A 133,811-nucleotide genomic window follows, 5' to 3' on the forward strand; every position below is an offset into this window, starting at 1 on the left:
TTGTAAGGCCATTCGTAATAAATATTTACCGTTCTTAAGTCTCAAAAGTAATTTGCCACCTTTACAAAGAAAGCATACATACGAAAGGAATAATAACATGCGACTTCCATATGGCAAACGACTACAGGGAATGAAGCGCAGTGCACGTGTTGTCAACATTCTGACCCACCCATTCAACCAAGCAACTGCGCACGTTCGACTCGAAGACCAACTAACAGCGGTCTACACTTCATACGTAGGGCACATGAAACAGCATATCGTAATCCTAGCAGCAACGTGTGAGCACGTACTGTACGGTTAGCACGAAAGCAAACATTATGTATTCACGGGATGATTATGTGAATATGGTACTACTTTATGGAGAAGCAAGGCAAAATGCACGGGAAGCCAGACGCTTGTATCAAGAACGATTTCCTGGACGAAGGCTGCCAACTGCAGATACATTTCGACGTGTTGAAAGACAGTTGCGTGCAACGGGGTCATTTCAAACATTACCCCCCGTTCGGGATGCTCCAGTGACGTCTGGAAATAACGACGAAGCTGTTCAAAATGCAATTGCATACAACCCGCACACAAGCTCACGGGCCATAGGAAATGAACTGAACATCAGTCATGTATCTGTACTGCGAATATTGCACCGCCATAAATTCCACCCTTTCCATCAACAGCTGCACCAGGAACTTCACGGAGATGACTTTCCAAAACGGATAGAATTTTCGCAATGGATATTACAAAGAGTTGAAGGTGATGAGAAATTCTTAATGGACATTCTCTTTAGTGATGAATCCAGATTTCACAACAACGGAACTGTTAATCGTCACAACTTCCATTACTGGAGCGTTGAAAATCCTCACTGGAACAGGGGAGCTCGATTTCAGGTACAATGGGGCGTCAACGTGTGGTGCGGGATACTAGGTGACAAGGTAATTGGACCATATTTCTTCAAAGGAAACCTCACGGGACGACGCTATCTAGAGTTTCTTCGTGAGTACCTCCCACTCTTATTGGAGGATGTGCCCCTTATGACACGGTTACGGATGTGGTTCCAGCAGGATGGAGCTCCCCCACACTGGTCGTTGGCAGTACGGAACCACTTGCATAGGACATATCCTGGACGATGGATTGGACGAGGGGGTCCGGTGACATGGCCGGCTAGATCACCTGACCTTACTCCACTCGACTTTTTCCTCTGGGGTTATTTAAAGGAAAGAGTCTATGAGCAGGAGCCTGAGAGCCCGAATCATTTACGGCGGCTCATCACGGAAGCCTGCAGGCAGATTCCACCACATATGTTGCAGCAAGCAAGAATGTTTCTCCTCCACCGTGCTCAGATGTGCATTAACGAAGCAGGTGGTCATTTTGAACATTTGCTTCATTAATCGAATGGCCATGCATAAGGCCATCGCACCGCTGTCGGTACAATCTCACTTTATTGCAAATAGCTCTTTTAAGAGCTCCTTAAAAAACAAACATAGCTGAGTACCTGCAATATGAGAACTTATCATGATTTAGATTTGTCGTCTACAACACGACTCTCACGAACATCAACAACGCAATAAAAATATTCGCCGTACACAGGACTCGAACCGCCTACTACCAAACACCGGTACTGTCTTCTAACTTTTAGCAAGCTCGGCTATCACGTGTTGCTGTTTAGAGCTGTTGTGTTGCTGCTGCTTCTAGTCATTCACCAATAATATTCTCTGTACAGGACGTTTCTGCGACACATAATTTTCACGATTCTTTACCATCAATCGGTATGTTATCATTAATGCTGATTTGCTTGACACGAATAAACGAATTATGGAAAGCGTTGTAAGAGCAGACATTGTAGTGAGTAGTCAAGGTTAATATTTTTAGGTTCGACTATAATCTGCGGGTTGCATAAAACTGCGTGAATAGGGGCAGCTGTACCACCCGGTATAATGCTTTTAGTAATTCGGCAGCTTTCACTATATAAGGCGCAGCATCCGTTACGAAGAGCAGTACATTGTCAAGATGAACGCCTTCGGTCCATATGGCACGCATAGATCTGTCAAACAGTTTACTAATGGTAGAATAATTGACTTTTCTAAATGTTCACAGTTTATTAAAAATGTTTCACCTGGACCATCTTCTCCCAAAGTCCCCCAAATGACATTCGCAATATATCTTCCCATAGAGTCTGTAGTTTCATCAATTGATACCCATATTTTCTTATTTGCAAACCGTTGTCTGATTTCTTGCATAGTTTCGTAGCTTTGGCTGATGTAGTCCTTTCTTAAAGTGGAAGGATTGGGAAGAGATTTGCCGTTGTATTTACTAAGAATTCACGAAATTTTGGATGATTCAGCTTATTTAAGGAGAATGTCGGCACAATGAAAGGCTATATAAAGTTCTTCACAAAATGGTGAATAAGATTGGCGAGATTCTTCTAGGAGCATTTGCTGTAGTGTTTTTCCAATTTCTGATTCGTTGTACTCCACGTTTGTGTTTTTCTGTTGCCACATGCTGCTGAACTTACATCGCACAGTTTACAATACAGTATTTTACCATCACTCGCGAACACTTTCACACCATATTGAGACACGAACATTTGTAATTTTACTCGAATACTTTGCTTCACTTTCGGTATTTTTTCTGAACTATACTACACAGAACACCCACTGCCGAGTTCAACAAGATTCAATAACCTCTGAGACACACGAATGACAGGAAGTAGCTACTTGCTCACGGTTGCGCAAGGATGAAGTCCATATTGTGAATCCCACAGAAATAGGGGAGGAAGGTAGGTTCTTACCATTTTCCAGGAAACAAAATGCGATGTGTAATTCTGAGAAATACAAAAACTCAACTGAAGACTGAAGAAAGAAACTGAATGAGAAAAGGTCTGTACTACCTGAAAGAGTGAAAATATGACAAATATGACCATTTACTATCTAAAATTTGTTGTATCACATAGAAGTGACCATTTATGCATAAATATGACTTAACAAAGTACTATCATTCGATTAATTTTTCCATAACAAGCATTTATATTTATTTAAGAAACATATCAGTCTTACCAAAAATATATGCACAATCATGAAAATTCTAGCCCTAATAATAATAGTTTTACGTCGCGCTAACTACTTTTTGACAATTTTCGGAGACGCTGAAGCGCCGGAATTTCGTCCCTCGTGAGTTCTTTTACATGCCAGTAAATCCACCGATATGAGGCACACGTACTTGAGCATCTTCAAATACCACCGTACTGAGCCAGGATCGAGCCTGCCAAGTTGGGTTCAGAAGGTTAGCGCCTCAACATTCTGAACCACTCAGCACTATTTAAGGATAGTTAGATATTAAGTTGATGTCCTGGCAGAAGAGGTGAATCATACAAAGAAAATACCAAATATTTATAAAGAGATACAAAAGTTGAAACCTAGAAAATCAATTGGAATTGATAAGATTTATGGGGAAATACTAAAAGCTATGGTTTAGGATACAGAATCATATCTGAAGCTCTTATTTGATCACTGTTTGCATGAAAGAGCTATATCAAATGGATGAATGGTGAGTTGTTATAGTAGCACCAGTGTACAAAGGAAAAGGAGAAAAACATAAAACGGATAATTACAGGCCGGTCAGCTTGACATGCCTTGCATGTAAGCTCTAGGACACGTTTGTGATTACTGACTGGTTTGATAGAAGGTAGTTTGGGTTTAAGAAATGTTATTCCTGTGGGATTCCAGCAAAATATAACAGGTATTTTAAATTCAGGTGGTCAAATACTGTATGGCTACTAACCTATCCGAGGCCTTTGATAGGTTAGATCACGGTAGATTATTGATGAAAATGAGGACTATTTGACTAGCGGAAAGAGTGTCGGAATTGGTGGCTAAATTTCTATCAAATAAAACTCAGAGGTTTAGAGTAGGAGAAGCATTATTTGATCAAGTGAAGAGAGGGTTCCCGCAAGGCACTAGTATAGGACCTCTGCGTTTTCATATGCAGGATGTATCAGAACTATACTGACAAAAAAAAAAATCACGTATGCTCTTCGTATTACTTTAAAAACGACGGTGCAATCAGACTGGCGAAGAAAATTTTTCTTTTCTTGAACATGAAGTTACTTTTTTATTTCCGGGCGCGCGATTTGAATTGATGAACTCGCCGTATTTGCTATGCTAGTTCACAAGCCGCTGCCGTGATTTAGGGAAGAGAAGGGGTGGGGAGGTGGGGTGTATGATGGAGACAGAGATAATGCTCCGCGCGTATGCACAAGTTTCCTCGTTCGACTCGCACAGTCCTTGTCTCTTACAGGCAATATCCACAGGTCGTTTATTGAACAGCCTTAACTGCACACACAGTACAAGAACATACTGTAATTAAGACACACTTGTCAGTCAAGGAATGCACCAGATCGTTTCTCCTCTCGTCTGTTGGTCACACTAACGTTCTTTATTATTTAACATGCTTGAAGATGCGACGCTGGCACCCCACGATTGTGTATTCCTTTACTCACACAATTGTAAATGGAATGAAATACATAACGAAGGAAACAATAGACCCGATGGTTTGATTACAGTAGATGTTCAATATGCCCTCCTACTACTCCGAGGCACAGTTCACAACGGTGTTGTTAAACCGGGCGCGTTGGCCGTGCGGTTAGGAGCGCGCAGGTGTGAGCTTGCATTCGGGAGATAGTGGGTTCGAATCCCACTGTTGGCAGCCCTGGAGATGGTTTTCCGTGGTTTTCCATTTTCACACCGGCAAATGCTGGAGCTGTACTTTTATTAAGGCCACTCCTAGCTATTTCGTACCCCATCGTCGCCATAAGATCTATTTTTGTCAGTGTGACGTAAAGCCATTAGCACAACGGTATTGTAGTGACATTTGGTCTCTTTTCAGGATGTGTGGTATGTCACGAACGACCTGGAAACTGCCTGTATTCTTAGTACAAGTTCATCTCCTAAGGCAGGACCTCTTAGGGTGCATGCACTGTGCACGGTGCAAAAGACGACTTCGATTGGTTGACCAGAGTGCAGACCTCCACTCCTCGATTTGGAGCAATAGCGCTGTCTCTCTCTTTCCCCACGCCTGTCTCGCTCGCTCCCTCCGTCTCGTTCTTCCTCCCTTGCTCCGTAGCGCTCCAAATCTGAGCGGAGTTGAGCCGAGTTGAGCCGAGTAGCCCAGAGACGAAGCGTTGGTCCGAGCCGAGTCGAGCCGAGGGGGACCGATGCACTGCGCACAGGAACTCTGCGCCGCTTGTTTGCACGCGTGAGATTTTGGACGTTTGAGAGGCCCCGTTCTAAGGAGTTCGCATATAGTACTTATTTTCGGCAACAGAACAAACTGTACACTGCCTACCAGGGCTGCGGTGCGACAATGCGAAACGAACGAGAAACTTGCCCATTCATCACATGCATTACCTCTGTCTGCCACTTCCCCTCCCTTCCCTTCCCTCCTCTGAAGCACAACAACAGGCTGCGACTGCTCTCCAGCATAGCAAAACACGGCAAGTTCAATCTGAATCGCTCACCCGGAAGTAACAAAATAAGCTCATTTTCTCGGAAAGAAAAATTTCCTACATCAATCCGATTGCATGTTCGTTCTTAACATAAAATGAAGAACATCCCTGAAGTTTGTAGTTTTGATACACTCTTTATTTATGCATAAGTATTCTTAGTAAAGGACTGGAATCACAGATAAGAATTTGTTCGCTTGATGTTGTACTGTATAGAGTAATAAATAATTTACAGCGACTGCTAAAAGACTTTCACAAAGTTGTGAGATGGACGGCAGGCAACGGTATGATGGATAACCAGATGCAGAGTAAGGTTTCAAGTTCCAATAAGAGAACCAGCTCCTCTCAATTAGAATTACTGTGTTAATGGGATGATAGTAGCAGTACACTACCCAGGTATTAATATAAGAAATCTTCATTGGGGTAATCATACTAACAAGGTTGTAAATGTAGGTTACAGATCTATTCATATGATTATGGAGGTATTTAGGGGCTGTCATAAGGATTTAAAGGAGAGGGCATATACGTTTGTGATAATACCCAATTAGAGTCTTGTTCTACTGTATGGGACGTCCACTAGGATTACTTGATTCCAGAACTAGAATAGATCCAAAGGAAGGCGGCATAATTTCCGACGAACAAGTAGTGTTACGAAAATGTTGCACACTTTGGGCTGGGAAGACTTGGAAGTAAGGAGACGAACAGCTGTCCATTCAGAGACGGCTTGGAATGACGTTAGTAGACGAATACGCTTGAGTGGAGTTTTTACAAGTAGAATGACTAAAATATGATAAGATTGGAGTTGAAAGGGACATCTGGGGGAAAATACTCCTTTATAGGAAGACGAGTTAGGAATTGGAATAATTTACAAGGGGAGATGTTTGATAAATCTCCAACTTCTTTGATGTTCCTTAAGCAACGATTGGGCAAACAATCGATAAGGAATCATCCACATGAGTGACAGCACTATGCAGATCAGTTGTGATTGATTGATTGATTGATTGATTGATTGATTGATTGATTGATTGATTGATTGATTGATTGATTGATTGATTGATTGATTGATTGATTGATTGATTGATTGACGTAGATACTATACAAGCAGCAACGTTAGAAATCGTTAAGTATATTACGAACACATGGAAAAATTTTCTTCGCTCCTTCCTCCCTTTTATATATGCTCACTTCCTTCCTTCCTTCCTTCGTTATTTTCATAATACCTACCTTTATTTCATCCTTATTTTCATCCTTTCTACCTTATTTTATTCCGACCTTCCTTCTCTCTTTTCTTCGTTCCTTACTTTCTTCTTTTCTTCATTTCTTCCTTATTTTCATCGTTCCTTCCTTCTTACCCTTCATCATTGCTTAGTTTCATCATTCATTCCTTCCTTCTCATCATCCCTTTCTTCCTTCCTTATTTTTGTTCTCCTTGCCTTCTTCTTTTCGTGAGAAATGTTGAAAACAATGTAATGAACTGCTATGATGACAGTGTCATTAGTTAATACTTAACCACCCAGTGATGTCTGTTATTTGTGATCATGGGCGAGCAGAATTATTGACATTTTTCTTCTAAATTTGAGATTACTCAGTCAATTGTAACCTTTTCTTAGTGGAGGAATGGAATGACGTATCTTCTTTTTTAGCCACATAGTCTGAATATATGGTTTATGTGAACCACCTGGAACTAGCTGCATCAAATTAATGTTATTGATTCTGCAGATGCATTCTCGTTGCTTGTTGTAGATTTAGATTATTGTGTTCTTTTCCTTTGTTGTTTGTGCACATGTGGCACATGTGATAATTTAAATTAATTTTATCATCATTCAAGAGCGTTTCAAATATTAGCTTTTGGAAACAGTTAATATATATAGGAACTAGATTTAACGGTTACAACTCTGAAAAAAACCACTTTTTTCGAATAATTTGCCCCGCAGGATTGTTAAAAAACCTCTCCCTTAATTTAATCTCTATGTGAGATACATTAACTATTTTAATCAGCTGATTTTTGCCCTTAAAAAGTTCAAATTATTTTCATATTGTCCGCTGTTAGTTTGTGTCACATGCAATGGTTTTCATTTCTGAAAATTAATAGCCTGTACCTGCATCCTGCCAACGAGGTAATCCCTTCAGGGTTTATTCAGTTAATAAACTCATTTGGTTGAAAAGCACGACATGTTTTCATTTAATGTCTTTATCCTCGTGTATTCCTGCTCATCTCTGCCAACAAATGGAAGAACTGACCCCGCCATGAAGGAAATGTTCTGATCAACCGACTGAAGATACTTAAAAGGGTGCAATAATACATACATACATACATACATACATACATACATACATACATACATACATACATACATACATACATACATACATACATACGCAACGAAAAAACATTCCCGTTTTTTCTTTTGACTCCAACAGAAAGAAATCGCAACAGCTTGTATCCCTTCAACTGACTCAATAATAGGACCACTGCCAACTTAGCTCGTACAACGGAATTAAGTAGCCGCTGCCAAATTGTCAGTTCACAATGAACTGAAAATAAATAAACAAACAATTCGAATAATGAATTGAAAATAATATGTAAACAAACAAACATCCACAAATATCTACAAGAATGTCGCAGAATGAAACATTTTACTTGTCTTCCAACCCTTGTAATAATTGTCATTGGAATTTTCACAATTTTGTAAGGAATAGAAACTGGTTCTTCTACGATACCAATGTATTGCATACATTTCCAAGGGCATGCATTCTGAACAGGTCTTGTGAATTCTCCGTATTCGTCCTTCACCTTCACCACACAAATTACCGGTACCTTATCTCCCCCACCAAAGACCACTATCGCTATTTTAAGTGATTATTCCAGGCGTCGCTTATTATCACTGTCAAGAAGAACTACGTCTCCAACTCACAGCCTCTGTCACTGATTTCCCCCTTTTTTTATTCTACTGCATGAATCGACCTGAGTATTCTGTTCTGAACCTTTTCTCAGTTCATTTCTTTATCATACGCTGATATGAGTGTCTATTCTATCTATAAAACCCCCTACAGTTATATTGTACTGTAAGAACACTGAAGGGGTCAACTCAACAAAACAATCAATATATCTGTGAACTTGCATTCGGGAACTAGTGGGTTCGAACTTCACTTTCGGTAGGCCTGAATATGGTTTCCCGTGGTCTCCCATTTTCACACCAGGCCAATGCCGGGGATCTACCTTAATTAAGCCCACGGCCGCCTACTTCCGAATCCTAGTCCTTTTCCATACCATAGTGGCCATAATACCTATCTGCGTCAGCGTGACATAAAGCCAGTTGCAAAAAAAAAAAAAAAAAAAAAAAAAAAAATCATCTGTATCTTCAGATAGGTAAGTAATGGATCTTGCATTAAGACAGATTCACAATAAAGTATGACAGTCAACATCTCTTCGTAATTCCGAGAAGTTCGACCAAGAACTTGCCGTAGGAACTGGAACGGTTCAAATCCCGTTACAAATATTTCTCTGCATTTATTACTATCACTATTATTATTATTATTATTATTATTATTATTGACCATTATTATTTTTGTATTCAATTCCATCATCTATCATTAGACTGGGTGGCTCCAGCGACCCCAGAAGTAACTGGGATAAGCTAAAGAACGTTTGTCCGACTCGTTTGGCTGAATGGTCAGCGAACTGGCTTCTGTTCAGTGGGTCCCGGGTTCTATTCCCGACAGGCTCGGGAATTTTAATCGCTTCTTATTAATACTTCTGGCTCGGGGAATGGGTGTTTGTGTCCGTCCCAACTCTCTCCTCTTCATATACACACAACACAATACTCTACCAACCAGCACAGAAACACGCAATAGTGAATACATCCTCCATATAGGGTTGGCGTCAGGAAGGGCAACCGGCCATAAAACAGAGCCAAGTCCACATGTGCGACGCAGTTCGCACCCGCGACCCCACAGGTGTGGGAAATGCGGAAGGAAAAGAAGAAGAATGAGCAAGTTAAATAAGTGGACGTGTTAATCTGAAGAGAATGAAAACGCTCATGTAATCTCAAGATTTGGAAGAAAATCATTAGAAAAACAAGATTTATGAGGTCTATATTTATTAGAGGACGCATAATTACAAAAGCCAATTAAATAAATGTGTTGATCAAATTAAGGCTGCTTTTTATTTTAGTGGTTTAATTCCATTGAGATTTCTCAATTTGTATAGTTTAAATAAAACAATACACTTTCATTGTATAAATAATATATAATTTATAATAAGAATTATAAAGGAATTCATACATTGAAATTTCTCTACTCAGACAGTTTGTGGAGTACTCCAGTCTTCTTTTAGCAAGTCTTTGTTATCTTCAAGTTACTGTCAGCTTTCTAGCCAAGGAAGTTTCTCGTCATAACTTACACGAATATAAATCCCTGTCTCCATTAAGTGCTTGTAAGCCCCCAGTTCATTTGCTTGCGAGTGGGTCAGTAATGTCAAACCCATTAGACGACACCAGAGATAAGAACATGAAGCAACCTTGCTAAACGATTAACTAGCGATACCACCGTATTATTTCCTTGTATACGCAATTTCACCATCATAGCCTAACCCACTCTGGTATTCATTACAAGAAGACCAAATTTAAGTTGATGGATATCGCTAGTGAGTAGATATATTATGTAGTTTGCCCCTAACCAGGGCTCCATTCCAGGCGTACCCATTCCAAAATCCGAGAGCCATACATTTATCTGTTGTATTTTCTCTATCCATGACCATTAATTAGTCTTGAAATAGTGTTGCATATTATTTTTTAACTCAGTAGCTGTACTTTGATACACTGCAATCCATAATCACCTCTCATAGCCAAGACGTACGAGTGATGCTCCTGTTTCACTGCCTCTGTACTTCCAAACAAATTATGTACTACTAGCAAATGTACCCGTGCTTCGCTACGGTATTCTACATTGTATTTGAATATCGAAGTAAATACTGTACATGCAGTAAATACGATTAAAATTGCTTGTCCGAGAAACAGCATGGGGAGGTCATACGTTGTTTCCAATGCAAAGTGTTTGTTACGGATTTGTGATGATAACAGCAGGCTCACTTGCCTACTGCTATTCACAATCGAGTTGGGAAGTTTACATTATAATTGCAGGCCCCATTGCCTACTGCGCGGTCACAAACGATTTGGGGAGTTTTCGTTACAATGGCAGGCCTCCTTTCCTACTTTCAGACAGATTACAGTCGATGAGTTTTTATTATAATGGCAGGCAACTTCTCTACTACCAGTCGAAATTGTATTGTGCAGTTATCATAAAAATGACAGGCAACTTTTCCTACTGCCAGCCAGCTTACTGCCAGTCACACCAAGTTGGTGAGTTTCCATCAAAATAGCAGGCCACTATGTCTAATGCCAGTCACATTTTAGATGGGTATATTTGTTTATAATGGCGGGCACCCTTGCCTACTGCCAAACACAATCGGGTAGGGGAGTTTTAAACAAACCTGCATGCTCCCTTGCCTTCTGCAAGTCATATCCAGAAGTGAATTATTCATAACAATGGTAGGCCTTCATTACTAATGCCAGTTACACAGGAGTTGGAGAAGAATCCCATTCCTACTGCCAGTCAAAGTCGGTGTGGGGAATACTGATTACAATAGCAGACACACCGTTTTCGATCGCTACAAATCGACATCAGTGAATATATATAGATCGACATACGAAAGTATATGCATGTTTACAATATTGCAGACCTTCATTTACAGATTAACTGCTGCTAAACGGTACTTTATATCGACAAAGGATTGTACCATAATACGCCGGATATAGTGGCCTAAATGGCTGGTCCTATGATATTTCATCTATTCATGGGTCAGATTGAGTTAGAAACGTTGAATAGGGTAAAATTTGTGTAAGATTATCTCACATTGCATTACTTTTCGGATAACTATGTGACAGCTCCACACATAGCATTTGCCTCACATATGGCTACTGGGTGAGACAATTTTCTTGTAGAGTTTGATAATTCTGTCTTTCCTATAAGTGATTGAAAGTATGAATTATGCATGTGAAAAGTTCAAGTTGACTTAACTTCGAGAAATAGAGAAAAATCAAACGTAAAGGGGATACAGATACGACAAAAATTCGTAAGTCCAAAGTTGTAGATCACATCAAATGAACGGAAATTGTGCCATCCGTCATGTGATAAGATTTCCCAAAGGTGTGCACCATAATTGAAACTGCCTCCATATTTCGATATTCTTCGGGAATAAAAAGTGAAAAATTTAAAGATCTAGGAAGTTTTCCGTCCGTTAGAGTTTAAAAAGTATAATTTTGCCAAATTTCAATTTTCTTGTTCGTCTGGCAGATTATCCCGCAATCTGGATTTTAGGCGAGGAATGTAAAAATTAGGACTTTCAGGAAACTAAACCATAAAATATGCAGATAGTCATTATTACCCCTTAAATGGGTAGCTGTACGAAAATCTGGCCAAAATAGTCAACGAACAGGCACACAGTCGTTACGATTTTATTTTTATAGATAAATAAGGAATTTGCTCCTCGTACAACACCTTTTGGGCTATGTCCGCTGGACTTAACCTGCAAAACCGACCGTTAATATCTCCCTTATTAATCCTCCTGTCATAAAATGCACATGAAAAATGTTTTAGAAATGGATTTCCATCACGTTGGGTCGATTTGTAGTCAGGTTGGTCTTGTACTGTTTGTGTTGTGGAAGAGTAAAATCACCATTTCGGTTCGTATTTGCAACATGATTGGAAGAGTAAAATCACCATTTCGATTTCCTATAAACCGCCAGTCCATTCCGGGAACATGAAATGTTACTGACCTTTAAAACCTACCTTTGGACAGGTGGATGCTAAATATAATGTTTGGTTCGAATATCTTCAATAGATTTCAAGTTGTAAGAAATACGCGTTAAATACACCCGTTCTTAAGTTAAGACCGGTGGGACTTGTACCGAAAAACGGTCCGTTAATGATATCTCCCTTATTAATCCTCATATCGAAATGATGCACATGAGAGAAAAGGTTAGAAATTAATTTTCTTTAAGGCAGGTAGATTTCCATTAAGTTTGGTTGTGTATATTTTGTGGGAGAGCAAAATCACGGTTTCGGTTTCGTATAAATCCCCAGTCAGTTCAGGGATTTAGAAACAATGTTTGCCCTATAACCTACCCAAGGACAGGTGGATTCTAAATATGAAGTTTGGTGGAAATATATCCAGTAGTTTCCGAGTTTTAGACAAACAGACAAACAAACAGACACCAAAGCTAAAAATATGCAGATGGTCATTATTACATCTGAAACGGATAACTGTACGGAAATTTCCCCAAAATAGTCAATGTACCGACACACTCTAGAAGTGCAGACCATTATTTCGAGAGTTACTGCTTTGAAACTGTACGACATATCTACAAACGGACTTCACCATCAGACGCCTCTTTCAGTGTTCTACATGGTTGGTCCCATGACATATTCTCGTATCTCCTATATTTATGGGTTAGATTGAGTTAAAATCATTGAATGGGGTGAAATTTTGTACAGTTTTAACATACTACATTATATTTTTCATCATCATCATCTGTTTACCCTCCAGGTTCGGTTTTTCCCTCGGACTTAGCGAGGGATCCCACCTCTACCGCCTCAAGGGCAGTGTCCTGGAGCTTCAGACTCTTGGTCGGGGGATACAACTGGGGAGTATGACCAGTACCTCGCCCAGGCGGCCTCACCTGCTATGCTGAACAGGGGCCTTGTGGAGGGATGGGAAGAGTGGAAGGGATAGCCAAGGAAGAGGGAAGGAAGCGGCCGTGGCCTTAAGTTAGGTACCATCTCGGCATTCGCCTGGAGGAGAAGTGGGAAACCACGGAAAACCACTTCCAGGATGGCTGAGGTGGGAATCGAACCCACCTCTACTCAGTTGACCTCCCGAGGCTGAGTGGACCCCGTTCCAGCCCTCGTACCACTTTTCAAATTTCGTGGCAGAGCCGGGAATCGAACCCGGACCTCCGGGGGTGGCAGCTAATCACGCTAACCACTACACCACAGAGGCGGACACATTATATTTTTGATACTCAATATGACAGCTAGAATCATACAATTTGGCTATAACATGGCCAATGGTCATGTCAATGTGCGTGCCGAATGTCATGATTCTATTCTATAAGGGCCATTTTCTCCAAATCGAGTTAAACCTGGTATAAATTAAACCCGTTTAACTTTAGTACCTAGTTTAAACTTGGGTCCATTTTCTCCACCAATTTCTGACACTCGTTTAGTTTAAACAGGTGAGCTGTCGTTGGCGCTAACGTTGGCTGCACTGAAGGAATAGCTGAAGGCATGGTCGATTGGAATTGGCCAATCAGAGCCAAGTAATTCAATGACCGACATTTTTGTAATAATATCAGCTGTTTGTGGCGAATTAATGCTATCGTACGTAGTGAATAAAGAAGAAATTCGGCGGGATATTAGCTTTACTGATAAATAAATTGTTTACATTTCTGCGAAGTGTTGTGTCATATAATTTTACCCATTGCTGTCTACAATTTCTTGGAACGCACTTTTATTTCTTATTTTTCTCTGTCATGCTTTACCATAAACAAATACCGGTACCGTGGGCCTAATACGTGTCTTTTGATGTCTGTATTGTCTTACGGAACACACGGGAACGTTGAAATATTAAAATCCTGGTCTTTCAGCAATAGGCCTACGGTATTCCTTTCCTCAGAAAATCAACATTTATGCGAATTTCAAGTAAACAAATTCCAAGCATACTCCGGATCTATCTCCTATTAAAATCCATCGCCATCGGCCGGGATCAATTTCACAAACCTTGAGGATGTATTATTTGGAGATGTATTACGTGATTCCATATTCGTTTATAACATAACCAAGTTCGCGATATGTCGTACTGTATGCATAATACTCTTCTCCCTATAGCATTAATATTTCTATTGCTGGTATGCTGGCAATAGTTACGATGAAACATTCTTAACTATAATTTATTCTATTACAAGTTTACTAGCAAGCATGAAACACTTTATTGTTTTTCTGGTCCTATAAATATATAATCTAGCGATTGGAAATTGTATACCACCGCCTCTCCTACCTTGCCGGTCAACATTCTGATGGTAAAAATATTTTCGGCAAACTGGATTCGAACTGTCTAGTCACGGATTCGGACCATGCTCACCTAACGCTTTAGCGACGACTGCCACCAGACACCGTATGAAGAGTGAGCGTATTACACTACTTATGTAGGAATATTTTTATGCTTCACATTACAGTATTCATATCACCAACAGCATTTTACAGTATATGATATTATGAGGAGACTGCAATTTAAGGCCTGTGGTCCCCGTTGTTAATAAGAAAAATGCCTGCTTCATCATATCTTAAAGCAACCAGAATCATTGCTTCTAGCGAAATAACATTATTTAGCGCAGTTGACGTTTTAAATGAATCCTTTTTCGATACTAGACAATCCTTGCTGTTCGCTTATGAATTATAAATAAATTAAAAAAACTCCGTTACATCCGATTTTCCAAGATTGTAAAATTTTGTTGGAATGCGGCTTTTTAACCTCACTTCATCATCATCATCTGTTTACCCTCCAGGGTCGGCTTTTCCCTCGGACGCAGCGAGGGATCCTACCTCTACCGCCTCAAGGGCAGTGTCCTGGAGCTTCAGACTCTTGGTCGGGGGATACAACTGGGGAGTATGACCAGTACCTCGCCCAGGCGGCCTCACCTGCTATGCTGAACAGGGGCCTTGTAGGGGGATGGGAAGATTGGAAGGGATAGGCAAGGATGAGGGAAGGAAGCGGCCGTGGCCTTAAGTTAGGTACCATCCCGGCATTCGCCTGGAGGTGAAGTGGGAAACCACGGAAAACCACTTCGAGGATGGCTGAGGTGGGAATCGAACCCACCTCTACTCAGTTGACCTCCCGAGGCTGAGTGGACCCCGTTCCAGCCCTCGTACCACTTTTCAAATTTCGTGGCAGAGCCGGGAATCGAACCCGGACCTCCGGGGGTGGCAGCTAATCACGCTAACCACTACACCACAGAGGCGGCAACCTCACTTGCACATCAATATTATTTCCTATTTTACCAAAGACTTCAATAAATTCTCCCATTTTTCTAATGCTAATACTAGGTTATAATTTTAGTACGTTTTCTATTAAAGTGCTGCAGTACTGGTAGCCAAAACTAACCCTTCTACTAGGAAAATCACAGATACGTTAATAAAATGTCAAGAAGGTTGAATATAAACAGCAGTTTAAACCTACAATACAGCAGATACAGCAGGTTTAACTTTGAATCAAGTTTAAACTTTATACAAAGTTTAAACCAATATGGGGAAAATGAATTTTGGTTTAAACTCAGACTTAAACCAGATTAAAATAAATTTAGTTTAAACTCATTTGGGGAAAACGGCCCTAAGGGTGTCAAATGATAACATATACGTGTAAAAGTACTAAATTAACTTGAAATCGAGAATACAGCTCTATATAACGTATAAGGGATAAAAATACGACAAAAAGTCATCGGACCAAAGTTGTAGATCTCTCCATAATGAAACGCATTGTGCTTTCTGATTTGTGATACGACTTACCGATTAGCCACCAATAATCCCGAAACGAAGGTCTGCACCGTCGTTAACACTGCATCCATATTTCGATATTTTCCGGGGCCTAAATTTATACATTTGCATAGCTTAGAACAGGGATAGCGAACCTTCTCCTCCAAGTGTGCCATTATATGTACGGTTTATTATTCTCAACTTTTGGGTGTGCCAGTTGTTATTTTTCTTTCAGGAATGGCTACAACCTACAACACCCCCTCACCCCGCGACTCCCTTACGAAATTCCCAATTATGTTTCATAATATGTTATTTATTTAATTAATTTACTGGTTTATTTATTTATTTATTTATTTATTTATTTATTTATTTATTTATTTATTTATTTATTTATTAGATATACATCCTCTAAATACATCTGATTGCATGTTCCGTGGTCGTATTTTCCAAATACTGCAAAAAATACATTTTTAAATATGCCCGTTTTGAGAATACCTATTATTATTATTTGTAAATAAATAAATAAATAAATAAATAAATAAATAAATAAATAAATAAATAAATAAATAAATAAATAAATAAATAAATAAATAAAAAGCTCCCATTGCAACACACTTGGTCATTAAATATTATTACAGGGCGAGTTAGCTGCGCAGTTAGGGGCGCGCAGCTGTGAGCTTGCATCCAGGAGATAGTGGGTTCGAGCCCCACTGTCGGCATCCCCGAAGGTGGTTTCCCGTAGTTTCCTATTTTTACACCAGGCACTCACTTAAGGCCACGGTGGTTTCCTTCCCACCCGTAAGCCTTTCCAATCCCGTCGTCGCCTGTTCGGTGCGACGTAAAACAAATTGTAAAAAGATAAATATTATTGGATATAAACATCAAAAATACTAATGTTGCCAGTGGACTTTACTTTCTCCATTAGCTTCATTATCTTTCCATGATGACATAGTTCGTATGCTCAACAATTTAACTCATTTCTACGTCATCACATTTCCACAAGGAAATAAGAATAAACAGCTATCCTTGGTTGTAAGGTCACTTCCATGCTTTCATCAAAATATACTGCATATATCTGGGAGTTATCCACATTAGTTTTCAATTGCTCCGAAACTTCTTCGCTCCTTCTTACTATTCTATCCTTGACAGCAGTTCAGCTGGCTGGCGTTCCTTTCATTATGTTAATTATTTGTTGTTTGTTAGGGAAGTTTTCAAATAATGTGTCGAACATCAATAAGGAAGTTTATTTCAAGAACTCACCGTCAGAAAGCAGTTTCCCATGCATGCTGTGCTATGCAGTGAGACAGATGGAAACAGCCGCACTGATATTATTCCTTGGCCGGAAAGATGATACAAAAGAACTAGTTTGTTTTGTGTAATGTTCGATATTTTGTGACACGAACTTTCTTCTTTCTTCATTTGGAATGGAACAAGCTTTTGTATGATTAGTCTCATTATGGCGCTTTACATTAAATGTGATGGATACAATTGTTTTCGAACACAGGCAGCACATCTTTCTCTTGTACACTGTTCTTGAAAAATCGGGTCACTACCTTTGTAAAGTTTCTGTTCATTTCGGCACCGGAAATATGTTCGCGAGGTTCGTATACAAAACCACCATAAAACGACACTTATCTCGCTTGACTTTCGGACCTATCAGTGTAGGAGTGTTGCAATATTGCATGGCCGGATTTATTTTTTACATTTTCGATATGTATTTCTTACACGTGAAACACTATAAGATATGCATTGTCTCTGGTACAAGACGTATATTTAAACATTATTATTTTCATGTGGCGTGTCACCGAAATCGTGGCATAGGTTCACCATCCCTGGCTTAGAATATTTCCTCAAAGAAAAGAGTGTCCAGCTTTCGGGATTAGTACTCGCATACATACGGAGTAATTAAGGAATAAAATAATACAGTTAAGAAAGATGAAATTAATAGAAAATGGATTATAACTGAGGACAGCCGGATGACGGGAAATATGTAAATACCAAGTAAATGTATTGGAAATTGAAATGCCCTGTAATAAATTTTATGGATATAAGAAAGCGGTAAGAGAGGAGAAATTTAGGCGCAGGGATTCTTAGGTAAACAGATAAGATGACGACTAATGGTGTTATTACTTATGCTATTCGAGGACGGTTATAACATCCAACGATATTCCGCCAATATCCCGCAGAATGGCCGATTGACGCCTCTCTTGCTTTCTACCCAAGGAACAACCACGAATTTAAAGGAATGATGAGGAAAATGCCAATACGTTACTTCCCTGCTGGCAAGCAGTCAGAAACGTTGCCGTGGTAACCTGTAGGTTCGTTTTCGTTCTGTCGGTCACTTAAAGCAGAGCATGATATCCGCAGAAAATAGTAAATTTCTCCGTCATTTGAAGAGTAAGGTAAATTATGAACATGACAAAAGTTGTTTATAATGAAGAGACGTTTCACATACGGTCCACCGAGTTTACAGAAAATCAATAGTATAAGAGAAAATGGAGGAAAACCGTTCTGGTTTTCCTATAAACCTATTCAAAGATAATGTTGTGCATATCGAAACCTTTCTTGGAATGAGTATACTCTAGATATGAAGTTTGGTTGAGATATATTCAGCTGTTTCGCCGTGATGATTGAACAAACAGACAGACAAACACGAAAAATTAAAAACCACCGATTCGGTCTTGAGTTGACCTAAAACGGATAAATATCTGAAAAATTTGCAAAACAAACGAAATTACGGACAGCGGACCCCCTACAACTTTATTTATATAGACTATTGTTTCCCTCTTTATTGGCACATATTCAATTTCTTCTCTAGCCCTACCTAACATGCTAGTTGTCTATGACCTGCTATGTAGAAGAACGCTCACAATCTTTAATTACTGTGATATTTCAACATGCCAGGTTTACAGCAAGTTCTCGTGTTCATTAAAAAGTGCATTCATTAAGTAGACGCCTTCACTCGTGTCTCCAGTGTACTTTTTCAACTAATTTATCTGTATTATTTCGGGTTACTTGTTCTCAAACTAGGACACATAATACTTTTATGCCTCTTACTACACAACAGACAATGATTTATCCTACAATTTTTCCTTCTGTGACCAACTTTACAACACGAGAAAAAATACATGTCTTCAGTAAACTTTTCCTGCTTTTCTTTTATGTTCATATCTTCTGCACGATAATAATCGTCATCTGCATTAGATTTTCTATTTTACGAAACACACATCCAGTTTGTTTCTTTCCTAATTTATTCGAGATCAGAATACCTGCAGTCGGATAATGTTCTTCCCCAAAAACTCTTGGTTTCTTCTCTGCCTTTCTTACAGGGCGAACCAAAACCTGACTGAAGAAAAGTAAATCTTTCTACTTCTTTGATCTTAATGAGGAATGTTTCCAGTTTATCACCGTGCGTAGTACTTTCTCGGTCTGCACTGGCAGTTAAATCATTATTAGTCAGCCATGCTCTCAGTACATCTTCTGGTAGGCAAGATTCCATCAAAGGAAACAACGTTGATCCTTATTTATCCCTAGTCACTCCTATTGATTCCAAATATTTCAATTATGATTCTAAATTGCCACAAAAATGTGATATGCTAGTCTTTTTCCTTTTGCTTGACACGTTCTGGATGACTAAGCTAAGTAGTTCTCCCATATAACATTCTATCAACAAATCACTTTTTTCAAATTTACTCTGTAAAAATTCTAGTGGTTTTGTATAGTTTTAAGAAGTGATTGGGAAGTTACACACCAATTCTCTTGCTCGACTACCCTCCTTGGTATTTTGAATTAAGTACTGAATATTACCCTCATCCTCAATAGCTTCTTCACCATCTATTATTTCGAATTGACCTTACTGGTGCCGAATCAGTACTTGACATTCCATCCAAATGTTATATTCCAACTTAGGTAGCTTCGTAGTATTTCTGTTTAATTTGTTGGGAGAAAATATAGCTAAAACTGCATTCACTATTCATTGAACGAAATACACTATAGACAATACTGGACACTTCCACATTCTCCCGTACTAAAATGAGAGACATGTTGACAGTGGCGCCCCTGGCGGGCCGACCTTAAACATCAGGCCGCAAGATTGAAACTACAAACGTTTCATGTTAAAATTGATCGAAATAATGAAATTAAATCGTGATTTTTGCTTTGTTCTACTAAGAAAGTTGAATGTTACTGATAGAAAATGGTGAAACTCAATAATGATTTCGTTTTTCCCGCATCCTTGGCTGTATGGTCAGCCTTGAAGCCTTCGGTTCGATTCGATTACCGGCCTGATAGGGGATTTAAATCGCATCTAATTAATTTATCTGGATCGGGGACTGGATATTTGTGTTTGTTCCAACATGTTTCTCTTCATATTCAGACAACACATTATACTTCCAACCACCACAGATCATGCAATATTGATTACTAGATATCGGATATTTAGGTGCTTAAATGTTATTTTAGCTGCCTAAAACTGACACTCAATTAGGTTCTAAAATATTTTTTTAGGCAGATTCAATTTTACGTATTTTGATAGACAAAAATTGAAATTCCATTTTTTTCTGCTAAATTGATAATAACTCGTTAGGGGGAAATATAAAACAAATTTCACTCACCTCTTGATGCAAATGTCACATAATATAATTTTATCATCCGAAGTGAAATGAGGAAACTCCTGGCTCCTGTGACCACTTTTTAATTAATGACGTCTTGGATCCTAACATTTTCGGCATCATTCACAGTGTATAGTGTACTACGACACTCAGTTTCAAAGCCGTGGCCCTAGGTGCGCTGGCAAACAATGACTTGCGATTTCTCGCAAATTGGCCCGTATTCTCTATAGTGTATTTGACTGAACTACATTGACCTTCAGTCTAACCTCATCAAGTTTATATCTGCAATCTCATCAGCTCCGTACTCGCGATCGCAAATTACATCATCATCATTCAAGCAATAAGCCAAAGATTTCGTCATCTAATGAACTCAGTTCACTTGCTAATCCCTCGAACTAAACAAACAATGATTGCAATGGACGTTTGTCCACAAGTTAAATACGGTATTGTAAACGATGCCTTTACTAGCTTCCTCGCTTTGATTAACTTGTTCCTTTTTCACTTTCTGTCCAGTCTGATCACCATGTTATGTTAAGGGAGTAATTCTACCCGAAATTATTTGTATTAGGCTTCAAAACTTTGTTTCCAAACAAGGAGACAACATTGCATTTTTTAATTTATTTCACTAGAAAAAAATCGCATCAGCTTGACTCTCCACCTTCAATTGTCTGAATACTGGAACCCCTGCCAACTCAGTTTACACAATGAAATTAACTACCCACTGTTAGAGAACGTGACATCAGTTGTAATTTTTGGGCGTTCGGTATGAAAAACTCTGCGAATTAAACAAGCGACTCCACATCTAGCGCTATGGCCTCGTTTAGTTCCACACGTCTTGTTTTCATTCATACCGAGCTCGATAGCTGCAGTCGCTTAAGTGCGGCCAGTATCCAGTATTCGGGAGATAGTAGGTTCGAACCCCACTGTCGGCAGCCCTGAAGATGGTTTTCCGTGGTTTCCCATTTTCACACCGGGCAAATGCTGGGGCTGTACCTTAATTAAGGCCACGGCCGCTTCCTTCCCACTTCCAGCCCACTCCCGTCCCATCGTCGCCATAAGACCTATCTGTGTCGGTGCGACGTAAAACAAATAGCAAAAAGTTTTCATTCATTGTGAACCGAGGCTAAACACTGCAGCCACTATCTGCCACTGTTCTGCTGACGCTGAAATGGCCGTGTCCGTAATTCTTCTAGGTAGCCTTCCATCCTCCAATCCTCTCGCATGACTCGACCACTTAAGCCGGTTTATACGTACAGCTTTATCCACTCAGTTAATTCCCAACTTACCCCCTATGTCGTCACTCTGAGTACCGCCGTGCCGTTGTCCGCACCTGTTTGTATCATCAATTGACTTGGTGAATTAGAAAAGGGGTCATGTCCAGAAAAGTTACATTTTCAGGAGACACAAACATTTATTTTAATCCATCATGATCTTGACATAGTGTCCAACAGTTGATACGTGGGCATGAGAGGTGAGTCAACATACACAAAAACATCGTAAGTGGGACATGGAAATCAGGTGAGAAGTCCAGTTTCAGCGCGGTGGAGATGGCCCCTTTTTGAACTTGATGATCTTGATGAGGGCGTTAGCGTTTTCTCCATAGAGGAATAATTTCATTACACAAGGTTTTATTACAAAAAAGTGTCATACATATCCATGTTTTTGGAAATGTATCAAAAACATTGCCAGAGTCAAACTGCAACAATCCAGATAATGGTCGGTATACTTAAATCATTTTCATGTTTTCCATCCTTTGCTGGCCACTGGCAGGTACTGTCATAAAATGGTTTGCAATCTTCAGGTACGAACAGTAATGTGGACTTTTCCGGAACTTCTTCAATTTTATTTCTATTTGTTACAACTGACCCACTGTATGGATGTGTGTCTGGAAGATCTGACACTGTCTTACATCAGCCTTTTATCAGTTGAAATTGAGAGGTATACAGTCCGTCAATGAATGTCTTGCCATTAACAGTTACGGAAGAATAACTGCGATGTAAAATGAAATACCGAGCCAGTTGGCCGTACGGTTAGGGGTGCGCAGCTGTAAGTTTGCATTCGGGATATAGTGAGTTCGTACCCCAGTGATGGTAGCTCTGAAGATGGTTTTCCGTGGTTTCCCATTTTCAAACCAGGCGCATGCTGGGCCTGTGCCTTAAGACAAAATGTTAACTCAGTATGCCCCTACGATAGCAGCACAACAAACATGGATATATATATGCAGTCATTTCCCAATTTTTCCCAATTTGCTTTACGTCTCACCGACATAGATAGGTCTTTTGTCTACGATGGGATAGGAAAGGGCTAGGAGTGGAAAGGAAGCGCCCGTGGCGTTAATTAATACTCTACGTACAGTAGGTCACCATGTTTTGAAGTCCATCATTAGTTTTGTTTTCACTTTTATGGTTGAAGCTCTGCTTCATAGAAGACGAACATATCAAGTCCAGGGCATAGCCTCCTCTTCCACTAGGTTCCAGTTCTCCGGGAGTTTCTAAACCACGTCTGTTGATAGAGCATATCTCATTGTCATACTAAATGATGCGTAGACACTCGAGGATATAGAATCACCTTTAAGCACAAAACTGGCTCTAAGTGAACATAACACCTTTTCCAACTCACCGATTAAGTTATTCTCGCTGATTTCATGTTCGCTACATCATGTTTGTGAATAAAATATCCCAAGTTCACCACAATAATTATTTTGTTATACTCCACAAATTATATAAAGTACAGGAGTCCACGCGCAATCAGATTGAACCCAGCATTTGTATGGTGTGCAAACAAAAACCTGTAAACAGTCATCTTCTGTTCTGCCGACAGTGGAGTTCGAACCCACCATCTACCGAAAGCAAGCTTACAGCTGGCCCGTGGACGCCGATAAATTTACTTTCAAGGGGTTGCAGTTTCGGGCCATCTGGTTGTCCAGGGAAGTTTTTAAAATGTGAAGTCAGAAAGATGTAATTTTTAAACATTTCATCATTACGACCCAGATTCTTATGTAATTACATATTCTCCTCCATCCACCCACAATTTGTTTTACGTCCCACCGACACAGACAGGTCTTACGGCGACGATGGGAGAGCAAAAGCCTAGGAGTGGGAAGGAAGCGGCCGTGGCCTTATTAAGGTACAGCCCCAGGATTCGCCTGGTGTGAAAATGGGAAACCACGGAAAACCATCTTCAGGGCTGCCGACAGTGAGGTTCGAACCCACTATCTCCCGGATGCAAGCTCACAGCTGTGCGCTCCTAACCACATGGCCAACACGCCCGGTGAATTCCAGAATTAAGTTTACGGTTATTCATTCTTAGTTGTTATTTTGGTGTTGAGGCTAGCACCTAACGTTTTCTGAAACTTCCACGGAAACAGAAAATGCTGCGATATGTTATTATTATCGCATAATACATGATGCTGACACAAACTTACATTTCTTGAGATTTGTTATAAGAATTGTATTTCACTTCATGGTCTTGTCTTATTCTGTGTATTCAAAAGAACGGCCTTCAATCCATTAAAACTGCCTTAATAATTAGGCAAATACCGTACTAATTTTTTTTAAATCTATCATTTTAGGATTTTTTTTCCTTGGAGGGTACATTGAACTTTTAGTCATGAATGAGGGGTGCGTTCTTACAGAAGTTTGAGAACCTCTGAGCTACACAATGCATACCACGCATCTGGCTCACTCCCTGAACCCCGTAAATTATTATTATTATTATTATTATTATTATTATTATTATTACAATTTGCTTTACGTCGCACCGACACAGATGGGTCTTATGGTGACAATGGAATAGGACAGTATTAGGAATGTGAAGGAAGCGGCCGTGGACTTAATTAAGGTACAGCCTGGTGTAAAAGTGGGAAACCACGGAAAACCATCTTCAAGGCTGCCGGCAGTGGGGTTCGAACCCACTATCTCCCGGATGCAAGCTCGCAGACACGCGGCCCTAACCGCACGACCAGCTCGCCCGGTAGGTCAATTATTTACATTAAAGCATTGATGGTCTCAACTATATCAAGGTCACTACATTCACATCTGCGAGGCAGTGAGTCGGCACTAAAGCAAATTCGCCAGCCCATTATGTAATTTTGATAAGATAATGATTCAGCTCTTTCATCAATATATAAACAATCTGAAGGCTGTTTTAAGTATACTAGCGTTGGAGAGTTGGTCGACTGAAGTAGTCCTGCTGTCGAGGAAACGTAAGTACCTTCATTCATCTTACCTCCGAAGAATGCTCACATGTCCAGGGATGATTCTTTTATAGCCAATGCTTAAACTGCGTTTCAGGTTTTGTGCGACTCCTGATATGTATCTCCCGAAATAATACTTTTATCTTTCATATATTAAAATTAGTGCTTCGCTACACGAATAAATTGCAATGAATCCGAAGAAAACATTTCAGCGATGAATAATGTTATTGGTTGTTTACGTCCCATTAACTACGTTTACTGTTTTTGGAGACACCAAAAGTCTGTCCCACGGGTGTTGTTTATCGTGCCTACCGACACGGGGCTGACGTATTTGTGCACCTTCAAATACCACCAGACTGAGCCAGGATCGAACCTGCCAACTTGGACTCAGAAAGACGCGCGTTAATCGTCTGAGCCACTCAGCCCAGATTGAATGACGTGGACCGTCGTACATAATCATATAAATACATACGTGAAGTAGGTCCATCGCGTTCTTCAATTCAAAGACCATATTACATTCATTTATATATATAGACAAATTCTTTCAAAATATTGTTCCTACCATACCTTTAAAAGGCCGTAGCCGTGTTGAAACACCGGATCCCGCGAGATCTCCGAAGTTAAGCAACATTGGGCCTGGTCAAGATTTGGATGGGTTGCCACTTGCTGTTGGTTGGAGGAGCGGAAAGGAACTGGCCACCCTGCCGTACGTAAACTCCGGCTCAGACACACCTCTGCGTAGGTTCGGACCTGCCTTCGGGCAAAATACACCTTCAGCTTACCTTTCTTTCTTTTTTTCTTAATCTGTTTACCTTCCAGGGTTGGCTTTTCCCTCGGACTCAGCGAGGGATCCCACCTCTACCGCCTCAAGGGCAGTGTCCTGGAGCGTGAGACATTGGATGGCGGGATACAACTGGGTAGGATGACCAGTACCTCGCCCAGGCGGCCTCACCTGCTACGCTGAACAGGGGCCTAGGTGGGGGATGGGAAGATTGGAAGTTATAGACAAGGAAGAGGGAAGGAAGCGGCCATGGCCGTAAGTTAGGTACCATCCCGGCATTTGCCTGGAGGAGAAGTGGGAATGCACGGAAAACCACTTCCAGGATGGCTGAGGTGGGAATCGAACCCACCTCTACTCAGCTGACCTCCCAAGGCTGAGTAGACCCCGTTCCAGCCCTCGTACCACTTTTCAAATTTCGTGGCAGAGCCGGGAATCGAACCCGGACCTCCGGGGGTGGCAGCTAATCACACTACCCACTACACCACAGAGGCGGGCCTTACCTTACCTTACCGTACCTTAAGAGACAGTAAGTTACATGTCGCTGTGCGAGCGAACCGTTGTATTCCACTGTGCTCTTCCTGTCCATTATTCGTCTTAGGACTGGTCACGCCTCCCAGCCACATACTGTATGAATATGCAGTCCATCAGAACAATTTTCGTTGTGCACTTTATCATAAAGCCTTTGTTGGTGAAACCTAGTGTTTACAGTGTACTATGTCTTCTGCGATGGACTACAACAATTTTGTTGTTTTCATTTATCTGTCTCAGAGCCGGTTCTACCACCTACTGGTAAATTAGCACGTAACTTGCCCTCCGCGTAAAAGGATGTTTACGTTCGACCACTCCCAGGTAGCGCTATCGGCAGCATAAAACGTCGTTACCCGGCGCGTAATTTATCGGCCACTTCGAGGGCCAATTAAGACTTTACCTGCCGGGCAAGTTTTGAGAGCTGAACATTATTAGCTGTATTTCTGGTGACATTAAACACAAATTAGCTTAGTATACTGAAAAAAGCATTATACTGTAACAGTGATCGATATTGTATTGCAGGATTTTGAACATTAATGCTTCCTTTGAGTTGCAACGGTCACACCAGCCTCTCGCATCGGTAGCGTAGGGAACACATTTTATACGTCAAGCTTTCGCAAAGAAACTCTAATCTATATATAGGCTATAAAATAAGAGTTTTGTCTGTACATTGCTCAGAATTTGAAAAGTATGGTATTTCTGTATCGGTCATGTCCACAGTAACAAAGAAATGCAATTTTTTCCTTTCCGTAATTTCTGTCTGTCTGTCTGTCTGTCTGTCTGTCTGTCTGTCTGTCTGTCTGTCTGTCTGTCTGTCTGTCTTGTACCGTACCCAGGGGTAAATACCCTCTAGGACGATGCCTCCATTCCTGTATGAACATCCGACTAACTCAGGGTTGGGCAGAGTGTGGGTTGATTGTCGATTGGGTCAGGATAAAAAGTCGAAGTTCTACACTAAAATAGCAATCAATAACAGGAAATGGAGGTATAACACGAATGAGAAACAATCATAGGGGTAAGATGGATTTATTAACAAATATCCCCGATCAAATCACACGAAAATAATTAAATCAGGAAAAAAAATTATTAAAAAAATGAACTCAAAGTGTAGAAACAAATCGAAATTAAAAACGTTAATGGAATGATTATACAAATTTGACATTAAAGAAACAAGTTCACAAAGAACATTTATAAAAATTAAGATTGAGTTTCTTCTTATAGTCCAATGTTTATGTTGTATGGCAACAAGTGTACGCAAACACTGCCATGTGGTATTTCCGTATGGAGTTTCACACTATTGCATCCCAACGATACGGTTTCAAAATTAAGTTAATCCCGAGAGTCGCCAAACTATTTCCGTAAAATAAAAGTTACATAATAAGAAAAATTACGACGGAAAGAAAAATAATTAAGACGCACCGGACGCTATGTAAGGTATGCAAAATACTAGGGGCAAATCCTACACTATATTTACAGCAATTCAAATAATCAAACTAAACATATATATACATCGGATATCGAGTAAAGTCTTAAATGCTACACTGCTTCTAATGTGAATCCCGGTTCACTACAAAAGATCTAGACAGAACTAGATGAACCAACGATACTTCAGCACTCGGGCTGTTCCCTTTAAAACCAACGAGACAAGGTATACAATCATAAATAATAATGTAGAAACATCATCCCGTAAGGGAAAAACATATAAATAATCCTTGATATCATGAAGAAAGCAATGGGCAACATTGCCTCCTTCTGCTGCGTTTGAGCGCTCAACAGCGCGGTCATCCGTCATGTACTTCCGGGTAGATTACGAGCTGTAAAGAAATATTGAACTCCGCTATGCTAAAGATTGGATTTTGTCTCCCGAGGCCGCCACAAGGAAATACTGTCTCTTTCACACATAGCGATAACACAGGCCAGGAATCAGCTTGCCATGAGATAACGCCCATCATCAACTACACGGAAACTCCCGTATATTTATTCCTTCTTGGCATGCTTGGGCCATTTAACAACATCAGACTCAATAGTCTGGAATTAACACTGTCCATTCTGATCACAATATACACTCAGAAGACACTAGGCAGGCACACACATCTGCATAATACTCTATCTTGTCAGGCTTACCATCAGCCTGCACCAATACATTATAATTCAGCATGCAATTATTATCTCATTATTCCTCATGAATCCCACTGGCCTTTCCACAAAACGAGACGCAGTTCAAGTCCTTGGCAGACCATCAGGCAAACCGAATCCAACTTAACTTCAAAGATCTTAATTTAACAACGACGTTCTGCAGCTCCTTCTGGCAGCTTCTGTAAAACCATGCATCATGCAAAATAGCTATACCTGTCTCTCTGAATAACCGAAATAAAATGAATTGATACGTGTTTGACGTAATATAAAATGAACCTGTCGATCTAGCCCTTCTAGCCTATATTTAAGGAAAACACGGAATATCCTACGCTAAGTACTATATTTACAACAATAACTGATCCTATCAATCCCTCATTTTCCCAAACATCTACTCATAAAGCAAAATGAAAATAAGAAAAACATGCATTAATCTCGTATCCGAATCTATCATAATAACAAAATTAAACAAATACATGCCGTCAGGCTTACTTTAAATGAAAATAAAAATTCTATCTACACTGCCCTAGTACCTTAACATAACTTACATATCATGCCGTAAATAATACATGCGTCTTACTTTACATTCTACATGACTCTCGGGAAACCAGGATAGCAGCTTACATCCCCACTACTTATGGGTTTACTCCATGTTAATCACAGCATTAACATGTGGGAATGCACTTCCTTCCTCTACAGGCGTATCCATCATCTTGCTGGAAAATAATTCACTGGAACACAGAAGACTATTATTGATAACCTCTTCACTGCTTAATGCTGCGAGCCGAGATACCCTTTCTTTTACCAGATCAGCTAACACACTGATTCACATATATATAACACACTTCACTTAAAGGGTAAAAACACAGTTTTTAAAGCAGCTCACGGTTCGGTACGGAAGTTCCACGCGAATACGCGCCCGTCGCGAAATAGTGAAACAATAGCACGTTTCCACTACTCTTGTTACTCAGCGGTCACTAAACACCGTCTTTACCAATTGAAAGTAAACTCTGCCAAAATTATACTATTTCATTTGCTCAAGCACAGTAAATATTGCGACTGCACAATTTGAAGTATCAATGAAACTCAGTTACTGTTACAGGAATGATACCACGTTAATCACGATCACCAGCCACAGAGTTAATACATCCGCACTGTGCAAATCTTTACCACGGAGATACAGAGTTGGTACATCCGTACTGCTCAAATTTTAACTACGGAATACAAAGTTAGTACAACCGTACTGCTCAAATCTTTGCTACGGACTGACGCTCTCCAGAGCTAAGGGTTACTGAGGAGGCTTCGGTACACCAATAATGTTGGGGTTCCCGGGTGTCTGAACTAACCACCAATCAGAGAGTTCGTCATGTATGATGACATAATACTTATTGTAATATATTTACAAAACAATGCTCAAACCCTAGCAAATCTCTTCCACCAATTTCTATAATACATTTCCAAATATATCTGACTTCAGAAACTGTGGAAAACCGATCTCTTACAGAAACTGACTTTATCCACAAAGCACGTTGGTCATCCTGGAATTAATATTTGGCGCGGTGTAGCCTCCAGGTTTGCCAAATCCCTAAGTTCCCATTGGCTGAAATATCTTGCTTGGTCAGCATCTAATACACGTGTCGATCCTTGCCAACGCTTGGGTACGCTATCCTTTCTCACGGTCATACGGAAATATGAAGCAACATCCAGCGAACCACTGTCTTGCTCAACATCCGGTATCAACTATCTTAGGATACGATGCTTTTACATATTAGACTGTAACTTTTCTGAATAAATTTCACATGTTTGGTCAAATAATATTCCAATGAATATTATGGGCCGGTAAGGATACGGCTCATCCCTCTCTCACCCAGGGAAAAAAAATGAATATGGAGTATTTATTTTTTTTCTTAATGTATTATTTGACTATTTATTAGCATCTGGATGTATACAATCTCTTTCCTTTAGTACTATTTGCCGTCTCGCAAATTTGTATTCTCTTCCCATAGTCTATCATTATCCTGGCGGATGTTGTAGTAGATATCAAGTAACGCGTGAAAACGTCGCTGCATACCACCACACTCTTCACAATCTTCTCCTCCTGAATAATTGTCTCTTTCCATCTGCGCGAAGTTGACATTCTCCGTGTCTTCTTCCGGGTCATCTGCTTCCATCATCACTGGTTCATCATTCGGGTTTTCCTCTTCTTCTCCATCATCTTCACTCTCATCTTCTGCCATCTCTCCTTCTTCTTCTTCTTCTTCTTCTGGGATGTCATCTATTCTAAGTTTCTGTGATCGTCATTGGGCTTTACTACCACTATTTCCTCTACTCTCATAATTAGGAGCATTGGGATTCAACCTGTTTTCCTGTTGCCTTACACGGTATTCCCTGTACGCAACACTTTCAGCTCCATGACATTCTTCATTACCAGTAGCTTGTATGGCTCTTCTCCACCGGTCTTCCTCCTGCCTTTTTCCTCTCAACTCTTCAACGTACTGTCTTGATTCTTCTCTTCTTTGGTCATGGTTCTCCTGGTAATTGCCTCTTCCTCCTCTGGGGTTTCGCTCCTTCTCGTCCCGACGATAATATGGTCTTCTGGGTCCACCATAATTTATATACTTGTATCTATAGGTCCTCCCGTTATTTCCGCTTGGATAGCTGTATCCTCGCTGATTTAGGCTGTTACCTTGATAATTATTTCTTCGAAACTGGTCTCTTCTATTTCTCCGCTGCCAGTTACCATCCTGATGTACAGCACTCCTGGTGGCTTGCTCATGTGTCGCTGTTTGAGTCCCTAAGCTTTGATACTCATTTCTCTTCCTTACTTTCGGTGGATTACTTCCTTCTTCCACCCCTACCGTATGAATAGCCTCAACATGCCTCAACCTTGGCTGGTTTTGACTAGATGTTAAGTCCAACTGTCTTAAAGTCAATTCCGCCTCTGCTGCAGTTTTGACATTAGCTGCAATTAATGTCCTCTGCACTTCAAGAGGTAGTTGCCGAGATATTGCTGCTATAATTTCGCTCTCGCTTGGGGGCATGTCCAAATCACGAAACTTGAGCATCTGAGAAATGCAAAAAGGAGAATACTTTGTTGGCGTCGTGGCCGGATACCTACGTGAATACAATTCCATTCTCAGTGATTGCTGCGTAGAAACGTCCCAAAACTTTTTAAGAAATGCCTCCTTAAACTACTCATATGTAGTAAATGTATAACGGAAAGCATTCGCCCATTCAGCCACGGTTTCGCCTAGAAATCTTTCTACTGTCCTTAATTTACGCTCTGGTGGTACCTTGTAATCTGCTAAGAAGTCATCAATTTCACGCAAGAAAGCTTTAGGTGTTCTCTCACCATTTCCTGTAAACTTCCGTGGTTTTTCTTCATTGCTCCGCATGATATTGTAAATAGGAACATTGTGTTTCATTCGGAGTTGAACAATGGACCTCCTGACGCGGTAACTGTAAAAGATCGCTCAACGCAACGTTATCGCTAACTTGTCTGGGTGCCTTCTCTATAATAGTTTGTTGAACTGTACATTTCAATTTACTAAGTTCTTTGTCCGTACGTAAATCCAACAATTCTAATTTATCCTTCATGTAGGCGATTTCCTTCTCAACAACCTCTATCTTCACTTGATTTTTCTGTGAAACTTCTGTCCACGTCTCCAGATTCGAACCAAGTACCTGTAGATCTTCCTTGTTCCTTGCCCGATCAGCCATTATCATGTCTTTGACTTTTTTGCCTGGTTCCGCGATGTCCTCCTTCATTTCCAATCGAATCTGAGTTTCTATTTCCTTCATTCTTTCCTCAGTCTCCTTTTGCTTCATCTTAAGTTTCAAATCAATTTTGTCTTCCGTTTTCTGCTGAGCTTCAGTAATTTGTTTACTGATGTCCACGGTGAACTCTTCCAACCTCGTCTCCGTGTCAATCCGTAACTTATCAATCGCGCCTCGCTGGAGTGTAATCTCTGCTGTAGCTTCTTCTACTGTATGCGATAAGTCTCCCAGCCGCTTATCTGTGCTAGTCATGTGTTCTGTCACCCGATCGGCGATTTCCTCAACAGAATCTCTAATCTTTTCAATTTGCGTCTGTGTTTTAAATTCTACTGTCTCTAGCTGTTTCACTAATTTTCCCATGCCTTCTAAACAGCATGTACGAACGAAGTCAATTTTCCCCTGTAACTCATTGGTCGCCACCTTTAGTTGCTCCTCAGTTTTCTCCGCCGCCTGTGTTAATTGTTCCTCAGTCCTATCTGCAGCTTGTTTAAATTGTTCGTCAGTCCTATCTGCAGCTTGTTTAAATTGTTCGTCAGTCCTATCTGCCGCTTGTTTAAATTGCTCCTCCAGCTTACTCGAAAGTTCATTCATACGCTCCTGCTCCCTTCTGTCCATCTCCACCAACAACTCCTCTATCGTCATCGCCATACCAAATACGTATTCGAGAAAACGCAGGGATGCTCGCCACTACCTAGTATCCTATACCGTATCTTGTGTACTCCATACGAAAACCATTTATTTTACTGAAAAGCTTCTATGATTTACGTTAATCATATACCAAGAAAACATGGCCTCAAAATTCGCCATATAGAAGCTTCCAATGATTTGGGATATTTATCTTCTGCCGCGCATAACAAACAAACGCGTTATCATAACTTTAAAAAGAAATTACTAATATTGTGGCCCCAATTTATTTTAATCCAAACATTAATTTTCCTGTCTTTTGGGCTCTAATCTAAGTACTGGACAACAGTACTGGACCATATTTACGATAAATACCTCCGACTCCAGACTAATATTCCAGCATAGGTTTACCAGTCCTGAATCATCAGCATTCATTGTAAATATCACCACCATTCTCTTAAGACTGAGGCGCTCTTAAGTTCCTAGCCTTACTCTAAATCAAATAAAATTATCATTACTGGCAATTGAAATTTGATCTGCACACAAATTCCAGGCTATGTCAAGATCAACACATGTCTGAAGGACACGTCATCGACCACTCTACCTCACTAGAGAAATCTTTTTATAGTTCTCTGACTCAAATAGAGTTCCTTTATTACTACGACACGCCTTACTTATCGGCTATGTTTCTCATTCTTCCTAACATAATTTAAATCAAACTTTTTTGCCGATGTCCCTAACGTAATGCATTTAGATTTTATTCTATTTCCTAAACACACGATTTCCGATGAAATCTTGCCCTTTCATGTCCGTCTACTATCATTCGTAGCACTGAACATGGGACTCTAGACTCAAGTTGTCTGAACGTTAGGTTGCCAGATTCCTAAGTTGCGCCTATGGTTCGAAATTACCTATCTACCTTTCTTAAATTTAAGCATTATCTGGATACCAATTATTGGTCTCTTCCAGCTTTCGAACCATGATCCTAATCCTATCTAGCCTTCGGAATAGCTTGTCAAATCACATTCACTCTCGCAAATCTCAATTTGACCTGCCCAAGTTTGTAAGAACAACCTAGACATCTTTGGGTAACACAAAAATACTCCCAGCGGGATACGAACATACGCCAAAGTGTCTATTTGCCCTTAGTTGCGGCGCCACATATATATGTACCGTACCCAGGGGTAAATACCCTCTAGGACGATGCCTCCATTCCTGTATGAACATCCGACTAACTCAGGGTTGGGCAGAGTGTGGGTTGGTTGTCGATTGGGTCAGGATAAAAAGTCGAAGTTCTACACTAAAATAGCAATCAATAACAGGAAATGGAGGTATAACACGAATGAGAAACAATCATAGGGGTAAGATGGATTTATTAACAAATATCCCCGATCAAATCACACGAAAATAATTAAATCAGGAAAAAAAATTATAAAAAAATGAACTCAAAGTGTAGAAACAAATCGAAATTAAAAACGTTAATGGAATGATTATACAAATTTGACATTAAAGAAACAAGTTCACAAAGAACATTTATAAAAATTAAGATTGAGTTTCTTCTTATAGTCCAATGTTTATGTTGTATGGCAACAAGTGTACGCAAACACTGCCATGTGGTATTTCCGTATGGAGTTTCACACTATTGCATCCCAAAGATACGGTTTCAAAATTAAGTTAATCCCGAGAGTCGCCAAACTATTTCCGTAAAATAAAATTTACATAATAAGAAAAATTACGACGGAAAGAAAAATAATTAAGACGCACCGGACGCTATGTAAGGTATGCAAAATACTAGGGGCAAATCCTACACTATATTTACAGCAATTCAAATAATCAAACTAAACATATATATACATCGGATATCGAGTAAAGTCTTAAATGCTACACTGCTTCTAATGTGAATCCCGGTTCACTACAAAAGATCTAGACAGAACTAGATGAACCAACGATACTTCAGCACTCGGGCTGTTCCCTTTAAAACCAACGAGACAAGGTATACAATCATAAATAATAATGTAGAAACGTCATCCCGTAAGGGAAAAACATATAAATAATCCTTGATATCATGAAGAAAGCAATGGGCAACATTGCCTCCTTCTGCTGCGTTTGAGCGCTCAACAGCGCGGTCATCCGTCATGTACTTCCGGGTAGATTACGAGCTGTAAAGAAATATTGAACTCCGCTATGCTAAAGATTGGATTTTGTCTCCCGAGGCCGCCACAAGGAAATACTGTCTCTTTCACACATAGCGATAACACAGGCCAGGAATCAGCTTGCCATGAGATAACGCCCATCATCAACTACACGGAAACTCCCGTATATTTATTCCTTCTTGGCATGCTTGGGCCATTTAACAACATCAGACTCAATAGTCTGGAATTAACACTGTCCATTCTGATCACAATATACACTCAGAAGACACTAGGCAGGCACACACATCTGCATAATACTCTATCTTGTCAGGCTTACCATCAGCCTGCACCAATACATTATAATTCAGCATGCAATTATTATCTCATTATTCCTCATGAATCCCACTGGCCTTTCCACAAAACGAGACGCAGTTCAAGTCCTTGGCAGACCATCAGGCAAACCGAATCCAACTTAACTTCAAAGATCTTAATTTAACAACGACGTTCTGCAGCTCCTTCTGGCAGCTTCTGTAAAACCATGCATCATGCAAAATAGCTATACCTGTCTCTCTGAATAACCGAAATAAAATGAATTGATACGTGTTTGACGTAATATAAAATGAACCTGTCGATCTAGCCCTTCTAGCCTATATTTAAGGAAAACACGGAATATCCTACGCTAAGTACTATATTTACAACAATAACTGATCCTATCAATCCCTCATTTTCCCAAACATCTACTCATAAAGCAAAATGAAAATAAGAAAAACATGCATTAATCTCGTATCCGAATCTATCATAATAACAAAATTAAACAAATACATGCCGTCAGGCTTACTTTAAATGAAAATAAAAATTCTATCTACACTGCCCTAGTACCTTAACATAACTTACATATCATGCCGTAAATAATACATGCGTCTTACTTTACATTCTACATGACTCTCGGGAAACCAGGATAGCAGCTTACATCCCCACTACTTATGGGTTTACTCCATGTTAATCACAGCATTAACATGTGGGAATGCACTTCCTTCCTCTACAGGCGTATCCATCATCTTGCTGGAAAATAATTCACTGGAACACAGAAGACTATTATTGATAACCTCTTCACTGCTTAATGCTGCGAGCCGAGATACCCTTTCTTTTACCAGATCAGCTAACACACTGATTCACATATATATAACACACTTCACTTAAAGGGTAAAAACACAGTTTTTAAAGCAGCCCACGGTTCGGTACGGAAGTTCCACGCGAATACGCGCCCGTCGCGAAATAGTGAAACAATAGCACGTTTCCACTACTCTTGTTACTCAGCGGTCACTAAACACCGTCTTTACCAATTGAAAGTAAACTCTGCCAAAATTATACTATTTCATTTGCTCAAGCACAGTAAATATTGCGACTGCACAATTTGAAGTATCAATGAAACTCAGTTACTGTTACAGGAATGATACCACGTTAATCACGATCACCAGCCACAGAGTTAATACATCCGCACTGTGCAAATCTTTACCACGGAGATACAGAGTTGGTACATCCGTACTGCTCAAATTTTAACTACGGAATACAAAGTTAGTACAACCGTACTGCTCAAATCTTTGCTACGGACTGACGCTCTCCAGAGCTAAGGGTTACTGCGGAGGCTTCGGTACGCCAATAATGTTGGGGTTCCCGGGTGTCTGAACTAACCACCAATCAGAGAGTTCGTCATGTATGATGACATAATACTTATTGTAATATATTTACAAAACACAGCTCAAACACTAGCAAATCTCTTCCACCAATTTCTATAATACATTTCCAAATATATCTGACTTCAGAAACTGTGGAAAACCGATCTCTTACAGAAACTGACTTTATCCACAAAGCACGTTGGTCATCCTGGAATTAATATTTGGCGCGGTGTAGCCTCCAGGTTTGCCAAATCCCTAAGTTCCCATTGGCTGAAATATCTTGCTTGGTCAGCATCTAATACACGTGTCGATCCTTGCCAACGCTTGGGTACGCTATCTTTTCTCACGGTCATACGGAAATATGAAGCAACATCCAGCGAACCACTGTCTTGCTCAACATCCGGTATCAACTATCTTAGGATACGATGCTTTTACATATTAGACTGTAACTTTTCTGAATAAATTTCACATGTTTGGTCAAATAATATTCACCGGGCGAGTTGGCCGTGCGCGTAGAGGCGCGCGGCTGTGAGCTTGCATCCGGGAGATAGTAGGTTCGAATCCCACTATCGGCAGCCCTGAAAATGGTTTTCCGTGGTTTCCCATTTTCACACCAGGCAAATGCTGGGGCTGTACCTTAATTAAGGCCACGGCCGCTTCCTTCCAACTCCTAGGCCTTTCCTATCCCATCGTCGCCATAAGACCTATCTGTGTCGGTGCGACGTAAAGCCCCTAGCAACAAATAATATTCCAATGAATATTATGGGCCGGTAGGATACGGCTCAGTCTGTCTGTCTGTCTGTCTGTCTGTCTGTCTGTCTGTCTGTCTGTCTGTCTGTCTGTATGTATGTATGTATGTACACGCATCACTAGAAAACGCCTAAAGAGAATTTAATGAAAATCGGTATGCAAAGTCGGGGAATAAGTCGCTACAATCTACGCTATAAATAATTTTATTCACGCTGATTGAAATAGTAGTTTAGGGCAAGGCCTAAAATTTTATTTTCAAATATTTATGTTTATTTATTTATTTCGTATGGCATGAGGATTGGTTATTAACTATATTTATACATTTGAGCTCATCAATACCTGCATTGCTGCTAAAGCTGAATGTCCAGTTTTGTTAGCCAACTCACAGCTTCATCACTGGCCTCGTGGATATCCTTTATTGTCCCACTGAATCTTCGGAGTGGGCACTCTGTGACGATATGTTGAACGGTCTGAGGCACATCAGAGCAGTCGCAATAAGGATCGCTGGTAATCTTCCACTTGTGTTTCCAGAAGTTGCATCTGCCATGTTGAGTTCTGATCCGATTAAGTGATGACCAGATTTTTCTGGGTAAGTTGAAACCAGGAGGTTGCATAACTGGATCCGAAATTAGACCTAATCTGTCAGGGTTTGAAGCTGCCCACCCATAGCGCCAGGCAGTGTTAGTATGAAATTCATCTTGGACTAGCCTCTTTCCTAGTAACCAAGAAGGTTTCCTAGATTTCAGCCTGAGATCTTCACTTAGGCAGTCTTGATGTATTGGTAGAAGAGGATTGTCACAGCATTTAACCCATTCTGTCTTCAGTGCCATTTGTCTTCGGAGATGAGGAGGTGGAATATTTGAAAGAACTGGTAACCACTCCAAAGGTGTGGATTGGATGGTTCCTGATATAGCCCTCATTGTATCGTTTAACTGAGTGTCTATCTTCTTTGTATGGGCACTGTTGAGCCATACTGGGCAGCAGTATTCGGCTACTGGGTATACTAACGCAAGTGCTGTAGTTCGGAGGGTGGATGCAGATGGGCCCCAGCTTGTTCCTGTGAGTTTGTGCAGGATGTTATTGCGGGTTTTGATCTTGGCAGATGTTTTGCGTACATGTTCGCTGTAAGTCAAAGATCGATCCAAGGTAACGCCTAGATATTTTGGATGAGGATTGAACTTCAGTATATGACCTCTGAATTGAACCTGAGGGACATAATTAGCTTGTCTGTTGCTCAAATGAAAGCAGCTGACCTCTGTTTTTGTTATGTTTGGTTTCAGTCGCCAGGTTTTAAAATAATTATTAATTCTGCAGAGATCTTTAGTGAGTATGGTTTCTGCTCCAGCAAAATCACTAGACTGGGCTGCCAAACAGATGTCGTCAGCGTATATAAACTTCCTAGCATTAGTTGAAGGTAGATCTGCTGTATATACGTTGAAGAGTAATGGGGCCAGTACCGATCCCTGTAGTAATCCGTCACTCAGTTTGTAAGTTTTACTTATGTTGCCATGTAGGTGTACTTCAATCATTCTATTAGCCAACATATTATTCAGCAGGGTGGCAAGCGTCTTACAAGGGATTAACTTCTGGAATTTGAGGATCATTCCTTTTCGCCAGACTGTGTCATATGCTGATGACAGATCTACGAACACTGCTACGGTCTTCTTTCGATCTTGAAATCCCCTCTCAATATGGGTGGTTAGGGCTAACACCTGGTCGGTACAGCTGCGGCTTGGTCTGAAGCCAGCTTGTTCAAGTGGTATGTGCTCTAGGATTTTGGTTGAGATTCTATTGTATATTACTCTCTCCAGTAGTTTGTAGCAGACACTTAAAAGGGCTATGGGTCTGTAATCTTCTGCATTGTCTCCACTTTTCCCTGGTTTAAGGATTGCTACTATTTTTGTTCTTTTGAGTATTGATGGTAGTTGTCCAACATGTAGGATATTGCTGTAAAATTTGGCAAGCCATTCGGTTGTTCGGGGGCCACAATGTATAAGGAATTCTGGGTATATTCCATCCAATATTTATGTTGTTAGTGGTCCTATCTTAATAAACATTGGTATGCAAAGTCGGGGAATAAGTCGCTATAGTCTAGGCTATAAATAATTTTATTCACGCTGAGTGAAATGATAGTTCAGGGGGAAGGCCTAAAACTTAAAATTTAAATATTTACATTATTAGTGGTTCTATCTCATTGAAAATTGGTATGCAAAGTCGGAGAATGAGCCACTACAATCTAGGCTATCAACCATTTAATTCACGCTGAGTGAAATGGTAGTTCAGAGGAAGGCCTAAAATGTAATTCCGAAATATTTATATTATCAGTGGTCGTATCGATAAGTACTACATCACCAAAGATATATTGAATTAAATTTCCGACCATTTATGTGTTATACATTTTTACCGTACCGGCTATGATAACACAGATATTCATGAAGTTGTATTTTTGTTGCTAAATCCATATCAACGCCGACCCACGAGAAAATGGGTTACCTAACAGAATTGAATGAAAATCGGTATATAGAGTCGGGGAATAAGAAACTACAGTCTAAGCTATAAATAATTGTATTCACCCTGGATGAAATTGTAGTTTAGGGGAAGGCGCCTAAAATGTAACTTTTAAATACCTATGCTATCGGTCCTATCTAAAAGTACTACATAACAAAAGTTAGCCTATAGAGAATACAATGTCCGGTCATTTATGTTTTATTCAGTTTTAACGTACCGACTATGATAAGAGTGGTATTTCAGAGTCGGAAGAAAACTATATGTGAAGGTCTGCAATATCGAAAGCGTATAACATTGATCAACAATAACATTACATTGACTATTGTTTGTTGTGATGTTCTTTGTCTCTTATGCTGCCTCTCAACTCCGATAGATGGGATTACTGCTGCGTACCGAGTATAATAGCCTGACAGAATATTGGTAGGAAATAGACTGGGAGTTAGAAAACTTTCTTCTTTAGCTTGCCATTCCTCTGGTTCGTACATTTTCTGATACAGCTGGTACGTAACACACTGGTTCATCATAGAATTCCAGATATTCGATCCCTACTCTGACGCACTGTTTTGAATGAGCAGTCGGCTTACTTAAGGCAGAGGCTCCCTTAGTAGAGTAGTAGTAGTAGTATGGCCTGGTCTAGAATCACAGTTAGGGCTATTCCAAATTATAGCAACACAATTCACTAAATAACTAAAAATTCAACCCTGAAAAGAGCCGTTTCTTAAGAAAACCTTTTTCCTCTTCATTTTTATTAAATTCTACATTCATCTTATTCCAAACTAGCTGATGTACCCATGCTTCGCTACGGAATTCTACAATGTACACAGAATTCTAGCTTGAGTAGTGTACACGTTGTAAGATTGTATGAAATTGCATAGCTCTTAACGTTACCCTAGAAACGCGACGGGGAAGTCACCAAACGTCTTTTCTCATATGAAGACTGAGTTAAGGAATTTTCACTGTAATGGTAGACTCACTTGCATATCATCAGTCACAATCAGGTTGGTGTGCTTTCATTATAATTATAGACACTCACTCTCCACCTGCCTTTTTACATCCTCAGAAAGACTGTCTTAGTGGTTTTCCCAACTGAAATGAACATAACAATGACGTCAGTAGGAATGGCGTGATTAAAAGGAATGCTTTCATATGAAATATTCGATCAAATGAAAAACCACACATTTTCTTTCTTTTAACGAACAGGACTATGCTGCGATCGAACAGTCCACAGTTCCAGGGCTGGTATAACCAAGCCGCAGACTTCCGTGAGCCGTGAACACTCTTCGTCCCTTTTCGGCGGGAAGGGGTTCGAATAGTGGCGACTCCCAGGGCAAAAAGTATGCCCTTTTACTGATCTGTTTCCTTGGAGTAAGCGATGAGTCGGAAATTATCAATTCACTACAATGGCGGCGGAAAAATCTATCTGACTTTGAACAAATTTTTCCTCCAAGCCAGAGGAGAAACCTCTTCACTGCTAATTTGTAATAAAATGAATGAAGAATTTAATAAAAGTGAAGAGGAAAAAGGTTTTCTTAAGAAACGGCTCTTTTCAGGGTTGAATTTTTAGTTATTTAGTGAATTGTGTTGCTATAAGTTGGAATAGCCCTAATTGTGATTCTAGACCAGGCCATACTACTACTACTACTCTACTAAGGGAGCCTCTGCCTTAAGTAAGCCGACTGCTCATTCAAAACAGTGCGTCAGAGTAGGGATCGAATATCTGGAATTCTATGATGAACCAGTGTGTTACGTACCAGCTGTATCAGAAAATGTACGAACCAGAGGAATGGCAAGCTAAAGAAGAAAGTTTTCTAACTCCCAGTCTATTTCCTACCAATATTCTGTCAGGCTATTATACTCGGTACGCAGCAGTAATCCCATCTATCGGAGTTGAGAGGCAGCATAAGAGACAAAGAACATCACAACAAACAATAGTCAATGTAATGTTATTGTTGATCAATGTTATACGCTTTCGATATTGCAGACCTTCACATTTAGTTTTCTTCCGACTCTGAAATACCACTCTTATCACAGTCGGTACGTTAAAACTGAATAAAACATAAATGACCGGACATTGTATTCTCTATAGGCTAACTTTTGTTATGTAGTACTTTTCGATAGGACCAATAGCATAGGTATTTAAAAGTTACATTTTAGGCGCCTTCCCCTAAACTACAATTTCATCCAGGGTGAATACAATTATTTATAGCTTAGACTGTAGTTTCTTATTCCCTGACTCTATATACCGATTTTCATTCAATTCTGTTAGGTAACCAATTTTCTCGTGGGTCGGCGTTGATTTGGACTTAGCAACAAAAATACAACTTCATGAATATCTGTGTTATCATAGCCGGTACGGTAAAAATGTATAACACATAAATGGTCGGAAATTTAATTCAATATATCTTTGGTGATGTAGTACTTATCGATACGACCACTGATAATATAAATATTTGCGAATTACATTTTAGGCCTTCCTCTGAACTACCATTTCACTCAGCGTGAATTAAATGGTTGATAGCCTAGATTGTAGTGGCTCATTCTCCGACTTTGCATACCAATTTTCAATAAGATAGAACCACTAATAATGTAAATATTTAAATTTTAAGTTTTAGGCCTTCCCCCTGAACTATCATTTCACTCAGCGTGAATAAAATTATTTATAGCCTAGACTATAGCGACTTATTCCCCGACTTTGCATACCAATGTTTATTAAGATAGGACCACTAATAACATAAATATTTGAAAATTAAATTTAAGGCCTCCCCCTAACTACCACTTCAATCAGCGTGAATTAAATTATTTATAGCGTAGATTGTAGCGACTTATTCCCCGACTTTGCATACAGATTTTCATTAAATTCTCTTTAGCCGTTTTCTAGTGATGCGTGTACATACATACATACTTACATACATACATACATACATACATACAGACAGACAGACAGACAGACAGACAGACAGACAGACAGACAGACAGACAGACAGACAGACAGACAGACAGACAGACAGACAGACAGACAGACAGAAATTACGGAAAAGTAAAAATTGCATTTCTTTGTTACTGTGGACATGACCGATACAGAAATACCATCCTTTTCAAAATCTGAGCAATGTACAGACAAAACTCTTATTTTATACACTGACTGACAGTGACAATGCAACACCAAGGAGGAGTGGTTCGAAAGGGATGAAAGTTGGGGAAAAACAGAGACGGCACGGACGAATAATTGATGTTTATTTCAAACCGATATGCAGGTTACACAATGCGCACGGCATCGACTCAGTAGGATGTAGGACCACCGCAAGCGGCGATGCACGCAGAAACACGTCGAGGTACAGAGTCAATAAGAGTGCGGATGGTGTCCTGAGGGATAGTTCTCCATTCTCTGTCAACCATTTGCCACAGTTGGTCGTCCGTACGAGGCTGGGGCAGAGTTTGCAAACGGCGTCCAATGAGATCCCACACGTGTTCGATTGGTGAGAGATCCGGAGAGTACGCTGGCCACGGAAGCATCTGTACACCTCGTAGAGCCTGTTGGGAGATGCGAGCAGTGTGTGGGCGGGCACTATCCTGCTGAAACAGAGCATTGGGCAGCCCCTGAAGGTACGGGAGTGCCACCGGCCGCAGCACATGCTGCACGTAGCGGTAGGCATTTAACGTGCCTTGAATACGCACTAGAGGTGACGTGGAATCATACGCAATAGCGCCCCAAACCATGATGCCGCGTTGTCTAGCGGTAGGGCGCTCCACAGTTACTGCCGGATTTGACCTTTCTCCACGCCGACGCCACACTCGTCTGCGGTGACTATCACTGACAGAACAGAAGCGTGACTCATCGGAGAACACGACGTTCCACCATTCCCTCATCCAAGTCACTCTAGGCCGGCACCATGCCAGGCGTGCACGTCTATGCTGTGGAGTCAATGGTAGTCTTCTGAGCGGACGCCGGGAGTGCAGGCCTCCTTCAACCAATCGACGGGAAATTGTTCTGGTCGATATTGGAACAGCCAGGGTTTCTTGCACATGCTGAAGAATGGCGGTTGACGTGGCGTGCGGGGCTGCCACCGCTTGGCGGCGGATGCGCCGATCCTCGCGTGCTGACGTCACTCGGGCTGCGCCTCGACCCCTCTCACGTGCCACATGTCCCTGCGCCAACCATCTTCGTCACAGGCGCTGCACCGTGGACACATCCCTATGGGTATCGGCTGCGATTTGACGAAGCGACCAACCTGCCCTTCTCAGCCCGATCACCATACCCCTCGTAAAGTCGTCTGTCTGCTGGAAATGCCTCCGTTGACGGCGGCCTGGCATTCTTAGCTATACACGTGTCCTGTGGCACACGACAATACGTTCTACAATGACTGTCGGCTGAGAAATCACGGTACGAAGTGGGCCATTCGCCAACGCCGTGTCCCATTTATCGTTCGCTACGTGGGCAGCACAGCGGCGCATTTCACATCATGAGCATACCTCAGTGACGTCAGTCTACCCTGCAATTGGCATAAAGTTCTGACCACTCCTTCTTGGTGTTGCATTTGCTCTGTCAGTCAGTGTATATATAGATTAGCAGTGAAGAGGTTTCTCCTCTGGCTTGGAGGAAAAATTTGCTCAAATTCAGATAGATTTTTCCGCCGCCAGTGTAGTGAATTGATAATTTCCGACTCATCGCGTACTCCTAGGAAACAGATCAGTAAAAGGGCATAGTTTTTGCCATTGGAGTCGTCACTATTCGAACCCCTTCCCGCCGAAAAGGGACGAAGAGTGTTCACGGCTCACGGCAGTCTGCGGCTTGGTCATACCAGCTCTGGAACTGTGGACTGTTAGATCGCAGCTTAGTCCCGTTCGTTAAAAGTGAGAAAATGTGTGTTTTTTCATTTGATCGGATATTTCATATGAAAGCAATCCTTTTAATCACGCCATTCCTACTGACGTCATTGTTATGTTCATTCCAGTTGGGAAAACCTCTAAAACAGTATTTCTGAGGATGTAAAAAGGCAGGTGGGGAGTGAGTGTCTATAATTATAATGAAAGCACACCAACCTGATTGTGACTGATGATATGCAAGTGGGTCTACCATTACAGTGAAAATTCCTTAACTCAGTCTTCATATGAGAAAAGACGTTTGGTGACTTCCCCGTCGCGTTTCTAGGGTAACGTTAAGAGCTATGCAATTTCATACACTCTTACTCACAACGTGTACACTACCCAAGCTAGAATTCTGTATACATTGTAGAATTCCGTAGCGAAGCACGGGTACATCAGCTAGTAGGATCTAAAATCAAAACCTTTTCGGAAATAATTTCAAATGGCGTTTAATTTTCTACTTTTTCAGTTTTCAGACACCAGGTATGAGTTAGTCCTATGTATCCCAATTACCCACGCTTCTTCGTAGCATAATGGCTAACGCGCTTAGTTCGTAATGGGAGGTTTTCAGGTTCGAGTCTTCAAAAATAGCCAGTCTTTTTTTATCTTCGTTATTAGCGTTGTATTAATCTGTATGCCTGTTTACACACGTTCTTTTGTTTAATATATTTCATTGAAATGTTTAATCACAATATTATGTCTACTAGGAAAATGCTTTATATGTGTGCAACTTAAAGGAAGTGATGTTACGATTAATATAGCATATAGGACTGTCGCCCAGGTAGCAGATTCCCTACCAGTTTTTTTACATAGTCTTCTTGTAAATGATTTCAAAGAAATTGTAAAATATTCCATTCCCGAATTCCTCTTCTTATGATGGATATTTACCCCGATCAGTTCTTTAACAGTACCTTCCAACTTTATCTTCATAAAGTTAAACATTAGAATGAAATGCATTATCAATAAATGGAGGCATGTAGAACTAAGCGAGGTCACAGAGCTAGTTGCAAATAGAGTGTCGTGGAGATACTTAATCAATTCATAGAAGCCTGCAGATAGAATGCTCAAAGGCAAGTCCGTAAGGAAGATGTGGGTGTATATACGTAGGTCTATATGGAAGCGCGTGAAAAAAGAGTTAAGAACAACGGCAGGGAACGAAAATACATTTTTAATGTAAATTAGAAAGACGATGAAAACCTGCCCACCTTCTATTACGGAGCGAGCGACTTGTCCAATCTACTATGAGAATACGCTGCCTTACATGACAAGTTATAACTGGCGTAAGAAAATGTAATCTCGAGATTTTAATCCCAATTAGGTATTGATTTTGAAGCTCATAGGTTAAAATCACGAAAGCTTGACATAAATCGTTGTCCATAACTCTTAAGACTCCCCTTATTAGGCTTTTTGATGATGATCAACGGATGCAAGCACAGGAAAATAAGACAATCAAAATGAGCTTTCATACAACTGACGATAGATAGCACCACACTCGAAAGCGAGAAGTCGCTCAAAATCAGTCTAGCCAACTCCGTATATCGGTGTCTAGCTCCGGGTAGCTACCCAGAGCTTGCGCGGAGGTGGTTGCACGCAAGGCAAAATACCAGCTGATTTACATCCCCAGGTAGTTTACCTCCCGGGCAGCTGCCAGCCACTTTACCAGCAGATGGTAGAACCGGCCCTCAGTCTTATTCTTGCCCTTAACAAGATGAAAGTGACTGAGGTATGAGCGATGCTAGCAATGCCATTTCTTATGCAGCCAGTCTCTGCTATGAATGGTGTGAAAATGTTGCTCATAGGGTCGGTTGGTGCATTGACTATGTAATAGCAACATCTGGATCAGTGAGGAAAGCAACGGGAAACTACCTCAGTGCTCTCTTCCCTCGAACGCCTCTTCAGTGATGCCTAGGTCATTTATGACAGTTTAATGGCGAAGCTGTTCAGGATCCAAACAGTTTTCGGGCTGATGACTGAACATATATATCTTACCATACAGTACTGTATGTTTGCATGACGTATTTACGCATTCCTACAGTATAATGCATTTAAGGCTCATTTTCCTTTACGCATTAGCATAGGAAAAGAACAGAACGAGTTCCTGAGTAAGATGACTTCAATGTGTTGTACTTCAGATCGTTGAAAATTAGTTTCGTATTAGGTGAAGAAGCAGGCCTCGAAGGCTAGGGGTAGCATGCCTGTCTGTCATTCGGAGGAACCGGGTTTGATTCCTGGCCAGGTAAGGGATTTTTACCTGTATCTGGGCAAGGTTCGAGGTCCGCTCAGCTTACGTGATTACGATTGAGGAGCAATGTGACGGTGAGATGGCAACTCCCGTCTAGAAAGCCAAAACTAACGATCGCGAGGATTAGTCTCACTGACCTTGCGTCATCTCGTAATTTCCAGGCCTCTGGGCTGAGCAGCGATCGCTGGGTAAGCTAAGGCCCTCCAGGACTGTAGCACCATGGGGGTTGTTTGTTTACAATATGAAAAGAATCCGCACGCTTGCGAATTTAAGCACCTTTGCTTCTGAGCATTAACTCGGCTCGGCCTCGTCAAGAAGTTTCGGGAATTGTCGATTTTTTTAAGTATTCGAGAGTACCATGATTTCTGGATCCAACTTCTAATTTTCTAAGGTACCTGAATATACCTCTTTAGTTCATGCATCATTTTCATTATCATACCAATTTTATACATAACTATGTTTCACATCATCTTTTATTTATCGACATACAGTACATTTTCTCCATAGATATCGAATATATCCCTCGACACATCCTACCTATTTGATAATAAAAATTCAGTTTTAGATTCAGGAAACATTTAAGCCCACGTTATGTATATGAGTCACAAATTCTAACCATTAATTAATACTTACCTCGATAGAATTTTAAGAATTTAAAAATCTTTGTAGGGATCCTGGTGATGTCAATTTCTCAGGTACTAAATTCTATATTCATACGGGACCGTTTAAGTGCCCCCTTTAATGTTGGATACCTACTTGGGAGCCGATGACCTTCGATGTTAGGCCCCTTAAAAGAACAAGCATCATCATCATCATCATCATCATCATTCACCAACCTGTATACATGGATATTTTTCCACTTCCATTTCTCTCACCAGCCTTAATCTGACATCATGTAAGTATGAATGTTGCATAAATGTAAATAATAACATGCCGTAAAGGGTTTTACAAATATCCGTATTTTAAAAAGGGATGCATGTTCCATGTTTCATATCTGTAGGACTGGACGGAGATGATAATGATCAATATCGTGTCGGCTTGTTAAAAAAATTTAATTCTCCAGTTTATTTATTATTCAACTGAAATCACTGAGACAAGTGACATTAATGATACAGTATTACAAGCTGAAACACATCAAAACATGACGATGAATGCGGTAAATACTGTATTAGTGAAGGATTTTTTTTTGCTAGGGGCTTTACGTCGCACCGACACAGATAGGTCTTATGGCGACGATGGGATAGGAAAGGCCTAGGAGTTGGAAGGAAGCGGCCGTGGCCTTAATTAAGGTACAGCCCCAGCATTTGCCTGGTGTGAAAATGGGAAACCACGGAAAACCATTTTCAGGGCTGCCGATAGTGGGATTCGAACCTACTATCTCCCGGATGCAAGCTCACAGCCGCGCGCCTCTACACGCACGGCCAACTCGCCCGGTTAGTGAAGGATTTTCGTATATACAATTACTGCACAATTATTTCTTTTGGCACTGTTGCAAATTTAAAGACGTCAAAAGTTCACACTCTTGACATTGCAGCGTATAAATGGCTGTAGCTGAAAAGTGATTGACGTAAATAGAGATACATATTGCATGTTTTCCCTTGAACGTTATTGATCGTGATACAAAGTTTCAAGCGAATTGGACATTGATGCCTCTTAAAAGGTAATTGAAAAGTTTTGATGAAGGTGTTAAATCAACTCGAGGAATTAGAGCACTCTGTCCAGCTTTATCACCATTTATTATTTCCAAATCTAAACTGTTTTCGTACATTTTTCGTACAATTAATCTGGTTACGTTTAGGAGCCCTTGGGAAACCTTCTGATTTCTAACGAGCATAACTATGGTTCTAATTTTCAGAGTAAAATATGTGGGGGCAAACCACTTAATTCACAGGAATTCAAGAATTCTGCAGAAAATTAAAATAGCTGGCGTTCATCTTCAGTCGTTTGTGTATATTTTCGAACTATCGGGTATAAGCTCAATTTCATTACAGTGTTCAATCTTTTGTGTAAGAATGGCAATTTTCGAGACAATTTTCGAGACATAAATGACATCTTTCACAGAGGTGAACGTTTTGACATAAATATAAATCACGGTATCGTCATGTGCTAAATTCTCAATAACATTTGATACCTCACCAACCACCGAGGGGAACTTGCCGTTACCAATTTCATGAAAAAATAAGTGAATTCTATTTTTGAGTCTTTGCCCTGATGTTTTCATTTAAGCGGCGTATTTTTATGAAGGGCCAAAGAGGAGAGTATTTAATATTATTATGAATAATTGTTTGTCGAGCAGCATATGGCATCATCATCATCATCATCATCTGTTTACCCTCCAGGTTCGGCTTTTCCCTCGGACTCAGCGAGGGATCCCACCTCAACCGCCTCAAGGGCAGTGTCCTGGAGCTTCAGACTCTTGGTCGGGGATACAACTGGGGAGAATGACCAGTACCTCGCCCAGGCGGCCTCACCTGCTATGCTGAACAGGGGGCCTTGTGGAGGGATGGGAAGATTGGAAGGAATAGGCAAGGAAGAGGGAAGGAAGCGGCCGTGGCCTTAAGTTAGGTACCATCCCGGCATTCGCCTGGAGGAGAAGTGGGAAACCACGGAAAACCACTTCCAGGATGGCTGAGGTGGGAATCGAACCCACCTCTACTCAGTTGACCTCCCGAGGCTGAGTGGACCCCGTTCCAGCCCTCGTACCACTTTTCAAATTTCGTGGCAGAGCCGGGAATCGAACCCGGACCTCCGGGGGTGGCAGCTAATCACACTAACCACTACACCACAGAGGCGGACAGCATATGGCATAACAGGCAAAATATGCCAGAAATCACCCCCCTCCCCAGGAGCAAACATATTCCCACCAAAAGGAATTTAGTTACCTATAATAGCTTTCGGAAGACAATAAAGGCTACTTTAAGGAAAATCTTTTCAATTTGAGCTTCATCAGCTGTACTAATCGAATATCGACTGCTGATTTGGAATTTATTTTTAATCCAGACATCGAACTCATTTAAATTTAGAGGAATTTTGAAAGTAATGTGCACTGTTCGATCATTGCACTTTTGTATTAATTATCGGAACCATAGATGAAAAATGTATTCTTGACATTTGTGTTGTTTTGTAGAAGCACGTCATTGATTTTTTTTAGTAAGTGAAAGTTGTTTCTTATTTATTATGATCACCGTGTCGGTCAAATCAAAATTGACAATTGACACATTAGTAGTTTCCTCGTAGTACAGGTACATTCCTTCGGCTTTCCAAGACAGTGAATTATGACACGGATGATCGACTCACTTCGCTAACTTCTGGAATGGAAGAAATTCACCCAATCAGTGTTAAAATTATGACAAGGAGAAGAAAACATTTAAATTCCTTTCAATCTAACAAATGCAGGGAGTGAAGATATGGAGAAAAAATCGTTGGAATTTCTCTGAAATCACTTCAACACAGCGAATATAGGGAAAGGCTAAGAAACATGTGACAGGATTTTAGTTACTTACGTCGGTTAACACAGTACCTGCTCAAACTGACGATCTCCATGGTTGAGACATAGCTGCGCGCGATGTCGTAAGGACCGTTTGGCACGTTGCAACATCCGTAGGGTAACGGATCGGCATGTCTCGGTGATGACCTGTCTATGCCCTATGGTGACCAAGAATGGCCAGCTCATGTTGCTATACCAGTTGTTTTACATGGTCCTCCAGGAGAAAATTCAGGTACGTAAGAGCAGGTGATCCAGCGGGCTTTGGGACAAGTCCTCCCCTTTCCATCCATTTAGCAGGATACGTCGCATAGTGACAATTCCGAACGAACACCACCGCGTGCGGTGGAGCTCCATCATGTTGAAACCACGTACTGCAGCGGTTAAGGAGTGCATATGTTCCAACAACGGCGTTAGTTCATCTTGGAGAAACCGTAGATTGCGTTCTCCTGTTAGATGGCCCTCAGATAAATGGGGACCAATGAGATGATCACCCACGATGTCACACCATACATTCATGCTCCACTGTATCTGAAAAGTTACTTATCGTACACAGTGGGGATTATCCACACTTCAGCAGTGCATATTATGGCGATTAACGGTTTCATTGTAGTGGAAGCGACCTTTCTGGGAAACGAACCCGGCATCCATGGAGCTTGTCAAGTGAAGGAATGAAGAGTGGTTATTATCCATTTACGGTCCGGCTCCATGGTTAAATGGTTAGTGTGCTGGCCTTCGGCCACAGGGGTCCCGGGTTCGATTCCCGGCAGGGTCGGAAATTTTAACCATCATTGGTTAATTTCCCTGGCACGGGGGCTGGGTGTACGTGTTGTCTTTATCATCATTTTATCCTCATCACGACGCACAGGTCGCCGACGAGCGTCAAATCGAAAGACCTGCACCTGGCGAGCCGAACCCGTCCTGGGATCTCCCGGCACTAAAAGCCATACGCCACTTCACTTCATCCATTTACGAGGTTAGTGAATGTTTCGTTAAGGTTCCTCATATCTTTTTAAGTCACCACTGATCAGCATTTAGAGCTGTAGCAGGGCGGAATAATTATCGGTTTTTAACCTAGTCTTTTCTTAAATGGTTTCGAAGAATTCGAGATTTACCAAACGTCTTCGTTGGTAAATTATTTCCATCCCTAATTCCTCTTCCTTATCCTCTGGAATTCCAAACTTTGATATAGATGTTGATTCCCATAGGGGAACCATAATCTGATGGCCAGCAGGCATCAATTTTTGGTAATGAGACAAAGTCTCTCATATTGCACTGACACTGCAATGGCTCCATGTAGCCTACACAGTAGCCTGCACGGTATATACTAGCCATGCGTCTTGGTGGGTGTGCTATGTACCAATTGATGAGCCCAACTTAGCACACGGGGACGAAACGCTGGCAACCAGAAATGCGTTAGCTGAAAAATTTATAATGTCCAATAACGGACCATTTATATTGGTATTCCAACCTTTGTCGGGGAAGTCCACAGTAATTACACCCCCCCCCCCCAATCGAAAATTAAAAAATGGGACCTGGTGGTTCCACCGATCCCAGATATACCTAGGTTAAGCCAATCAAATTGAAGTCCTGGATCAGTGAATATTTTGACTTCAAATTAAATCATTTATATCTCAATTGAGTATGCATGTCCAAGGCAGTAGAAGGCTTAGATTTTTCTTGTAATGGTAATATTGAATATCATACGCTAAGAATTCTCGACTTTTTGTTCATTTCTAAAATAATGCAAAAGCATAAATCTATATATATAGACTCAACTTTTCGTTTAACAAACAATTTTAAAGACTTCTACTACCCGTAATCTCGGCACTAGATGGAGTAGAATGGTTATACCTACGCCCGGCCGCCTTTTCCCCGAGGAATTAACCTGCTACTCATTTTTGGTGTAGGCTGAGTGAACCGCAGGGCCATGTGCACTTACTAAGCTTTATGCATTTAACTGCTACAGGTTCTTGCGAAAGTTCTTACTGCATTTGTTCCGACAAGTGAACAGAGAAAACTGTTGTAGACTTAGATGTATGTTGCCAAAATTGCAAAAGGCAAAATTGCATTCAAAATTTCATCGACGTAAAACTAATTAAGTTTTGGTCTTAGTCTTTTCCTGTCACCATCCGGTGCTATATTTATCTAGACAAGATGTGTAGAATTAGTCAAAATCTGACTTGCGTTGTACTTCTTTACTGAAACAAATGGTAATCCATAAAATAAGCTGATCAATTGTTTTATTAACATTCAAGGTAGGTTTGTATTTTCCGACTTCGTAAATTAACAGATCAACGACGAGAAAATACAGTTATTGTGTTAATTGACGCCGGATACGTTTCTCGGATGACTGTTGTGATAAATGTGAAAATAGATCTTATAGAGTCTTGTATATATTTTTGACATATTGTTCTTCCCCGTAAATGACTGGAGATAACAACAGTGATGCGCAACGAATGTGTAAGTGAGGATATATAGACCCATGTGGAAGACTGAATTTTCCACCACCTATCAGTGTTTCATCGAGAGAGGGTGTGGTACATCTGAATTTCATGTTGATACAGAACTGTATGGGGAAAGCAACTCAATACTTCGTCAATGTTGAGAAAAAGACTTGTAGTCAGGAGTTAGTGGTGTGATTAGGAGAATAAAGTGCATATCTAAGAATAATAGATATTGTTACGTGCCAGCCCTGTCGTAGCCTCCTCAGGCACTTCTTGGAAGGGACTAGTGAGTCAGACGAGGGAGCTCCCAGCCGGCCTGGAGAGCACGGCCGGCCTTTTCGGTTTTTGTTCTATTCGTCTGGTAAGATAATATTTCGTCTGTAGCCGAGTCCCGAATATTCCAGTACTTTATCACCAGGATATCTAAAGGAGGCTAGACGTGAACAGAGAGTCAGTGTTGGAGTTCGGTAGTTGGACTGAGGCGGCAGTTGGCTACCGCTAGTTTCCCACCGGTGTCAGGGTATCTGAGTGGCGTACGGTGTGTGTACTGCCGGAGTGGAGTGCTGTACGTGTATCGACGTGTGGTGAGCGATTGGTGCTTGACAGCAGTAGTGCTAGTGGTCATCTGCACTCCGCCGGATTCAAGAGTATCGTCGCGTTCTGCGCAAAGTACTGGCTGTGTACTGCCTTGGAGTACTGTATATGTGTGTGTATACTACCGTGGATAGTGTACTACCTTGGAGCCAGTGTGCGGAACAGTGAAGGTGTGTGTAGTTGGAACAGTGCTAACTCGTTGTTTTGCGGAATATTGTAGTGTCGGCTAGCACTGTTGTGCTGTTGCTGTTTACTTGTCAGTGCCAGTGTTCACTGTGTTTCAATGCGTGAATCACTGGACTTCTTTCTGAGTCGAACCAAGGGACTATCATCGTGTGTTTTGGGGGTTAGCAGCCTTGTTTACGAACCTGTCTGCGAAAGGTTGTTGAGTGTAAAGTGACTGAGAGTGCGCCCCAAATTATTGAAAAACCTGTTAGTCAGGATCACCATCTGCCAGTCCGGCTCCATGGCTAAGTAGTTAGCATGCTGACCTTTGGTCACAGGGTCCCGGTTTCGATTCCCGACAGGATCGGGAATTCTAACCATAATTGGTTAATTCCGCTGGCAGGGGGCTAGGTATATGTGTCGTTTTCATCATCATTTCATCCTTAGTACGAGGCGCAGTTCGCCTACCCTGGCGAGCCGAACTTGTCCTCGGACGACCCAGGCACAAAAAGCCGTACGCCATTTCATTTACCGTCTGCCAGATAATACGCGCTAGCCGGGTCACTTACTGTGGAAAGCAGAGACTTTGTAAATAGATAGCAATTAGTAGAATCTGGTCATTCATTATTGAATAGAATTGCGTGTATTAATTTATATCATCCAAAAATTAATTGGAGCGATGTATTATTCGTAAAATTGTAAGCAGTAATATTGTATCTTGTATTGTGTATCGTAAACACGTCATCCTGAACATTACTCTACTTGATGATGTTTCTTTTCACAGGTCAGCCGTCGTCACCATGTTTTGGGTGCTCATCTCCACTGCTGCAGTTTTATATTTCCTCTATACCTGGATGACCATGAAACCTAAGAACTTCCCACCAGGTAAGATTCAATTAGTCTGCCCTGTTTATTTACATTCTGTCTATAATGACTGTTTTGTCAAAGCGAATCTAGTTAATCGATTAATTAACCGAGTTTTTTAAACATCCTTCGAAAAGTACGAGCAACATTAAAAGGAAAATTCATTCGTTATCTTGAAATATAATACCTAATTGTTCAAAGCATTTAATTTTTAATGTGTTTTTGAACAATATATCAGCCTGTCGTGCCTGCTGCATAGGAAATACAGCTAAGAATTTATGTTCCAGTCCGCCTCTGTGGTGTAGCGGTTAGTGTGATTAGCTGCCAGCCCCGGAGGCCCGGGTTCGATTCCCGGCTCTGCCACGAAATTTGAAAAGTGGTACGAGGGCTGGAACGGGGTCCACTCAGCCTCGGGAGGTCAACTGAGTAGAGGTGGATTCGATTCCCACCTCAGCCACCCTGGAAGTGGTTTTCCGTGGTTCACACTTCTCCTCCAGGCAAATGCCGGGATGGTACTTAACTTAAGGCCACGGCTGATTTCTTCCCTCTTCCTTGTCTATCCCTTCGTATCTTCCCATCCCCCCGCAAGGCCCCTGTTCAGCATAGCAGGTGAGGCCGCCTGGGCGAGTTAATGGTCATTCTCCCCAGTTGTATCCCCCGACCCAATGTCTCATGCTTCAAGACACTGCCCTTGAGGCGGTAGAGGTGGGATCCCTCGCTGAGTCCGAGGGAAAAGCCAACCCTGGACGGTAAGCAGCTTAAGAAGAAGAATTTATGTTCGAAATTAATAATAATAATAATAATAATAATAATAATAATAATAATAATAATAATTTAAGGTTATTTGGTTAAAGGCCAGGTACCGACGGCATCAAAAGAGAAAAGATAATGCTCCAACAATAAATGGCGCAAGAACAGCGGAAGTTGGCATACAGAATCGCCGTACGGAATCGTGTCACGGATTCTAATTTGGTGACATTTGTCTTGGTGGATGTGCTACCAGAAGGGTTAGTACCCCTATATAATGGTGAAAGTAAACCACCATGAGAAATCAGAGAAGCTATACTGAGAGTCAACTCAAGACCTTAGCGGTCCCTTTGATGTTAGTCAGACTTCTGGTCGGTGAAAAGGCTTCCGCAGCGCCAAATAGTTCCCTAGGTTTGTTACTTGTTCCTGAAGTCAGGAGCTTCCTTCAGTTTGGTTAGATATTCTGGTGAATTGACTTGATGAATTAAAATTTTTGCCCTGTATAAATTTGGAAAATATATCACAGGTTGTATGTTATTCGGGTTCGTTACCAACTCTTATATTTCATACGTAGATGGCTGTGAATAGTTATTGTTCTCAGTGGTGTATGTAGCAAAATAATAATAATTTAATATGATATTGATATCTTATTGCACTGTGTACTTAGTAAGTTTGTTCGAGTTCATTCCACTGTTGATAAGTTCGCATAATAGGTGGGACGTTGAAGATGGATCCAAGAAAACTGTTGGCAATACTGGCTGCAACAGCGTGTTCACTGTTCGGTATTCATAATGGCTGCCAGCTGTGAGCAAGACGTATGTGATGCTGTGTCGCTTGAGTTCCCTGTGAAATACTTTAAAGCTAACAAAAGTAGAGGAAAATAAAGTAGAAAATCTAAACCAAATTGTTTTAAACGTTTACAGTAGCCTACGAGATTAGAATCCACTGTGGACTGTGGAAGACGTGAAAAAGTCCGCGCAGCTGATCGGCATTTCTGTGTACAGTGTTTACGCCGTTCGCTTGGAATGGAAAATCCAAGTCTCCAAGGAAAGAACGATGTGTCAGCTCAGCACTCGCCGTAAATAAAACAGGAAGGGCCTTAACACGGTATGGGAATAGGATCCTTGGCGTATTCGATAATAATAATAATAATAATAATAATAATAATAATAATAATGTGTACTTTACTTTATATTCGTAACCGCCCTCTACCTACAGAAATGTTGTCATGAGAGGATCATGAGTTCGTTTTTACCTTCCGAATGACGAGACTACAATATTTACAACATTCCTGGAAGCATTGTATTTTGCAATCCCACTCACTGGTGGGTTTTTCAGCTTTTTTAACTATGAGAAACTGCCACCGACAGTCGTCGCACGAGAGCGACATAGTATACGTATGTTGTAAGTCTCCATGTGCCTCACACAAATCGCATTATGAAACAAAAATAATTCTTGCTTCTCTTGCCTCGGAATTCGTCAGTAATCTGTAGGTTTTACATGGTCAATAAAGGAATAAATAGGTATGGTACGTAATCAAAGTACAGCTATGTGAAAGGCAGTGATTTCGTTTGATGCTTCACTATTTCAGAATGAAGTACTGTACTTGTCAGATGGACGCACGGCGTTAATGATAAGGCGGAGATGGAGAACGGCGGCGAGACGGGAAGGGGGAACAGGGGACGTGCTCACATGCGGAAGGATACTTTTCCTAAGCTCTAAACTTGAATTTCAGTATAGTCGTATCAGTGTGATTGTACAGAGTGAAGTGAAGTGAGTTACCATGCAGCATCGTACTGAGGCGCAACTAGAAGGGTTAATGCAAACCACATAATCTGGCTAAGGGATGTAGTTTGGTTAAATCGGTGTACTGAATGCCAATAACGTCGCTTAGGCCTACATTAAATTGTGCAACGATGTCGCGAGCCATGGGAACATTCTGGACAACACACGCCGCCGATAAAGCACTAAAGATCGCCGGTGAACTAGTAGATGACTGAGTCATAATCAACACAATGACCACTATCCGGAGAGCGATTCTGACTTCACCAACTACGAAACCCGATGGATAAGAAAATCACTACGTGTAATTTAGAAATAAATGTACTTGAAATAAAGTAAGACAGTTCTGTTTCCCCACTGCATATTCTAAATACCAGAATGGACTATTATTGATGGAGAGGGGTGGATTTCCTCACAAATCAGACGAAATCTCTGTAAATTTAGAGAGGTGTATATAAATGTTGGAATCATAAGAGAGCTGATAAATAGTTTCCCCATTTACAACGCAATATGATGTAACATTTTTCGACCTACGTCGTCAAATTTTATGTAATGGCCCTTTTAATGCTCTTCAGTACGAAAGGATACAGGACAGCCGTCGTGGTGATGGTGGTTCCTATCTTTCTCTGGGGGGGAATAAATCAATCATCATCGATCTGAATTTAGGGAAGTCGCCCAGGTGCCCGGAGCTATTTCAATTGATCACCGAGTTTTTATTTAATTATTTCAAGAACTTGGAAATTTGTAGAACATCTTCGCTGATAACTGATTTCCTCTTTCTATAAGCGATTATTTCCCTAAATTTGTGCTATTGAATTTCAATTTTATTACATGTTATGATCTTTCCTATGTTGAAAAGCTCCATTTAAACTTATTCCTGTACTAATACCATTTCTCGCCATCTCTTTGCTGACACCTTGGAGCATATCGTATAGTTGAGTAGCTAGTCTCCTTACTCGTAAGTCTTTCCAGCCCGAAGTTTGCTACATTTTCGTAACAGTATTCTTATGTCTGAAGTCACCCGAAACAAATCGTACTGCTTTTCTTCGGATCACTACCTGTCCTCGTATCGAGTAATCATGGTGGGGGTCCCATACATGTTGCTCATCTCCATGTTCTAAGTCTTTTTGTAATCACAATCTTATAACGTACTTACTTCTCTATACAGTATAAGATCATCCGCTCCGTGATCACTTATACCATTTATTAGTTCAGTTTCTATTTAGAGGTCATATAGTTTCATCAGCACCACGACTAGGAAAACCAGACCAGTTGGCCGTGCGGTTAAGGGCGCGCAGCTGTGAGCTTGCATCCAGGAAGTAGTGGGTTCGAAAACCACTGTCGGCAGCCCTGAAGATGGTTTTCCGTGGTTTCCCATTTCCACACCAGGCAAATGATAGGGCTGTTCCTTAATTAAGGCCACCGCCGCTTCCTTCCCATTCCCAAGCCTTTTCTATGACATCGCCGCCATAAGACCTATCTGTGTCGGTAAAGCAAATAGCAAAAACAAAAGCAAAAAAAACGACTAGGAAATTTTCTTTGCTAGTTGGTTCCATCACTTCCTAATTCAGCTGTCTTTCCTTCTGAGATGAACTCAATTATCATTTGTTGGGCATGTTTTCTGTCATTATATTCCCAATTAACCTTGATACCGAAGATTTATCTCCTACACCTGCCCTTTCATAATCTCTCATATCGTAAATTCCATGGAGTTGAAGTGGGCGAGCCGAGATACGCATTCCGCGGTGTAATCTTCTCGGGCCAAGAATCAAGTCGTCCAACCTGTGGCGTGCAGAAGCTACATGTTGAGATGGAGCTCTGTCTTGCATAAAGCAATCGGGACAGTCTCAAATCGTATCAAGCTCTGGTAACATTTTATCCTTCAACTTAGGGGCCGATGACCTTCGATGTTAGGCCCCTTAAAACAACAAGCATCTATCCTTCAACTTATTGAGTTTTTCTTCAGTGCTCGCTGATTCAATGAATAATGGACCAAAATATTCCACCGATACACCATACCACAATTTTCGATAGCCTTGCCATTGTTTGTCTATGATCCAGCTGGAGAATGTGTTAGATCAGTCGCTGATATTTTATTAGTTTACTCTCCTGCATTACCCTTGTCGGGGGTCATCACATCTTCCAGAAAAGGAGGATTTACTGTTAGTTGTCGCAGGAAATATTTACTTATCTCAACCCGCTGGACAGATTCGCCCTCCATGAGATGATGCCGAATATGCAACTTGTAGAGATAGAATTATACGTTTTTCCACATGTTCTGATTCGTGGTTCGGTAAACAACTATTTTGGAGCCCGCATTCCTCACTACTCTTTTGGATTAGTATGCAGCTTGGCAGGCACAGAAAATCAGGCCTCTTCATCACTAGGCAGTCTACCAGAACGTTATCTGTGCATAAATAGAACAATAGCATACAACCAGTTCTCCAATTGGTACAGATGTTATAGTCACCTTACACATTTATTATGTACCTGATTTTCATTCTTTTGCAATTCCCCGCCATAGATTTCCTAACCATTGACGTAACCATGTTGAAACACTGGATCACGAGCGATCTCCGAAGTTAAACAACATTAGGCATGATTACCAGTTGAACTGAGATATTATGTGCTGTTGGCTGTAGGAAGAGCGGAAAGGAATTGGCCAACATACAACATTTAAACTTCGACTCAGGATGGCTGTTCGGTGGTCGCTGTTCTAGATTGTGACATTGACTAAGTCACCAACGTCCAGCGTATGATAAGGCTCTGGGATCATAGTGAATAGACTACCGCGAAACTGCGAAATCCTGTTGAAAATGCAAATCCTAAGCACAATATCACTGCTATTAATTAAAGGATGTTAATTAAAAATAAAAATTAATGCATCTAACCAACGTGTTTTCTATTTCAGGTCCTCCATATCTTCCCATTGTTGGGTCTACGCCATTCATAGCAAGGAAACATTTCCATCTGACGATGGACGACCTGGGAAAGAAGTATGGACCCGTCGTCGGGCTATTCACCCCAGACAGAACTATTTCAGTGAGTGATCCTTCAACGGTACTGGAGGTCCTTAGAAGAGAAGAGTTCCAAGGACGTCCAGACAGTTATTTAATTCGAGAACGCAACTTGAATAAGCGTTTAGGTAAAATCCGACCCCTTCAGTAATAACACCTGAATGCACAATTAGCTATCGATGAAATGTACGAGTTATATTACGGTACTTGTTACACATTAAATGATTTTATTAATCTTTAACAGGCATCGCGTGGAATGATGGCCCTGACTGGGTGGAGCAACGGCGATTCACACTGCGTCACCTGAAGGAGTTTGGTTTTGGAAGAACCAGCATGGAACAATTTGTTATTGAAGAATTTGAAGAACTAGAAAAAGAACTAGAGAACAAAACTGTCCAGGTAAGTTACTTTTATTTCACACCGGTTGTTGTGTACCCGTCGTTGACGTGTTAGTTTTGTAGCAGTGACTTCATCTAGCGGAGATATATATCAGCTGAAGAGATGGGGCCCGCCTTAACTAACAACAATAGTCAGACAGTACAATATTACTGTCACTAAGTTTAAGGCTCTTCGGACATTGTAGGCCATCACAATAGTAAAAATTACACTGTTCAATGGCGTCCGCCTCCGCTAGTGCTTGAGAGACGAACTCCTCCACTGAGATGATAATAATAATGTTATTTGTTTTACGTCCCACTAACTACCCGCCACTGAGATGTGCAGGCGAAGGGTGCACCCTAACCGCACATGACATCCTAACCTAACGCTGATCTCATCACGAAACCTACGTTAACCTCACCTTACAGGCCCAGGCTTAACCTATCATCTGACTCATCACTAGAGATGAGAATTATAGGCACTAAAACAGTTAGAAAGGCAGGCATATAGGCTCTTAAAATAGCCAAAATAGGCATGTAATTAGTCAGTAACGCGTAAAATAGGCAACAAAATAGGCATGAAAAAATTACTTAAAATTTAATAACACACTCAATTACTATAAAATGAATTTACAACAAGCAACTTTCAATGTTTTCCGGTAACAATCTTGTTCTCAACATCACATGAAGTGATCGGACAAAACTTCAATGAAGCCACTTCATCCAGTCGTGGTTCCATTGTTTCATCTATCTCACGTCATAGGACCCTGGTTACTTTTACCATCCTCGATTCAGGTGCAGGACCCTATCGAGCTCTTCGCTGACAGAAGCTACCTTCCCAGAGGTTCGGTCAAAATTTCACCTGACATCTTCCACAATCCTGAAAGACTCCACCAGGTGCATGCTACTCATCTCCAACTCGGTGATTGCTCCCGGTAGCTTGTTAAAGTTTGCCTCTAGGAATGCTAAATCGGATGGAACCGATGGGCAGGACAAGGCTTTCTTAGTTTCTCTTATGCAGCCAGCATCCACTTCATCCATGGCCTGAATGACCTGCAGGCACTGGGCAAGTCAGGGCAATAAAATAAAATCCTCAGAATTGGAACAGTAGTGTACCTACTTCTCATTCACAGAGAAGATTGAAAACATAGGTTGAATCTAACTTGCTGTTTACTGCCAAAGACGACATTTTAAACTTATCGATAAGTACAATGACTGCAGGTAATTCTTCCACATCGTTGAGGGACATGCTATTACTTTGCTTACGTATTTTCTTAAAAATTCTTTGAAAGTTGGATGTTCCAGTTAATGCAGGGGGATATTTGCTCCCACCGTTGCAGTGCATAGTTCGGAAGAAAATTGTTGTTGGTCACTGTTCACAAAAGACTGGTAGAAAGGCTGCGTTGATACTGCTTTCTGTTCTCGTATCAGATGCATCACAGTATTTCTGTGTTGATCTTTATGGTACTTTTGCACATTTGATCTAAAAATAATAAAATTGACTTAAATTACAATGTTCCTATGTCTTAAATGCCTACAGTTGGGCCAATTGGAAATAATGCTTAGTATATATCATGTATTTCTTTCATAAAAACTGTTAGAGATGATATTTCCAGAAGTTCAAAACTTTAAAGCAGGAGCTACGAAATTCAAAGATTTCTCGGTTATAATTTGGCATGATAGTGTCGAGCTCACGGGGTGAAAAAGTAATAAAAATGACGTGAAAAGACACCTGAGTAGCGTAGAGGAGATATCGTTTCTTTATGCTTGCCAGGGACCCACCAAGCTGCCCCTAGCAGTATTTTTACTTATACAGAATAATTAAAACAGAGGCACTATAAATCTTAGATTTGTAAAAAAAAATGTTGCTATTCGTCGATTTTTGTCAGCCGGATTAGCTGTCATGAAGACTATTTTCTGTTGCCTGCAATAGATCCTGCATCATGTGTGCCCACAAGGCTGCGACCTTCATTGAAATTTAGAATACCGCGTAATTTGAAATTATCGTGGCATGCGCCCATAACCTTACTTTTATTACAATTTATCAAGACACTAGGGGGTGCCAGAGGACTGTTGGCCTTTTCGTGGCCCTAACCTGGGAGCTTACGTCCCTCAGACTCTCTTTGCTTGCCCCCCGGCGTACGGCTACTAACTGGACCTCACCAATCCAGACCAACGTTCTTTTCACCGGCCTGGTGTTGTAAAGATAGTCTTGGCAGCCTTGTAAAACACACTGTGACGTCATCCAAGCGGTACCATGTTGTATCTAGCGTCTGTGACATCGTCCTAGCAGTGCCAAATTGGGTCTGCAACCTATGTTTCGCGCAGGCTTAGCGGAAGCATAACAGAGTTTACTCGAGCCTACACATAAGTTTGGTGAAAGTTATTCACTATTTTTTAAAAGAGAGTTTTAAAAATTGCATTTTAGTTGTAGTCCGCATCTGTGGTGTAGTGATTAGCGTGATTAGCTGCCACCCCCGGAAGCCCGGGTTTGATTCCCGGCTCTGCCATAAAATTTGAAAAGTGGTATGATGGCTCGAACCGGGTCCACTCAGCATCGGGAGGTCAACTGAGTAGAGGTGGGTTCGATTCCCACTCAGCCATCCTCGAAGTGGTTTTCTGTGGTTTTCCACTTCTCCTCCAGGCAAATGCCGGGATGGTACCTTACTTAAGGCCACGGGTGCTTTCTTCCCTCTTCCTTGTTTATCTCTTCCAAACTTCCTATCCCCCACAAGATCCGAGCCGTGCCATGTTGTATGTCTAGCCTCTGTGACATCGTCCTAGCCGCGCCAAATTGGATCTGCAACCTATGTTTCGTGAAGGCTTAGCGGAAGCGTAACAGAGTTCACTAGAGCCTACACTGGAGCAGGTGAGGTCGCCTGGGCGAGGCACTGGTCCTTCTCCCCAGTTTAATCCCTCCGACCCAAAGTCTCACGCTCCAGGGCACTGCCCTTGAGGCGGTAGAGGTGGGATCCCTCTCTGAGTCCGAGGGAAAAACCGACCCTGGAAGGTAAAGAGATTAAGAAGGAAATAAAGAAATCATTGTAGTTGTAAATCTCTATCTTAACAGGAAACGAAACACAGTTCAAAATACTGATTTTTAATTTTCATCCACTCTGTGACAAGAGACCACCGGCATTCTAACTCCTCGCCCAGTAATTAAATGATTATTTATATTTTAGCAATATAAATTATTGAAAGTTCACGACTAATGCAGCATTGCAACAAAACAACTTGCCACAATACATAAATTAATAGGCCTATGAATGCTACAATGAAATGCGATCGTAGTACTCAATCATAAAAAGGACAAAAGAGCAAATGAACTTGCCTCCTTACTGCAAGCTTGGCAGAAGACTACCCTTCTATCTCTAGTGAAATTGGGATCCCCTCTGATCCGCTGCTTCAGCCAGTAGGACTTCGACGATTTTTATTTGGGCATTGCCGGGGACACCTTTCTTCTTCTTCTACTTCTTTACAATAAATCACAACACGTTCTGAAGATAGACGCGTACGCGTACAACAGTTCGCGTTGAGAGGAAGGTAGGGGATACAGGTTGTGCAACATATTTCGACGGTGATTGGTTCTCGCAAATGTCTTAGGGTGTTGGAGTGGTTGAAGGTTTCGAGGTCAAATTGTTCCTTGTTTCTTCTGGTATAAATTTCCCAAGTACTATTTCTGGTGACTTCCGAGAATTCCCGTTCTTGTTTGTGGGTTAAACTGATATTGAGAATCGGAAATATAATTCTGTCCAGCACACCAGCTAAAATATAATGAATTGGAAGGAAACCGGCGTCTTTAAAATACAGTAAAAGGTATCAAATAGGCAATTATATACCAAATAGCCAAAAAACCCTGAATTAGTCAGTTATAGGCACAATAAAACCAACGAAATCTAGCTTAAAAACCCTAAAACGGATTTATATCTCAAAAGCCTACGTTTCTGAACACAGGAATAAAATAGGCAAATAGGAAAATTCTCAACTGTACTCATCACTTAGCTTCACCTTACAGACCCAAATTCGACGACCGGGCTAACAGCATAAGAGTACCAGCTTAAGCTTACTGGCTTGGATTATTTCCCAGGTTGAATCTAACAGCCCTACTGAGCAAGATTGATGGTATTATTGCTTTTATAGGGCTAACTGTGGAGATTTACCTCAGGGGCTCACGATTTGTAACTTTGTACCTATTGATCTTATCCGACCCACTCTGGGGAGCTGAAACAAGGGCTATTACGAATATGACTACTATACATTGCTCTTATGGGGCTAAATTTGGTGAGCTACCTCAGCGGCTTACAACTTTCAACTTAAGACCTACTGGTTTTAACGGACTAACTCTGGGGAGTTGACGCAAGGGCTACTGAGTAAGATAACTGACATGGGCTGTTATGGCCTATGGGGCTAACTCTGGAGAGCTAGCTCAAGTCCTCACATATTGTAACTTAGGAACTATTGGTCTTATAGGACTAACTCGGAGGAGCTGACAAAAGAGCTACTAGGCAAGATGGTTACTAACTAGACATAGCTAACTCTGGAGAGCTATCTCAGGGAGTTACAACTTTTAACTTCATGTTCAAATCCTTGGGTCACCTCGCAGATTCAAGCTCAACTCCTTGGCTAACTTTAACCTTACAAGCCCAAATTCGACTCCCCAGCTAACCTCGCAGACTCGATTTCGACTCCTTACCTATCCCTAAACTAACAGGCCCCGACAAATTTCGCAGCCTCGAGTTCGACTCCTTGGCTTGCCTTAATATTACAAGCATGAGATAAACTCTCGGATGAAGTAGTGTGCACATTCTGAGCTTGATTTCGAACGTTCGCTTCTTGAAGGCTTCAGCTAATTCTGTTACTGGAATAGGCTCTATCCTCCTCCTCTTCTTCCCACTTCTATTATTGAAGTAAAACCGTGCGTGTGTTTCGGAGTGCGTGACAGGCTGTGGTTTGTCTGCCCACGGGTTTCTTCATGCTCAGAGCAAACTCATGCGGTGATAACGTTGCCTTTTACGCTAGCCTCCTAGTTGACTTAAGGTGTGACATTGTTTTGGGTGACTGGAAGACTCCATTTCTGATTTTAACGTTCAGGCTTATGCAGTAGATATGAACTCTAGGGACTCTTAGTAACCCACAGCAGATTTGCATCATTCAGAGATAAAACACCTGTGTTTCGAACTGAAGAATGATCGCATTACTTGCTTTCTGAAAGAGGTTAAGACTTACCTCATGTACTTACGAAATTCCCGAGAATATAGCTGGAACATAATCTTTCAATACGTATGCACGGAATAAGATACATGTAGCACGATGTAAAAAAGTATGCTAGGATAACTGTACGCATTTTCGTTGATGAAAGTAGAACTGATTAAGGTATTAGGAGTGACGATTAAAGGGATAGGTTTATTGTAACAAAGAAATAAAACAAGATAGGGCTTTTGCTTATCTTATATCTTAACACAACTCGGATGCATCTTTAAAACATTGCTTCAAAATGCATTGCTTAATTCACACTTGCACTGTCTACATTCAATTATCATAGAATTTGGTCCATTAAAATCATCCCCCACATTTTACATTTACCTCGGTTTTTGTAATGTCGTTGGCAACGTCTACATATGGTTATCTTCAATGAAATCTTACTGTGGGAAGGTAGAACTGATTAAGGTATTAGGAGTGACGATTAAAGGGATAGGTTTATTGTAACAAAGAAATAAAACAATATACGGTTTTATTACCTTAACACAACTCGGATGCATCTAGCGAAATATATATCGTAAGCAGCGTACGTTGAGAGAAACACATGTGGTAAATACATGATCAAATGCTGTGGCATATTATGTAAGCGTTTATATTCATAATAAGCTGTATTAGCCTTACTCACTAGTGTATACAATGACTGTCCACAAGTCACAGGAAGGTGTGTCCCATTAGAAAATGTGCCGTGTATGAACCCTGAGAGTTTCAGCTAGCTGCGGTGTAGCTGAGCGATCTGTCACAGACACCAGAGTCGTGAAGATGGCAACACATCGCGAGTTGACCGACTTTGAACGTGGGATGATCATCAGCGCACGGCGCATGGGTCATAGCATTGCGGAGATTTCAAGCGAATTCCGGTCTCCGAGGTCAACAGTGTCGCGGGTGGATAATCAATATCGCAGAGAGAATATTACCACCAGCGTAAACCGCCGCACGGGAAGACCACAGATGTTTAACGAACGGATATCACGTCGCCTCCGCAGAACCAAACTGGGCACTCGACGGGCTATGTGAGTCAGATCACCGCCCAGGTGAATGTTGGGAGTCAGGAACCCATTTCTACTAGGACGGTAACGAAGCAAATGCATCGCTTAAACTTCATCAGCCGACGACCAACTTGTCTCCCTTTGCTGACACCTCGACACAGAGCTCAACGACGTGGATGGGGCCGCGAATTTCGTCAATGGTCCATGGGACAGTGGTGGCGTGTGGCATGGGCTTATGAATTCCGGTTCCAGTTGTATCGAGCTGATGGGTGAGTGAGATTTTGGCGTATGCTCCATGAGGCTATGGATCCTGGGTTTCAACAAGGTTGTGTCCAGGCGGGAGGCGGCTGAGTTCTGGTCTGGGCGGCATTCTTATTGTCGCAATTAGGCCCCATTGTCTGTCTGCAGGGAGCGCTGACAGGTGCACGTTATGTGAAAATTCTTTCAGAACATCTGCATCTCTGTCTGGCCCTAGAGTACCCTGATGGAGATGCATGTTTCAACAGGATAATGAGGCATCTCACTCTTCTGTTGTGGCACGCAGGTGGCTGGAAGAGCACTCTAGTGAGGTTACGACCTTGGACTGACCCACCAGATCCCCCGATCTTAAAACAATTGAGCATTTATGGGATGCTGTTCATACTGGTGTATGCTCCATGAACAACGCACCGACTAAACAAGACCAATAGTGGGCAAAATGGCAAGATGCGTAGGTCCAGATCCCTCCAGAACGATTCCAACACCTTGTAGAGTCGATGACTCGTCGTATTGCTGCCTTTATGAGGGCTTGCGTAAGAACAACTCGCTATTAACATCACATTCAGTGCCTTCCCATGACTTTTGACCACTCAGTCTAGTTAGTTTCGATGCAAGATTTGCACATACAACGTATAAGTTTATCCAACTTGTTTAAGATAATGTACTGTATCGTCTCTACTTACTTTCCACTACATGAACGATGTAGAAACACACACTAATGATAATGATGTACGAATATCCTTATTTATAGTCTTGTAAGTATATTCAATGGTAGATGGTAAGTTACATCAGTCATGCGAATAATGAGACAATAGGCTATAGTGTTATCAGGAATATTTTCAGATGTTTCAAATTGTACACGAATATCGTCAGCTACCAACTTTGAAATCAGTCTTCAGCAATCGAATTTTTTCTCGATCAGATAATGCCACATCTGGCATCCTCCCCAGGATATGTTGAAGCGGGATTTTTGAGTCTACAGGTGTTGCTGCTGCTTTAAGAACATTGTAACAACTTCGATCGCAGATTAAAATTAGCTCCTCTTTTGGCGGTAGAAAAATTAGCAACCTGCGATTTGTAGATGGCACTTCCCTTATAGCTGAAAGTGAAGAGGAACTCACTGACCTGTTTACAAGAATGAAGAATATGAGCCTCCACTATGGTCTAGAGATAAACATGAAAAAGACCATACTAATGGTAGTTGACCGGCAAGGTCAAATCCAACTTACAGGATTTCTAAAGGATCTGGAGATAGTAAAGGAATTTGTGTACCTTGTGTCAGCCATCAATGACTGACAGAGATCCAAAGACATTTTTCTAGGTCCTGCTGCAATGGTTAAACTCACTAAGGATTTGACAGAACCGGACAATAACAAAAGCTACGAAGGTGCTGTTGGTGGAATCACTAGTGTTCTCAGTCTTTTCGTTCGGCTGTGAGATCTGGACCGTGAATGGTAGAGAAAAAGTCCAATCGATTATTTTGAGGTGTGATGTTGGTGGAGATTGCTGCGTGTACCCTGGACGGAAAGAAGAGCCAATGTTTCCATTCCGAACCAACTGAGCATCAAGAAATTTCTCTCGGCCATTTAATCAGAAGAGAAGGAGAGAACTAGGAAAAGGCCATTTTGCAAGGCAAAGTTGAAGGCAGTAGACCACGGCGAAGAACAGCAAGTAGATGTTTAGATCAGGCGAAGACGATCACTGGCCTACCTCTTTAGATCATGGGAAGGAAAGCTGAAAACCGCTCAGAACGGAGGCATTTTCTCAAAGCAGAAACGCAGAAATGAGAAAGTTACGAGGTCTCGACGCTGAGCAATGAGCAAAAAGACTAATGATGATGATAATACGTCTGTAGACCTCAGCGAAGCCAAGGACAAATTAAATGATAAAATACATGTTATGATACATGCTCATGAATTATCCATTTGTCAGTGGCTTTTGGACACCATCCTGCGATACGTAAGAGATCTTTCTTCAACACTAAAAAAGGATAGCATTACATTGCACTTGTAATACAAACATACTTCTTTCTGTCTACCTCCACACCATTGACATCAAAACGAGCCTCAGTAAAGATAAAGATTAGACCACAGTTGTTTAATTGACATGTGCTTTGATCACTTCCATCTACCTTATCTATGCATCCGTCGATACAGAGGTAGCTTTCATGATGTAGGGTGTATACATCTTGCCGGATGATGACCATGATGATGGAATTTCATCGCTGTTATTGCATCCAAACTCAAAAGTTTAATAAGAATGGAGGTCAATTCGTATTAAGACTTCTCGAGTTTCTACCGTCGTCATGAAATCTGGCATCTCTTCGATATTGTTGTAGTAGAGTATAAAGCGGTTTTGCACCTTAAAAAGGCAAACACAACAACAATGACTGCTGGAACTCGTTACCATGACAAGTGAACAGTATTTCCCTGTCAGCGGTGTTCAGCATTGAAGGGCGTGGCACTGAAAATATAAATGCGGGTATAACTCTCTTATGATTACACCTACGGTCAAAATGAATGATAAACAATGGGAAAGTATAGTGTCCATGACTATTGTTTTGTTCACATTTCACATAGAACTTATTTTTACGGAGATATTTTGGTTTTGAAAAATATTATATATGGAGGTGTAAAAATTGTTAAGAGTCAAAGAAGAAGACAAAAATTAAATTGCCTTAATTTACATTTTTGACTTCACTTGTCTTTCTAATTTTTTACATGGAACTCCTTATCTTTCAGTCAAATATTCATCCTACTCACTAAACTTTGTACTGGGTGAGTTGGCCGTTCGATTGGGGGCGCGCAGCTGTGAGCTTGCATCAGGGTTATAGTGGGTTCGAACACCACTCTCAGTAGCCCTGGAGACGGTTTTCCGTGGTTTCTCATATTCGCACCAGTAAAATGCTGAGTGTTTATCTTAATTAACGCCATAGCCGCTGCCTTGCCACTCCTAGCCGTTTCCTATTCCATCTTCGCCTTAAGACCTATCTCTTTCGGTGCGACGTAAAGCAAATTGTAAAAAAATAACTTTGTAAAATACTGTATTATTCATATTTTTAAAAATATTACGTTAGATTAAATATTTCTGTTTGGTCTGTTGCTAATTCTACAACATAAGTTTCCAAAAGTTTGGATTGTAAACAGTACAAAGCAGAGCGAATTATGCTAGCGCTGAAGTAAGGCAAGATATTACAGAACCAGTTCATGTAATTCCACTTTATGTCACTACACTGAAAAGGAAAACTAAAAATCTGAATATTGGAATTTAATATTCATAGAGCTCTTGACTATAATATCGTCACTGATGTAATTGAAAGAACATGTAACTTGTATTCTGTAATTTACTTTAAACAGAGAAGTAACACATAAAAGAGTTCCACTGCAGCACAGACAGATTTTTACGGACAGGCACGTAATAGGTAATGCGACAATGCGATGGCCTAGATAGAATACCTCGTATCTCATAACGTTCTTCATATCCATTATTTCCCTTAAGACTGATCACGCTTTCCAGCCACATTTGGGTATGCAGTTCATCAGAACAATGTTTGTTGGGTTTATTTTCCTATGCGTACGAGTAAAGGAAAATGAACCTTATAAATTATACTGTAGAAGTTAGTAAATACTTCACGCAAACATACTTTCCTGTAGTACGGTACGGTAAGGTTCATTTTCCTTCACACGTCGGTATAGGAAAATGAACACAACGAACATTGTTCTGATGAATTGCATATCCATATGTGGCTGGAAGGCATAACCAGTCTTAATGGATAGGAAGAACTTTGTGAGATACGAAGTATTCAATCTAGACCATCGATTATGGTAATATTAAAAAAAATAGTGATGAGTCTAATAATTTTCACACCTCTGTAATCGCTAACAATTCACGCGATAGAAAGTATATGAAGGATAAATGTCGGAAATACCTTATTATCAACACATTTTCTAGTTTTTCTTACTAAAGTCAAAGTTATACCTGCTGGAGGAAGCAAGCCTTTCTATGATTCACTAGATTGTGGATAATGTATTGTGCATGAGGGTAGGTATATTTGTCGCCGTTACGACTTCGATAATAGAACAGCATTAGTAAACGTTGGTTTGTTACTATTTTGTTCTTTAATACAGAAATGGAGATATAGTAACTACGATTTGACGGATATGCGTCAGCGCATGGGGAAAGTCGATGGAATAGATTTTATTTATTTGAGGCTACATTCATGGCGTGATTTGCACAACGATACTTCGTAAAAAATGGTCTCTTGGGATGGATCACGGCAGCAAGTGAGTGTTACTCCCTTCATACCGTTGAAGGTGCAAAACTACGTTAAATTGCGTGCATTTCTTTGTGTGTAACGAAATAATGGCAAATTTATAAATAAAATCGTAATGCACTATAAAGAAACTGCACTGTTTATTTAAATTCATCCCATTACTCGAGGCTTTGTAATTTATAGTAAACAGTTCAGATGCACTGTAAAGTAGAATAGTTTCGACATATTGGGTGTTGGAAATTAAAATCTCCTTCTCCGAAGCACTTGTCAAATTAGACCACCAAGCTTATTGAGCAGTATGTACCTAAAGCAAGTGGTATACCTTAACAGTTTGACCAGTGTGTGATCTTTGTCTGCAGTGTATTATAGTTCTAAAAGTTGTATATTTTTCCCATAAGATATAACTGAAAATAGTGTATTATCTTTCTAGGTCAGCAATCTGTTCAATGCCTCTGTAATGAATGTACTCTGGAGTATGATGGGTGGAACCCGCTTCAAACGAGGTGATCCCCAACTGCAGAAACTGCTCAATACTCTCAACGTACTATTCCGTTCAGGTTTCTTCCTACGAATGACGGGCATATTTTCCTTACTTGTGGACGTTTTCCCGAATATTTTCGACCCTCATGGTACAAGACACATGAAGCAGTTCGAAGAATTTATGAAGGTAAGATTATTTCCTTTCAAACTTCTCATATTATTACGAGCTCTGCTTCTGGCAATGGTATGAAGTCAGATGTATTTGGGGCACAGTCCTACCATCAATTTGTGCAGTATCCTTTGAATGTTCCTTCGAATTTATCCGACTTTTAACAATTCACTTGTTGCTGTTGTTTAAAGGGGCCTAACATCGAAGGTCATCGGCCTAACAATTCATTATTATTATTATTATTATTATTATTATTATTATTATTATTCGTCACGCAATGGTACAGTGCAACATCCTCTGATATCGCAACCCGAAGGTATAAAATATACTGCAACTCTTTCAAATTTGAATATAGCCTTCTCAACAATAATTCTTGTGTTTAAAATTTGTTACACAATTATTTGAATATACATATCCCTCAAGATTAACTGTTTACTTTGTATCCTTAGGATTATGAATTCGGTAAATGATAATGTTGCTAATATCGTTGAAAGCTCAACTCAATATCTTGTTCGCACGCACACTATTAGCTGCTAATGGAAAATATTGCGCACAGGGATACAATTGAATTTTTTTTTTTTTGGTGATACGATAAGCATGTCGCACAAAGTCAACAAGAGCAGACAGGAAATATGTTTCCGAAAGTGAGCATCATTAAAATGATCAAAGCAAACTTTCAACTTCCTCTATGAGCTGCGAAAGAAGAACGAGTTACTTCATTGATAACACAATATTATTCCGTTTAAATCCAAGGGAATTTGTTTAAACGATTCATGACGAACATACGGTGTGACATCGTACTTGAGAACGGCTGTTGAAACACCACTCTATACAAGTGTGATTCTGTTCATTTATGAAACCAGTATTACACCCCCAGATTATTACTGAATAATTATCGAGATAGACCTAAAGTTAATAATACTAATTATTATTATATTCACTTTTATTATTATTATTATTATTATTATTATTATTATTATTATTATTATTATATAATTTCTTTCTTTCTTTCTTTCTTTCTTTCTTTACCTCTTAATCTGCTTACCCTCCAGGGTTGGCTTTTCCCTCAGACTCAGCGAGGGACCCCACCCCTACCGCCTCAAGGGCAGTGTCCTGGAGCTTCAGACTCTGAGTCGGGGATACAACTGGGGAGGATGACCAGTACCTCGTCCAGGCAGCCTCACCTGCTATGCTGAATAGGGGCCTTGCGGGGAGATGAGAAGATTGTAAGGGATAGACAAGGAAGAGGGAAGGAAGCGGCCGTGGCCTCAAGTTAGGTACCATCCCGGCATTTGCCTGGAGGAGAAACGGAAAACCACTTCGAGAATGGCTGAGGTGGGAATCGAACCCACCTCCACTCAGTTAACCTACCGAGGCTGAGTGGACCCGTTCCAGCCCTCGTACCACTTTTTCAAATTTCGTGGTAGAGCCGGGAATCGAACCCGGACCTCCGGGGGTGGCAGCTAATAATAAAAATAATTACAATAGTGGCTTCGAACCCCACTGACAGTAGCCCTGAAGATAATTTTCCGTGATTTTCCAGGCAAATGCTGGGGATGTACCTTAATTAAGGCCATGGCCGCTTCCTTCCAACTCCTAGGCCTTTCCTATCCCATCGTCGCCATAAGACCTATCTGTGTCGGCGCGACGTAAAGCCCCTAGCAAAAAAAAAAGCTTTCGTTACAGTCCTAACCCTTTCCTGTCCCATCGTTGTCGTAAGATTTATCTGTGTCGGTGTCGGTGCGACATAAGGGAACTTGTTAAAAAAACAGGTTATCAGCATTGCCCAGTATCACGTAGAGTGCTTGCATTAGTCGTAAACGCTAAAGGAGCGTTGCTGCCATTGCTCGAAATGTTTGAAAAACCTACAACCTGTTTTCCAGTCAATGTCCGGGTCAGGGGTGGGATGAATGAAACCCCCAACTTGCGGCTGCCAAGGCCTGGCCTACTCATCTGGGATAATGATTCATGACTGACAGATGAAATGAAATGATAGTGGAGAGTGTTGCTGGAATAAAAGATGTCAGGGAAAACCAGAGTACCCGGAGAAAAACCTGTCCCACCTCCGCATTGTCCAGCACAAATCTTACATGGAGTGACCGGGATTTGAACCACGATATCCAGTGGAGAGTGTTGCTGGAATAAAAGATGTCAGGGAAAACCGGAGTGGCCCGAAAAAACCTATCCCACCTCCGCATTGTCCAGCACAAATCTTACATGGAGTGACCGGGATTTGAACCACGATATCCAGTGGAGAGTGTTGCTGGAATAAAAGATGTCAGGGAAAACCGGAGTACCCGGAGAAAAACCTGTCCCACCTCCGCATTGTCCAGCACAAATCTTACATGGAGTGACCGGGATTTGAACCACGATATCCAGTGGAGAGTGTTGCTGGAATAAAAGATGTCAGGGAAAACCGGAGTGCCCCGAGAAAAACCTATCCCACCTCCGCACAGTCCAGCACAAATCTTACATGGAGTAACCGGGATTTGAACCACAATATCCAGCGGTGAGAGGCCGGCGCGCTGGCGCCTGAGCCACGGAAGCTCTTCGGAATGTTTAATCAGTTCAATATTTCGTCAGTCCTCTCATGGATGAACAGCTTGTGTTCCTGCCGGTAAATCTACGACAGTGCTGTAGGTTGATGTTTTTGTGCACCTGCATTTATCACTGTACTGAACCTCGATCTTGGACTGAAAAGGCCAAGACTTTTTGGTTGGAGCCAACCAGGTGGATCAGTGGAAGAGGGTCTGGCTCAAAATCTCAAGATCACGGGTTCCATCCTTGCTGATGTGGTCGAGTTTTGAAGGGTAATAAAAATCGTGGGGCTCCATGTCACTATAGGCATACTAAAGATCTATGGGGTGGCGCAGTCAGCTACATCCGAAATAACTAATTAATTCAATCTTAGTCCGACTCGTTGGCTGAACGGTCAGCGTACTGGCCTTCGGTTCAGAGGGCCCCGGGTTCGATTCCCGGCCGGGTCGGAGATTTTAACCTTAATTGGTTAATCCCAATGGCACGGGGGCTGGGTGTATGTGTCGTCTTCATCATTTCATCCTCATCACGACGCGCAGGTCGCCTACGGGAGTCAAATAGAAAGACCTGCACCTGGTGAGCCGAACCCGTCCTGGGATATCCCGGCACTAAAAGCCATACGACATTTCATTTCAATTCAATCTTAGAAATTATCTAGTCGAATTGCGCCATGGAGGCTTCACTGCACACTCGGAATGCGGAAATTTATAGGCAAGCTGTCTCGATTGCACTACTTCAAACGACCTGTAATTCGGTAGCTAAGGCCAAATTATAATAATAATAATTATTATTATTACCATATCACTTCTGTGTAATAACACAGTATTTATGTAGGATAAATGTGATCCTTGTAATTGATTTCATTTATGGTGTTCCTTTTATTCGTTTCGTATGTCGTAGTTATAATCTTTATTTTGCAGAAAGTCATTGATCAGCATGAACGAGTTTTGGATAAAGAGGAACCTACCGACTTCATTGGCGTGTACCTTAAAGAGATGAAGAAACAGTCAGGAGGAAGATCATCATTTTCAGGTTTGTGGTTTATCAAGAGTTTTGTTCATTCCAAACAGATGAAACAATTTTAAAACGTTGGGTTATTTCTTATCTATCTACAGTGTCGAATATTCTAAATTAACTAGTAATTCATATAACAATTGGTGGACATTCTCTGAAGCATTCAGTATTCTTCCTTGTAACGATAATAATTATCTACCACCTGGTGATGCAATGGACGTTTTAGCATACCAAAGCAATAAATGGGCAGTGTGCATGTCCACCCGTGTATCCAGCGAATTAATTTATTAATCTGTATAATGGCGATATTTCTTCTTTCTCAAGGTCATCCCATATATCACTGAAACCTCTCTTGCTCATTTTGGTTTCAGCCGGGGGTTTAAGGCTCATCTCATAACCGTTAATGAACCTTAACGTTCATTAAGCAATACCTTATATCTATTTTCAGGGGCTGGCTGGCCGAAGTGATAAAAGCGTGCTCGGTTCACCCGGAAGGACATGGGTTCGATTCCCCATCAGTAAGTCGAAATATTTAAGAAACGAGATCTACACTTCCGGAGGTGCACATTGCCCTGAGGTTCACTCAACTACACCGAAAATGAGTACCAGGTTAATTCCTGGCGGCAAAGGCGGCCGGGCGTAGAGCTAACCACTCCACCCCATGAAGCGCCGAGGTTACGGATGGTGGAACCCTTTACCTTCCACCTCTCCAAAGACCTTAATAGTCTGTACGGAGATGACTTATATCTATGTTCTAATCTTCCTGCATAGAGTCCACAGACTCACTATCATGAGAGGCAACATGATTTAACTACACTGTCGCAAAACTTGTTCAAGTAAGTGTTCTATCATCCATGTTGCTAGGATCGGCATCGGTAAATTATGGGTACGTGTAAATTACCTGGAAGACCTGAAGAAATCTCCTGCTTCGATTATTGCTACCGCTAACGGCAATGTCAAGGAATCAGATGAAATGGAGGAGAACGTATGCATATTTAGTGCTCCTGGCAAGTATGCCCACAAGGCCAATTTCCGGTCCTAGGAACTACCGGTGAACGAGAAAACATCTATGAAAATATAATGTAGGCGTAGCTATTGCAGAATAGAATAGAATAGAATAGATGTACGTTAGAAAAGATTTATTTCGTCTGGAAAGATTAGGGCCATTAGGCCCTCTCTTCCATCTAACCGGGTGAGTTAGTCGTATGGTTAGGGTCGTGAAGCTATGAGCTAGCATTCCGGAGATAGTGGGTTCGAATCCCACTGTCTGGTAGCACTGAACATGGTTTTCTGTGGTTTCATATTTTCTCAAGGCAACTGCTGGAACTCTACCTTAATTAAGGCCACGGCCACTTCCTTCCAACTACTGGGCCTTTCCTATGCGATCGTCGCCATAAGACCTATCTGTGTCGGTACTACGTAAAGCCACTAACAAAACCATCCAACCAGAAAATACAATATTTACATTACCGAATTTAAAAGAAATATACTACAAATGAGACACCTTTACATCTACTAAACAGTACAGTATCATGATATAAAAACAGGAATAAAAATAATAAATGATGATGATGATGATGATGTATCAATCAATTAGTTAATCACTACTGATCTGCATTTAGGGCAGTCGCACAGGTGGCAGATTCCCTATCTGTTGTTTTCCTAATCTTTTCTTAAATGTTGCAAAGAAACTGGAAATTTATTGAACATATCCCTTGGTAAGTTATTCCAATCCCTAACTCCCCTTCGTATAAACGAATATTTGCCTGGATTTGTCCTCTTGAATTCCATCTTCATATTGTGAGCTTTCCTACCTTTAAAGACACCACTCGAACTTATTCGTCTACTGATGTCATTCCACGCCATCTCTCAGCTAACAGCTCGGAATATACCACTTAGTCGAGCAGCTGGTCTCCTTTCTCCCAAGTCCTCCCAGCCCAAACTTTGCAACATTTTTGTAACGCTACTCATTTGTCAGAAATCAGCCAGAACAAATCGAGTTACTTTTCTTCGGATTTTGTCCAGTTCTTGAATCAAGTAATCCTGGCGAGGGTCCCATACGGTGGAACCATACTATACATAAGGTCTCGTCAGACATTTACAGGGCCTCTCCTTTACATCCTTACTACAACCCCTAAATACCCTCAAAACCATGTGCAGAGATCTCTACCCTTTATTTGCAATCATATTTACGTAAATACACCAGTGAAGATCTTTCCTTATATTAACACCTAGGTACTTACAACGATCCCCAAAAGGAACTTTCACCCCATCAACGCAGTAATTAAAACTGAGAGGACTTTTCCTATTTGTGAAACTCACAACCTGACTTTTAACTCCGTTTATCATCATACCGTTGCCTACTCCCCATCTCACAAACATTATCGAGGTCATTTTGCAGTTGTTCACAATCTTGTACCTTATTTATTACTCTGTAAAGAATAACATCGTATGCAAAATGCCTCATCTCTGATTCCACTTCTTTACACATATAATTGATATATATATAACAAAACATAAAGGTCCAATAATATTGCCTTGAGGAATTCCCCCTCTTAATTATTACAGGGGCAGATAGAGTTTCGCTTACTCTATTTCTCTGAGTTCTATTTTCTAGAAATATAGCCACCCATTCAGTCACTCTTTTTTCTAGTCCAATTACACTCATCTTTGCCAGTAGTGTCCCATGATCTATCCTATCAAATGCCTTAGATAGGTCAATCGCGATACAGTCCATTTGATCTCCTGAATCCAGGATATCTTGCTGGAATCCTACAAGTTGAGCTTCAGTGGATAACCTTTCCTAACCCCAAACTGCCTTCTATCAAACCAGTTAATAATTTCGCAAACATATCGAATATAATCAGAAAGAATGCTTTCCCGAAGCTTACATGCAATGCATGTCAAACTGAGTGGCTTGCAATTTTCAGATTTATGTCTACCACCCTTTCCTTTATACACAGGGGCTACTACAGCAACTCTCCATTCAATTGGTAAAGTTCCTTCATGCAAACAATAATCAAACAAGTACTTCAGATATGGTACTATATCTCAACCCATTTATACATTTATTACATGCCTATAGCATTCAAAAAATATTAAATTAGCTAATTTCTATCTAAAAAATTCCTTAATATTTGTTACAATCTGCTTTACGTAGCACAGACACAAACATGTCTTAATGGCGACGATGGGATAGGAAAGGGCTAGGAGTGAGAAAGAATTGGCCGTTCCTGTTGTGTAAATGGAAAAAGACGGAAAACCATCTTCAGGGCTGTCGACATTGAAATTCGAACCCACTCTCTCCCGAATGCAAGCTGATAGCTGTGTGATCTGACTTACACAGCCACTTGCTCGGTAAATCCTTAATAATTATCCTTAATGCTTATATACAGTGTACATCTTGAATATAGGCTAATCTACAATATGTATATAGCATAGGAATAACAACAACTTCATCTATTATCTAGTAGATATTGGTGACAACGTTCCCTCAAACTAGCGGATGTGGCCCTTCTGACACAGGCACGTAGTGTATTCCACTGCCCTGCTGAAGAAATGACAGACGAGTTGTGATGCGATGAAGTGGATTCGAAAAGAGTGTGTCAGTTTGAATGTTGAAAACAGTTCTTAGCAAACAAAATAGGGGTCCTAATATCATGAAAAATGTAAAATTAACCAATTTGCTCAACTGTGCCGAAAGTTGAAGACCAAGAGGGCCCGGGATAGTTTGAAATTGTGAGTCGTGGATAGCTCCATCGAAAAAAAAAAAAAAAAAAATGGAAAATTATTTCCGGCCTAAATGCAGTTCCGAATAAACAGCCTAAAATCATTTCTTTTTTCTTCAATCCTCTTCTTTTTGATTCAAATCCTAACCAAATTAAATATTTTTTACGTAATTCTCTCTATAATGTGTTCCTTGGTTAAACTACAATCAGAATTTTTTAAAATTTTTTTGGAAGATATCCACACCGAATGTACTTATAAAGGCTTAAGTGAGACTCTGCGTTGACTCACATTAGCACTCGTAGTGATAGAAAATGCCAAACTGCTGAAATGGAAATGGCGTATGGCTTTTAGTGCCGGGAGTGTCCGAGAACAAGTTCGGCTCGCCAGATGCAGGTCTTTTGATTTGACTCCCGTAGCGACCTGCGCGTCATGATGAGGATGAAATAATGATGAAGACGACACATATACCAAGCCCCCGTGTCAGCGAAATTAACCAATTAAGGTTAAAATTCCCGACCCTGCCGGGAATCGAACCCGGGACCCCTGTGGCCAAAGGCCAGCGAGCTAATTATTTAGCCATGGAGCCGGACGCCAAACTGCTAATCTAATGATTAAGAAAAGGATTGTACTATTTAGAATAAATAAAGAATATAATTTATACTCATATTACATAACTAGCAAGATACCCGTGCTTCGCTACGGTATTATACTGAAATTTATAATTGAATGCTTATTGTTGTAGATATATAATCCGCCGAAATTCGCGATCTGACTAGTTTACTGCGAGAATCCGCCAGAATTCGCGATCTGACTCGTTTTCTAATAGATTACGGCAAGTTTCCTCCCATTTTTCAATCTTTCTTTCCAGCAATCGATTTCGTACTTCCCGGCTAGGTCCAGGTATTCCACCCGGTCAGTTGGGTCCCTAAATCCTTGCCATCATTTCCTATAAGCATTTTTAATATGGATCAAATCCTTCAGGAGATACGGCGTGGTGTCTTCTTGGGTGCCTTGGCGGTACTGAACCCGCGGCCGGACTGCATTCTTAGTCATTACCCGTCCAGGACCCGTTTCCAGCGGGATCCGCACATTTGACGACGATCCAAGGCAAGTGTGCGGGATTTCTGGCGATACGAATGACATACTCCCGTGCAATATTGACCTTATTATAGAGGTGAACAATTGGACGGTCAATCTCTTTCCTATCGTTTATTTCAAATGTGTTTACATTTTTATTTATATGCCAGGAGAATCTACTGTAATCTAAGAACGTTCTCCGAAGGAAAAGATGGTTCTTGAAAACGAACCTAGTAAAGATTAGAAATGATCGGTTTATGATCAGAATAAGTACATCGAAAATCTACAGCCTGTTTCCAGTCATTCGACAGGGTCAGGAATGGAATGAATAAAGCCCCCGTCTAGCGGCGACAATAGGAATTGTTCCGGCTGCCGAAGCCTGTCGCACTTCTCTGGGGCAATGCTTATTAAATGACAAATGAAGTGAATTGATACTGCACAGTGTTGCTGGAATGAATGATGACAGGGAAAACCGGAGTATCCAGAGAAAAACCTGTCCCGCCTCCGTTTTGTCCAGCACGAATGTCACATGGAATGACCGGGATTTGAACCACGCAACCCAGCTGTGAGAGACCGCCTGAGCAACGGAGGCTCCTTGTAAGTACATTGCGAACAGTAAAATCAATTGGTCTCCCCTCCTTGACACCCCACCGCCGTTAAGTCTATTTACCCCCTCAAAAAGGAATGTAAAGATGGCGTGCTTCTTTATGTTTAAAGGAGATTCCAAACACCAATGTGGTCACGTCTATTACCTTCAGTTTTGAGATATAAGTATACCCATAAAAATAATTAACTTTTTTCACTTCCTTTCACACTCCTCCCCCTCCCCACCCAACCAAGTGAATTTTCCAGCAAAAAATACTTGTTTCTTTAATAGTAAAGGATCTTCTAAATACCAAATATCACGACTCTAACTTTTTCAGTTTATCCTCACGAAAGGAATTCAACTCCTTTTCACTCCAGCCCCCCCCCCCCACACCCCCAAGATGGTTTCCCCCAAAACGCGTTTTTCTTTGTTTTTAAAGGAGATCCAAATACCAATTTTCACGTCTGTAACAACTTTAGTTATTATTAGCTTATGTATTCTCATACAAATAAGTCAATTAAATTTTCAATTCTTTAACCCCCCCCCCCCTCTTCATTGGATTTTCCGAGAATACGTGTTTCTTTACTTTTAGAGCAGATTCCAAATATCAAATTTCACGTCTGTAACATCTTCATTTTTGAGATATCAGTAGCCTAATTAAAAGAATTCAACACCATTTTCAGTCATTATTAACTACCCCCTCCACCCAAGTGGTATTTCCGAAAACTAAAAGTACACGTTTCTTTATTTTTAATAGAGATAAAAATACCATTTTTCACTTCTGTAACATGTTTTTTGAGATATACTGTAGAAATTCTCATTTTAAAATGTCACCCCTTTTTAGTTCCCTTAAGTGGAGTTTCCAAAAACAAATCACCTATGTTTCTTTACATTTACAGGAGTTTCCAAATACCTACTTTTTACCTCTGTAACATTTTACGTTTCTCAGATATTCTGTAGATATAGTCTTTCAAAAAATTCACCCCTATTTGTCACTCCTGTTTAACCGCCATTAATTGGATTTTCCAAAAACAAAAAAAAATACGTGTTTCTATATTTTTAAAGGAGATTCCATATAAAATTTTTGAGTTCTGTAATATCTTCAGTTTCTGAGATATATGTATCCTCATTAAAGGCATTCAACCTATTGTTCAACCTTTTAACCCCTCCTATTGGGATTTACAGAAAACAAAAAAAAAAAAAAAAACGTGTTCCTTTATTTTTAAAGGAGATTCTAAATACCAATTTTAACATCTTTAAAAAAATTTAAAGTTTTAAGATGTAGACACACTCATTTTAAAAATTCACCCCCCCTTTTCACCCCCCATTATTTGGATTTTCCAAAAACAAAAAATACCTGGTTCTTTATTTGTAAAGTAGATCCCAAATACCAATTTCAGGTCAGTAATATCTTCGGGTTCGGAAATATAAGTAGCCTCATTAAAGGCATTCAACCCCTTTTTCACCCTTTTCCACCCTTCCTATTGGGATTTTCCGAAAACAAAAAATACTTGTTTCTTTATTTTTAAAGGAGATTCTAAATACAAATTATTACATCTATAAACTTTAGAAGTTTTGAGATATAGATACACTCATTTTAAAAATTCACCCCCTTTTCACCCCCCATTAATTGGATTTTCCAAAAACAAAAAAAATACGTGTTTCTTTATTTTTAAAGGAGATCTCAAACACCAATTTTCAGGTCTGTAATATCTTCATGTTCTGAAATATAAGTAGCCTCATTTAAGGCATTCAACCCCCTTTTCACCCTTTTCCACCCTTCCTATTAGGATTTTCCGAAAACAAAATAATACATGTTTCTTTACTTTTAAAGGAGATTCTAAATACCAATTTTTACATCTATAAACTTTAAAAGTTTTGAGATATAGATACACTCATTTTAAAAATTCACCCCCTTTTCACCCCCAATAATTGGATTTTCCGGAAACAAAAAGATACGTGTTTCTTTATTTTTAAAGGAGCTCCCCAACACCAATTTTTAGGTCTGTAATATCTTCAGCTTCTGAGATATAAATATCCTCATTAAAGGCATTCGAACAATTTTGCACCCCTTTTCACCCTTCCTATTGGGATTTTCCGAAAACAAAAAAATACGTATTTCTTTATTTTTAATGAAGAATCTAAATACCAATTTTTACATCTGTAAACTTTCAAAGTTTTGAGATATAGATACACCAATTTTAAAAATTCACCCCCCTTTTCACCCTCCCATTAATTGGAGTTTACAAAAACAAAAAAATACGTGTTTCTTTATTTTTAAAAGAGATCTAAAGTACCAATTTTCAGGTCTGTAATATGTTCAGTTTCTGAGATATAAGTACCGGTATCCTCATGAAAGGCATTCAACCACTATTTCACTCTTTTTCACCCCTCCCATTGGGATTTTCCGAAAACAAAAAAATACGTGTTTCCTTACTTTTAAGGAAGATTCTAAATACCAATTTTTATATCTGTAAACCTTTAACGTTTTGAGATATAGATACACTCATTTTAAACTTTCACCCCCCTTTTCACCCCCTTAGAGACGGAATATCCAAAAATCCTCTCTTAGCGAGCACCTACATCTTATTATGAATGTATCCTCAAAATTTCATTTCTTTATGTCCAGTAGTTTTGGCTCGGCGATGATGAATCAGTCAGTCAGTCAGTCAGTCAGTCAGTCAGTCAGTCAGTCAGTCAGGACAAGTTACTTTATATATATATTATTTTCCTAAAATTCGTAGCTCATATCCTTAGGATGTTTTCAACACTGAGTTGCTTGCCTGAATGGCTAGAACTGTGGAATTTTTTACCTTGTTCCGAAAGTATGATTGGGTGAGAGGTAGTGAAATTGCCAGTACAAGTAAGAAGTGAATGTGAATATTGGATGAAGAAGGCATAAAGTAGGCTATAAGGATTATGGTGCTGTTTGCGTTTTAGCTGAACAAGTTCACTGTAGGCAGGTGTAACGCTGTCGTAGTAACGTAGGTCTCATGTATAACGAACACTGGTGTTTAGAAATAGAAATAGAAATATATTTATTTAAAGTTAATTACAAGTAGGACCAGAGGTCCCTTTGGCTGTAACTAACTGCCACTTTAACTTAAATGTATCACCTAACATACAAAATCTAATGAAAGAATACATAAAAAGCGTAAGATACATTTTCCTACTGAGGATATAAGAATAAGATTAAAAACTAAACATCTAGGAGGTTACAATAATACTTTAACATTTCATAAACATACACTATACTAACAAGGAACAGAAGACGAAACAGAAACCTAAGATTTTTAAAGCCGAGGATGAATTAAGAGTAAAACTGAGCATCTAAAACGTATCTAGGGGATTATGATATTTCGTACTATTTAATTAATTTGGTGAAAATTCATTTACATGGCTTAATAAGTGGAAAGGTAGCGGTATTTAAGATATTTTTTCTGAGTTCCAACACTACTTTGCTGAATTTCATATAGTTTAAGATCGTTGTATAATTGAGAGGCAGTGACAATGAACGACTTACTGCACTTTACCGTACGATGCTGTGGAACCTGAAGGGTGTTAGCTGTAAACCTATTGTCCCGGTCGTGCACTTGACTCATCTGAACAAAGGACTTGGTCAAATATGAGGGAGCATTAGATTTTAAAATTCTCAGAAGTAAACAAGCAGCTGAGTATGATCGTCTATCCCTGAGTTTCAACCACTCTGCGGCATTGTAGTAAGATGTTACGTGACAGTCTTTACGAATACTGAAGAGCGTGTTGTAGTTTGACATTAAAATTAACAGTCAGGTTGATGTACACGATGCCACAGTAGTCGAAATGTGGTAATATCAGAGTGCAAATAGGGAGTTCCTTTAATACTCGCAAAAGTATGTTGCTGAATCTTCTAAGTGATTTCAGTGTCGCAAATAATTTTCTGGAAAGGCTGATTATCTTCTGCTTCCACGAAGGATGTTCGTCTATGATAACACCGAGATGATTGACGACAAGAAACAATACGTGTGTTTATGTGTTGTTTAACCATCGTTTTATGCGTACTCTAAGCGAATAGTTTCTATCTGAGGTATATGATAAAACATATCATGGCAGATAACATACTGTACATTAATATAAAGTGTTGCTCTGCTGCGCTCCTAATGAGAAACAAAAATGATGTACTGTAGGTAGTGACGAACGCTAGCTACTATAATAAGTCTGCTTTGAATTTTTGAGTGATTACGTAGCTGAATCACTTAGTGTACAATCGGACCAACCAAGCAGAATTCTATACTGCAGTGCAATTCCATGAACCAGATATGTACGAATGATATGTACATAAAGATCGCTATGATATCATGCGCGTTCAGCTACAATCGCACATATTATGTTTTCCATGTTTCAATTCAGTAGATTCTCTGTCATACGCGCCCGCTTTGTTTTTTGTAGGTACTATCAAAGAAAATTTTCTGCACGAGTTGTCGAAAGCTATTCACATGTTTCTGCTGCTTTATCAAAGGCATGCTGATGATGCCAGAACCTTGCACTGTTGACTACGTTAACTCTATTATGGAAGTAATTCACCTCTTGATTTGCCGTGTTTTAATACCTGATATTATCTGCAAATTAAGTCTTACACCACAGGCAGTACTTTTCATAATTTTATAATTTGAGACGATCGATCGAAACATAGTGTTTCATGTATTATCTATAGATACTGATACACACACATGAAATACAAAAAATACCATTAATACTGGTACTGCATACACTTTATTGGCTGTACCCTAATTAAGGTCAAGGTTGCTATCTTCCCAGTCATCTATCACTTCCCCACCCTTGCGCCGTCAAAAACCTTCGATGTTTTAGTGGGACGTTAAATTTCAGTACTAGAAAAAAAACTTTTTTTGCCGTTACGAACGATTATTTAGAATGAAAAGTATCAACAAGCTTGGGGAATTGTCACAGTATTTAGGATGATCGATGGTCGACGGAGAGTCGGGGAATGGATGATAAGGGGTGGACAGGAGTTTTCAATTTTTAGCTGCCACTGTACGTCGAAAGTGAAATATATTAACAAATAAAATACATATGACCCTTAACAGCCATAACATCTGTTTTAGGTACATATTTTCTATATTATTATTATTATTATTATTATTATTATTATTATTATTATTATTATTATTATTGCATTTCCCACTACAAACCCTATTTTACAAGTAGTATATTAGGGCTATATATAGTGAGACTAAGTTAATACATGACAATTGAATTAAAATATTTAACAAATACTTTATAACAGCATCTTCTCTGAAATACCATAGTGAGAGGTGCTTGGTATTCTATATTGCACATGTTTAAATACATTAATAATTCATATCTACTCCTGTTAAAAATCGGACACTCAAATAAAAGGTGAGAACAGTTTGGTGCATTTCACAGGTACAGCTGAAGGGCTTCTGAATACTGATTCCAAACCTCTCGAAGTATGATCCAAACTTTCCATGTCCTGTCAAAAACTTAGTTATAATATGTTCATGTTGCAAAAACCTACTTTGTAGTCTGTCTTGAATATTTGAAAAGAACAACTCCCTTGTTAGCCGGCCATTAGTGCTGGTGATCCATTTGTTGTTCCACATATCTTGTGTATACTCCCTCAGTTCCTTTTGTACATGAGACATAGGGGACTTTTCATATATCAACAAGACGTCAGAAGAAGTAGTAGCTGCTTTGGCAAGTTCATCAGCTCTCTCATTTCCTTCTGCTTCGTCATGACCTCGGACCCTTTTCATGCAGATATGGTTACTGTAGCCTAATATGTGTGATCTTATATTAACAGCTACCGGATTAAAGTTATATTTTTCTTGGATTGCTCTCAAAGCTGCCTGAGAGTCACTCAATATTTGCGCAGCACAACTGTGTTTTTAAATCCACATAACTGCCTGTTGTATAGCGCACAATTCGGCTTGAAAGACTGAACATTAGAAAGATTAAATTTTTCAGCATGCACCGCACTTTTATTTTCTATAGATATTGATAGACATACAAGAAATATAATGTCATTACTACTGGTAATGTACACACTTCAACGCTATTGGCTGGCATGTATTCAGGCATTGATATGATCTTAATAATGTACTTCATATCACTATCTATAGTGATACCAATATCTGCGCATAAGAATCTCGCCGTGGCATACCTACGTGATGGGCTGAAGATAATGCCATACCTCTTCTCTTCCTGTGTTTCTGACTGTAATAGAATTTGTCTAAAAACTTTATTGTCGCAAAGAGTTCTGTGAATCGTTTGTTTTGAAGAGTTTATTATTTATACATTTGTATTTAATATATTTCATGAAGGCTATAATAATTCAACTGTGCTAAATCTAAAAATTAAAAAAACTCCTTCAACTAGTAAGAAATTGAACGACTTCAGTAAGAGAGGATTTGTACCTTGTAACAATCTTGAAATGAAAATAACTGTTTCAGATTTTCTATGCTCTTACCAGATAAATTCTACCGGTAGAAGCGATCTGATGAAACCTGGCAATTTCACGAGCAAAATAACGACCGAAATAGGAGCACGGATAAATGTATTGCCTAACTAACACACTTTTATGTACCCTCTTTCAATGCATGTGTGCAATTCTACCCTTTTGGAATGATTTTAACTTATAACATTTGCTATGTATTGCCCAAAAAGCTGCTTGTCAAGTTACTAATATATTAGAAGTAGACAAGATTATTCTCAAAATGAGTATTGGACAAAAATACATTACAAAAGTATATGGAACGGGATGAGGTAAACAAAAGTTGTAGCTAGTTCTTCCAGTATTTGCGTCCAAGAAGTGTATGTGGACTATACTATGTAATTTATGGTGATAATGTGGTGTTGATTATTATTCTAAGGGTAAATACAATGAGATCACCAGAGATGTTCTGTGAACTAAATCCTTGTAAAATATATTATGTAAATTCACATATACCGTAATTTGGTGCAAAACACTAAGTAAGCTTAATAATATGAAATGTAACCATCTAGTGTTTTATGTTCCAGATGATATGCTGATTGCGACCTGCTTAGACCTGTTTTCTGCTGGCGGTGAATCTATTGGAAACACACTTAGTTTTGCAATGCTATATATGGTACTTTATCCTGAAGTACAGGAAAAGGTGCAAAAAGAAATCGACAGACATCTTAGACGTAATCAAACGCCAACGTTGCAAGACAGATCCAGGTAAATTTTATTCTTGGAAGGTAACATACGAAATTTTGTATTTTGACTTGTTGCTATCAAGTAATTACAATAGTTTTTACCATTTAGAAAATATCTTATGGAAAGCAGTTGTAATTCCATGACAAAGTCAAGATGACGCCGCTGAAATGAAGCACAGTGCACAGTAGGTATGGTGGATTATGAAGCTGACAATACATGCATCGGCACTGAGTACTGAGGTAGTTTGGAACTATCAGTGCAGGCAATCAGAGCATGACCTCAAATCCATTGAGACGTCACGGAGCTCTGAAATCCCGCCATCTACGAATGAAACCAGCCAGTTTGGTGTTAGATTAGAGACATCACTCGAAGTATGTAGTTATAGAGTGCTCTTCCTCGTTAATCCAAATTATTCTGCAGAGGGTTTCGAACTTCAAGGAAGAACACGGATATCTTTAAACATGTTCCACACTAAGAGTGCAGAATACCCCCTTCGCATTAAATTAGTAGCGCTTCAAAGATTTTCCGGGATGGGTGATTGTGGAGCACAATTCCAGAATATTTGGCACTTATTAAATTAATGTCCTTTTCAGGCATATCTCTATCGTTTGGAGAGTTTTGCCGAAACCTCGCTGTTGATACAGTAGCTGGATGATTTTGACGCGTGAATATAGATCTGTTTTATTCCTGTAAATATTATGTCCTTTCTACTTTCTGTAAATTTGCGCACATTTTGTGTTTGTAATTCCAGTTTGTTCCATGCCATGTTTACCATACGATGAATATATGTCAGAGCATGTTTGTTTAATGGGCTCAAACAGGGCACATCGGCAGCGAATGCTTCCTACCACACATACCAAGTGTCTGGATAGAAACCAGTGTATGGCCGGATCATCAACCATTGGTTTGCAAAATTTTTAAGAGGCAACATGTCATTCGTAGACAAGTGACCATGGACAAGGAGAGATTGAGGGCAAACGATTGAGGAGGACAACAGTCAATCGTATGAGAGAGATGATGATCAACATGAGTGATGAAACCGTCTAGAGACGGAAATGTCTCTGACACAGAAATAAGGAATAGCAGTCTGCTTTATTCACCAGTCGCACAATAAGGAATCCTTTATTATTGCTAGTTGCTTTACGTCGCACCGACACAGATAGGTCTTATGGCGACGATGGGATAGGAAAGGCCTAGGAGTTGGAAGGAAGCGGCCGTGGCCTTAATTAAGGTACAGCCCCAGCATTTGCCTGGTGTGAAAATGGGAAACCACGGAAAACCATCTTCAGGGCTGCCGATAGTGGGGTTCGAACCTACTATCTCCCGGATGCAAGCTCACAGCCGCGCGCCTCTACGCGCACGGCCAACTCGCCCGGTATAAGGAATCCTTTTTGGAGATAATAATAACCTAGGGTACGAAATGTGTAATGTGCTGCAATCTCAAGCGGCGCTGCCATTTAAGTGCCGGTTTATCCAAATCATTTTGTAGAGGGTTTTGAACTTCCAGGAAGAACATGGATATCTCACTTTAAGACCACCATTGTTCACGAGGAAGATATTGCTGTATTTAGTGGACAGTAAAGGGAATTCACCATTTTGAGCTGAATCGTGGCAATCTATTGTGCACAGCTTGAGAAAGTTCAGGACACTCTCCGATATAAGGTTTCAGCACTGGTAAATCGTAAAGGGGTATTAATGTCACAGAACAATGCTCGTCCCTGGGTAATACAGCACAGATCTTCCATATCTTATCACCAACAGACTAAGCCGTGCTTTGCGTACTGGATGGTACCTTCGCTAACGGCATCCAAGTACAGAATTATATACAGGCCTTTTTTTGATTCGAAGGACGGAAACTTCTAAACAAATGTTAGGGAAAGGCGAATGAGCTAAACGGCGCTTATCTTTCTGGAAAAAGTGAATGTTGCACGGAATCTGTGGCAGCAATTCACAAATATTCAAAGAATCATGCAATAATCTCTTAATGAAAGGAAAATCTATATCTTTAATGTTCGCACATTAGCATTATGGAAATTTGAAAGACAAGAGATTGTAATTTAACGCTATGCAGGACCCAATATTATAATTTAATCCACTTTTGTTTCTCAACAGAGATTTTAATGCGTGTTTTAAACATGACATTTAAATTAAAACGTTTGTTGATAACTTAAACAGGTTTGTATCTATTAGTTGAGAATATTAATGTTTATCAGTAGGGCTCGGATGTTTAAGACCTAAGAATATCCCAAATAAGCAAGCAAATATGACCTCAAAGGTGACGAAATATGACCTCGAAAGTGACGAAATATGACGTAAAGATTACAAAATATGACCAAAAAATGATTAATCTAAATATGGCAATTTTAAAATAAGTTATAAATCGAAACGCCAATTCCCTTGATACATATTTGTTAACTAAATTCTTTATTCTTAATTTCATACTAATTTTCTGAATATACATGTTTAGCAGTTATTCATAGTCTATTGTCTTTGATTCACTTATCAAACATCTGTGAATACATACCTATAAAGTACCAAGTTCACTAAGATTACCAGATCAAGAAACATTTTAAAAGTCCATGTAATTGCTGTACTGAGTGGTTCAACACTTCTCACAATTTCAATACTTGCATGTATTTCTAAGCTAGCAACTTCTAAATGAGTAATTGCACTTGATATAATTCCAAAGTTAGACTTGATCAAATGACCTTCGATGTCAAGCGCCTTAAAGCAACAAGCAAGAAGCAAAGTTCGACTTAATATATGCCAGACATTCTGACAAACTGTTGAAAAACAATTCCTACACAATGTTGATAGAAGGGGCAGAGTATTCCACTGGCATTAACTGCAGATGTGATACCGGGAAGCAGTTGCGTGAACACTAGTTCCCATTCGATAAGTTGAAGATGATTTTGCACAACTACAGTTGTCGCCAAACCGCCGAAATATGACCGAAATATTACGTTTCTACGAAAATAGCTCAAAATATGACCTCATGACAAAAAAAAGTCAAAGTATGCATTTATATGACTAATAAAAATAATTCAATGTGACAATAATCACCTGATTTGCACCAAAACCCAATCAGGCAAGAAAATGGAGGCAGAGAAAAAATATGACTTTTCCTAAACATCCGAGCCCTATTTATCAGTACGAGAAAGCTTTATAGAAATGAGGAAGTTCAAATAACCATAGATAAATCTGTGTCAGCTTATCAAGTGTTTTGAAAGGGGTGACGAAGTGCAATTAAATTCTTTGTACGGCACAAGGTTAAAATGTAATCCTACTTTGCTTCATGATACAGATTTTCATTGCAAATTTTAAACTTGATTTCGTTTTAATAGGAACACTTGCTAATTATACTGAATTTGCATTTATTGGTTATAAAGATACTTTTTCTGTCGGTATGGAAAACGCTTTTAGAAAATAATGTACATTTCTTAAATTAGTCGGCATGTACAGTATTCTATTTTATATCCGACGCACATATCAACTTTAACAGTATGCATCAGACTAAAATCCTCCAAACTACCCAAACATACTGTTTTCACTGACCAGGTTAGTTCAGAACTTGGAGACAATAGTTGTGGAGAGACTGCGATCTTTATTTTTACTCGAGAGGAGCCTATGTCTCTCAATAGTTCAGGAATGTTTACAAAAATTAATATTTTTGCCACTTACTGTCTACTCATATATTTTCGTAGTAATGGTAAGAAGGGCCCTTTCATAACTATACGACAGATGATCCCTAACAATTATGAATTTTACAAAATATAAATAAGTGATTTTATACGTACAAATATACGTATATATTAACCACAGTTTAACCTGAAAGATACCGGAAGAATGCGAAACAAATTCTAATTAATATATCACTGGAAAAGGAGGAGACAATTGTCCTTTGTTCTCTCCGAAATATAAAGTGTCGAAAATGATAACAAATGGTAATGGTAATGGTAGACACAAAATCTCTCCTCCTGTTTAACAACAAAGATAAGTAAATGAATAATATAGAGTAGCTATAGCATAGCATTCTAGCAATGAAGCAAAACTGACAGAACAAATATTTACTATTACTATTATTATTATTATTATTATTATTATTATTATTATTATTATGATTATTATTATTATCATGTTAACAAAGTGGATTTCTCTCCACCACTATGAAGGCCCTTATACAAGGGGCTCCTCTGACAGTACCCCCAATTTTATTCCAACGCCGAACTGGGGGTACATTACTACAAAAGCATTGGAATAAATTCTGTTCTGTGGAACGGAGAGAATTATTTTGTTTTTATCTCCTGTATTTCTGTTAAGATGAGAGGATAAGTGGAGTTAGGACGCAAGATTAGAATTTAATTCGTGTTTGCTACATGATAGAACGTTTTATTGTAAATTTCAAACCTGATTACTTCTTCATATAGAAGTGTTTGCAAGTAATCCGTAGAAGTAAGCTGAGTGAGCGGCATTGACGTTGCTCAGAAAAAAAAAAAGAAGTAGGGAGAAGTAGGGAGTACCATGATTTTTTTTTTGCTAGGGGCTTTACGTCGCACCGACACAGATAGGTCTTATGGCGACGATGCCATGATGAAAAGTTGCAGGTTGCAGGTTGCAGGTTGCAGGTGTATATAGAACATGTATCGTGAGCTTATTAAATTACAGCAACTGAATTGAGGAATAACCAGAGCTTTCCATGATGTAATATTTTTGGGATTATGACATGTAACTAAAATATATAAAATCACTAAACTCAGGAGAAAACAGAAAACAGAAACACGACGCATTTATGGTTGCTAATAGAAAGCAACAAAGAACTTAAAATTGTGTCCTAAGATGTAATAGGGACGCCAGTTTATCAAGGTACCTTTATTGAAACGGGCATTGAGTGAGTTTATATATTTTAATTACATGGCATAATCCCGAAAATATTACATCATGAATAGTTACAATGACCGTCAAAATATAAATGATAAAACCACAGCTTTACTAACTATGTCTTCAGTAACCCAAAGAATTCTGGATGACTGAAGTCATTTAAGGTATGGAAACCGTATTAAGCGATTATGAAATCTATTCAACAAATAGTATAATTACCTAGGTTTTTAAGTTTCTACTGAAAATGATACGGGATATTTTTGGTAACGAAATGCGGATATTTTCATGGTTTGAAGCAGAAATCCGAGAGATGGTCCCAGGAAAATGAGTAGGGCGATAAGTGAATTCATAAATTAAGTTTTGTTTTTGTACCTTACTCTATGGTAAAATTACTGCAGTTGGACTTACTGTACATTTACTGTTGTAACAGATGATTTTTTGCAAATATTAAATGTAAAAATGTCAAACGTTACTATTTGTTCTCAGTCTGCCCTACACTGAAGCTGTAATCATGGAGATCCAACGGTCCAATTCAATTGCACCGCTTACTGCCCCACATCGAGTTACTCGAGATACTGAGCTGAGAGGCTACTTTATTCCCAAGGTAATGTAACTGGCCTTTGTATTTGTAGACACAGAATCGATTTACCATCCCCCTCAAAAACAAATATCTTAAGATCCATTTTAATATAAAATAGCTTTTTAACATAGCATTCCCCTTTTCCTTCTCATGCTTACCAAAGATAATGAATAATGTAGAATAACTATACCGTAGCATATTAGCAATGAAGAAAACTGAGACAACCATTTTTACTATTATTATTATTATTATTATTATTATTATTATTATTATTATTATTAACTGCAAAACCCGTCGTTGACCGGACAATCATGTATTATGTGCAAAGTTTATTTATTTATTTACTAGCTGATGTACCCGTGCTTCGCTACGGAATTCTACATTGTATACAGTGTTCTAGGTTAGGTAGTGTACACGTTGTGAGCAAGATTGTATTAAATTGCGTAGCACTTAACGTTACCCTAGAAACACGACAGGGAAGTCACCAAACGTTTTTTCTCATATGAAGACTGGGTTAGGAAATTTTCAATGTAAGGGTAGGCCACCTTGCCTCCCAGAGACTCCCAGGGCAAAAACTATGCCCTCTTACTAATCTGTTTAATAGGAGTACACGTTGATTCGGAAAATCTCAGTTCACTACGCAGGCGGCGGAAAAATCTATCTGACTTGGAGACAAATTTTTCCTCCAAGCCAGAGGAGAAACTCCACCTCACTGCTAATTTGTCACAGTCACGATCAGGTTGGGGAGTTTTCATTTTAATGACAGACACTCACCCTCCACCTGCCTTTTTACATCCTCAGAAAGACTGTCTTAGTAGTTTCCCCAATTGAAATGAACATAGGTCATTACAATGACGTAAGTATGAATGGCGCGATTAAAAGCAATGCTTTTATATGAAATACTCGATCAAATGAAAAACCACACATTTTCTCTGCCGATCTAACAGCCCAAAATTCCAGAGCTGGAATGACCAAGCCGCAGAGAGCCGTGATCCGTGAACACACTTCGTCTTACCTTCGGCCGGGTGGGGGTGTCGAATAGTGGAGACTCCCAGGGCAAAAACTATGCCCTCTTACTAATCTGTTTAATAGGAGTACACGTTGAGTCGGAAAATCTCAGTACACTATGTAGGCGGCGGAAAAATCTATCTGACTTGGAGACAAATTTTTCCTCCAATCCAGAGGAGAAACCCACCTCACTGCTAATTTGGAATAAAATGCATGTAGAATTTAATAAAAGTGAAGAGAAAGAAGCTTTCCTTAAGAAACGGCTCTTTTCAGGGTTGAATTTTGAGTTATTTCGTGAATTGTGGTGCTATAATTTGGATTAGTTCTAAATTGTAATCCTAGACCAGGTCATACTAATACTACTAAGTGAGCGTTTGCCTTAAGTGTGCACACTGCTCATTCAAAACAGTGCGTCAGAGCAGGGATCGAATAGCTGGAATACTCTGATGAACCAGTCTGTAACGTACCGGCAGTATCAAAATATGAACCAGAGGAATGGTATGCTAGAGAAGAAAGTTTTCTAACTCCCTAGCTATTTTCCGCCAATATTCAGTCAGGCTGTTATACTGTTATACTCGTTACGCAGCATTAATCCCATCTATAGTCCGACTCGTTGGCTGAACGGTCAGCGTACTGGCCTTCGGTTCCGAGGGTCCCGGGTTCGATTCCCGGCCGGGTCGGGGATTTTAACCTTAATTGGTTAATTCCAATGGCACGGGGGCTGGGTGTATGTGTTGTCTTCATCATCATTTCATCCTCATCACGACACGCAGGTCGCCTACGGGAGTCAAATAGAAAGACCTGCACCTGGCGAGCCGAACCCGTCCTGGGATATCCCGGCACTAAAAGCCATACGACATTTCATTTCAATCCCATCTATTTGAGTTAAACAGCAGCATAAGAGACAAAGAACATCACAACAAACAATGGTCAATGTAATGTTATTGTTGATCATTGTTATGCGCTTTCAATATTGTAGGCCTCCACATTTAGTTTTCCTCCGACTCTGAAATACCACTCTTATCATAGTCGGTACGGTAAAACTGAATAAAACATAAATGATCGGAAATTGTATTCTCTATAACTTATGTTATGTAGTACTTTTCGCTAGGACCAATAACATGGGTATTTAAAAAATAAATTTTAAGTGCCTTCCCCTAAACTACAATTTCATCCAGGGTGAATAAAATTGTTTACAACTTAGACTGTAGTTTCTTATTCCCCGACTCCGTATACCGATTTTCATTAAATTCTGTTAACCCATTTTCTCGTGGCTCGGCGTTGATATGGACTTGGCAGCAAAAATACAAATTGATGAATATCTGTATTATCGAAGCCGGTACGGTAACAATGTATGACATAAATGATCGGAAATTTACTTATATATAACTTTCGTTATGTAGTATTTATCGATAGGACCACTAATAAAATAAATATTTGAGAATTAAATTTTAGGCCTTCCCCTAAACTACCATTTCACTCAGCGTGAGTAAAATGATTTATAGCCTAGATTGTAGCGGCTCATCCCCCGACTTTACATATCAATTTTTATTAAATTCTCTTCAGCCGTTTTCTAGTGATGCGTGTACAGACAGACAGACAGACAGACAGACAGACAGACAGACAGACAGACAGACAGACAGACAGACAGACAGACAGACAGACAGACAGAAACTACGGAAAAGTAAAAAGTGCATTTCCTTGTTACTATGGACATGACCGATACAGATTTTTTTTTTTTTTTCAAATTCTGAGCAATGTGCAGACAAAACTCTTATTTTATATATATAGATTGTCCGTGTAGAGGAGGTGAATAACACTAGCGAATACTAAAATTTACCTATGATGGCAAAGATATTAACAAAGAGATACATAAATTCAAAACTAGAAATGCAGCTGAAAGACCTCGTGCGCATGGCGATATTTTACCTGCTGGCACTCCTAGCGGCAACTCGCACAGAACATTCATGTGACGAGTGTGTGTAGTGGCTTGTGCGGGATAATCAAGTGTGACAGTGAAGGAAGCTATTTAAAGCTGAAATGTCGTCGTCCTTAGAGATTTGTGTGGGCTTTCAGAATATTCGTTGGGATAAGTCATATTTCAGTAATCACATATTCCAGGTGAAAGAACAATTGGGAGAAGAAATATCCAGCTTCTGTTTGAGAGAAACAAGCATTAATCAACCGCCTTATTCTTTTTGCACCATAAATCACATGTATAGATAGACTATTAATTTCTAACATAACTTTATGATACAGTACATATTTTCCGTGTCTATCGCCGTTATAAATTATTTTTTCATTAATTAATGCTAGTCTTGTTTTAATATTTAACAGATCGACTGCAACAGGAATGTTCAGTCAGCCGAGTGTGAATAAAAAGCAGGCCTTTCCAAATGCTGTAAGCACATTTCTGCGCTTTGCATTTATGTTAATACTGAAAGAGATTCTTCGAAGATTTCCTTTCTGCAAAAATGGGGAAAACCTAAGAATGTTGCCGTGGAATATTCTAAAGGTGAACATTTAGAAGAAATGTTCCAGGACATATTAAGTAAGCGGCCAGTTTGTAGCGTATTGGAAAGTGAGGGATTTGAATCATTCAGCGAAACTGAACTATATGAGAAAATTAAAATTATAGGCTGTGCTTTTACAAGAATTTTGAAGGCCGCGTGTGAAAGTGAATCCTTAATTATCTCCAAATCCATTGTTGATGATGCTGTAGAACAGAGCGAAACAAGACTTTTACTTCAGTGTCTTCAGGAATTAGACCTTCAAAACGTCAATAAACTGTTTAGATGCTATGGAATAAATTACTTGCCATGTGGCAAGATATCAATAGCGGCAAACAATTATTATGAGTACACGTTGCCAATTGACGTCCTGAATTTTTATTATGACAACGTAAAAGTCACAAAATCGTAGATGTATGCTATTGCGATTGAGACTAGGGCTCAGTCTAAAAATCCTGCGTGGCTCGATCAAAGAAAATTACACATATCTGCCACCCAAAGTGTTCACAAGATCATGACTCTGCAGAGTGGAGGTTTTTTAATAAACTGGCAACTCAGCTCCTTGTTTCTAAGGACATAAACAGTGTTGCAGTGCAATACGGTAGAGATAATGGGCAGAGGGCACTTCAGGAGTTCTGTTTATCGTCCCAATGTTGCGTGTCACAGCTGGGTTTGTTAATAAAAGAAGAGCAACCCTAGTAGCCCAGATGGGATAGTGCTGAGTAAAGTCCGTGATTGATGAGAACATGTGTAATGTTCCATATTTGTATATTGACATTGATACTGATATCAACTTAAAGGTAACTCACGTATATTACACCCAGGTACAGGCACCATTATATATTTTGAACCACAACTGCTGTGACTATTTTGTATATTCTCCAAAGAAAAGTATGAAAGTGGGTGTCTCCAGAAATGAAGAATGCCTTTCAAATATTATTCTCACGACAGGGAGGTTTTATTTCAAACATTACCTTCCGCTAATTTTCAAGCGTTATACAAAGTGTTACATTGTTACCATACTCATGCATAGATTTTACCACTATTCAGACATATCAAACATGATCTAATTTCTACTCGAGTTAGAAGTAAAGAAAATTAAAAACAGTGAACTAAATTGATGTAGCCTAATCATGTACAATTTAGTAATTATATAATCATGTTTAAGTTTAGGCCATACCTAGTCATCTGTTTTAATGATCGGAGGACAGAAGTTCATTAAGACACCTATGAGATGAACAATTTTGTCTAAACGAGTTACCAAATGTGTTGATTATTCTTTGGGAATACGAAGAACGTTCTAGGCGGACAATTTCTAGTCTATAGGAATAGTTACATCCAACCACAGAACAATTTGTTCTACTCTTTGTAGAACTTTCTTCCATCTCGAACTTGATTTCGTATTTCAACAAACGCAGCCTGATAATTGCATTGCTTCACTTCCCTGACGAGAGCAAGTCACATGAACTATTCGAGCAACTTGCCGCCAGAGCGCAGCAACGTCCATGTGCATGAGGTCTTGTTGAGATATTCTACCATATCTCAAGTACGGTAATAATTTCATTTCTGTTTGTAGAAATGACCTATACCAAATTAATGGACATGCCATAGTAGACAAATTGTATTAATGGAACTGTAATAAACACAAAGCGGATAGTTTCAGGCATGTCCAATTGTAATGTCGCACCACTGGGAAATCATTCTTTATTGTTATATGATCGATTGTTGCATGTATTTCAGTGGACTTAGCAGCGTGATATATGATAGCATTTTTCGGATCAGTGAGCAAAGCCACGGGAAACAACCTCACGCCTTATTTCACTAGTAGTCCATTCAGTGATATCTGATTTTTGAACTGTAAAGGATCCTACCAGCTCTTGGGCTGAGATCTCTACGCACATGTATACACACATACATTTTGTCTAACGGTGAATGACTGACACATATTTCGTCTTCTTTAGCGTAACTCTTGCACGTCGCACAGTTAATGCATTCTAAGTCTACCGAGGAAGCTGTGTAGTATTTCAACATTTACTTCCTGCACACAGTGGGAAGATTTCTTCCGATGCACAGATTACCTCGTTTTGTGGTTGTATCTAATTCACACCTGATGGGTGCAATGTAATCTTCTGAATGACATAATTACTACCCAACTCAATTTTGAGTTTATGTAAACTATTTATTTTGAATTTACTTCCACAACTAAATTCCGGTTGTTGCTTTCATTGGGATATATACATTTTGACTTAATGTCTCCTTTGCCAATTCCGAGTTTTGGATTCTAATTGTTTTTTCACCATTTTCTTTATTGATTTCATTAAAAATATTGTACATCACATAGTTTGGGCTTCTTAATATTAAGACTTTTGCTTCCAGGGTGTTGTCACAATTAGAATTTATTGCTGAGCTCAGGACATCCATCTCTTCTTTGTTTCCCGTCTCAATAGAGGCATACTCCACTGTCTCCAACTGCATTGGTCCTCGGTATATCTTCATTAGACAACCTTTTCCTTGCGCCATCACGGCACATGACACTCGTAACGCACACATGAGAAACAGAAACAAGTTGTATCATCCACTGAGTGACTGAGTAACTAAGTGGTCTTGTTTACCTAGCCTGTTATCGAGTTTCGAGTTAAGTTGACGAGAACAGCTCACTGTTCAAAATATTTCCCACTTAGTCTGAGCCGCAATGGATCTACTTCGAGGCTGTCTGGAGTCAGAGTTTTATGAGACTCTCTTTTCTCTTTCCAGCAGCAGCCCCGTACTCTGTTCAAATTAGCTGAGTAGTAGAAGTGAAGGGGTATAATCTGACGAAATGAGCTCAGAATAATTCATTGTACGATTTTTAGCTGGAACTACCCTGACCAACTTGGATTTGGTTTTCTGCTTCTCCCATACCACCGTCACCGAAATTCTATCCTTATTAATAAGACGTTAAGCCACTATCAAAGCAGAAATGATTAAATGATGTGTGTGGGCCGCTTTTGCAATAATTCATGTCATACATCGTATATAGTTTAAGTATTAAAATTTAGTTAGATACCGTATCTTTCATTTATATTTAATTCTACTCTTCTATTTCAAGAAGAAATTAATGCTACTACTACTACAAAACGTTTTCATTCTTCCCCTGAAGTGGGAGGCGGGCCTCTTAGACGGTTACGCCGTGTTTCAGGCTGGGAGATTTGTTACTGTGAAGGAGATGTGCGGAGAAGGTGGCCTATACTACGAACTGTCCCGGCATTCGCCTTAGTGCAGGAGAATGGAAAACCACGAAAAACAATTCTCAGAACAGCCGACGGATGAGGCCAGGCGAGAAATGCAGCACTGTGCCCCAGGCCCGTCTCCCGAATGCAGAGGCGTAGAGCCACGGTAGAGCCATGACCACCTCTCCTCTGCTCGGTTGGCCGGTCAGAGTACAGAGCTTATGGGACAACAACCCACTCTGCATCTACCGACTGAAATTAATGTACTGATTACTGACATAAAAGGTGTTTAAATGTTCTTAGACTGATGCTAATTGTGCTTATTTATTTATTTATTTATTTATTTATTTATTTATTTATTTATTTATTTATTTATTTATTTATTTATTTATTTATTTATTTATTTGTATCCATTTACCTCAATTAAAATTCAGTACTGAAGGGATATCCTTTTTTTTTTACAGCATACCCTGGTTTTGATCAGTGTTTGGAGTCTGTTGCAAGATAAATGTCACTGGGAAGATGTGAACAGCTTTAGGCCAGAGCGTTTCTTGGACGATTCAGGCAAAGTCATCAAAGACGATTGGTTCATTCCATTTGGTCTTGGTAAACGTGTATGCGCTGGAGAAGCATTTGCTCGGAATACCCTGTTCCTAGTCTTCACGTCACTCATGCAAAAGTTTACTGTGACCACACCGCTTGGCAAGTCCAGACCAGAAACCTTCCCCCTGCCGGGTTTCACAACCGCACCGAAACCATTTGAAGTCACGTTTACTCCTCGCTGAGTTCTTATCACCCGATACTTCGCTCGTTTTTAGTAAGAAATTAGTTAATCGATAAAAAAAGTTCAGTGTTAAGTGACTATGACTTTTTATTGTTAAAACATGGTGAAAATGTATATTTATATGTGTTACGGTAAACCTGATAAAACTAAGTCTATGTATTATAGTATATAATAGCCGGGTATTATTCCTAATAAGCGATGGGACGCGGAACGGAAAAAAATGAAATATAACCATTTTTTAAATTTTGAATTTTGTATCTGTGACCATTTCCCTTTCCATTGGTGTATAAATTATGATAATCCTCCTGCTGGAAGTATTTTTAAATAATTGTTTTGTAATATGATGCATGGGCTCCATGCTCCTGCAAGACAGGTAATTTGATATTTAGACTGATGGAAGCAGTATTTTTTATATATGTGCCAAGAAATTGGTAAATTTAAGTAGATGAGGGGAATATATTGCTGTGGAATTTCCGTGTTGGCAGCATTGCCATGTATTTGGTTGTTTACTGTCATTTGTTTGCTTCGATTTTTGGTTGATGTGATTACATGTGTTTATGGTTACTTCGGTGTTTTTACTGTATTTAGATGATCCAGTATGCCTCGTATTAATACTAGAGTGTTCAAAAAGCGTGTTCATTGGACGAAGAAGGCCAGAATTGGAGTGAGCTTTGTTGCTGACCGTTTACTAACCAGTCCTTCTACTAGTAATGTTTGCCATAACCTTGCAACCCAACCAGAGAACTCCAGTAGTGAGCCCAGTGTACTTGTAAGTTCTGGGAGGAAGAAACTGGGTGAAGTTAGGGAGAAATATGATAGTTTGAACACTGGAAATGAAAGCTGTGAGATAATTGATATATCACTATTATCAGATGTACTTGGAAAACATGTGTTGTGTAAACATTGTTTGAGAGAGGGGATGAGTCTGAATGTCAAGAAACACATAGGCTTAGCTGCTGAGCTAGAACTGTTTTGTAAACATTGTTCATATAGTATTACATTTTTCAGTTCCTCTAGTGTTAAAATAGGTAACAGTGAAATCGACAGCAAGAACAGTGGCACATATTACAGTGTAAATTTAAGGTTAGTTTATGGACTAAGAGCAATTGATAAAGGAAAGACTGCAGGTGATATGCTGTGTGGTGTGATGAACCTACCAAGTTCTCCTTCAAAATTTTACAAATATAATATTGTGATAGGGTCTGTTGTTGAGGAATAGAGACAGGAGAAACTTACAGTCACCCTCACAGCCTGCCATATGCTATTATGGAGGAAATAAAACCTATTTTCAGGGATCTGTCAGACATTAACCTTTTGAAAAAATGTCTCCATGGTCGCACACAAAATCCTAATGAATGTGTAAATAGCATTATATGGAGCCGTTTGCCAAAAACTGTGTTTGTGTCAATAAGGACACTTCATTTTGGTGTATATGATGGTGTGGCATCATTTAACCAGGGAAATATTACAAAATGTGAAGTTCTGCAAAGACTGGGGCTGAGCATTGGCTCTCATACTCGTGATGCCATGCTGAGACTCGACTTGGAAAGACTGAGATATGCTGAAATAGCTGTTAAAAACTTGCATCAGAAGGCCAGACAAGTCAGGAGAGCTAGTAAGAGAAGGCTAGAAGATGAAATGGAAGAGGATATAGATAATCCGTGCTATGGAGCAGGCATGCACTAATGCTGTGACTTTAAAGGCCATTTCCTGAAAGTAATTGTTTTTAATACATAAGGAACATTTTCTCAGGTTGTGTGAGATACAGAGGATTCAAACTTTCAGGGTTCCTTTCTAATGTTATTGTCCACATGCTGAAAGAATTATTATTGTTGTGGGTCAGATATTTAGCTTTTTATTAGAGTCAAAATTGGCAAAATATTGCCAAAATTTGTAACTTCCAAATAATAATTAAAAAATCAGAAATTGTTTCAGATCACTCAAAACCAGTTATTTCAGTACCAAGCCAAGATATCTAGGTACATGCTGTGCAATTTTCAAATTGATAGCTGTAATAGGTTCTTAGAAAATTGTACCTTCGTGAAGCACGATTTAACATTGTAAGCATAGGGCGTTCCGTGTCCCCTTACGATATAGGTACTTGCGTTATATTTAATCGCATTTACTTCGTATTACGAATAATTACCGACTCTTGATAAAACAGGTTATAAATTATCCCCAGATGCCGGTGGCAGGCCCATGCCGATGTTAACAATTCATAGGTGTACACATGGAACCAGTTTGCACATTGCGAGAAACACTTCGTTTCATGAAATTATGCACCTAATGAACCAGTCTCTTAAGACATGTGCAAAAAAAAAAAAAAAAAAAAAGAAGCGTTTCAGGTCGTGAAGGGTTTCAGAAGTTCATAAGTGCATATGCAAAAGTGCATTTCGGTCAAATATGTGTAAAAGCCAACGTCCTATTATAGGATGTCCAAGCCGTAGATTTTTGTCAACGTTTGATAATTGTTAACTTATCACAAATGATTTGTATTTCTTTAAATTGTAAGCACATATATTTATATATTCCAAAAGTTCATTAAATTTAAGGATTAATAATCAGCTTTTAAACGTTCCTTTCGATATTCCAAGTATACTTCATTTGGTTTGACTGTTATATTTCTCAAATAATTCGTTTAAAATCAGCCAAACAGAAACATATTTCCACACCACTGAAATGTACACGTATTTGATTTAATTCAATTTGATAGTTATATCTATTCTAAGTCTGTATCTACCTCTATGATAATACACTGAATAAATCAACACATTTTGTCAATTACGTGCATTGGCCGCTAAAACCAAAGAATTCATCAGTATTCATCGAAGTTACAAATATCATTGCTGATTTATACACAATAACCGCGTTTTGTGTATAGGTAAGGTAAGAGTGTATTCTGCCCGAAGGCAGGTCCGAACCTCCACAGAGGTGTGCCTGAGTCGGAGTTTACGTACGGTAGGGTGGCTAGTTCTTTTCCGCTCCTCCATTCCCTTACACCGCACCTACAGCGCGTGGCAACCCATCCAAATCTTGACCACGCCTAATGTTGCTTAATTTCGGAGATCCCACGGGGTCCGGTGTTTCAACACGGCTACGGCCGTTGGCGTATTGTGTATATTTGAAAATTAATTATATCGTAATACATGTATAACATAGCCTATCTCTGTTGAACCCCCAAAAGATCTCTTAAACGTTCACGGCAGTGTGAAAACCCCTCCTAAAAGGAATCTTCATTGAAGCTCATTCCTGCTAGGATGCGATGATACGACTGAACCCCTAAGAAACAAGAACTGTTGATGCAACCAAAGCCATTTCTCTTAATGTTTTTCAAATTCTATTGTCTCCCAAATTCTGATCTTTTAATATTAGATTCAGGTGTCACTAATGTTCTAGTGGGACATGCCTTTAAATATATTAACTGCGTATAGCTTGTCATAAGGTACAATTGATTTATAAGCTCGATAAATTTTGAATAGCCAAAAACTAATCACGCAGTCAATGAGAAACTCCGCTGATTTAAAGATGTATTAAGAACTTATTATTCTATTTTAACTTAGAAATTCAAAATGCTCTTCTGAAGATTCTCCAACCTTCGAATTATACAGTACGCAAATAGTCTGCGTGTTTGTAGCTTCAGGTGTGTCTTCAGATGCTTTTGAAGATGATCCAGCAGATTTAATTATGATGATGATGATGATGCTTGTTGTTTTCTTGCTAATGGCTTTCCGTCGCACCGACACATATAGGTCTTATGGCGACGATGGGATAGGAAAGGCCTAGTAGTTGGAAGGAAATGGTCGTGGCCTGAATTAAGGTACAGCTCCAGCATTTACCTGGTGTGGAAATGGAAAACAACGGAAAACCATCTTCAGGGCTGCCGACATTGGGATTCGAATCCACTATCTGCGGGATGCAAGCTCACAGCCGCGCGCCTCTAACCGCTCGGCCAGCTTGTTGTTGAAAGGTGGGGGTTGTCTAACATCTAAGGTCATAGGCCCAATTCAGCACATTTAGATATATGATAATGTTTGAGACATTATTGGCTCATACCATGCTTTTAGTTAATAAAGACTAATTACTAAGATATTCTAGAATGAATGCGTCAAATGCTTAAAAATTATCCATAATTTGAAAAGATGCAATAATTGAATACCGATATCAAATTACCAAGAAAAAGAAGAGGGAAGTTATCTCCAAATTACTATATGCAAGGACGATATTAAAAAATAAGCTCTAAATTTGACGAGGATGTACGTCACTTCCATGAAGGTAGTCAGCTGAGAAGTACATAATAAATTTTGCTATACACTTTTTAGCAGGTACAGGATGGAAATATTCATCATGATTATCCAGTAATCCAGAAAGATGACTTAATATTGTGCATTTTTATTATATCCCATTTTAACCCAAATTTGCTAATCACCGAGCTCGATAGCTGCAGTCGCTTAAGTGCGGCCAGTATCCAGTATTCGGGAGATAGTAGGTTCGAACCCCACTGTCGGCAGCCCTGAAGATGGTTTTCCGTGGTTTCCCATTTTCACACTAGGCAAATGCTGGGGCTGTACCTTAATTAAGGCCACGGCCGCTTCCTTCCTACTCCTAGCCCTTTCCTGTCCCATCGTCGCCATAAGACCTAACTTTGTCGGTGCGACGTAAAGCAACTAGCACAACAAGTTTGCTAATCAAAGTAAGTGTGACGGGTACCGTAATAATCCTATAGAATGAATAGACCATGTATGTATATTTATATTGTCTTAATAAAATATTTTGTAAAGTTTTAATACCTTGAGCTTGTTTTTTATAACACCTACAATGAAAACTCTTTCAACTTGAAGCATAAGCAATCAATACATTCTCATTCAATTCTTGAACATCTAACTCAAGGAATGCAGTGGTATATCTCTAATCATTCATTATATTTTGGTGTTTTGTGCAGAGCCGTGTATTTACACATAAAAACATAAGAATAACAAGATACAAAATAAATAAATAAATAAATAAATAAATAAATAAATAAATAAATAAATAAATAAATAAATAAATAAATAAATAAATAAATAACAATCCAAATAACATGTATCCGTCTCAGATTGCGTCACCAACAATTTACGTAACCAGAATCAATGAAACTTCAAATAAATAACAACGAAGGAACATACAAGAGCAAGAAAATGGTTCAGGATATTTTGAAAGTTAAAATAAATTTTTAAAATGTTATTGAGCAAATTATTCTTGAGGAAACACACACAGTTTTGTAATAGGGCGTTTGTACACGCCCTTTGAAGTGCGCACTGATACAACACGGACTTGCCCGTCAGCACCAGGATGAACCGCCTCAATTACCCCAGTCTTCCACACAAGAGTGGTAAAGTTTCCTCCTTCTCCATTACCAATGTACCAGCTTGTGACTGGGTTGTCTTGTAGACCATTTACTACGTTGCTGAAGTTGGGGCAGAGAGTCGCTAGACCATCTTTTCCACACCTGTTGTCTGCATCGCTGAATGAGTTGCCATCTTGACAAACGTGACACTGGACCTGGAAGCAAATCTCGCTCCGGCATGGAAAAAAGAGGTTCACCTGGTAAGAAGTGGCCAGGTGTTAAGGAGGAGAATTCACCAGTGCTGTTAGGTAAAGGAGTGATAGGTGTGGAATTGAGGCAAACTTCAATCTGTGTGATGTGTGTGTACATTTATTCAAATGTCAGAACTGTGTCTCCCACTACTCTCCTTAAATGGTTACTTCACTTATTTTATTCCGGCTTCCCACAATCCACCAAAGTTTGGTGCTTGAGGGGGAACAAAATGCCACTCAATTCCTTCTTGAGAGACAAATGCCAGTACTTCACTTTGATGACTCCATGACTTAAATAGAAGATGCAATTCCTTGAATTCATTTTTGCACCCACAACGCATGTGGCATTATCACTGTAAATGTTACATCTACCTCTCCGTGTTAAAAATATTCTTAATGCAGCCATGAACGCTTCTGTAGTATACTCACCAACTCAAGGAACGGTAATAATAATAATAATAATAATAATAATAATAATAATAATAATAATAATAATAATAATAATAATAATAATAATAATAATAATAATAATTTCTTGTGGCTATTTATAGCCGAGTGCAGCCCTCGTAAGGCAGACCCTCTGATGAGGGTGAGCGGCATCTGCCATGTGTAGATAACTGCGTGTTATTGTGGTGGAGGATAGTGTTATGTGTGGTGTGTGAGTTGCAGGGATGTTGGGGACAGCACAATGGCTGAGCTCCCGAGCCACTGGAATTAACCAAAGAAGGTTAAAATCCCAGACCCGGCCGGGAATCGAACCCAGGACCCTCGAAACCGAAGGCCAGTACGCTGACTATTCAGCCAACGAGTCGGACACCATATTTATATTAGAACATACTTTTATTTTTCTCTCGTGCGAACTATATTGAAATCCACCTTCAACAATTTTACAAAACAGACAAGACCAAGTCCGCCTCTGTGGTGTAGTGGTTAGTGTGATCAGCTGCCACCCCCGGAGGCCCGGGTTCGATTCCCGGCTCTGCCATGAAATTTGAAAAGTGGTATGAGGGCTGGAACGGGGTCCACTCAGCCTCGGGAGGTCAAAAGAGTAGAGGTGGGTTCGATTCCTACCTCAGCCATCCTGGAAGTGGTTTTCCGTGGTTTCCCACTTCTCCTCGAGGCAAATGCCGGGTTGGTACCTAACTTAAGGCCACGGTCGCTTCCTTCCCTCTTCCTTTTCTATCCCTTCCAATCTTTCCTTCCCCCACCAAGGCCCCTGCTCAGCATAGAATGTGAGGCCGCCTGGGTGAGTTACTGGTCATTCTCGCCAGTTGTATTCCCGAAGCAATGTCTCACGCTCCAGGACACTGCCCTTGAGGCGTTAGAGGTGGGATCCCTCGGTGAGTCCGTGGGAAAAACCAACCCTGGAGGGTAAACAGATTAAGAAAGGAAGAAGACAAGACCAACAACCACATTATTAGCACATTACCCCATGATAGTTACTTACTCCTATGAGCTCTGAATCAACAGTTCATGGAGATAACAAATTCAAAGAGTACAAGCGAATAAGTAGTTATAAAACCCTACCACATTGAAATCGTGGGAACAATTTCAAAAGTGTACTCTTCCATGGGGTCCCCCAACCTACCCCACTTCAGTCACAATACCTGTTGTTAGGTATCACTACACGCCCACTTTTTGTCGCATACGAACTCTGTCCTGATGTTGTCCCTAAGTTCAGTTTTCTTTTGAAAGTTGTTTGGTCATTGTCTACCTCAAGAGGGTAAAGTCTTTCAATTGGTCGAATCAGATCTCCCGTTGTACACACTTTGTAGTAACTAATTCTGATTCTCTTATTTCTGGAAATGTTAGTGGGCCATTTCACCTCTCTCTACTACAACGAGCGTTGTTGTAGAACCTTAATACCTATCCCATTATTCTTACTCTCTGAGAATAGGTGGAATATCTTTTTAGGTCAATGCCCATCATTGTTACAGGCTCGTCTGTGTTTTTCTTTCTCTGAAACAATCATATCCTCATCATATTTGCCTTCATCGGCGTGATAAACAGGAACTTTCATCCAGAGGTTTCCCTCACACTAGTTGGAATTCGCCAATTCTGATGGATAGCACCCCCTTTCATAGTAGGTCTGCAGGATTATGAACGCCAGGTACATGCCTCCAGTGTTGTGGTTCAGTAAGTTGCCATATTTCCTTGACTCGGTTGCTGACAAACGTACGCATTGGTTCATTTCTTCTAATCCATGCAAGCGCAGTCGTGGAATCACTCCAAAAGTAACCTTTCACATTTCCTAAATAAAGGGATAATCTGACTAACGAAGCAAGACGACTTTCTACAAGCCAACCTAACAACTGTAGTCTAGGAATAGTGACACTTTCGAGAGGTGCTATTCGAGCTTTAGCTCGTACTAACTGAACTGATACACCCTTCTCATCCTCGGTTCTGGGATACACTACTGCTCCATAGGAGTCTTGACTGGCATCAGCAAAAGTATGCAATGAAGACTGTCCGTCTATTATTCCACCAGTTACCAGTCTTTGAATCTCTAATTCTTCTAAGTGGCCAATTTCACGGTAACGGTGGTTGAACTCCTTCCATATTATATCAGGTAGAGGGGAGTCCCAATTTGACTTACATACTTTTTTTTAAGTTAATTTCTTTGATGCTTCTATTTTCCATGACTCCTGTAGCAATAATTTGAATGGAAGAAGTGCAATGGCAAAAAACAAAATGACGTCATAAATTTTCTGTATCCCTGAGAGTAGAATTCTCTTAGTAAGTATTTCTTGGGAGAATGGAAAGTGAGCAACAATATAAACCCCCAATGTATCCAAACTCTTGTTCCACTTCATCCCCAAAACCTTTGTGACATATCCATTGTTATTAATATTTTTATTGTTCCCCTCGATTTTCGCCAACGGCCGTAGCCGTGTTGAAACACCGGATCCCGAGAGATCTCCGAAGTTAAGCAACATTGGGCGTGGTCGCGAAGTGGATGGGTTGCCACGCTCTGTTGGTAGGAGGGGGGCGTAATGGAATGGAGGAGTGGAAAGGAACTGGCCACCCTACCGCACGTAAACTCCGGCTCAGGTATACCTCTGCGGAGGTTCGGACCTGCCTTCGGGCAGAACACACCCTTACCTTACCTCGATCTTCGAAAGTTCACAATTTCTTATTGTAGATTCCCAGCTTCTCAGCTCCACCTTCGCTTCAGCTAGAATCCTTGTACTTTCAGAACGAAACATACTGTATTGTTCTACGGAAGCAACTGATGTTACACAGTTATCTACGTACGTAGATTTCATCAGTTTCCGTGCTATCAGTTCATCGTTGTCATTAACAGCCGAAAGATGATGATCCAATACAGCACCCAATATAAACGGACTACACGTAGCTCCAGAAGTAACTCTTGAATGTCTATAAGTCTTCAGTTTCATAGTTCTGAAATCGTCCGACCATAAAATACGGAGATAGCCACGATCCCTGACCTGGCCAGGAATCAAATCCGGGGCCTCGGGTGACAGACAGGCATGCTACCCCTACATCGCGGGACCGGCCAAGCTACAGTATATACGAAGGAATTTTAGAGCATACAGAAATAAACGTTACTGTATTATGTTCTTTGACAGTAGAAATACTGGGTTATGTGCCAGAAGAGCACCTTGACTCGAGAGACGTTCAGTATTTAGCACACGGTAACCTTTCTCGGGAGATCTTTAGACAACAGCAACAGCTACATAAAAATCTATCCAGCGGTTCTGGTGGTGTAATGGTTCAGGCGGCGTTAAGCACAGCCTCTCGAATGGTCATTCTGTATCTAGCATAGGGTTACTATGGATAACAAATGTTGCTGAGGGAAAATTTTAGAAATACAAATATGAGGTTCCCGAGACTTTCTAATGGAACTTTCTATGCTTTCAATTCTTACGCGTACTAATTGTGGATGCCTTTAACGGTTCAGGCAACATAAGCCGAGAAAGTGTATCACGTGTCGTAATTTTCTTCTAGTTGTTTCGCAGTACCCCTTACAACTCGTGTTCCTTTCATCACAGATCTATTATACGGAAACTTTCCCCCTCACCTCTGTTACGAAATAGCGAACACTTAATAAAAACCTGTTCAGCAGTAAGGAAAATCTGATAGATACACACAGATTACATCCTTGATAGGGAAAACATTATTATATGAAAAAAAAGGAAATAATGCCATTCCGTCTTCTATATTTTCAAAAATATAACACTTCCTCATTGAGTTGCAAATAAACAAATACAAACAAAAGGAGATGCGTATATTTAACGTTAGTCAGCATTATACACTGACTGACAGAGCAAATGCAACACCAAGAAGGAGTGGTTCGAAAGGGATGAAAGTTGGGGAAAAAACAGAGACGGCACGGACGAATAATTGATGTTTATTTCAAACCGATATGCAGGTTACACAATGCGCACGGCATCGACTCAGTAGGATGTAGGACCACCGCGAGCGGCGATGCACGCAGAAACACGTCGAGGTACAGAGTCAATAAGAGTGCGGATGGTGTCCTGAGGGATGGTTCTCCATTCTCTGTCAACCATTTTCCAAAGTTGGTCGTCCGTACGAGGCTGGGGCAGAGTTTGCAAACGGCGTCCAATGAGATCCCACACGTGTTCGATTGGTGAGAGATCCGGAGAGTACGCTGGCCACGGAAGCATCTGTACACCTCGTAGAGCCTGTTGGGAGATGCGAGCAGTGTGTGGGCGGGCATTATCCTGCCCAAACAGAGCATTGGGCAGCCCCTGAAGGTACGGGAGTGCCACCGGCCGCAGCACATGCTGCACGTAGCGGTGGGCATTTAACGTGCCTTGAATACGCACTAGAGGTGACGTGGAATCATACGCAATAGCGCCCCAAACCGTGATGCCGCGTTGTCTAGCGGTAGGGCGCTCCACAGTTACTGCCGGATTTGACCTTTCTCCACGCCGACGCCACACTCGTCTGCGGTGACTATCACTGACAGAACAGAAGCGTGACTCATCGGAGAACACGACGTTCCGCCATTCCCTCATCCAAGTCGCTCTAGCCCGGCACCATGCCAGGCGTGCACGTCTATGCTGTGGAGTCAATGGTAGTCTTCTGAGCGGACGCCGGGAGTGCAGGCCTCCTTCAACCAATCGACGGGAAATTGTTCTAGTCGATATTGGAACAGCCAGGGTGTCTTGCACATGCTGAAGAATGGCGGTTGACGTGGCGTGCGGGGCTGCCACCGCTTGGCGGCGGATGCGCCGATCCTCGCGTGCTGACGTCACTCGGGCTGCGCCTGGACCCCTCGCACGTGCCACATGTCCCTGCGCCAACCATCTTCGCCACAGGCGCTGCACCGTGGACACATCCCTATGGGTATCGGCTGCGATTTGACGAAGCGACCAACCTGCCCTTCTCAGCCCGATCACCATACCCCTCGTAAAGTCGTCTGTCTGTTGGAAATGCCTCCGTTGACGGCGGCCTGGCATTCTTAGCTATACACGTGTCCTGTGGCACACGACAACACGTTCTACAATGACTGTCGGCTGAGAAATCACGGTACGAAGTGGGCCATTCGCCAACGCCGTGTCCCATTTATCGTTCGCTACGTGCGCAGCACAGCGGCGCATTTCACATCATGAGCATACCTCAGTGACGTCAGTCTACCCTGCAATTGACATAAAGTTCTAACCACTCTTTCTTGGTGTTGCATTTGCTCTGTCAGTCAGTGTAGTATTGTCTCTCAGAAGGTTTCTTCTAACCCCTGACAGTAAAGGTTTACCTAAGGATTATACAATTCTCTTTCACAGCAACAGCTGAAACAGGTAAACTTTTATGTTCTAAGTGGATTTTTTAAAGTAACACGAAGAACTCAGTCTCTTGGATTCACAAACCCTGTTCTACGTGGATGGAGCTGCGGGTAAAAGCTAGTCTATACCGGTACTAATGTTACAAGGAGTTGAAGTATGTTTGCGGAACTTCGTATATGAAGTGACATTGTAACTGTTCGCTCTCCTTATCTTAACACTCGGAGAGACGCTAAAAAACCAACCCACGCGGTGTGCTTGTCATGAACTAAAGATCTAAACATCCTACCTAATTCCTTCATCGTGCGTTCACACGTATTCCATTGCGGATTCCTAATTGAGGAAAAAACATGTGTGATGCTTAACCCTGTCATCACAGCCTTCCACTTCTTCGAGGTAAATTGACGCAAATAGAATCAATTATCATTCCATGGTTTCCCAATTCTCTATGTAATCTTTGGGCGCCAGCGTTACAGTTTTAAACAAAACTGTAAAGCAAAATTTATATTTACTAGCATAGAGACTTATACTTAAATCACAGGGGTAGGATTTTAAATAATTAACCATTAAGTATCGCTTGAGAAAGAAAATTAACGCAACATAAAATAAAATGAATTTATTATACAAAAATGTGATGAATCGGAAAAGTTCCTTTAAGCTTGGAGGGATTTTAGAATTTACGTTACTGAAATTAACTGTTGCTTGCTTTATCTGATTCAGGCTCACCAATTACAGCTTCCGTTGAGGTCATCTATATTCCGTGGTTACTCGTTCCCCTCTTCTCGTTGTAGAATTGGCTCCATGGACATCCTTCCTTCCTTCTGTGATATGGTTTGGGCTATCTGGACTAGCACTCCCTAAATGCCTAGTCTTTAAATTAGACATTGGCCCTATACTTGCGAAAATTGATCACCGTTGATTGTAGGAGGAGAAAATTCAGAGTTATGAATTTTTTCATGTTATAAGAAATCTCAATCCAACTTAGCTATTCTACGGATAACATACAGACTTGTATCAAATTCCGCGGACTTGAACTAAACGTAGTTCTTCGTCCAGAATAATTACAGAATATATCACAAGCCGTAAGCTTGTTTCGTCTCACGCAGATCCGACAGCATCACAGCAGCTACAACACTCTGTCTTGAAGCGACAACTCACTGTACGAAAAATAACTATGTCTCGAAGCGACCTCTCACTGTCTCAAGAATAATAAAGTAGTTGTCGTCGTGTGTGTGACTCTAGATAATTTATCCAGGTTCCCCCACTCTTGGTAACAGCTCAATACCAAATCTCTATACAACGAAGCATCTGATTCGTAGATCGCATTATCATCTCCCTCTCTTCATTCTTCTCAAGTAACCAGTAGGCGTGGCGATGATGTAGTTTCCTAGCTTGCTAGCCTTGCACGCGGGTCGCTGCGTAATACCTTTGCTCATGAGTTAAACCCGTGAGTCATCCAACTTCCCCGCTTCAAGAATAACTTTTCCGTGTACACAAGTATGAGATGAAATGACACCAACTCTGTCTCAACATTGATCATATTTGCAGTACATAATGAATTCCTATCCTACATAATATAATAATTGAAATACTAAATGATGTTCTAATATATACAATATGATTCCAAAAGCCTTATTTACAAATGATTGAAGTTAAATTAATATGTCATTATGAATAATTGCCGATGGCGGATAATCTTGATATCGAGTGATATCGCGTAAAAGGATTGTACACTCAATTAGTATGGCTGGAGAAGCCTGGACGGTTACAACATCTCGGGAACTTTTCAACCAATTCCAGTAATTCTTTCACCATTACAAAGTTTATTCCATACAGATTTGTATAGCTTTACCTGGTGAGCAAACACTTTAATAACAAGTGGCGCAAGTTGTCAAAATACCGTATCTATAGCCCCTAATAGAGAATGCTACCTAAACCATTACATATACACCAACATTATATTGGTAACTAGCAAAAGTACACGTGCTTCGCTACAGTATTCTATATTGTATACGGATTTCTCCTTAATTACTGTAATGTCAGTAAAAGTAAACTCATGTCCTCATCCCGAGGTGGTGCAGCTCTTTTCAGGCACACCCCCATTGGAGGTGAGCTGCATGTACCATTTCAACCATACCATTTCAACCACATACCAGTCCTCCTGCCATTCTTAAATTTCTGGCAGTACCTGGAATCGAATCCGGGTACCCGTGGACGGCAGCTAATAGCACTAACCGTTACGCTACGGAGGCGTGAGTAAGATTGTATTAAACTGCATTTGTCTTAGCGCAATCCGAGAAACAAAAAAGGGAGGAGGCCATACGTTGTTTCCGTTGTAAGGTAGGTGATGGGGAAGTTTTGAGAATAATGGCAGGCCACATTTCCTACTGTCAATCACAATCGAACTCGGGAGTTTCTATTATAACGGCAGGCTCACTTACCAACTGCCATTCACAATAGAGACGGAGAGTTTACATTATAAAAGATAGGCCCCTTTTCATAATGCCAGGCACAATCGAGTTGGAGAGATTTCATTATAATCGAGAAATGTTGCACTATCTAACGTACCAACAATCGAGACACGACAATAAATCATTCGACCAAAGTTACAGATCTCTCCAAATTGAGCAGGTATTATGTAATCAGCTCTGAGAAATGACTTACCCTTTAGCCACCAATTATCCCGAAACGAAGGTCTGTACCATCATTAATATGCATCCACATTTCGATATTTCTCGGGGCCAAAAGTTATACATTTGAACAGCTTAGAATGTTTTCTCAAAGAAAAGAGTGTCCAGTTAGCGGGATTAGCGCTCGTATACATACGGAGAATTTAAGGAAGAAAGTAATACAGTTATGAAAGTCGAAATTGATAGAAAATAGTTTTGTAACTGAGGACAGCCAGACAGGACAAATGTGTAAATACCAATGGATGTATTGGAAAATAAAAAGTCCCTCAATAAAATGTGATGGTACGAGTTATAGATATATGGAGGAGGCGGTAACAGAGGAGAAATTTGGGCGCGGGGATTCTTAGGTAAACAAATAAGAAAATGACTTATGGTGTTATCACTTAAGCCTAAAGAGGCAAGGCAGAAGCAAAAAAATTAAGCGAAAAATAGAAGTAGAATAGAAATAGAGTAAAAATTATAGCAAATGCCAGAAAACACCTTACGGTATGAAATTATGGGCTACACTCCGCGGTATTGTTCAAATATTTACAGCGCCCCTTCGTGTTATTCGAGGACGATTGTAACCTCCAAGGGTATATCGCCAATATCCCGCAGAATGGCCGATTGTCGTCTCTCTTGCTTTCTACCCACGGAACAACCACGAGTTTACAGGAATGATGATGAAACTGCAACACGTTACTTTCACGCTGGCAGGCAGAGACGTTGCCATGGTGACCTTTAGGTTCGCTGTCGGTCTGTCGGTTACTCAATGCAGAGCAGGAGACCCGTAGAAAGTAATAATTTTCTCCGTCATTTGATGAGTGAGCGAAATCATTAATATAACAAAAGTTGTTTGTAATGGAGGGTCGTTTCACATTTAGTCCACGGATTTTACAGACAGTCAGTAGTATAAGAGAAAAATGAAGAAACCTGTTCTGGATTTCCTATAAACACCCCGTGCATTCAGAGATTTTTAAATCATATGCTTATCCAAACCTTGCCAGTGATTAGTATACTCTAAATATGAGGTTTGGTCGAGATCCATGTAGCCGTTTTGCCATGATGGTGGAACAAACAGACAGACACGAAAAATAAAAACCACTGATACGGCCTTGAGTTCACCTAAAAACGGATAAATATCTGAAAAATTGGCAAAACAAACAAAATGACAGACAGTCGAACCCCTACAATTTTATTTATATAGATACATTAGCTGATATACCCGTGCGTCGTTATGGGATTCTCAGAAAAACTGACTTTGTGGTTTCCCTATCTGAAGTCAACATAGGTCATTACGAAAACGTCAGTAGGAATGTAGCCAATAAAAGCAATGTTATCATATAAAATACTCGATCAAATGAAAAACCGCACATTTTCTCGCTTTAAACGAACAGTACGACGGTGCCGACCTAACAGTCCAAAGTTCCAGAGCTGTAATGACCAGACCACAGACAGCCACTGTCCGGCTCCATGGCTATATGGTTAGCGTGCTGGCCTTTGGTCACAGGGGTCCCGGGTTCGATTCCCGGCAGGGTCGGGAATTTTAACCATCATTGGTTAATTTCGCTGGCACGGGGGCTGGGTGTATGTGTTGTCTTCATCATCATTTCATCCTCATCACGACGCGCAGGTTACCTACGGGTGTCAAATCAAAAGACCTGCATCTGGCGAGCCGAACATGTCCTCGGACACTCCCGGCACTAAAAGCCATACGCCATTTCATTTACAGACAGCCACTATTCAGTTAAATATGCACACTGCTCATTCCAGTCAGTGCCCAGAGGTGGAATTGAACAGCTCCAATGCTATGATGGACTAGCGTTTTACGTACTAGTAGTATCAGAAAATGTATGAACCAGAGGAATGGCATGCGAAAGAAGAAAGTTATCTAACTCCCCAGCTACTTTCTGCCACTTCCCTTACACTTGGTACGACCGAGTGAGTTGGCCGTGTGGTCAGGGGCGCGCTGCTGTGAGCTTGCATCCGGGATATAGTGGATTCGAACCCCACTGTCGGCAGTCTTGAAGATGGTATTCCGTGGTTTTCCATTTTCACACCAGGCAAATACTGGGGCTGTACCTTAATTAAGGCCAAGGCCGCTTCCTTGACACGCCTAGCGCTTTCCTACCCCATCGTCACCATAATACCTATTTGTGTCGGTGCGAAGTAAAGCAAAGTTTAAAAAAATGCTCGGTACGCAGACGTAATCCTATCCATCGGAGATGAGAGGTAAGAGAAGACACAAAACACATCACAACAAACAATGGTGTCCGCCTCCGTAGCGTAACGGTTAGCTGCCGTCCTCGGGGGCTTGGGTTTGATTCGCGGTGCTGGCAGAAATTTAAGAATATCAGGAGGACTGATAAGAGGCCAAAATGGTACATGCAGCTCACCTCCATTGGGGGTGTGCATGAAAAGAGCTGCACCACCTCAGGATGAGGACACGACTTGGTCAATGTAATATTATTGATCAATTTTATGATCTTTCTATATTGTAGTTCTTCACATTTAGTTTTCTTTTGACTCTGTGATATTACGGGATCATATAAAATTAGTTATAGCATAGGCTGTAGTTCCTTATTCTCCAACTGTGCATACAGTTTTCATTAAATTCTGTTTACCCGTTTTCTCGTGACTCGGCGCTGATCTGGACTTAGTAACAAAAATCCAAATTCATGAATATCTCTGTAATCATAGCCAGTACTGTAACAATAAATGATCGCAAATTAAATACTATATCACTTTAGTTGTGTAGTATTTACATATACAACCACTAATAACATACATATTTGAGAATTAAATTTGAGACCTTCCCCAAACCACCATTTCACTCAGCGTGAACAAAATTATTTATGACCTGGATTATAGCGACTTAATCCCTACTTTGCATGCTGATTTCCTTTAAGACAGGGCTACTAATAAAACATATTTGAGAATTCTTTTTAGGCCTTTCTCTAAACTACCATTTTTCTCAGCGTGAAATAATTATTTATAGCCTAGATCAGGGATGGCGAACCTATGCCACGCGTGTCACTAGGTGACACGCGAACACGGTTTCGGTGGCACGGCACTTGAACATATTGAAGTTTTTATAGACGTCTTGTACTACAGACTATGCATATCCCGTGGATCGTATAGTCATAGTGTTTGACGTGTAAGAAATAAATATAGAAAACCTGGCCACAAGTCAGTCAGTGAGTGAAGTTTGACTTGTGTGTGGTAGCCAGTAGCGCGTAATTATTCGTTGTGTGTCTCTGTTTATTGAATTTCGTTTTCATACAGACCTCATAAACATGTTTTCGGTGCCGAAGAAACAGAAAATTAACTAAGTTAGTGACCGGATTCTTCAAGAACAGCGGACAAGGGAATTCGGAGCGATAGAAAGAAGCAATAAAGCTTTGTGTTGCTTGTGCTTGAAAACCGTCGTGTTGTTTTATGTCATCTTTCAGGCCAAGGAATAATATCAGTGCGGTTGTTTCCATCTGTCTCAGTGCATATTAAAGCATGGGAAACAGATTTCTCACGGTGAGTTCTTAAAAGAGACTTTCTTATTGACGTCCGATACGTTAATTGAAGACATTCCTAACAAACAACAAATAATTAACAGAATTAAAGAAATGCCAGCCAGCTATACGAAATACTGTCAAGGGTAGAATAATAAGAATGAGTGAAGATGTCTCAGAGCAACTGAAAGCTGATTCGGATATCTCCCAGATGTATTCCGTATGTCTTGATGAAAGCACGGATGTGACCTTACAAGAAAGGATTGCTATTTTTTGACTGATTTCCTTGTGTTAATGCGATCAGGGAGGAATTAGTTAAATTGTGAGTTTAAGAAATACGACAATAGGTAAAAATATAACGAAACATGTGAAGCAAGAACTAGTATTAATAATGGGGTTTGACTTCCAGAATATTGCCTCAAGTATGGTGGGTATTCATAATGGGTTCGGGAAATTTCTCTTTAAAAAATTAAACACCCTATTTTACAGTTCCATCGTATGTGTCAGCCAGGAAGCCCTTTGTGCGAAGGAAGATATGAAATCATTTGAAAGAGTACTCTCGGTGGTAACTAAAATTGTGAACTTCATACCTGCACGTGCTCTAAATAATCGCCAGTTCTTGAAAATGTTACACGAAGTGGAATCTCATTGTGGCGTACTTGTAATGTACAATAATATTCGCTGGATGAGTCGTGGGCAAGTACTCCAGAGGCTTGCCGAATTCTTCGACAAAATTCGGTTCTTCGTGATAGAAAAGTATCAAGAATTCCCAGAACTCACGGAAAATATTTGGCTGTACGAATGAATGTTCCTTCGTGATTTTAAAGCAGTATACAACGTTATGAACAAGGAACTACAAGGAAAGGGCCATCCTGCAGATATATTGTTTGAGATCATAAAATCATACCAGAGAGAACGTGTATTCGTCAGGGACGTTGAAACAAGGAATATTGAGTACCTTCCTTCACCTAAAGTACAACTTGAACTGATGTCAAATTTTGAAAATCAATTAACTTTTGGAGGCACAGAAAGTATATGTAAGAAGTATGTGGGCGTCTCACAAAATTCAAAGCAAGTAATTTCCAAGAGATTTTCCCAATTTCGAGATTTGTAGAAAACGTTGCAGTTTATTACAAACCTCATATTGCACAAATTAGTGACATTAAGGTCATTTTTACTGACCATTTAGAAATGGAGTTGGCTGAATGTGAAACGCTGCGTGAACAAATTCGTACAACTTGGTGAATCATGGGTGAAAATAGACTGTGCTGTTGATGGTGAATGCTCTCTCCAGAAGCCAGACAACTTAATACCTGAACAATGGGACAGCATCCCACAAACTTTTCGGTGATGAAAATACTTGCTACAGTATTACTTACTTTGTTTTGGTCATCATATGCCTACGAACAGCTATTTTCTACAATAAACGTTGTGAAGTCAACAGTTAGAAGCCGTCTCGGTTCAGACCTAAGTGCTTCTTGGGTGGTATTGAAGTCAAAAGTTATGAACCTAATATAAATGACATGGGTACTAAATATGAGAACGACATTTCACTTGAAGTCCATTAGCAATATTAGTATTTTTAATTGGTATATCTAATAACTTGTGATGACTAAGTATGTTACAATGGGAAATTATTATATATATATCTTATTTATACAAGTAATGTTAGGTATTCTCCAAACTTACATACTTAAAAATGTATTTTAATGTATTTGGAAAATACAACCACAAATCATGCCATCAAATGTATTTACAAGTTATATATTAAATAAATAATTAAATAAATGACTAAATGAGTAAGTAACATATTATGAAACATAATGGGGAATTCAGTAATAAATCGGTTGTGGGGGGGGGGGAGGGGTTTTAGCCATTCCTTAAAAGAAAATAACAAGTGGCACAGCAAGCAGTTGAGAATAATAAACCAGACTTAAATTGGCACAATAGTTGGAAAAGGTTCGCCATCCCTGGCCTAGATTGTAGCGAATTATTCCTCGACTCTGCCTACCGATTTTCATTAAGATACGGCACTAGTAACATATTTGATAATTTCTTTTTGATAGTTACGTCGCACCGACACAGATACTTGAAATGGCGTCGATGGGAGAGGGAAGGCCTAGGAATGGGAAGGAAGCGACCGTGGCCTTAATTAAGGTACAGCCCTAGCATTTACCTGGTGTGAAAATGGCAAACCACGGAAAACCACCTTTAGGGCTGCCGACAGTGGGGTTCGAACCCACTATCTCCCGGATGCGAGCTCACAGCGTCGCGCTCCTATCCTCACCGCCAAATCGCCCGGTGAATTATATTTTAGTTCTTCCCGTAAACTACCACTTCACTCAGCGTGAATACATTATTTATGGCCTAGACTGTAGCGACTTATTCTCCGACATTGTATACCGATTGTCATAAATTCTCTTCAGCCGTTTTCTCGCGATGCGTAGACAGACAGACAGACAGACAGACAGACAGACAGACAGACAGACAGACAGACAGACAGACAGACAGACAGACAGACAGACAGACAGACAGACAGACAGACAGACAGACATTACAGAAAATTAGAAAAGTGCAATTTCCTTGTTACTGTGGACACGACTAATACAGAAATACCATTCTTTTTTAACTCTGAGCAACGTACAGACAAAATTCTTATTTCATATGGATATAGCTCCTCAGGAAGTTCCACAACAATATACGTTGCCATTGAAGCTTTCACGGACCGTACTTATAGATATGATACTGTATAGGCTTTTGGTCTTATGTCGTGTCAAGAGAATAAGGTGAAGTTCTTTACGATTCGCAGAGAACTGTGCTCTGCGTCATCAGAAGAAAATCTCGACTGTCCACGAGAAAGGCTTCTTAAACAATTACTTTCTGAAATTTAGACTTTATAATAGAAGTGGAAGTAGTACGTTCATTCGTCACCAGATGGCTCCCCGGATGTGGCACAGCGCTAGCATTCGAAGCGGAAGCTGATCGAATAATCAGAATCAGTCTAAGAGGGTCACATAGCATGTGTACGTAACATATGACATTGACACAAGCCTGGAATGAAACATCTGGCGACGACGAACGTACGAATTTGGAAAGCACCAAGACGAAATAATATTAGTGAAAGGACAGGGAAGGGAACTACCTATGTAAATCCTTAATGGCTTGCAACCAGGTATTAATTGATAGCCAGTGTCCCTGTTGAAGTTGTTAGGATTTCTACGTTTTTTACACAGCTTCCCGTATAATCCTCTACCTGTAGTGTCTAATGTGGGTAAGAGCTCGAGCATCTTGGAACATGACATCATGACCCGACGATAGAGCGTGCTCAGCTATTGCCGATTCCTCTGGCTGGTTGAGACGAATATTACATTCATGTTCCTTCCTTCTGTGAGCTTTGCTTGGTCGTTTCTCTGGGATGCAGGGTTCTATGAATCTGCAAATCGCTGTAACCATTACCCTTTGAGGGTATCCATCTCGACCTGGATATATGGTGGCTTACAAATTCGTCTCGCCCTCTTGACGAGTGTCGTGAGAATGCCTTGTTTCTGTGCTGGATGGTGGTGAGAATCTGCATGAAGATAGCGATTTGTATGGGTAGGCTTACGATAGACGGTATGTCATAAGGAGCCGCCCGGTTTCTTTCTTACTATAACATCCAAGAAAGGAAGGCATCCGTCCGACTCTGTCTCCATAGTGAATTTAATTGAAGGTTGTTGCTGATTTAGGTGGTTTAGAAATAGATTACGTTTCTCAGGACCTTCTGTCCAGAGCACAAACGCATCATCAACATACCTCCACTATATCACATGTTTTATGGGCGCAGAATCAATAGCCTCCTCCTCAAAATGCTCCATAAAGAAATTAGCCACTACGGGAGAAAGTAGACTTCCCATAGCCACTCCGTCCGTCTGTTCGTAAAAACTTCCCACTCTTCATGCAGATTCTCACCACCATTCAGCACAAAAACAAGGCATTCTCACGACACTCGCCAAGAGGGCGAGACGAATTTGTGAGCCACCAAATATCCAGGTGGAGATGGACACGTTCAAAGTCACGTTCAAAAGTAATGGTAACAGTGATTTTTAGATTCATAGAGCCCTGCATCCCAGAGAAACGACCAAGCAAAGCTCACAGAAGGAAGAAGTGAAGGGAACTGCCTACTTGCCTTACATTCACAACACCACAGATCGAATTGTCAAGGTCCTCCGCAAGCACAATATAAAAGCCGTGTTTGGCACCTCCACTAAAATTGCTCACAGTCTGAGCAAAACCAAGGACATATTGTCCCCACTTTTACATCCTGGGGTATACGAAATTCCAGGTACTTGAGGTAAGGTACACATCGGACAAACTTGCCGGTCCATTGGTACCCGTATCAAGGAACATGAACGTAATATTCGTCTCAACCAGCCAGAGGAATCGGCAATAGCTGAGCACGCTCTATCGTCGGGTCATGATGTCATGTTCCAAGATGCTCGAGCTCTTACCCACACTAGACACTAAAGGTCCATTATACGGAAAGCTGTGGAAATACGTAGAAATCCTAACAATTTCAACAGGGACACTGGCTATCAATTAAGTAATACCTAGTTGCAAGCCATTAAGGATTTACTTCACCATCGTTATTACGTCTTGGTGTTTTCCAAATTCATACGTTCGTCATCGCCAGATGTTTCATTCCAGGCTTGTGTCAATGTCATATGTTACATACACATGCTATGTGACCCTCTTAGACTGATTCTGATGATTCAGTCAGCTTCTTCTTTGAACGCTAGCGCTGTGCCACGTAGGGGAGCCATCTGGTGACGAATGAGCGTACTATTTCCACTTCTATTATAAAGTCTAAATTTCAGAAAGTCATTGTTTAAGAAGCCTTTCCCGTGGGCAGTCGAGATTTTCTTCTGATGACGCAGAGCACAGTTCTCTACGAAACGTGAAGAAGTTCACCTTATTTTCTTGTCATGGCATAAGACCAAAAGCCTATACAGTATAATGTCCACAACAGTATATGTTTTCAAGTGATAACTAACAATAAGCACTTTTGAGCTTACTGTTTTCGAACAGCATTTTTTGTTTGTTTGTAGAATTTGCTTTACGTCGCACCGACACAGATAGGTCTTATGGCGACGATGGGATAGGAAGGGCCTAGGAGTGGGAAGGAAGCGGCCGTGGCTTTAAGTAAGGTACAGCCCCAGCATTTTCCTGGTGTGAAAATGGGAAACCACGTAAAACCCCCTTCAGGGCTGACGACAGTGGGGTTCGAACCCACTATCTACCGGAGGCAAGCACACAGCTGCGCGCCCCTAACTGCACGGCCAACTTGCCCGGTAAAATTAAAGTTAATCGACCACTGTCGTAAAAATCTTCACGTTGCAGTAAGCAAGGGATTCAAAACTCAAGCTGAAATAGTTATTTTTGATCGGTAGTAGCCACTAAAAGTATTTAACATCCTAAATGCACTCCGCCGCCTACGCTCGAATAAGCAAGCATCCCATAACGTTGGCATGGAGACAATCACCAATTCTTTTTGTTGAAATTGAAATCCGTTCGGACTGAAAGGTCTGCCTACGACTGCAGAGAATGTAGCTGCATACTTCAACGTTTTTCAAAACCTATAATTTCCAGTTTACAGTAATTCAATATGTGCACAAATACTCGTTCCACTCGTGGAATTTGCTGGTAAAAGCTAGTCAATAATACTGTAGTATTGGTTTGCCTGGCTCCTTGGACGAATAGTTAGCGAACTGGCTTTCGGTTCAAAGGGCCCCTGATGGATTCGCGGGCGAGCGGAGGACATTCATGTATATTGTTAATTCCCCTGGCTCGGAGACTGCTTTTTTGTGTTCGTCTTAATCCACTTCTCTTCTTCTACATACAGCACACCAGGCTACTCACCACTGCAGAAACACGCAATAGTGAACACATTCTTCCATATAGGGCTGGGGCTTCAGAAAGGGCATCCGGCCGTGAAACTAGGTTAAATCCATATCAAATTCCGACCCCAATAATGGGGACAAAAGCCATAGAAAAAAGACTTGTTGTTTGGACTTGATCATGTGTTGATTGACAGAAAAGGCCAGGAATAAAACGACCGTAGTGCATACAACCCTTTTAGTATCTTGACTTGCCAAGACGACTTTCGCCAAACCAGTTGAGCGGCAGACATTAGAATACAAAGTGCTCAGCGTGATGTCCTCAGCCGTATTGTTTAGCTTCTGTGACCGGGTTTGCTGCCTCTCAGAACAAACCGACTCTTAGTTCGTCTCACGAGGAGAGTGAACCTTAGTACAGAATTATAATCGGTGGACGGACGGGAATCGAACCCGGGTCTTTTGGTGTCAGGCAGATACGGTAGCCTACACCTCGAGGTTGACGAAGGTTGTTATTTTAACTTATATATACCGATATATTGTGTCGAGATTCAATGCCACAACTTTGAGTTCAGGAGACGAATGTCTGCAGCCAGTCTTTGATATTTTCTTTGTTGTGTCTAGCAATGTGAAGATGTACTATTTCCGCACTGCATTATCCTTGTGCATCCGGGAGATAGTGGATTCGAATCCCACTGTTGGCAGCCCTGAAGATGGTTTCCGTGGTTTCCCATTTTCACACCAGGCAAATGGCCTTTCTTATCCCATCGTCACCATAAGACCTATCTGTGTCGGTGCGACGTAAAGGAACTAGCAAAAAAAAAAAAAAAAAAAGAAAATCCTTGAAATGCTGACGACTTGGTCTTAATGGCAGATTGTGCTGAAAGCCTGCAGTCTAATATCCTGGAACTTGAAAATAGGTGCAATGAGTATGGTATGAAAATTAGCCTCTCGAAGACTAAATTGATGTCAGTAGGTAAGAAATTCAACAGAACTGAATGTCAGATTGGTGATACAAAGCTAGAACAGGTCGATAATTTCAAGTATTTAGGTTGTGTGTTCTCCCAGGATGGTAATATAGTAAGTGAGATTGAACCAAGGTGTCGTAAAGCTAATGCAGTGAGCTCGCAATTGCGATCAACAGTATTCTGTAAGAAGGAAGTCAGCTCCGAGACGAAACTATCTTTACATCGGTCTGTTTTCAGACCAACTTTGCTTTACGGGAGCGAAAGCTGGGTGGACTCAGGATATCTTATTCATAAGTTAGAAGTAACAGACATGAAAGTAGCAAGAATGATTGCTGGTACGAACAGGTGGGAACAATGGTAGGAGGGTACCCGGAGTGAGGAGATAAAGGCTAATTTAGGGATGAACTCGATGGATGAAGCTGTACACATAAACCGGCTTCTGTGGTGGGGTCATGTGAGGCGAATGGAGGAGGATAGGTTACCTAGGAGTATAATGGACTGTGTTATGGAGGGTAAGAGAAGTAGAGATAGACCAAGACGACGATGGTTAGACTCAGTTTCTAACGATTTAAAGATAAGAGGTATGGAACTAAATGAGTCCACGACACTAGTTACAAATCGAGGATTGTGGCGACGTTTAGTAAATTCACAGAGGCTTGCAGACTGAACGCTGAAAGGCATAACAGTCTATAATGATAATGTATGTATGTATTTATGTTCCTTATCTTCTGCCCTTGAATTTTTATCTGAATTCATTGACCCATATATCTTATCAAAGGCTAATTATTGTTAGTAAACAGATGTTTTGTTGTCGTAGTGTTCTTCCAGTCATGCAGAGTAACTAGCAAGTTACCCGTGCTTTACTACATTTTAAACGGAAAGTTATGTTCCAAGTTTTTAATTTTGGCGAGTTCCCTGTCGGATGAGTCTGTAAATTACAGCCTCAGGTCATACGTCAAAGGGTTATCTAATATCTGGGACTTAAAAGCGATAAGCCTGTGAAATGTCGGGCTTCGTACGTTGAACAGTAATGGAGGAATTTTTTTGTTTTAGAGGTAGAATGTATTTTTTTTAACATCTAGGACATAGAAGACCAACATTCATGTAAACCTTTAAGTTCGCACGTGAAATGGTTTTGTAAGAATGAGAATTAGGGGAGAGATATATTTTGAAGTGTATGATATTTGACACCCAGGCATAAAAGTACCGTGTAGTCTTCTTGTAGATCAAACGGTTTTGGAGTGATAAGTAATTTCGTGACCGGAGCTAACCCCATTTAACGTGTAAAAATATTTATCGAGGCAGTAGTCTGATCTGAAGAGGATGTTGGATCTGCGTTCCCCGTTGGTTTCACTGTCGGCTGCATGTGGTAATGGGATAGTTATTAGTGTATTTCATAGTTATCCAATTTTTGGACCATGACCTGCATGCTTGGAGAGTTTATTTCTTGTACATGAAGTTTCCTTTCAAACCTGAACCACCACCACAACAGTTATGTTTTTAACTACCCTATACATTAATTAGGCCTAATACCGACTGATTTGGGTATCTGGCATGAATCACAAGCTGTGAACTTGAATTCGGTGGGTAGTGTGTTCACATCCCACTGTTCGCAGTCTTGAAGATAGTTTTCCAGGTGAATGGTGGGCTGTACCTCAATTAAGCCCAGGGTCGCTTCTCTCCTAGTTCTAGTCCTGTCATTTCTCCTTGTCGCCGTAACACCTGCCCGTGTCGGAGAGATGAAAAACAAATAACAAGAAAATTAAGTATATCCCCCTATTCTTCTTTAGTAAAGAAGTTACACAGCCTATCAGTGGCGTCACGTGTTTAAAATCTGTGGCTGTGCACACAGAGCAGACAGTAGACAAAAATATCCTATGTATAAATTGCTCCTCAGTCGATTAATACGTTAACAGGAGCCCTGTTAGCCTATAGACTATTGTGTTAATAACATTAGGCCTATTAAGAAACCACCAAGAATACAATACTATGTTAACACCCGAAATTTAAAATATTTTACGTACCGGTAATATTGATATAAAACAAACCCTTCGCTCCACACTCCCATCCTTCCGTAGGAATTATAATTAATATTTTCAACGACACAAGCTGAAAGCACAAATCTATTTTCTAAGCAAGTAGTTACCTGAAAGCCTCTTTGGTTCATTATGCAATATTATGCTACACCTGCGCCTTTACAAGAACACCGCCATGCGGTTCGGCAGTTAACCACTCCTTGCCTTACCCACTGCCACGGACTATGCCATACATGTTACCATATTTTGGATCTCATAAGAAGTTTAGGAGAAGACATTGGAAATGTTCCAGGGGACTGTCATCACACAGGAACTGTGCTCATATTCGCCGTACTCACAGCATTGCTTCTTCAAACTCTAGCTATGCAATACGCCCAGCTTTGTAGTTCACACCGCGGATGTGATCAGCTGGCGTGGCACGTGATTCAAATGAGAACAAAAAGGAATCGGCACCCACAACATAGTAAATAAGTTCTCAACCCACAAAAATCTTGTTCTCATCATACCACATCGAGTAAATTTCACTTATTTTGAATAACCAAGCTATTCACGTGCTGGTGTGATCATTAGGACGAGACGCTTCTGCAGCCTATAGACATAATAACTCACCTGCTCCAATTTCGTACTTCTTTGTTGGCATTACACTTTCTCGACGGACATTATTTTGTTTGTAGTGAATGCTTCCAAACAACTATTCTGAGTGTTTTACGAGACACGTGCCAGATAACAGAAATGTAGATGATTCTGTAGGTGGTTTAAAGTGATTCAATTTTAGATAGGCTGATAAAATACTCATGAAAGTGACAACGAGCTGGAAAACATCATGATGCAACAATCCCCGAAAGAGAGGGGCTTTACGTCGCACCGACACAGGTAGGTCTTATGGCGACGATGGGATAGGAAAGACCAAGGAGTTGGAAGGGAGCGGCCATAGCCTTAATTAAGGTACAGCCCCAGTATTTGCCTGGTATGAAAATTGGAAACCACGGAAAACCGTCTTCAAGGCTGCCGACAGTGGAATTCGAACCCACTATCTCTCGGACGCAAGCTCACAACCGCACGCCCCTAACCGCACGGCCAATTCGCCCGGTCGCCGAAAGAGAAACGTGTGGACTATGTTCAACTAGAATTAAAAGCAAATTAGAATAAACATAACTGGAAATGCAAACATCAGTCTAAAAATAACATGAAAGTAACGAGAGATACTTAAGGAAAACAAGATTTAATTAACTAGCTGACCTGTTGCCAAACTTTAGGAACATACTTCAAAACAAAATTCGGTTATGCTTGAATATCCTGATACGTAATTATTAACGTTCGTTTCCCGAGGCCTTCACCTCTAATTATAATGTTTATTTTTTTATTTTTTGCTATTTGCTTTACTTCGCATCAACACAGAGAGGTCTTATGGCGACGATGGGATAGGAAAGGCCTAGGTATGGGAAGGAAGCGGCTGTAGCCTTAATTAAGGTACAGCCCCAGCATTTGCCTGATGTGAAAATGGGAAATCATGGAAACCATCTTCAGGGCTGCCGACAGTGGGGTTCGAACCCACTATCTTCCGGATGCAAGCTCACAGCTGCGCGGCCCTAACCGAACGGCCAACTCACCCGGTTAATTATAATGTCTTCACACTATCGACCACATAATAGAGAAACATACAGCCACCGCTGTCCAAAAGCATTCTCCGGCAAATAGTATACGTAGATATATTTTATTCAAGGTTTGCCCTGAGCTTTGTTAATAGTCATACAAATAGCATTTTTTTTATTGCGAATTGCCGTCTTCGAAAGGTGGGTGGTAACGTTGAATCTTATGGAGTGAAATCAGTGCGTATTTATTAAGTTTTCTCCACAAGCAAATCGGTAATGGGACAGATGCGAAGTGAGCACTGGCCAGCGTGTCTGTGTCTCATGTTTTTGTGAGGTGCAAGCGTAGTTGCCACCTGCACGCTACAGATACGCACACTGTCAAAATCGCAGTGCGATGGGAGTGATGCGAGCAAGAATCTCTGTAAGAAAATAAGAGTATTCTTTGTTTTTTTTAAAGGTAAACATGCTAAGAAGTAGAACTCTAGGGACTATTTGAAATCGTACTGAACAAACGGATGTCATCGCCGCAACATTGGCTAACACTGACCGAGGCTGAGAATACCATGGGCACACAATCGAACTAATGTATCTATTCTAAACACACATGAGCCCTCCTCTCAGCTCCCAACCTCGCCCTCTCTCGAACCCTAGACTCCAACATCTTTCTCCGCTACCTAGTCTTATCAGTCCCCCTTCTCCCAGGCAAAATACCAACAATCTGTTCAGACTGTTACTGTTTAACTATCTCGCGTACTAAGTTACACCCAACCTACCTCCCCCACCCCTCCAAACAACGCAGCAGTGGCGGCCGGTCAATACGTGCTACCGGGCTCCAGCACGTAGCTTGGAACTGTAAGGAATTAATTATTATCAGTACAATTATCCTGGTGCCTTTTCTTTGTTTTGAGTACGGTATGAATTTGTGTTTTGTGAAAATCAGGACGAGATCTGTCGAACACCTAGCTCTCTTCTCCCAGGGAACTCCTCTCGTGCTCATGTGAAATGAGCTCTGGCCTGTAGCCTGGAGGAAGCAATACGCAGGCGCAGCCAAGCTTGCAACACTCCCCGTAGCCGGTGGAGTATACCATCAACCGGGATCAACTTTCACTGATCCCGTCTATAGTTACTTGTCCTCCCGCAAGGGGATAGAAGTGCTCGATGCCTCCTGCTACCCTGATGTTGAACGTGATAAGCGATTCTGCCACTAGAGAGCAGCATCGTCTGGGCTGAAATGTATAGCGCAACTGGGGGCCATCTATCGCAAACATAACGTTGTTATTAAGGTAACCAACCAATATCCATCTTCCTTTTGTGTCAAAAATAAGGAATTCGTACATGAGTCGAAGAATCTTGGACTAACCCTAAATGATATCACGCATTAGAAGGTAAATTATGCTGGTAATAGAGGAGGTCTCAATGATTCAATTGGTTGGCAGCACTTTCAGTTGCTTTTTGCGGTGTTTGATCTCGCGGTTATATTGTTGGTGCGAGTTTTTCTATCACTATGTTAGTGTTAAAGTTCATATGGAGATTCATCCAATTATTTATCCACTACAGTGTATATCAAGTGAAATTAAACTAGTGTTCTTAGTGAGGATCTATATTTCCAAGATCCTGTTTGCACTGAAGATTGAAACAGCGTATTTAGCGTTTTTTGTAGCACGTAGGACGATTTTTTCACTAGCCGCCACTGCAACGCAGTAACCACGATCCCCCCACCCCGGACAGAATCCTCACCCACCAAGACAAAATTATCTTTCTCTAAAACTAACCAAGACCAAATAAAGTCCCGCCAAGCCCCATATCAGGTTCTCATTTCTTTCACCAACGAAAGCCTTACAAATCCAACAGAAGCTCTGGAACCACGGCACACCGAGGCGGTGCACTTCTAATACCGACAATTATTGCTCCTTATTCAAACTTACCACCTACTTACACATTTATACATTATAAGTAAAGCGCAAAAGCAACATTGGGCGTGGTCAGTACACGGACGACCGAGCAAGTAGTGGTACGGTTAGAGTCGCGCAACTGTGAGTTTGCATTCGGGAGATAGTGGGTTCGAACCCTACAGTTGGCAGTCCTGAATATGGTTTTCCGTGGTTTTCCATTTTTTCTAGTTGCTTTACGTCGCACCGACACAGATAGGTCTTATGGCGACGATGGGACAAGGAAGGCCTAGGAGTTGGAAGGAAGCGGCCGTGGCCTTAATTAAGGTACAGCCCCAGCATTTGCCTGGTGTGAAAATGGGAAACCACGGAAAACCATTTTCAGGGCTGCCGACAGTGGGGTTCGAACCTACTATCTCCCGAATACTGGATACTGACCGCACTTAAGCGACTGCAGCTATCGAGCTCGGTGCTTTCCATTTTCACACCAGGCAAATGCTGGGGCTGTACCTTAATTAAGGCCACGTTCGCTTCCTTCTCACGGCTAGTCCTTTCCTATCTCACCGCCGCCACAATATCTCAGTGTCGGTGAGACGTAAATAAAACTGAAAAAAGAAAAAGAACCCGGATGGGTGACCGTCCAGGTCTACCACACACCACATTACCTCAATTAAACGCTGCGTCAACCTGGTCACGTGCGGAGCAGATCGACTCTTCTGCCACACTACAGTACACTAACAAACACAACACCAAAACTGACACACCTCTTTCTCTTAAATTCTTCTACTATCTAAACTCCTAAAACAAACATTTCCCATTAAACTCAATTTACATACATACAGACTGACAGAGGAGCGCCAGGAGTGGCCTACACCGGTACGGTGCCTCTCAAAAGAGATGGGTGGCTCATACAGATAACCATGGCGAAAATTCAAAATCACCTCCATACAGGCAGGGTTATCCCCTAGTTCTAAGTTACTACAAGTCCTTTAGAATGCATCCACATAAATATTTTCTCTTACAAGGATGCTCAGATTCGATTCTTGACTCGTTCTGATGTGAGAATTGCAACGAATTCCACTCACGATCAGGCACACTCACCTCATCATACACCTCTACACTAAGCGGGCTAGAGTGGTTACATTTAGTGTCCAGGAATGAACCTAGCACTCATTTGTGATGTGGGCTGAGTACATCTTAGGGCCATGTCACTATCCCACCAGTTCCAAGTTACTACACGACCATCCGTTAAAATTCATTCAACATACCGCTGAAATTCTGGAATGTCAGGTCCTTGAGTGGAGCAAGTAAGGTCACTCAAATGTTTCATCCAAAAGGTACAAAACCTAGACATGTTGAGCGGTACAACTCAAGACGTAACATAGCCATACTTTTGGTGGATTAACAGAGAGAGTGTTGTCATTATACAGTAGTCTTGGTAAATGTTAGACCTTCTTCCCCGAATTTTGCTTGACGTTGGAAAATATTATTCACAATTCGTCACTTTCCGCTTATGAATAAGAAATATTCAATCGACGTAGCTTTATTATGAGTCAAAATTGATGCAAAAAAAATTCTCCAGGCTCTGTCAAACATGAAAGGTTGCATTTCTCTTACGTGCAAGCTCGGGTTCGATTCATGACTCGTTCAGATGTGAAGACTGCAACGACTTCCACTCAAGCACTCACCTCATCACACACCAATATCTACAGGTCATCTAGTTGAGCAGTAGTCAGCATGATGGACCCAAGGCTTTTACGAGTTGAATGAACCACAAGTTTGTGTTGCTTTAGTTATAGATTTGACTAAAGAAAAATTGGTCTTAGTAGTAACGCATTACTTTCGAAATAGCCCAGAACAGTTATTAATAAGTCACATAAATAATAATGTTATTGTGTCTACGTCCCGCCAGAATTTAGTCCCGCAGGAGTTCTTTTGCGTACCAACAAATCTATCCACACGAGACTGATGTATATGAGTACCTTCAAATATCACCGGGCTGAGCCAGGATCGAACCTGCCAAGCTGGGGTCAGAAGGCCAGCGCCTAAACTGCCTGAGCTACTCAGCCCGGCTAGAAGTCACCTCACCAGATATGCTATAATCATAATGGAAATCGTTTTAGAGTACTTCTGTCCTGGGAGAATACTATCCCATGTATTTGAGACATCTTCTCCACACAAACTGGCGTTAACGTTTCCCTTCTTTCTTTCTTTCTTTCTTTCTTTCTTTCTTTCTTTCTTTCTTTCTTTCTTTCTTAATCTGCTTACACTCCAGGGTCGGATTTTCCCTCGGACTCAGCGAGGGATCCCACCGGTACCGCCTCAAGGGCAGTGTCCTGGAGCTTCAGATATTGGGTTGGGGATACAATTGGGGAGGATGACCACTACCTCACCCAGGCGGCCTCACCTGCTATGCTGAACAGGGGCCTTGCGGGGGGATGGAAAGATTGGAAGAGATAGACAAGGAAGAGGGAAGGAACCATCCGTGGCCTTAACCCTGATCGTTACACCATACGACTTTCTGACGTGTCGTTCGAATGAACGCCATCTAATGCATTTTTTCTCGTTTGCCTATATCAAATTCAGACTTTTTATGGTAGTCACTTTTTACAACTAAAGTTCTTAAATTGTTCAATATCAAATGGTAATATAGATATGCTAGCTGAAACAACTTTTTTTATTTTTTCAGTCGTTCCGTTTCCTTATAAATTGAAATAATCGAATTCAATATAACTTGCAATTGGTGCGAACTATTTCTAGAGCATAACGCCTACTGAAACGTAACTTTAATTAATAGGCTTTGAGTGCCACGTCTTCGAGACTTGCGGTGTAACTAAAGCGATATTTATAGACGTGTTACTGTCAGGGTTAAGTTAGCTACCATCCCGGCATTTGCCTGGAGGAGAAGTGGGAAATCACAGAAAAACCATTTCCAGGATGGCTGATGTGGGAATCGAACCCACCTCTACTCAGTTGACCTCCCGAGGCTGAGTGGACTCCGTTCCAGCCCTCGTACTACTTTTCAAATTTCG

At 40.5% G+C, this 133,811-nt stretch overlaps 1 protein-coding gene across 1 annotated transcript; it reads left to right on the plus strand.

The window, feature by feature from the left end:
* The first annotated feature begins 24,849 nt into the window (after positions 1–24,849).
* LOC136863563 (methyl farnesoate epoxidase) lies at positions 24,850–103,243 on the plus strand. Its single transcript, XM_067139946.2, has 9 exons — positions 24,850–24,889; positions 54,369–54,469; positions 59,889–60,122; positions 60,239–60,393; positions 71,578–71,814; positions 75,255–75,366; positions 87,779–87,959; positions 93,303–93,420; positions 100,588–103,243. Exons 2-9 carry the CDS (start codon positions 54,385–54,387, stop codon positions 100,906–100,908), a joined length of 1,443 nt encoding a protein of 480 aa, XP_066996047.2. The 5' UTR covers positions 24,850–24,889; positions 54,369–54,384; the 3' UTR covers positions 100,909–103,243.
* Positions 103,244–133,811: the final 30,568 nt, after the last annotated feature.

Source organism: Anabrus simplex, chromosome 1, assembly GCF_040414725.1.
Source record: "Anabrus simplex isolate iqAnaSimp1 chromosome 1, ASM4041472v1, whole genome shotgun sequence".
NCBI classification, from domain to species: domain Eukaryota; kingdom Metazoa; phylum Arthropoda; class Insecta; order Orthoptera; family Tettigoniidae; genus Anabrus; species Anabrus simplex.

Bases quoted from the DNA above. Each gene is read 5' to 3' on its own strand.
- LOC136863563 (XM_067139946.2), top strand. From the start codon at position 54,385: ATGTTTTGGGTGCTCATCTCCACTGCTGCAGTTTTATATTTCCTCTAT. The intron at 60,394-71,577 runs GTAAGTTACTTT...TTATCTTTCTAG, and splicing joins TAGAGAACAAAACTGTCCAG to GTCAGCAATCTGTTCAATGC. The intron at 75,367-87,778 runs GTTTGTGGTTTA...TTTATGTTCCAG, and splicing joins AGGAAGATCATCATTTTCAG to ATGATATGCTGATTGCGACC.